This window comes from Melanotaenia boesemani, chromosome 13 (assembly GCF_017639745.1).
Source record: "Melanotaenia boesemani isolate fMelBoe1 chromosome 13, fMelBoe1.pri, whole genome shotgun sequence".
Classification (NCBI taxonomy): domain Eukaryota; kingdom Metazoa; phylum Chordata; class Actinopteri; order Atheriniformes; family Melanotaeniidae; genus Melanotaenia; species Melanotaenia boesemani.
In genome coordinates, this window is record NC_055694.1 from 11864480 (window position 1) to 11985524 (window position 121045).

At 38.2% G+C, this 121045-nt stretch overlaps 8 protein-coding genes across 16 annotated transcripts; 3 read left to right on the top strand and 5 right to left on the bottom strand.

Annotated features, from left to right (window-relative positions):
- The first annotated feature begins 228 nt into the window (after nt 1-228).
- On the top strand, nt 229-73204 carry slc12a5b (solute carrier family 12 member 5b). Of its 4 annotated transcripts, XM_042003930.1 has the most exons (27): nt 229-241; nt 16998-17136; nt 37566-37669; nt 37802-37942; nt 39085-39231; nt 40455-40509; nt 40588-40718; nt 42579-42826; nt 42916-43127; nt 43216-43383; nt 44739-44837; nt 44980-45037; nt 46719-46893; nt 47054-47172; nt 47266-47364; nt 48004-48123; nt 48291-48395; nt 48517-48685; nt 48809-49004; nt 50063-50232; nt 50358-50489; nt 50600-50707; nt 50915-51031; nt 51260-51456; nt 53496-53510; nt 53615-53748; nt 53979-54819. In XM_042003930.1, the coding sequence occupies exons 2-27, from the start codon at nt 17082-17084 to the stop codon at nt 54068-54070; spliced, it is 3366 nt and encodes a 1121-aa protein (XP_041859864.1). In that variant the 5' UTR covers nt 229-241; nt 16998-17081; the 3' UTR covers nt 54071-54819. The 4 variants fall into 4 exon arrangements, with proteins under 4 accessions (XP_041859864.1, XP_041859867.1, XP_041859866.1 ...); XM_042003933.1 differs by lacking the exons at nt 229-241; nt 53979-54819 and adding an exon at nt 71645-73204 and having other exon boundaries at nt 16729-17136; nt 53615-53732; XM_042003932.1 differs by lacking the exon at nt 229-241 and having other exon boundaries at nt 16729-17136; nt 51287-51456.
- A 1915-nt stretch (nt 73205-75119) lies between these two features.
- On the top strand, nt 75120-81258 carry rbm39b (RNA binding motif protein 39b). Of its 3 annotated transcripts, none has more exons than XM_042003672.1 (15): nt 75120-75329; nt 75882-75939; nt 77529-77578; nt 77780-77977; nt 78093-78146; nt 78286-78403; nt 78493-78645; nt 78789-78926; nt 79015-79080; nt 79160-79364; nt 79489-79575; nt 79652-79739; nt 80010-80115; nt 80255-80333; nt 80444-81258. In XM_042003672.1, the coding sequence occupies exons 2-15, from the start codon at nt 75889-75891 to the stop codon at nt 80542-80544; spliced, it is 1494 nt and encodes a 497-aa protein (XP_041859606.1). In that variant the 5' UTR covers nt 75120-75329; nt 75882-75888; the 3' UTR covers nt 80545-81258. The 3 variants fall into 3 exon arrangements, with proteins under 3 accessions (XP_041859606.1, XP_041859609.1, XP_041859607.1); XM_042003675.1 differs by having other exon boundaries at nt 75173-75191; XM_042003673.1 differs by lacking the exon at nt 75120-75329 and adding an exon at nt 75412-75458.
- Nucleotides 81259-83501: 2243 nt separating this feature from the next.
- On the bottom strand, nt 83502-96164 carry LOC121652346 (embryonic polyadenylate-binding protein-like). Of its 2 annotated transcripts, XM_042005086.1 has the most exons (17): nt 96037-96164; nt 95012-95217; nt 93171-93364; nt 92916-93031; nt 92624-92722; nt 91230-91369; nt 91033-91127; nt 90567-90704; nt 89539-89634; nt 86936-87193; nt 86288-86375; nt 86062-86181; nt 85835-85968; nt 85610-85718; nt 85391-85521; nt 85165-85238; nt 83502-83672 (listed from the first exon to the last, which is right to left on the bottom strand). In XM_042005086.1, exons 2-16 carry the CDS (start codon nt 95202-95204, stop codon nt 85176-85178), a joined length of 1974 nt encoding a protein of 657 aa, XP_041861020.1. In that variant the 5' UTR covers nt 95205-95217; nt 96037-96164; the 3' UTR covers nt 83502-83672; nt 85165-85175. The 2 variants fall into 2 exon arrangements, with proteins under 2 accessions (XP_041861020.1, XP_041861021.1); XM_042005087.1 differs by lacking the exon at nt 92624-92722 and having other exon boundaries at nt 96037-96163.
- A 236-nt stretch (nt 96165-96400) lies between these two features.
- On the bottom strand, nt 96401-101052 carry LOC121651285 (14-3-3 protein beta/alpha-1-like). Its single transcript, XM_042003336.1, has 6 exons — nt 100921-101052; nt 99573-99874; nt 99335-99458; nt 98585-98748; nt 98300-98395; nt 96401-98209 (listed from the first exon to the last, which is right to left on the bottom strand). Exons 2-6 carry the CDS (start codon nt 99864-99866, stop codon nt 98153-98155), a joined length of 735 nt encoding a protein of 244 aa, XP_041859270.1. The 5' UTR covers nt 99867-99874; nt 100921-101052; the 3' UTR covers nt 96401-98152.
- A 1553-nt stretch (nt 101053-102605) lies between these two features.
- ognb (osteoglycin, paralog b) lies at nt 102606-104318 on the top strand. The gene is made up of 7 exons (XM_042003335.1): nt 102606-102646; nt 102751-102946; nt 103048-103126; nt 103390-103554; nt 103641-103843; nt 103944-104036; nt 104148-104318. Exons 2-7 carry the CDS (start codon nt 102848-102850, stop codon nt 104316-104318), a joined length of 810 nt encoding a protein of 269 aa, XP_041859269.1. The 5' UTR covers nt 102606-102646; nt 102751-102847.
- On the bottom strand, nt 104096-107713 carry LOC121651286 (small integral membrane protein 4). The gene is made up of 2 exons (XM_042003337.1): nt 107413-107713; nt 104096-104946 (listed from the first exon to the last, which is right to left on the bottom strand). The coding sequence occupies exons 1-2, from the start codon at nt 107564-107566 to the stop codon at nt 104882-104884; spliced, it is 219 nt and encodes a 72-aa protein (XP_041859271.1). The 5' UTR covers nt 107567-107713; the 3' UTR covers nt 104096-104881.
- A 990-nt stretch (nt 107714-108703) lies between these two features.
- Nucleotides 108704-112668, bottom strand: kctd6b (potassium channel tetramerization domain containing 6b). Of its 3 annotated transcripts, XM_042004992.1 has the most exons (3): nt 112497-112667; nt 110536-110633; nt 108704-110238 (listed from the first exon to the last, which is right to left on the bottom strand). In XM_042004992.1, exons 2-3 carry the CDS (start codon nt 110560-110562, stop codon nt 109552-109554), a joined length of 714 nt encoding a protein of 237 aa, XP_041860926.1. In that variant the 5' UTR covers nt 110563-110633; nt 112497-112667; the 3' UTR covers nt 108704-109551. The 3 variants fall into 3 exon arrangements, with proteins under 3 accessions (XP_041860926.1, XP_041860928.1, XP_041860927.1); XM_042004994.1 differs by lacking the exon at nt 110536-110633 and having other exon boundaries at nt 112497-112668; XM_042004993.1 differs by lacking the exon at nt 112497-112667 and having other exon boundaries at nt 110536-111171.
- Nucleotides 112669-113165: 497 nt separating this feature from the next.
- abhd6b (abhydrolase domain containing 6, acylglycerol lipase b) lies at nt 113166-116737 on the bottom strand. The gene is made up of 9 exons (XM_042004076.1): nt 116543-116737; nt 116262-116393; nt 115447-115603; nt 115047-115160; nt 114818-114950; nt 114262-114419; nt 114092-114146; nt 113879-113979; nt 113166-113681 (listed from the first exon to the last, which is right to left on the bottom strand). Exons 2-9 carry the CDS (start codon nt 116384-116386, stop codon nt 113502-113504), a joined length of 1023 nt encoding a protein of 340 aa, XP_041860010.1. The 5' UTR covers nt 116387-116393; nt 116543-116737; the 3' UTR covers nt 113166-113501.
- Between the last annotated feature and the right edge of the window lie 4308 nt (nt 116738-121045).

Genomic DNA, 121045 nt, shown 5'->3' on the forward strand with positions numbered 1-121045 from the left:
ATTTTAATAAGAGCTCATGTGAGGCTTTTCCTGTTTGGATGAAGTTGGTGTGTCACAGCAAAGTCTGACTCAAATAAATAAGTTAGCAGATGAGTCCTGCTTGTCATTAAAATTCTGAAGCTCTATCCAGCTGAATTTCTTCAAAGTTTCCACACCTTTTTGTATGAGTCTCCCAGGCTGTCAGTCAGACCACACATCTCAGTCCCTCTTTAAAGCACACTGAGTGATAACAGTCAACAAGGTCTGTTAGTATTTAACAGAGATTATTGATTGGACAGGCTTTAATTTCCTTATAGTTTTTCTAACAAATAAGTCAACATGATTGTGTTGTTAGCTTTGATAGAGGCACAGGAATGACACAACACTTTGGCTAATAATGGAAGATTTATGAGTGATCCATCATTGGAAGCGTTCTATCTAATTAGGCTAAAACCCAACATACTGTGTGAGCCAGGACCTGCATGTTTGAATTTTGTTCGCATTACTCACAGAGATGGAAAGTGATGACTGTTTAAGCTTTATTATGAAGTTGACTCATTCCGAGTCAGATGTCCCATCTTAAAGTCATATTCTGGATTTCTGAGAATGTGGTGTGCATCTGTCCTGCTGTAACAGTTCATTTCTGTTCCTCATCTATCAAATAGTATTCTTGACTGCTATTGCTATCTGTTGCTTACTGCCAGAAAACATCTTTGAGTCTTTTGCACTGTCTGCCTGAAGTAACTTCTAGGAGATAAGTGGGGCAAAGTACAATTATCTGATGTACAGTGGCTGCGTGCAGATGAAGTTGCGTGCATTGGTGTGCATACTCTCTTAAAGGGAAAAAAACTGTTCATGATCATGCGATCATGGCCTATAGCATAAATATAATAGTATTGCATAAACTGAATAAATATCAGGAAAATGAATGTGTTATCTTAAAAGTGAAATTATATCACAATCTATATACAAAATTAATTTATTTTAAATGTGTTTAATCACTATAGGAACTATTATGACACCAAATTACAAACAACTTCAGTTATTTGAAACATTTTGCGCATATAGCATTGTTATTGTTTTTACCGCAACAGTATCTCTTCAGCCAAAGTTTTATATAACTAAATCAGTTTACACATGGAAGTTTCCTCGTTGGAGCAACAAAAAGCAAGTCCCAGTTATATTAAACTATTAATTTAAAGATTAAACATGTGCTTAAATGAAACATGGTTACACTAACTGTAGGGTCAAGGGTTAGAACATGAATTAAGGTTAAAGCCAGACTAGTGATAACACTACTTTTAGATGATGATATATAATGATGAAATGTAAATGATTGTTAATTTGAGATCTTGTGTGGTTTTTATGTGATATCCTATGAACCGGTAATAAGAATATCTGGTGTGGTGAAATCAGTTAACTATTTTAATTAGCATTTTATGGCTATAATGAAGGTTTTGCCATAGGCTATTGTTTGGTATGGTGGTTTTTTTATGAAAAAAAAAATTTTTAAATTGCAAGTAGTAGCATCTTTACTTTCAGGCTTCAGTACACTTAATACCTCTATCTCCCAAGGAAACAGCCTGTGACTATGACAAAATCAGGGATGGCATTATATTACATCTTTTCACCTGCAAGGTTTTGCTTTTCGTCTCAGAGCATCTTAGTTACGTTATGGTCAGTAAACATGTGTTAAAAATGTCTGTAAAATTAAATGTGGACACTCTGGTAACCTCAAGTGCAGCACCTTTATGGAAAACTAATACGTTCACCTGTATCTTGTTCCCATATTTGTAACTGGAGCCGGAACCGATACATACTTAAAGCCAGATGTTGTTGAGTGTTAGTGAGTTTTCTTGACCAGTGTAAAAAGGGCTCTACTCAGAAGACATTAAAGATTAACCTGGCATAAAGACTACAAAAAATCTGTCCTTGTTTTGCACAAATTGACCAAACAAGATAAAGCGTCTCATTTGTAAGCTTTCGAGGTCTTGGGGCAGTCATTCATTTCCTTGCTTGTACATTGAGCCTTCAAAAACTGCTCTGCAAATGAACTGGTGGATTCAGTTTATTTTACTTTTCCATCCTTTTGCAAAACTGCTCCGCAGTGGCATGTATCTGGCTGAGCTGGAAAAATATAAGGATAAAGGAATACAGAGAGAGAAAAACACCTTCAGACATGTATGCTGGTTGCTATTTCAGAAATGCTTATCTGCTGCTTTGGAAAACAACCTCTATGATCTGCTCTCTGCTGAGTGAGAGGACTCATCTGGAGAAAATTTCTTGTCTCTGGTTGCATGGAAGGTCATCTAATAATTCATACACACTGTCTTCTTCCCAGGCTGCTCCCAGCAATCTGGCTCTACTTAGCACAGCAGGCAGATGGGGTCCCTGCTTCTCCTCACAGCAACCCGCTGAGGAGATATCCGAGTTTACTGATGCATTGCCAACAACACTACACACAAATATATGACTACTTTATATATGATTACTCTGTGTGGTCCAAGGCTTACATAAAGATGGTAAGCCAGACATTAGGGAAAGACGGAATTATATATATAGGGTTAGGTGATCCGCCCCTCTCCTCACACGAGTGTCCATGACATGCGGCCACAAGTCCAACCATATGACTACAAAGTTGATCATTGAACTGCAGCCTAGAGTGTCGTGGTGCCAAGTGCACATGAGGACACTCGCACTATGCTTGAACATGGTGTTTGTCATGGACAATCCATGACTAGCACAGAAGTCCAATAATGCAACACCACTCGAATTCAGAGACAGTGGGGCCACGCTTCCCAATACCGCCCTTCCAGGTCTCCCTGTCTTTACCAACATGAGCAATGATATCCCCCAGTAAAACAAGGGAGTCCCTAGAAGGAGTGCTCTCCAACACTCCATCCAAGGACTCCAAAAAGGGTGGGTACTCTGAACTTCTGTTTGGTGCACAGACACAGACAGCATTTCCTGGAGGGTCAGGTAGGGCACTGACTAGGAAAACTACCAACAGAGCCTTCTAAACTCACACTTCTACATGTAGAGACTCGAAACAGATAAAAGAATAAAAACAGACATTCTTCTTATGCTTTTCATTAAGTTTTTTTTTTATTATTATTTGTAATGCATAATATTACTGCAATCTCACTTACTGCAGTGCATATCACACTGGTGGTTATAGAGTGAGTACACAAAAAGAAGTGTCTGAGTGAGGTCGGTTAAGGCGTAACTGACGCAGGTGAGCGTGATCTCGCACTTGAGCGTAGTGGGTACGCACTGTTTTGGTGTAGTGTTGCAGTTTTTCCTCCTAACCTGAAGGTGGCAGCAGGAGTGGTAGCAGCCTGTCAACTCACCAGGTTGATGGTTCACTTCAGTTCCAGTATGTATTTTCTGTTTTAAAACAAAATTGGCATCCAGTATGGTTCAGTGTCTTTATTAGCTTGTGGAAGAAAACGAAGAAATAATTCGATCAGCCTCTCCTCAACTTGATCCATTGGGTGTTATTTTTAAAAATGGAGGTTACTACACAAATTCAGCGAGAAGATCCAGAAATCCGGAAACACGTAATCCCAAATTGACCAATCATAAGGGAGTACCTCTGCGTAACCGTCTGCGTAGCATGCATGCACGTCAGGTCTAGAAGAGTTGTGCGTTGGGCCCATAGACTGTAAATAAAAGATGGACGGACCCTCTGTGACGTCACCTGTAGGTTTCTGAAGAGCAAAGTGAAGCTCGTTGGGTGTTCCCACCATCTCCATATTGGTAGCATCACGTGTGTAGTCAGTCCTGGAAAATCCAAAAATGATCAAAGAGGTCGAGCTGAGAGGGGGACAAAACAACTGAGAAACTAGTGGATTCACATTTAAACTGAATTCACTTTGTACCTCATGAATGTTGATAAGCATCTTTTTGGTTTATACCAAACCAGAAATACCATATTTTAGATGACTGGGTGAATATATGGTTGTATGAGAAACAGAGAAAAGAACCATTAAAGGGAAACTGCATACACTGGTTAACCTTTTAGTTTCATATATAAAATCTGTTTTGTACTGTAACATTTATGTACACAAAACAGGCAGTAAAGTGGTTTTCAGTGCTTGTTTAAAATGTATTTCATGTCACTTGAAAAATATGATCTTAAAGGTTTAAAAAATGTGTAAATTGTTTTTGTATAGACAGTTAAAAGCAATAGTTAAGAGCAAGAGAACAAAAGTTGCATAATTCATTTGTATTTATTACTGTGTTCAAGTAACCTTCCTGGAAACATGTTAAGTCAATGATATGTGAGGAAATTTAGATTGTCCGAAAGGGATTTTATAGCCATGTTGTAAATAGGAGTAAAAATGATGGCCATTCATTAAATTGTTTAATGATACCTGATTCCTCTGAAGAATAAACCTAAACATGTGTGTCCTCTATTCTTCACCACAACTTGACACGTTGAATTGATCAAAACTCTGTTGCCTACTATCTGCAATGCCAGAGGGGCCACATATGCAAGGCATTTAAGACATTCACAATCAGATGCAATAATTTTAAATGGTTTTACAGGTGCATATCACCTGGAAAACAAAGGAGATGATTTCACAGGGCACATGATCTGTGCTCAACTAATTTCTCAATTTATGAGAGAATCAGTGAGCAAACCACCGGTGTCGGCGTGCACTCTCTACTGGTGAAACATCACTACTGCATATGTCTCAATATACCAAAGTCAATGATAAATAATAAAATTTTGCAGAAAATAAAATCTTCTTTTATACAAAGCTCATACTGCCTTTCAAAAATTAACATATTACACACTATGTGGGCACACATTAGTGGGCGTTACACATACATGTTCTCTACATCGGATTGTTAACCCAAAACACTTCCTGTAGACTAGCAGCATGGCTACTTTAGTCATAGATATAGATAGGAAGTTAGCTAATGTGATCAGATAACAGCTAATATACTTTCATTAGTGTCGCTGGAGGAAGAGAGGGCAGTGTGTGTGTGAAGTGTGAGTGGGCCCCCACTCACAGTTCTCAGTAGTGTCCATTGTAGAGCACTTCAGATTCCTGGGCACGATCATCCAAAGCAAAACATAAGGTAGCAAATGTACTTCCTGCAGCTCTAACCTCAACCCTAACCTCAACCCTTTTTATTACTTCCTACCTATTTAATTCCTTTCCTTTTTTTTTACTTTTTACTTATCCCAATACTTCCACTTAGAGTGACAACATCTGCCGGCAAGAAATTCCTTGTATGTGTTCATACTTGGTGAATAAAGCTGATTCTGATAAATGGGCCTTATGACGTACATGCAGAGGAATGTACACTATTGTTTCCTGTGGTCACAGATTCTAATGGGTCGCAGATTTTGGTGTAACACCAGCCAGGTCAGATCTTTGTAATTGTGTTTCCTGAACTTGTAAAAGTGTTTCAGTAAACTTGTAAAATTTGTTTTGCAAGTTGTAAAACTGTCCCGAAAATAGTAAAAGTGTTTAACATCGTAAAGCTGTTTTGGTGTTGCATCAATGATTATTAGGATTGATAGTGCAAGTGTTTTATTCGATGTCATATTGTTACGCACTTCTCGGCCACCGTAAGAACAGCAGATGAAGTGATGTAGTGCTTCTAGTGCTTACTGTACAGCCTGTGGGGCCTGTGTTTTGATCTGTGGTTGCTGCATTTGGGCCAGTTGGAACACTTCTTGGGCCAGGCAGTGTATATAAATAATTTCAGTTGTGTTCATTTCAGTTTAGACACCAGATTAAAATATTGCGTAAGCACACTGATTATGCTTTTTTTTGTGTGTTTTTGTTGTTGTTTTTTTCAACACAAGGATCATAGTGGTTTGTTCTAGTTCAATTTGCAGCTGAAATAAAGGGAAAAAATAATCTGGAATGTTGTGAGCTTGTCAGTGACAACAAAAAGGCACGTTAAACTCATAAATGAGTCCACATGGCAAAATCTTAATGATCTCTGTAATGAGATAAATTGTGCACTCCTCATATAGATGCTGTATCTTTCAGACATGTCATAGCACAGTATTAAATGGATATGTGAGAAGTAAGAAATCTTTTTCACTTTTTTGTTGAAAGCAGATATGAAAGGCAGAAAAGTTTTTTAGTATAGTTAGAAAGAAAATAGAAGATTTATGCACAGATGTAAATAATAAATTACTGATAAACAAAATAACCAAACATAAAAAATTAAGAGTACCAAAAAATGTGCCAGTAGGCAGTTAGGAATAAACATACCTGGTCTGTGTCGCCATCTACTGGTTGTTAATAAGCACAGCAGAAAGGCTTAACAGTTCAATCAAGAGAAGCAGCAGTGCATGCCATAATGCATTTCACAAATCCAAAACAGTGAAACTCAATCCCAGTCGCAAGAACTGACATTAAAATGCTTCTTGAAATCATAGTGTTGCACTTGTGTCAAAGAAATCCTGATGAAAAACATTTGAGGCCAACTTCTAAGCTTCACTTGAGGCACCATTATTCTCCTGTTACTGTCTTAAAATACAAAGTCCTGTGATGTTATTTTCAACTTTTTCTCTAAAAGATATCAATTTATCGCAGCAATTAAATACAACTTTAGGATTCTATTTATTTATTTTATTTTAATTTTTGTTCTTTTGTTTTGTTTAAATGAGAGAGACATTGAAAAATACAAGTTTTCCATACATAACTTGATGGGGATTTTTTCTTTAAATGCCTGTGGATGGATCCCTGCAGGCTCCTCAATCCTGCACAGCCGACGGCGTCGTTGGCCAGGCGCTGATCCATCACACAGGCTGCGTCACATCATAATTCTGAGAGGATTGCACTGCTAAAAAAGGATTACACCATTTGACATTTTTCCTGCAAAACTGCTTAACAAATTTGGAAACCAAAATAAACTGAGGACGAACGCAGATCAATTTGTAATATTTTGGATTGCTGATTATGTTCTCGTTGGACAGACGTTGCTGAATTACGCATAGATGAAGATCATTTGAGGACAGAGATATGCCAACATTAGTGCACAGCTATGATCACTATTACTATTAAAATCTCTTAATAAAATCCATCAATTTTCTGTTCCCGCTTCATCCTAATCAGGGTCATATGAGGAGCTGAAGCCCAGTACAGGTCACCAGTACTTCACAGGGCCAATAGAAACAAACAATCATGCATGCTCACACCTTGGAACAATTTAGACTCACCAGTTAACCAGTTAACCAAACAAAAAAAGGGATTGTGCAAGAAAAAGCCTTTACCCAGAGCTATGAACATCAATTTTACTTATGACTGTCACCATAAACTATATAACACAACTACTCCCACCTGCTACTTTACACTATGTGAGTACATCCACTCCAGACATTGAATACTGAATGACTACCCCAAATAGTATATAATAAAATTTGACTGGACATTCATATTATGAATGAAAACATGAGGAAACCATGTGAAATATTATTAGTCTTTTTTTCTCTTGCCAGAATCAATAACATTAATATGATGTTTTCATGTTGTTTTGCTGACAGTTCAGGTAAAAGATAAAATGAAATACAGAGTCTGTCTATTATTGGATGATTTGGGCAAGTCCAGGCATAATTTCTTGCCCTTGACTGTCATCATAGAGTCAAACCTGCAGACGAAATAAGAAGAGATCTTTCTCATCCTTTCTCCCAAAGGTCCTAATATCAGTCAAAAACAGATCAAAGCTGCTGTTTGCTAGATGAAATTCCCAGGTTTCTTCTCAGCTATAAGAAATCCAGGTCTGTGTGACACTGTTTCCAAAAAGATATAGAATATAGTCAATTCATGTCAGTTTGGTTGATGAATATGAAGAGAAAGTGTAGCTTCTGTGAAGTGAGCAACACAGTTAATGTGATGCCAGTGCCCCTAAAAAAGTGTCAAAATCCCTTGCAGCATTCTCCAGTTGGTGTTCACCCATGTTTTGAGTTTCTTAGGGGATTGGATGATTGCATTCTAAGAAATAAAGAAAAAATAGCATGTAGCCCTATTGGTCATTTTGCACTTTATTAATTTTACTATTTTTAGGGGCTTTAGTAGTGTATGGAATATCCATGTATGGAATATCCACAATAGCTTGGCACCTCCTCCTCATGCTGGTCACCAGCCCAGTCACATTTTGCTCTGGGCTGGCATCTCATTCCTCAACCAGGAGTTGTTGAAAGCCAACCAGTGTGTTGTCTTGGTCACTCTGCTCAAGCTGTACCCACAAGTGTTCAACTGGACTGATCTCTGGACTCACGGCAGGTCTTTTCATTCTTTCCTCCCCTTAATTCTGTGATGATCCTGACTCTTTGAGAGAGAATGTTGTCCTCATGGATCATGGCGTTTGGTCCCAGATTCTGGTGTATGATCATCCCTTTCTCCATGATCTCATTCTGATATGTCTGTCTATCAGTTAGGTGCCAATCAGGTGCCAGTCATACATCTGTGACTGGCACACACCTCGCATCACTTGAATCTTAAAACACTATATCATTATATTAACCCAAACCGCAGCGCTTATAGACACACAGACACTGGACCATCAGGCACAGCTTGCTGACACAGCAGCACTTTGCACAATTCACACAAATACACACACTCAATCTCCTCTGTCAAAGATCCAGAAGAAAATAGCAGCTGTGATCCTGACAAGATAAATAACACTTTTAGAGATTTCTTTAAACATTTTATAAACACACACACACATAAACACAACAGATGAGATTATTGATCAATTTCTTAGTAATATCAATCTTCAAAAAATAGAGCATAAAAACAGAATGGCTTTCAACAGGTGAACTCCATGAAACTTCCCAGCATATGTGCCTGTCAGGTCTGGCAACTTCATGTAATTTCAGTGATAGATATTTATTTAAAAAAAATCATATTATCAAGATGAGAGTTATACCCATAAATCTCTCCTCGGCAAAGCAAATTTGTTGGGCACACCACAGCAGCCAAAGGAAAAGAAAAAAACAAAAACACTTTAACATATTTTTGGGAGGGCCCTGTGATGGACTAGTCCTGTCTAGGGTGTACTCTGCCTTTCACTTGATAGCAGTTGGGATACGCTCCACCTCCCTGTGACTATGCACTGGAATAAGCTGGTATAGTCAATAGATGGATGTAAGGATTATGGTTTGAGCTGAAATACATTGCATGTACAATGTGATGGAAGCAACACACACAAATTACAAAGTTATGAGGAAGCTTTGTAATTTTGCATTTGATTTTTGTCTGTTACGTCACTTTATTATAGATATAAATCTAAATTACTTGGCTATGATTACAAATTGATTATGGTTAGGGCTAAAATGTAATTTTTTTACATTGCAAAATTAATGTGATGGATGCCATTTTTACTTATTAAATGCAATTACTCTCACCACCATTTGAGGTTGCATATTTTTTCAACATATTTATAATCCCTAGCTGCTTTCTGTAGATATATAGCTACTAGGACATAAAATAAAATTGCTAATACAAATTAAAGTAAATAAGTATAATTGTTTGCACATTTCACTTGGAATTGTAAGAAAACCAGAAGGTTAATGGATGTGAATGTTTAAAGGAAGAAATGATGTCTTGTGATTCTGTTGAAAAAAAAACTGTTGCATTGACAAATTTCTGATTTTAAGTACTTTTACATGTGAGAAAGGTTAAGTGTCACTTCGGTGCTCAGCAGCCAGATGAGCTGAATAAAGAACTAAGATAAAAGCTGAGAACAGTCCTGCTCATACAGGAAAAAGAAAAAGTGGATTTCAGCCCAGCACTGCATGACCTTAATCTGCAAGATTAGGCCATCATGAATTCACTCATGTGTTTGTCTTTGTATGCATGAATGTTTATTTGTGTATTTTCTTCCAATTTTTTTTTCTCTTTTATTTCTAGAAGTGTGTATGTTGCCTTTGCTTGCACACCTTCATATACCAACATAGAAGTATATGAGTTTAACAGCTCTGTTAAGCAGTCACATGTGTAGAAGCAGCAGGCAGGGAAGGAGGGAGGGAGGTGCCCATGGGTTAAGAGCTAAAGCCGCTTGGCCCAGATGAAGATGGCTTTCAGGCTCTTTGCCAATCAAAACCCAGCCAACAGCCCACTCTCACTGACAGGACAGGAGAAAAGTGAGGTAGGCAGCATGCACACTAGTGTCACCCACAGAGACAGCATTAGATGCATGTAAACACAGTGCTTTGTTGGGCAAAAGACAGTTTGATCAGCATTTAAAATGTAATGAAACCTAGAACACTAAGGTTGGGTGATTCCCATACATTCCAAATTGGTTTTTAATGGCTACTCACTCCGTGTTAGTGTTCTGGCAACTGTACTCGTAAAAATAATGTTCTTATAGTAGTAAATAAAAGTGGTTGCTTCAAGTGTCAAACCCACAAAATATATTGTCTATCCTTCAGTTCTCCTCAGCTCTACAGAGTCTTTTGTTGTCATAGTTTTGGTTTTAAAGTTTGCTAAATTAGCTCTCATCAGATTACTTCCAATCAAAAAAGGTAGGAAGCTGTGTATAAAAATCTAATCTAATCATTGTTCACTGCCTCACCAGCACCAAACAACAGAAAAACAATGGACCCACAAAAATCTGGATGTCCATAAACATCTTAATCAGGGCTAAACCCAGTGGGTCCATCATCACCCACATTTAGCCTAAATACAGTGTTTATGAATATTGGGCTTATTCTTAACATTGATGTATTTTCAATGTTGTAAATAATATGGCTTTTTTTACTCTCCAAATTTTGGTCAAGTGTCTTTTTTTTTTTTTTTTTTTTTTTTTTTTTTTTGTCTTTTCACACAAATGTCCTTCTGCAGGATGTCACCAGCTGTCTGCATTACAAAGTATGATTCAAAATTAGTTTTTTTTCTTTTGTCCCAGTAGTCAGTCTTCTTGTGCTCACATTTCCCATGCATGAATAACGTGTTCTCCGCAGCCCCAGATGTACCATGATGTAATTTGCACTTGCTAGTACACTGCTCAGATAATGCTTGTCAACTTGTAAAGTCATAAAATGTTATGTGACTGCACTTTACATATTAGTCAAGCAGATCTGTGTGTGTGCATTATTGAACCCAACAGCAGTTAAAGTCTTTTAGTGGAGTTTGGCTGGTTTGATGAATAGCTTTTCACAAGGCATTACACAGAAGAAGATCATATGGGCTTAAACAAAAAACAGCACAAAGGCTACTGGGGCTGGTTGACATAGATTTTTACAAGTGCTCTTTTTCTTTAGTTTGTAATTTACCATAAACAAAATTGTAACTTATTGTGAAAACTATGATGAACTTTACGGGGCTGTTCTACAGATGTTTAAAAAGGCACAATAAACTCACAGACACTTATCAACCAAATAGTTATGATATCTTGCAAAACAAATTCCTTTGTACACTGCACATGAAGGATACAATAAAGTAGAATAAAAGTTTGGTATTTGTGGTAAATGATCATGTGTGATTCCAGGGCATCCAACAAGCGGTACAGTCTCACAAATGATATTTGAGCCAGCACTTGTGTGATAGCCTCTGTGGACATGTACGATCCTCTTTGCAGCCTGAAAACAGAAAAAAGAGAATTAACAATGGTAAAAACTGATTAGGTTTGATTAGGTGCATGATAATTCTGCTTGCATATATAACCTTTAAATAATCTGTTACAGTATAAAACTGAGTTTCAATTAAATAGTAAATGGTCTGTATATATATAGCGCTTTACTGTACCTGGAACGATACCCAAAGCGCTTTACATTATACGTCACATTCACCCATTCACACACATATTCACACACTGATGGCAGAAGCTGCCATGCAAGGCGCTCAACCACGACCCATCAGGAGCAATTAGGGGTTCGGTATCTTGCCCAAGGACACCTCGACATGAACTCGACTTGGCCAAGAATCGAACTGGCAACCCTCGGGTTACAAGACGATAGCTCTAAAAGTAAAGTTTTTGGGGTTTTTTTTTTCTTCTTTTCCTTTTTATAAAGCTACTAAAAGTCTAATGAACACACTTCATCATTCTGATGGACTTACATCAGGGGTAGCCAACGTTGGTCCTCGAGGGCCCCATAATTTGAGTCAGGTGTGCTGGAGCAGGGAAATCTGGAAAACCTGCCGGATTGGGGCCCATGAGGACCAACATTGGCTACCCCTGACTTACAGCTTTGATACACAAATACCTCTGCAAAGCTGAGCATGGAATGAGCATCAGAGGTATGAATAAGTGGAACATAGGAAGTAAAAGGTTCAGAAACAAAAATAGCTAGTTTTAAATGTCCATGACAGGAAGATGATGGTAATGAATAAGATTTGTAATTAAAGATAAGAAATATCTATCAAATAAATACAACAGAACAGTTTTATAAAATATGATTACCACTTGATTTCATTACCACTGTCCTCACATTTGCACTATATACACTTAGCTTTAATTATGCTGCATTTGTTTTTATACCTTTACCTTGTATATACTGTGTGTTTTTGTGTTTGGCTTTGTCTTAGCACCTCCACCCCAAAACAAATTCCTTGTATGTGCAAACTTGGCAATAAAGTCTCATTCTAATTCAGATTCGGATCATCATCATCATCATCATCCTCCTCCTCATCATCATCGTCATCATCACTATCAACACCCTCATCATCATCATCATAGTGATATGCAAGAAAATATGTTCAAAAGAATAAAAATCTCTATCTTAATCAACAGTAAGACCTGATTTTAAAGGTGTGGAGCAGACTCTGGATTTTCTCTTAGTTCATTCTAGATATTAGAAGCATAAAAACTAAATGCTGATTCTCCTTGTTTAGTTTTAATACTCGGGATGGAAAACAAACTTGACACTAGATGATCTTTGAGATCTCTGTGGCTCATCAAGGTGAAACTTAAAAAATTTAAATATCGCACGAAACGTAATTCATTTCAGTAATTCAACTGAAAAAGGTAAACCAATAAATAGACATATTATATAAAAAGTGAGATATTTCAAGCATTTGTTATAATTTTGATGATAATGACTTACAGCTTATGAAAACCCAAAAATCAGAAAATTAGAAAAGTGTGAAAAGGTTGAAAAGGATGTCCAGAGGAAGAATGGAGAGGCAACAATCCAAGACACTTAAAGCGCAGCCTGAAGTTTCCACAGTCTGTGTTGATTTGGGGAGGCATGTCTTCTGTCGGTGTTGGTCCACTGCTTTATTAAGTCCAGAGTCAACGCAGTCGTCTCTCAGAAGATTTTAGAGTACTTCATGGTTCCTTCAGCAGAAAAGCTTTTTGGAGATGCTGACTTATTTTTCCAGCAGGACGTGGCACCTGCCCACACTGCCAAAAGAACCAGAACCTGGTTCAATAACCAAGGGATTACTGTGTTTGATTGGCCAGCAAACACCCCTGACCCGAACCCCATAGAAAATCTATGAGGCATGGAAAGATGAGTCACATGAGACCAAGCAATGCGGAAGAGTTGAAGGCCACTATTGAAGCATCCTGGTCTCCATTACACCCCAGCAGTAGCACAGGCTGATAACATCCATGCCACGCTGCACTGAGGCAGTTATTCATGCAAAAGAGGCTCAAACCAAGTACCGAGTTCCTATGCATGACTATAATAATAATAATAATAATACATTTTATTTTAAAAAAGCGCCTTATCAAAGCACCCAAGGACACTGTACAAACATAAGACACTAAAAGTACTCTTCAGATGGTCAATATTTCTGTAAAAAAAACTACTTTTTTATTGATTTCATGTAATATTCTAATTTTCTAAGATTTTGATTATTATCAAAATTATAATAATTAAATGCTTGAAATATCTCACTTTGCATATAATGAGTAGTTTCCCCTCTTAAGTTGATTTACTGAAATAAATTAAGTTTTGTGCAATATTAAAAAAAATTTTGTTTCACCTGTATGGCGTCAATAGATCAGATATATATTTTGGACCAGAACCATTTAGTGCCAGCAGCAAAATATTAACTTGTTTCTTTGGCGCACTGTAAGCCAGAGTAGAAGGGACTGGTCTTTTTTCATAGGACAGCATCCATAAGTCAGCCTCTGCAGATTCAGAATACAGACATTGAGGTGGTGTAGAGTTCCAAGTATCTGGGTGTCCTGGACTCAGAACATGGAGGTTCTCTACAAGAAGGGACAGAACCGTCTGTATTCCCTTCGGAGATTGAGGTCTTTCAATGTCTGCAGCAAGATGCTCCACATGTTTAACCAATCTGTGGTGATGGGCTCACTCTTCTATGCTGCTGCCTGCTGGGGAGATAGCACTAAAGAGAAGGGCAAGAGGAGGCTGGACAAACTAGTGAGAGAAAGGCTTCTTCAGTAGGGGGTCTGAGGCTGGACTCACTGTGCACTGTGGTGGAGAGATACACACTGAGGAAGATAAAGACATTGTTGGACAACAAGGGCCATCGTCTCCATCACGTCTTTGTTGGCCAAAGGAGCAGTCGCGGTAAATGGCTCATTTCTCTACACTGATGGACAGAGAGATTTAAGCGCTCATTTGTCCCTGCAGCCATAAGGCAATTCAATCTTAATGTTTAGCCCTTCTCAATTCTTTTTTTCCATCTGCTTTTACTGTCTGGTCACGCTGTTTATTCTACTTTTATTTTGCACTATTTTTAGTGATTTATCTACTTATCACCATATTTATTTCTTTTTAACTGTAGCTGTGCCTTTTAAGGTGAACTGCTAAACAACCAAATTTCCCCTTTGGGGAAAAATAAAGTATTTCTATTCTGAGAAAATAAGTGATTTTTCCTCCTTTTTTTGGGTCTTTGAGGGCATGGCCAACAGTAGCAGTTTTCTAGGTGACTTTTGGAGACCTCAGTAAACACTATTAAAGAAATCAAGTCTATTAAAAACAAATACACAAACTCATTCACAAATCATTATCTTCTTCTCTCCCAACACCTCAACTGGTTGGTCTAAGGGGCATCCCTTTACAGAGCTGTTCTATACTGGGATGGCTAAGTACAGCAACAGACACAACTGACATCAAACTGAGCAACATCCATCCCTTATCAATACATCTGATTTTACTTCATTCAAGTCTGACAAAGGCTGAAACTGTGACGTGTCTGTTTCTGTAATTTTATTCATTCACATAATTACACATATACACCAAGACTGTAGCTCCTCCCATCAGCTGTCATGGGGTCTTCTCAGGTATCACACACTTACTTTTGAGCCCACATTAATTATTTCATTATCTATCTATTAACAAACTTTATTTTCTCGTCACAATGAGATAAATTATCCCATTATCACAAGAAAATCATCCTTGTTATCTCACGATAACGAGAAAATTTACTCTGTATCTTGAGATAACGATTAAAAAAAGAATAATAGCCAATAATGGCCACTATCAGCTTCCATACATCTGCTAATGTAATTGTGCTTTTTGTTCTCACATTCACCATTCTCCCCCATTGGTATTAATTTCTTCCCCATCTTGTTGTTGTCATTTGATATTTTGCTGTTTTATTTGAAATTACAGTGGAGATGACTGTTTAACATACCAGTAGGTTTTTAATGAATATGGTGGGTGTGTTGATAGTTTCTGCTAGTGAGGATAAATGCTGTTTGAACATCTGCCAAAACTCAGAGCTCATCTAGATGGGTGCATGTTGCTGTGACATAACGTCAAGCATACAAATACTAATGGTTTAAGGGGGGTGGGTGTTCCTTTTATCCATTAAATGCTAGTTGTGTTTTAGCCATTATACTGTATCTTTATCACAAGGCGGTGAGTGTGGATTAGTGATGCTCTATAAACTTATAAGAGCTGAAGCTTGGCCCATGCAACAATAAAATCTTCCTGCAGCTTTCTACTCCTAATCAGCCACTTTTTGCCATTTGTCTTCTGCTTTTTAATTGCCTTGCAGCATCTCATTTTATTTCTCAATATTCTCTCTTTTGTCAAACTACATTGACGCATCTTGTTCCCTCTTTTGTCTTCCTCTTACAGTGGTTGCTGTTTCTGTTGTGTGATATTACATTCCTGACATGCTAAAGTTTAATTGGAGATTTGAGTCCCTTTGACTGACCTTCAGGGCGCAATAACTGCAAATCTCTTCAATTCTATAAACAGGTTAAGAATTTGTCGTGCATTGTTTTATTCAAAAGTAATCATAAATGTCCCAGTAGAATTTTAATCCAAGGTAATTTGACACAGTCTCTTTATTCAAAGTTTTTTTCTCCTTCTGTTTTTTTTAACCAATTTAGAGATGAACTATTGCATATCCTATCACTGCCTCTGAATTCACTCAGATTGCTTATGAAGATAGTTCTGAATAAATTAAATAAATGGAAAAGCAGCTCCCACGCCCTCCAGGAGTCCAAAGGTCTGCTCTCAGCCTCTCACAAACCCGGACAGTACGACCATTGCTTGTGGTAACAGGGAAAGTTAAGTTCACCGAGTTATACAAGTGCAGCCTCCAGCTCTCCTACAAATAATAGGCCATGACCACGCAGAAACGTATAAAAGAGAAAAGTAGGGAGGGGGGGGGATTGAACAAAAGAGGGATGAAAAGGCGGTAATGAAATGAAATCTCGTCTTCTGTCTGAAGCGAACATCAAAGGAGATGTTTAATCTCAGGAGGCAGCACTTTGTTGACTGACGTGCATCCCCCTGTGTTTCTCAATCCCTCTCCATCCATCTCTCATGATGAGATGGATGATGGTGACCGTGCGTGAGGGAGAAAAAGAGGGTGGGAGGAAGAGGGATATAATACCTTTTTTAATACATGACGAATGCAGTCATCGGGCTTAAACTGACTGGAGGGGGCAAGTGGCGCGCAGAAACCAAGAGTGCATGTGAGTAACACCGAGCACCAGCATCCACTCTCGCCTGCAGCCGCTCTCAGTCTCTCCGCTCCTCCTGATGAGAGACGGGGGGGAATCACGGAACAGAGAAGTTAAGGACAACAGCACAAAATTCAGCTCTCCTTTTTCATGCTTTTCCTGGAAAAAAAAAAGCTAAAACACACATAAGCAAACATTAGGAGGAGAAGGAGCAGGAAAGACGCAGTGAAGTAAATTTAATCTTTGAGCTCCAGCCCACCATATCAGCCTGTTGAGGAGGAGAGGGGATGCAGAACAACATGACGGACTGTGAGGAGGGAGAAGGGGGACCCAACAGCCAGGGTGAGTGACAAAACCTACCACTGACCGACGAGAAGGGAGCATGTGTCAGTGCGTAGCAGTGAGCGCGAACCTGGGTGCGTCAGTTAACGTATGTGTCAACGTGGGTGCTGAGAGCGACGCACATAGGCCAGGGAAAGTTAGACGAAAGAGTATATCAAGTTAAGGATACAGAAACGAGTGTTGATCCCCGTATAAGAATGTAAACACGTTTGTTACAGTATCTGACTGAGTATGAAACAAGCCGCTATGTTCAGTAGATGATCAGTCTGCTCCATGGTACCTCTGCTAACTGTCAGGCATCACACCTGCTGGGCTGCATGTGCAAACCTCCATCTGCTCACCCTGTGCAATCATTCTGCTCTTGCATTCTGCTAATCCATGGCTGGTTCTTGAAAATAAGCAGTTTTGGGGGGTGCTGATGTAACTCAAATGTGGTTTAAAAAATTAATTAAAAAACTTTCAATACAAATAGGTTTCCAGCAAAAAACAAGTGCAGCCAAGGTCTGCCTGAAGCAGTCTTTCATTCTTAGACTCTTTCATATCTTTCTCCATCAAGAACATTTCACCCAGGGACTATATCCGCCTTTCATAATGGAACAAGTATAAAACTCTCTCGTGTGTGTGTGTGTGTGTATACAGGCTGACTCTTTCCAAACATGTTTGCAAATGTGTTATAGATTACCTATTTCTATAGAGTACCCTATATAGTAGTACGTCTAGAATACAAGTCAGCAATTTTCCCCTACTTTGGTACATTTTAGATTACCTAATTACTTTAGGAGCAGAAATTAATTGTAATGATCGTCTCAGGAAGACCTGGAAATTCAGCCCACACACAGTGATGAGTTTGAACAGTTTATTTGGAAGAGTAAAGGCAGGAAGGGAGCAGGTTGACGGCAGGCACAGCAACCAGGTTCAGGAAGTGGGGCTAGGCAGAAAGAGGTGGTAGGTCCAGAAAGAGGTCAAATCCAGGTAGGCAGAGAAAGTCCGGCAGGGGATCAGGCAACGGGGAGTCCAGGCATGGTAGCAAGGTCGGCAACAGAGATCTAGAACAAGACAAGGATTTACTGCAGGATATCTCACAAGGAAGGTAAATGACCATCTGGCAAGGAAGCATGAACGAGAGAGAGTTTAAGTAGGGCAGAGCAAAGGTGCAGGTAGTGTGATAATCAGGGGTGCCACAGGTGGAGCAGATGAGCTTGATGGGGTCCTGGAGGCCCAGCAGAGCAGCAAACATGACATTAATCAAGTAATCATCGACATTAATCAAGTAATCATCAACAGAAAGTTTTTTGGTTTTTTTTATGGTTTTATGGTTTATTTATTGTTAACTTTTCAAGCATAATTTGCTTTTAGTTTGATTTAAACTTATCTCATTTGATTAGTTAAGTAGGCATATTTAGCATCAATGTCATCATCATTCATCATTAAGTAATATTGCTATGAGGCAAATCAGTATTACTACAAAGACAGATAGTATTTAAAACTGCAGTTTTTCCCCAAATAAAACAAGATACTGAGGGATTTTTATGTTTTGTTTTGTTCTTTGCATCACACAACTTCTTTAACTTTGACATGAATCTTATTAGTGTTGATTATTTCTGACACATGCAAACACACACATAAATACACTCTTTCTTATGGCAACAGAGCAAATATACAAAATAAAGATGTGCACACCCTTGTCCACACTTACATAAATGTCAAATTGTGATTTTGTACATTGTTCTTTTAAAACTGAGTTTTTGAAAAAGAAATGTTTGTATCAGGAGAGAAATGCAGCATTTTTCATTTTCATTTTTAGTTGTTTGCTTGCTCCTCATGAGAGACTGGTATCCTCTTTAGAAGGGAAGATACCAAGAAAGACATTTTTTTCTTCTTAAGCTGCTTCTTGCAGAAGTTGTTTTTTAACTTTGCCAAACCCCCCTACTATTCTTGTTGATTCAAATTTGGTAACACACTCAGGTTTCAACAGCGTAGTGTTATTATTACTAAGATAGTTTTGTTGCATGTTTTGTATTCATACAACGTCATACCATCACACCCCCATCACTGTGCTTTACTGTTAGGAGCATTTTACCCTGGTCTGCTAGAAAAGATAAACTAGACTCTGAGGTTTAAAATACAAAAAACATGAAATACATCTTGTTCAGATGAGATTCTTATTTGCATCCATTTTCATGTAATACTGCTTAGTGAAGTTTAATCTGCACTTGTGCCAAAGAGCTAACAAGTTTTTTTTTCTTGCACATCCCCCACAGAAGCTGACACCATGCATGAGCTAATCACTGAAGTAGAAAGATGTTTTTTTATTTTCATAATTGATCAGAAGAGAAGTGCTGTCAGTTTCTTTAAATTGAGAGATGGTGCATTTATATATATATATATATATATATATATATATACATATATATATATAACATTTAAGTATATTAAAGGGGGTGTTGTCACTCACATGTGTACATTGTATGTCAGTCAATGTAATGCTCCCAAAGACAACATGTCATGCAACCAGGCTCCAGATTAAAACACTATTCCACATTTATAGAAAGCACAGAAATAATCTCAATATTTCTCAGTAAACAATCTGGCATCAACAAACTAGCTGACATTTGCCGGGTTGCTGAGAGGTGATAATTCTTATTTTCTATAAGATCTGTGGTTTTCTCGTGTGTGTGTGTGTTTGGTTAGCTTTTTAGGCCATGTGTAGTAAAAGATATCAGGCTCTGTACACATCTCTGTGTTTTCTTTAACATGTAAAGTGAATTTAACTGGTTTTGGCTTCTTTGTCATTGATAGATTTGTTAGCTCAAACATTGCAGACTAAGATTTGAAATTTGCTTGAGGTTCAACAAATGCTGCAAAGTTTAAAGTATTTGTATAGGAGAGACACTTTTTTGTGCTATTAGAGGATTTCTTTCTGTTTTATCCAATCAGCTGGCTGTATTGGCATTTCCCTCAATACTTGTTTGAAAGGATTATGATAGTAAATTGTTTACAAAGACAGTTACTTTTAATTGAGTGGAAGTTCAGTTTACAGTGATCCCACTACATGTTCTGCTTATCAACTTGCAAAATGGTAGTGTACAATTGTTTCATTCTCAGAGGGATTTGTACAACACTCAGATACTGTGGGCAAGCTGGACTGTGAAGCTTTAATTATGATTAAGTTCTTCTTATGTGTTTTTTTTTTCACAAATTTATATTCATAAATCAATGTAGGACCACCACATAGAGATATTTTACTAGTTACATATTTGTGATACATTTATGTGAAAAATAAGGAGGAAATTACTTTTGGCATTGGTAAGACTTTTTTAAATAAATTTTTCTCTGTAAGTTATTGGCCATTGAAACTTAATAAGAAACCTTTGATCATTAATTTATTCAAATTTCTGTGACAGATTTAGTTTCTTTTCTGATTTCAGCACTAAAACGTATCAAAATGCAAAATTGACTATTTTATTACCTTTGTAAGATGTACTACTGAATTTTTGCAAATTTTCTCACTGACAAGAACCCTATCGATGCTTAAGTCAGCATCCATCTTGCATCCTACCTATACTGTGAGCTATCTCTAGCTGGTAAACAACAGTCTTATCCTGACTCTGGTCTTATCTTTTGCTCTGTTCCTTCCTCTCTTTCTTTTCATCTCTTCCTTCAATAATGTCTTCTTGCATTTCTTTGCTGAATCCGCCACTGTGAGTGTTCAAAATTGCTGGTGTATTTATATATCTGCCTGTTAGTGTGTGACGCGATAAAGCGAAACTCAGCAGCAACATCACACAGAGTCCCGGAAGAAAAGTTGCATAGTGCTGTTTGTCAGCTTTAGGACAATGCAGGGCAGCAACTGCTCCAGAAACTCACATAATAGCTGTCACTGTGTTACCAAACGAGTCACGAAATCAGGGTTTTCAGGTCAGAAAGTGACAAAGTCATGGTGAAATCAAAACAGCCAGTGTGTTGATATCCAGTTGCTGGCATGTGACATAAAGCATAAAATGAAATTCACCTATAAAGTGATGCTTCCTGGAAGAAAAAGTTGTAAGTGCAGTTTCTCAAGCTTAGGATGCTGCAGGAGTGTACACAATACATGTCACTGTGCCTTCAAAATGAGTCAGAAACACATATTTTTAGATTCCAAAAGTTACATAGTGCTACTTTATTGCACCATTTTTATTTTTTAAGCAACATGGACAGTTGGTCTCTCACACCAGGGTAAGGGGGGACATAACAGTTAAACACAGTTACAAACACTCAACATTGATTTCTGATCCATGAGTATTTGTGTTTTACAAACCATTAGTCTTCTGCTGCTCCAACACAATCAGTGACTCCAGATCAGTGTTAAGGCTCCTTCTGCAGATCTGTTTTCATACCTTGACCGCCTTGTGTGTACAGCTCATATCTCAGGGGCACCCTCCACATTTATCTGTCTGTTCGTTTTACAAAACAGTTTTGTGGTCATTTACCTTCAACTTTAGGCTACTTGGAATTTTTTTGTTTGTTTTGTTTTGGTTATTCTTGACCACACACCTCAATTTCTTTTCTTCTTCTTTTTTTTTTTGTCTTTATCATTTCTAATGAGCAAATTTAAGAAAATAGATTATATGAAGATAGTGCTGAACGAGGCCTGAAGAGTTTTCACCATCACTTTACAGGGGTAAATTACAAAGAGACATTTGTGGGTTAAGTGTTTGCAGGCATGAGTGTGGTCTCACTGTGGCAATATTGCACAGAACGAGAGGATATAAAAAGCCATAAATCCATGATCCCACCTAAAAAGAACAACTATTTTAATTTAATCTTGCCTGTTTTTATAGAAAGTGCAAGATGATATAAATACCACATAGTAGTTACTTTAAGATGAAAACATGGATAAGTGGTATTATAGTTTTCCTCCTAAAATATCTTCATAACTTTATTTTGTTTTTCATAAATAACAACACTTTACTATTGATATTTCTTGTTAACTCCATATCTAAGACACATGTACTCCAATACATACTCACAAAATATAAAATAAACCTAAAAATGTAACCCACTGGCTTCAGTTCGTTTCTAGCAATACTTTAACTTGTAAAGTATTTTAGCATTCAGTAAAGTTTATCCATTAAGTGTACTACAATCTACAGATAATACCTGCAATTGTCATGTAGTGGATTAAAAATATACAATTACATAACGAGGAAATACTGTATTCTCAAAAATAGCATTCCAAGAAGTTCCACCTCAGTTCACCTAATCAAACACTATTATGGGTTTTGTTTTTTTTAGCTTGTTACTTCCTGTTTAATTTCTAACCCGCGTTGATTTAATTTAATTTATTTGTGTTACTCCAAACTTGTTAGCTTTTTACTCCTCATTTTGGCCAAAGAAACTGTATGCTGGATAAACTGATATTTTACATACCTTATCAGATCACCTACATTAGGCTATTAGTTAAAGACATACTAAATAGATTCATAAAATACTTCTCAATCTCAGTTTTAAAGGTTGATGCCCAAGTAGAGATATGTGGGTGTTTTTCTTCACAGACACACATGCCTCAGCTGTTTCTTCTCCTTTTTCTGTTTTTGGGGCCTTTGTGACAGCATCAAAGTGTCTGGACCATAAAATATTTATATCATTTATATAATATTTATACATATTTATATTTCTTCATTAGAATGTAGATTTTCACTTAAAATCTATATATAATCTTATATATATATATATATATATATATATATATATATATATATATATATATATATATATATATAATGAAGTTGTTTATTGTTTTGTTTATTGTTTTTTTAAATGGAGTTGACAACAAAATGCTGTTTGTTTCATCTGAAGCAGCTGGTACAGGAGATAAACAGAGGTCATGTCATTAAATCTTTGGCAGCTTTTAAAATGATAATGACGTCATGTGTGAGTGATGCAGACTCAGAGATGAGGATTTGATTTTTATCTTAGAACTCATGGATGAAACAATTATAGCCAAAGTTAATTATTTCCAGTCACTTAAGAGAGAAAGCATGAAACCAAGCAACCTGATACAAAGTTCTGGAGTTCTTCTTGTTGAATATATATTTATACAATGTTAGTCTATCCGATGGTTTCCTCTTCTAGGCTGTTGTTTTTTATGAATTGGCTTGTATAAATACTGACTGGATCACAATGAAATGGCTTGAAATAATTTAGTCTGTAAAGTGTCCTGATATGACTTTGTTGTGAACTGACACTATATAGATAAAGCTGAATTTAAATAGAATAGAATAGCATAAAGGTGGAAAGACCAAACATTAAGTGCTTTTAAAAATGTTAAGATGATGAAAATGACTTTAGTTTAGAAAGACTTTGGTCAGAAGTATCACACTCGACAATGAAAAAATACTGATACAATAAACATGATTTTTCAAGACCAAATTTTGCAGCTACAGCGCGTCTGAATGGCTGCATACAATTAGATTGCAGTTTGTTTTTATCAGTTTTTATTTCAGATTGAAACAAACAGATTTGGTCTGATTTTAGGAAGACAAAGACAGATTAACGAAACCTAAATCTAATTCACAAGACAAAAAGTCCCAGTAATGAAAAATTCTACAAAAGTGGCAAATTCTTTGTAACAGAATTGTTTCTTTCTGTTTTCCTCGCACTTTAATTATCATTTACTTTCTCCTGTGACACAGAATTAATACAACAATGAGCTCTTCGGCTGGATTTTGGTGCTATCTGCACTAAAAGTGATCCTCAGGCAGTTTTGGCTTTCACTTCCAGTCCAGAGGTTTTCACTGGATGTCCTTCTTTTGTTTGTTTAAAAAAAGTCATTCACATAAGCCCTAATTCATGTGTGAATGAGCAACTGTGTGATAAAGGGGGGACCTCAATATATTTCAATATTCATATGTAATATATATTTAGTAAATGTAAGACTACAGGTGAGTTAAATTAGTACAAAGATTGCAAACAGGAAAAATATTCTCTTCAAGTCAGTTAAATTTAATGGATATGCTTTTTCTCATTTGTTTACCTGCATATAAAAGATCAAAATTGTGGTCCTATAAACATTATGAGCTGGATTATGTCATTTTTCTACAGCAAGAAACACTGGTTATTAGTGAGCTTTGAAGGCACTAATGGGCAGATTCTCTAAACTAAGCACAAGTAAATAAGCAAATGTTGACATATTCCATTAAAGTTGGTCTGATATGCCTGCCCTCGCTATCATAACCACAGGCCCACTGAGATAAATTTAATCTGCTTGCCAGATGTTGCTCGCTTATCCACTGATGTTTGAATCTGAATCAATTTGTCTGATTGCCCATACGTTAATGCAGAGTGTCCACCACTGTAATTTCACTGAGAGAAGGTCACATGACATATTAACATAACTGCACAGCTAATGCATGAGACTCTACGCTATGGTCATAAGTACTGTAGCTATTGAAGGGCAAAAGACATACATAGATGTAGTTTTTGTGCTTTATTTATGTATTTATTTATTTAGTCTTTGGTCTTACATAATATTGTAAGTATTCATTCACTTCACCATCTGTTAGAAGCTTGGATATATTTGTTAAAATTTGTCCTTTGTATATGGAAATAGAAGCCTCTCTATACTCGGACATGCCTAGTGCTCATCAACACCAAACGATGCTTCAGAACGAAAAACACACAGTTCTTTATCATAACCATGACAGAACATTAACAGTGGACTATAGGAAGAAAAAGGCATTTGAGTGATTGCCAGTAATCCTCCATGCATTGTGCTGCTCTTCAGGTGCTATAAGCACAGCATGAGTCACTAACTTTAATACGTGAACAATGAAAAAGCTCAAAATGGTAAGGATGGATTAAGGTTTTGGCTTTCTTTTTTTTTTTTTCTTTTTTTTTTGCATGATTATTTAGATTGATCCACAACCATCACCTCAATGTGTTTAATGTGGGATCTTTTCTTTACTTTTCTTTATTCTATTTATTTTTTTATCTTTTTAATCAAATCTGTTATTTTGCAGATTGAACTACCATCGTCCTTAATTCTGCTGTGTCCTACTGGGTAAAACTCTACCAAACACATAATACAGTTGACATGCATTACTCATTGTTGTACTTTCTCTTTTTTAAACACTTAAAGCAACAAAGTCCAAACAACACTGATGCATCACTGGCTTAAAGAAGAGAAAATGTTACTTTGTTAACATGCCCAGATTATTTGCAAGGAAATCTTTAAGTAAAATGGGCAGGTTGTGCTTGAAGCCTTCAAACTGAGGTGATTTTGTGGTTGGAGAAAAACACTAAATCACTTCATGTGTTTGTTCATAAGGAATACCTAATCTTTGTTAACCTGCTCAGCAGGGCTATAGCTCCGTATCAGGAAGACATCAGGAGGAAGGTTTATATAATACAGAAGCATGGCACTGTCACCCCAATTAAAAACAAAGTGGGACCTTATCACGTTATAACGTGATAGTTTATTGTAAAAACAAGAAACATATCCCATTTTAATATAACCTGAATGTAAAAAAAAAACTAAATAAAAAAAAAATGCTAAGGCACTCTCTTTTAAAAAATCTTTCTTCTTCTTCTTCTTCTTCTTCTTCTTCTACTTCTTCAAAAAACAATTCCAAAACAATTTCTGAAACCCATCCAAAGAGCACCTTTGGCTTTGATGCACATAGGAGGCAAAACTGGAAGTAGTAGAGATTAAATAAGTTGAAGTTCTCTTTGGGAGGAATGGATCTGGAATGAGTACATGAAGGAGCAGCACATGTGCACATGTCAGATGTTTTGGAGACAGAGAGGCCAGATTAAAGACCCATTCATGTTCTGCACTAAAGATGGATATGGAGCTTTCCGTCTGTCTCCTGCATCCATTACATGTTTCATTTGATCCATTTTCAGCAAGCTTGCGGATGTGTTGCTTGAAACAGCAGTACCCCCGGAAACCGTGGGGGCAGTGTCGAGCAGTAAAGTCAAAGCCAAAGAAGCGAAGAAGGAGCCACAACGTAATTAATGGCCATCACATTCTACTGCACTGCCTCTTTCTATGTCTCTTTCTCCAACGTTTACTATTGTCTGAAAATGATGTTGGAACTCGGAGGTGAACTGTGAACTTTACATTGCCCTCTGGTGGATGTATTACCTAACAACCATGACAACAGAAAGATTGCATGAAAGTATGAGGGCAGTGATGTTTGAATGTACATAAAAGGAACTTAAAAAGGCCTTACAGAGGAAGGAAAATGAATCAGCAGATGGATGCGGAGGTTGGAACAACCAGACATGAGGCTTAAGACCAAAGAGGAGATTTATGGATAAAGTAAAATAGGACATGAAATTATTTGGTGTAAGAACAGAGGATGTAGAAGACAGGGTTAGATGCAGGCTGATGATTCACTGGAGCAACCTATGAAGGGAACAGCTGAAAAGGAAAAAAATCCCTAGAGCACCTTATATACATTCATCTTAAATCCAGATAGTGTCCTTACCCAAATGTTTTTAAGGTTTGTAAAACGTTAGTATTTGGCAATACATTATTAGCTGTGTACTGATTTAGTGGAATCAGAGGTGGAACTATCTGTGTACACATTGTGTACTCTAATTTTGTTGCTTGTTTCTGTCAGTGGCCTACCATAAGGTCCAGAACCAAAGCAGCTGAATCTAAAAAGATAAAAAAAAAAAAAAAACAGGAGGGTAATAGTGATGGATCTCCTCCAATCTTTCCATGAGCTAAAACATCTCTCCTTACAAATCACCTTAGATGGAAGATTATGGAATACAGTGTGGTCTAATACTTTCTTCTTGTCACTTTTTCTCTCAGCTTGCTCGCAGCATCCCAGTCACTTCACGTAGTCAGAATATAACAATTTCAAAGCAAGTTCTGTCATTACTGTTAAAACTATAAGTATTCAGAGAGCACAGACCTCCATCAAACCATTGTAATCTTTTTTTTCTTTCTGACAATGATTGTGGGCATTATTTTTAGTTAGAAACTAGTGACAAAATTATCCCTATCTCCCTAAAGAATCATTTAAAAAACAAACTGCCTCTTCTGAAAAGAAAAATGTTGAAAATCCTGCTGTTAAAAACTGAGAATAATTTTACTCCTCCAGCTTTACTTGGAGAGGTCAATAGTTTATGTGACCAATCAAAATGTTTAAATTAAAGTCATATGTTCAGTTTGCTAACTGGATGAGTTTCCTCTACTTGTGCTACTGTTGCTACCGTTTTGTCTTAGTGTTATTCCTACTTGCAGCCACAGTGGACACTTTTTGTCACTTTAAGTCAACTAAAGTCATTTTGGTAATGCGCTAATTCTTAGACTCTGATTTGTTTGTTATTTAAACTGCAGCCTAGCAGCTAAGACGTTTCCTGCTGATGTGATATTGTTCTGGTTTTGATAAGAATAAAGGCATGTCTCTATATCTTTTCTCATACCGCTTTCATCATATTAATTATACCTGCTAATAGTTTGCATGTCCAACAGGCCAAGCCTTCAATAAGAACACAGCAAAAGACAGGGAAAGAGAACTGAAAAGGAGATGGGGGGAAAACACTCCTGTGGTGCAGTTGTTTTTCCTTCATGATATGTGGTAAGGTCACTTGTAGACTTTGATACATCATGAGGTGCTGCGAGCTGTAGCTTAATTATTTGATGATGACAATGATGGTGCATGAGTCATTATACAGACTTTTCTGGATCAATAACAATGAAGAAACACTGATAAAACTTGCAAACTGGCTCAAAGCAAGTTTTTAGTTTTTTTTTTTATCAATAAAGCATATGTGTTTGTGCAGCAGTGATCAATGTCAAACAATGCAGAATCATCCAAAGTAAATATCTGTTGATAAAAAATATTTATATAACATTAGCTGTGGTCCTGCGATAGACCGGTAACGTGTCCAGCGTGTACCCTGCCTCTCGCTTGCTAATGGCTGGCATAGGCTCTAGCCTCCCCACAACCCTGAATTGGAATAAGCAGTATGAAAAATGGATGGATGGATGGATGGATGGATGGATGGATGGATGGTTGTAACAATCACTTAATTATTTCCTAAAACCTGGATAACAAAAAAAAAAAAAAACTCATTTGTGCCCCTCTTTTCCTGGTCAGTGTCCCCACCTGGCATCCAGTCAAAGCTTTTCTATACCTGCCCCTGCTTAGCTGAAGTATAAACCCTTATCTATCAGCTAACTGATAACAGAGAATCCCTCTGATTTATATTTCAGAACCTGTTCATAATTTCCCTTTGCCTCACTCGTGCCCCCTGAAAGATAAAACCTGTCTATCCAACATCTGCACAGCACCAGTGATTTAGAGGTGACATGCTCTTGCTTCCTTTTGTTGTTTCAAGCTTACTAGATATCTGAACCTGATCCATCTGGCTGTCTTATGACTAGCAGATTTTACAGCTGTGGCACCAGCAAACCTCAGCTAATACTGAAGCATGAGATCATGAAATAAATGCAAGCCATATCTAACTGAAACATGCTGCTGTTGTTTTCAACTTTGTTCATTCTCCAGCTTCATGTGATAGTGACATGGGTCTGCCTGACAGAGGACTGCTAAATTTTGTTTACTTTTGATGGAACGTACAAAAACAATACTTTTGGGTGCATATGTGTCATTGTGAAACATGAGGGTAGCAAGTTACTTCCTTCTTAGCTGAACAATAAACACAACAACAGAGTGTTGAATCCTCTCACTGGGAAAAGTGTGTATGTTAAAACACCCTCATCCTCAAAGAGTTCAACCCCCCCTAATCTCCACTTCAGTATGGACAAGAAGGCAGTGCGCTGCCGCTGTGCAAGCCTGAGATTGGCTGAAGAATGGCTAAAGCAAAGAAAGTGAACTTTTATAAATAGGATGCTGTACACCTGTTTTCTGCTCTTGCATATGTATCCATCTGTGTAGTTTTCAATATCTGCAGACTGAAGGATTCTGGGTCATTTTTAAATGCAGACACACACAAATGTATTCCTCGAAGAGCCCACTTAAGTTGTCTGAAGTGATTGATGCTGATTAGCTTAATGTTTGCTTGAATTGGAAAAGAAAGAGACACAAAAACATAAAGAAAAATTAGTTGAAGGTCAAAACATAACCTTTTCCCAATAAACCATTTAGGGGAGCAAGTTCCATTTTAACCTAATTTGTACGTAATGTGTTTTTTGTCAGTGTTTTGGTAAAACCAACAACAAGAATAATAAAACAAAGAAAAGACCTACATTTTGCTAAAACTGTGAGGGATCCACATAATGAGATGAGGAATTAGGACCCAAATCTAGGATTCACTAAAACACTGCAATAAAACACTGCAAAAGCAGGGAATACCAGAACTAAAGAAAGACAGAACTAAAACTGACTGACTAAAGATTGAGATAACCCAACTGACACAACTTCAGAATACAGCACAGCAAACACAACAAACTGGCAATGAACAAGGAAAAATCTGGAGCATAAATGCAGATGGGATTGATTACAAAACAAGAAGCAAGTGTGGCAATGTGGAATGAGAATCAGGGAGCAGAAAGTAAAGGAAAGAGAATACACAAGGGAAAAACTATCAAATAAAACAAAACCGTAAAACAAGACAGATGACTCAAAGAAACAAAAAACAAAACAAAAAAAAAGAACTGACAGAACTGGGGTTAATTATAACTCCGCCATTTTTAGAGTGCAAGACTGTTTGGTTTATGTAACATCGACAGATGAAAGGTTGCACGGTTATTGCACATTTTATGCATTTGATTGCGCATCATCATGAGGTGTTCCTGTTGCTGATTGTGCTCCTCTGACAGACCACCATCCCATAAAGTGGCTGTAAAATGTACCATTGCCTCTATCTTTGATAGTCCACCTCTTTGACATAACTGTTAGACAGTCCATATCTACCATCACTGGCTTTGTAATCGAGTCTGTTGGCATCCATTAACCTATGATGCAACAGCATAGAGGATAACATTGTCTACAACATATAGATAAAAAATTACAATAAAATAAAATTTAAACTGAATGTGGGAAAAAAATACAAACAAACCAAAACAAATTAATAAAATTTTTTAATGCCTGAAAAACCAGTAATTTGTTTAGAACTTGCCATGCTAGGTGCTCTGTTGCATGTATACTCATGTTTGGCATGGTTTATACTTATGGAAAGTTTAGCATTCTAATTAGATTGTGTAACTATGTTCATTCCGTATATTCTAGATTCTTTTGAACATTTTTTTAACTCTTTGTTTCATAAGATTAATTTGTATAAACTATATTACATGAGAGCTGCTTCTGAGTGACTGACAGAGAGACAGGAAACAGGCCGAGCAACACAGCAAAAAAAAATTGTCAATGAGAAAATTAAATTAAATTAAACAAATGACTTTGTGGAATTAGCCTTAATTCCTGGTTTATAGCAGGGGAGATAGAAATAAATGATAATGATGCTGATGTGCAGCTGATTGGTGCATTTCTCTCACATGCAGAAGTTAATTTCTGCATTTCTCTACAACCTCTGGCAGCTGCTGGATAATCCCCTTGAGCCTGTGTCCTATTAAGCTTTTAAAAGCTGGTATGAACTGTCCATTTTTTAATAACCATGTCACATCAAGGGTACAAATCTCAACCACTACAATGCCTTTCATCTGAATGTTTTCATCTAGCAGCATCACAGCTGTGATATTTAAAAAGATCTTCTGCAACAAAGTCAGAGTCTTTCTGAGCTGTAAGAAGTTTTCTGGACAGCTGGAGCAGCTGTATGTGAGAAAACCTATTTGAACATTAATAAGACGAAATTTAACCCTGCCCGATTTTAATCTGAAGTCCCGATCACATTTCTTTTTCCAAAAGTAAATTAAGTAACTAGAGTGGATAAGTCGTGATCTTAGTGGCCATCCTTAACATGCTATAAACCAAATACTGCAAGTATATTTATATAAGCATATCTTTTTATATTATGTCACACTTTCTGCAAGCTCTGTAGGTGCCACAATCACTAAAATAATCCTCTTTCATCTCCTTGCCAGTTATTCTTGTTTGTCCTGTTATCAGTTGGAAATGGTTTGGCCTTTTAATTTCCTGACATTTGTGATGTTGCATACTCACTCATACAACACTGCAACAAACAATAAAAAAGCTAAAGTCCATGTTATTTCATGGGTTAGTACCGCTTATGAGCTTATAAAATCCTAAGGCAGACCCCAAAATGATTCTGCATAGCCCCAGGGCACCAGAATAGCTGACTCTCTCTTAAAAACAAGGATAAATTACCTCTGTTTGAACTGTGGTCTGCAATTCAATCTCGTATTGTGATGTACTGGAAGGAAAAGAAATTCACTAGATTCAAATTCACCTCACTGGAAAAAAAAGGGCTGGTTATCATTGGAAGCACTCCCAATGCAGAAAGATATGGAGATGAGATTATTCAACCAGCAGCAGTCCCATATCTCCACAGTCCTGTAACAAACTCCTCCTCTTACAAGATGACAATGTTTGCCTGCACAGAGTGGGGTTGATCAGAAACTACCTCCATAATTTGGGAGTGAAAAGGATGGAATAGCCAGCCTGCAGTCTGATGTCCTGTGATGCGACCATTAGATGGCAGTGACACAGGAGCTTATATCTTTCTGCTGACACTATGCCAGATGCATTTTGGGCCTTCTTCCTGTTTGACATCCAACATGGCTAGAGACATAAGGGAGTGCTAATTAAGTCCATCTTATGGTGAAATAGAGAGTGATCTCTGGGAGACGAGAGCCTGCATGTGGTGCCAAGACTGCCATGTTCCTTCATAAAAAAAAATCAAGGGCCTCGGTGTCTTTAACTTCCAGTGTCTGATGTGTTGAAAAGAACTGCTGTGACATTCCACTGCCGTATTTTCTTAGGTTTTATTGTTATTACTTTTATTCTTTGTACAGTGTTTTAATTTAGTAATTGACTGATCAATCAATAGATTAATTGATTTGGATTGGCCTGATTAGTCGACTTGAAAAATCACCTAAAATGCCCATCCTGAGTATATATATATATATATATATATATACATATATTGAGTGACAAACAGGATGTTACCCGCTCTGAGCATGCCTAGAGGAAGCTGTGGGAAATGACGCTGTCATGCATAGCGCCTGCGTTTGATTTCTATCAAATCTTATTTTTGGTTTTTTTATTGTCTTACAAATTTCAATTTTGCTGTTACTCGTGCTTGGTTAGAGTTTAGTATTTCTTTTGTCTGTACAAAATAATAAGCACATTACAACACTGCCATCTCACAACTTTTATTGTGACAACACTGCTTGTGACAACAGATGTGGCAGCTACATATTCTGAAGTTAGAGAAAGATGGTGAGTTAAACATGTTTGCTACATTATATTTATAAAACCCCTAACAATGCACCTCAGGGGCCAAGATAATACTGAATTAGTGAGCCTTTGCTCCAATGAAACAGACAAAGATCTGCTGGACAGGGGCTGTAGGGGTTTTTGCACTATTGAGCCCTCACAGGGAGAGTTGATATTTTTTTTTGGGGGGGGGGGGGGGGTACAGAAGGATTTCTGAAGGTAGGAAAGTAAGGACTAGAAGAAATGGTATCCTACTCGTGCAGGATTACTGTCTAGACAGACAGCAAAATCTCCCACAATCCTTTATCCTGATATACTTTCTCTGTATATGTTATAAATATGGTTCTCTCAAAAATATGTACTACCTCAGGCATAAGAGGAGTTTTGTCTCTGAGAATAACACAGCTTTCTATTGAGCATTTTAAAAGAAAACAGTCAACAAGAGTACATTTAAGCTATCAGCTCTGGTGGATATACTTTGATTGAAATCCACACATAAATATAGTGCTTACAAACAGTCTGTAACAGGTTATAAATGAGTTTAACCAATAATGAATGTATGAAGGAGGATCTGAAGTTTCTTAGGAGTATTTTTTCTCATGAACCTTTACCTACCTTCAGCTGCAGAACCAATGCATACCACCAGAGTGAAAGGGTTGTATGTATTCATGCATGCATGCATGCATGCATGCAGAAGCAATTTTCTTAATTATTCAGATCTACTGATTATTCCCAACTCAGAGGCAAAAAGGACAAGCCTACTGATAAATCATCATCAGTTAAGTGAGGTCTTACACATTTACAATTAATGAATGCAGCACAAAATGAGAAAAAAAGGGCATGCACTCCTCCCCATAATACAGACATGTCTTTAATATGACATGTAAAACATTAAGCATGTGTCTTTTCTAAGTGTGAATATCACACTGAACACATTCAGTGTAATAAAATCTGAAGTGAAGTAGCTTTATTAAGAAATCTCATTGTGTACCAGGCTGTCAAAACATTTCAGGGGAGATGTATTAGTTTTGCATATATTTAAATAAACCAAAGTACTGGACAAAACTAAATATGTTTTCAACGATCCTGCTAAAAAAACTGATAAAAGTTCACAAAAATTATCAATAAAGCTTGTTCAGAAATGCTTGCCACACACAAACACACATACACACAACTTATTTCTTCAGATTAGGGTGTGTTTGTGTTTGTGTGTGTCCATGTTTGCTCTTGTAAGTGGCAGATGTTGTCACTCTAGTGGAAGTATTGGGATAAGTAAAAAGTAATAAAATAAGTAAAGGAGTACAATAAACAGGAAGTAATTAAACAGACTCTTATATAGTGGTGTCTGCTATATACACAGCAATATATGCAAATATAAATTACAACTACAAATATATAATCAATATACCCTATGTACAGTAGATGCAGTAGGGAATTGGTATGAAACTAACCATGTGAGTGAGGAGGTGCAGTTGTGCAATTAGTTAGCTGTTTATTTGTTTAATAAAGTGACTGCAGGGGAGAAGAAGCTGTTCTGATGCCTGTTAGTCCTGGTCTGGAGGGTTAGTAAAGGTAAAGCTTTTTATTTTTGCATTAGCTACCAGCAAGACTTAAAATAAAAAGCTGGAGCAATGCACTATGCGAAGACACTTAGTGAGAAGCACTTGCACAGCAAGGGAAATGTTAGAAAATACATTGTGTAACACTGACACACTGTTAACACTTTCTGATAAGTTATGAAGCACATGCATAAGTAATGTGGGACTGAAGAAACATAAATGCCACCTTTCTTAAATCTTTCCTCAATGACAGGTGTTGCATGGATCAGCCTTTTTGACATCAGAAACATGAACATACAAAACAGTATTTACTGACCGGTAATAAGATGCAAATATCAGGATGCTACATGACAAAACAAAACTAAAATGAAAAGCAAAAGTGCTGTTGGCAGTGATGTGTCAGTGGTTTGACTGAGACCTCTAACTGGTTCATTTGTTACGCTATGAAGTCATTTGTAGTTGTGAATGAAGAGGGTGATTGCATCAGATCTCCAGTTAAAAAGTGAGGATTGTTGATGTGCATCTTGCAACTGGATTATTGTTGTGGATTATTATTTGAGAGGGCACACACAGGGCACACACAGATTTAAAAGGAAAGAAAATACAGTACAGCTTTTTTTTATATGAATGTTTTGAAGGATGACTATTGTACATCACTTCCATCCTAAGGGTAAAACTCAGGGCAGCCAGCAAAGATTCTGACAAACAGCTGCATGAGTAATATGAAAATGTTTTAGAGCTGCTCAGTAAGGGTCAGCAGGTACTCTACAGACCAGACCTTTTTTTTTTTTTAGATAACATTGCTGTACAATCATCACAGCTGAAAAATACAGCAAAAGGAGAAATACAGATATAACAGTACAGAAACAAAAAGATATATAATGTGTAACATAAAAAATAAAGATGTACACAAACACACAGGCAGACACAAAGGCATTTAGTAAAATAAGAGTAAATTGCATTTGCATTCTTTTAAAAGCAGATTTCGTTCTAAGCTAAGAGCAGAAAAGGGCTTTAAATGCAGATTTAAAAATCACAGTGGATTATGCAGCATCGGTTGGCTTCAACATAATCCAAATTGAAAGCAGAAGTAAGACTTGATGCACATCTTAATGTCACATAATTCAGTTTGACTGGCTTCATAAGTCCAAGCAAAAATACAATACTGATTTTAATTCTCTTTCTCACAGCAAGGGTTTATTCTGTCAGGAAGACAATTTAGAAATATAGCGCCTAATTAGGACCATCACCTAAAGCCGGGGGGTCATTTTTAAGATCTGATCACTTCTAAGAGAGGCATTTTAAATGTGTTGCGTTCTGGTATTGATAAAAGTCTCAACAACATTAAGCTGAAATGTTTTTCTAATGCTGTTTGATTCCTCTTTTAAAAGTGGTCCATCATTTAAGGATTATGATCTGTATGAGAGCAGTTTGGCTGGCATTTGACTCTCCTCTTTCCTTTTAAGATTAATGAATAATGCTGCTGCAGCGTCAGGAATTCAAGGGGTAACTTCATTGTATTGCTTTGAGCTACTACTGTAGATTCTACTATGTTGCAGGATGCCAACGCACATGCCTCTGTTTGCGGCTAAAACAGGCTTTCAAATGGCATTACATGTGAAATTACAATGCAAATTGTTCATTTGTATTCATTGCTTAAATGGTGGTCATTAGCTTCTCAGTGTGCCGCTTTCATGCAAATGGTGCAGACTCAGTGTCTTATCTGCTACTGTATAAACATGGCGAACATCCGTGTTATACGCCTCTCTGCATGCAGGGTGGTTACCAAATGTCAATCAAGATTGTTGTCAGATTTGTAAGATAGATTACTGGGCAATATAGTTACAGAGATATTAAAGATGGTACTTATATTTTAAATTGTAATTGGTTTTTTGAACCCTAATGGACTCAGTGACCCTGAATGAGCTGCTTTTAACTTACAATTTCTGACATGTTTATCCAGCTGACAAGGAACAGAAATATGTGAACAAGAGCAGCATTATTGATTTTGGCTATATTACACTTATGCTTTACTATTATTTTCCATCCAGTGGGAAAGTATGTCCAAGCTTTTGACTGGTACTGTATGCAGGTTTGATTTGACCACTAGTAATGTTTAAATCTGGTGATGTCAGTCTGGCTTTGAGAGCTTTGCTATTTAAAATACCAGTTTTATTCTAGCATAATTTTTCTTTCTGGTGTGATGACATAGGCAGTGACATTGTAAAAAAACTGGAAGTATTCCAACCACTATCCACAGAAGGTAAGACACTGACTGCTCATAAATACTGCACACCAACCCTGCTTAGAAAAAAAAATTCACGTCCCTGTTCCTGCCAGCTGATCCTTTGCTGGGACACAAATCAGCACTGACCAGCACATAATATAAGCTGCAAATACACAGAGGAATGCAGTGCATCAACTGTAAATATGAATATTGCACTATGTCTGAATGATGTAATAATACTCCACTGTTTTAAAACCTTAAATCCTATATGAAAGTAAATAATGCTGGAGGGTCATAAACTGCTGGAACTGCTGTTTATCTATGAAGATGTGTGAGTTTTGTGTGTTGCTCTGCCCTCCTCCTTGTACTTCTTATTAATACTGGCCACTAGGCCTCCTCAGTCTCTTCTCTCCTCCTCTGCTGTTCCTCCACATGATGGATTACATTTCAGCTACCATTTCAACACTGTTTTAGCTCTGTCTGCCTTTCTTTCTATGATTTCTCTCTTATTTAATAAGTTTTTATCACATTTAAACTCCACTTTGTACTTTTATAACTTCAGTTATTGACTTTAGCTCCATAAATGCTTCTTCAGCAAGCCATACATCATGCTATAGGTGTGTACATTATACTGTAGGTGTGTCTACATGTCATTGTGTCTGTCTGCAGCCCCTCCCTTACACTCATTAGGACCTTTGCTGTCACCACAGTCTTTGTAGAATGGCTGCCACACAGGGCACGGGCAGTAGCTGCATTGGCACCCATCAAAATTTCTTCAGAAATTTTCTAGTTTTTGCTAGAATATTGGTTTAGAAAGTTAACCTAACATGAATTCACAAATTCAAAAATAAAAGTTAAACATAGTGTTTGAAGGTTTTACCCTCTTCAAGCCTGTCTTTTACCAAAGCATGTTCTGGTAGTTTCTTTGAGCTAAAGCAGCTTGAGCCCATGTCACTGCTACAAAATTAACATTAATTTAATTAAGCATGTGTATACTCTCAAATCTAGAGGATCACTGAAATACAAAAAGGCCAAGCACTCTAAGAGCTGACTGAGATGATAGATGGGTGTCTGCAAAGTGTGTGATTGTGCCAGCCTCTAAAATAGAAAACCACCCTTATTATTATTATTATTATTATTATTATTATTATTATAGTAGGTATAGTATAGTAGGATTTCATGTTTATATGTATTCTTGCCATATTTATGTATAATATGAATATAGATTGAGTTGTGAAAGTTTTTTAACCCCTTCATTTACAATGAAAACGCCACACCTGGTGTAAACTGGAGAACTCATGGGTTGGTGATTTTATCTTTCAGGTGATGGAAACCCCAAAGAAAGCAGCCCTTTCATCAACAGCAGTGCAGATACCGATACAGAAAAGACTCAACAATATGATGGCAAGAGCATGGCTCTCTTTGAGGTTGGGACTTTGCTCGATAACCAGCAATGATATTTACTGGTGTTGTAATTATAAGATTAGGTTAGAAATGTGAATGCATGAATGCATTAGAGTTGATTCAGATACTTATGTATGTATGTGTTTGTGCTGCAGGAGGAGATGGATACCAGTCCAATGGTTTCCTCTTTGCTCAGCACTCTGGCCAACTATTCCAACCTGCCAACTGGCAGCAAAGAGCATGAGGAGGCAGAAAATAATGAGGAGGGGGCGCGGCCTTCAAAGAAACCTGTCAAGGTAAAGAACTACCTCTGATCTGTTTGTTTCCATCCTGCTGCAACACAAAATGGAAAAAATGGAAAATTAAAGTCTTTTTGGACAAGGCGCCACACTGCCTCCAATGTGATGCATATATGGAGTGGAATGTATAGAAATAATAATTAAAAAATAATAATAATAATAAATAAGTGCTTTAAAGGTGCTAAATAAGCTGGAACCATTTACCTGCTCATGAGTGGCTGTAATGAAAACCATTTTGCATCCTTAATATAAAGCGGTGAATTACTTCTTAATTTTAATTTTATAGTTAATATGGGGAACTTTTATTGTTTATGGATAAATCCAATTATGTCATGTTTAACTTGATTTTCAGTCTTAGAAATTTGTTTTAAATGAATTTTTTGGGACAAAATTTTATCGACCTTCTTTCACTCATTACTATGCTTGCCTGTCTTTTAATCTGTAATCATTTAACAGGTTAGCCTGTGTTCTTTCCAGATTTTAGTCAAATTTCTGCAGTTTGTTACAATGGCCGTCCTGTTCTCTTGCTGTTTGCCACCATTTAAGACACCAACAGGTTGCAGGCATTGTAACCAAAATGTTCCTGCTGTGAGAAGTTGGTGAAGCTTTATGTAGACAACTGTGGATTGGAAAAATCATCCTGATTTTAAAATGGTCAACACAAACGTTCGTGCATAAATGATGTGAAAATTTCAAGTATTACTTGCTATTTGGGCATTACATGTGGTGAGAAAGCAGCGATATCAAGTAAAGCAACGGTTCATTATTCATTTATGAAATTAATGCACAGTAAGAATTAGCATGTCACTGTTTGCTTTGACAGATGCTGCAGTGCTGTGTCAGAGCACCACTGGGTCGACACTCAGCATCTTTCCCCTGTGGACAAAACACCAGCAGTGACTTTCAGTTTCATGTTCATCTCTCACTTCCTTAACATCATAGTCTTCTCCGAATATAGCGCTGTGCTAAATTTTAATGAGGACTCCTAAACATTTCAGATGTCATAGTAAGGACAAGGACAGCTTTGTCTGAACAACAAAGTGTTCATTGCCAGACTGTTCACCTTAGTGAGCGAGGCCTGAAAACACTTCTTTTTTTTTTTTTTTGTCATACTGAAAGTTGTTTTGCATGTTTTATAGGCACCTCAGTTGGGCACTCTGATGGGAGTGTACCTGCCATGTATCCAGAATATTTTTGGAGTGATCCTCTTCCTGCGGATGACTTGGATGGTCGGGATCGGAGGTGTCTTTGGTTCTTTTATAATCGTCTTCATGTGTTGCTCTACGGTGTGTAAAACTGCAAATACTTCTGTTGTGGTAAACTTTTTATGTAACATCCCCATCATCTTCAGCTAAGAAAGCAAATGTTTCTATAAACTTACCTGTGAATTCGGACACAGAGTACTATAAGATCAATCTGTGAGCCTTGGTTTTTCTGCACATGGTACATTGTAAATGATAAATGGGTGGCATGGATCAGTGGGTAGAGCGGTCGTCTTGTAGCCTGAGGGTTGCTGGTTCGATCCTCATCCTGTCAAGCTCATTTCGAGGTGTCCCTGAGCAACACACCGAACCCCATATTGCTCCTGATGGGTCGTGGTTGAACGCCTTGCATGGCAGCTTCCGCCATCAGTGTGTGTATGTGTGTGTGAATGTGATGTATAATGTTAAGTGCTTTGGGTATCATTCCATGTACAGAAAAGCTCTATATAGATACAGACCATTTACTTTAAAGGATTGTTCACTAGTTTAAATAAGAAATACTTTCTTATATGCAACAACTGCATACACATACGTCCTGATGTCCCATCTGGCTTTAAATTGAGTTGATCTTTAGCCACAACATCCTCAACACAGACCACTTCATTTGTATAAATATACTCTGTAAATAAGAGGTTGAAAAACAACTTTAAACACTTCTGTTGTTCCTGAATGAGCTTCAGAAAGTATGAGTTAGAAGAAGACGGTGGTTAAGTTTTGCTGTTAGGTCCAAATCCAGCTCATTTCATAAAACAACTGAGATTAGGTCAAGCGCCGGTTCGATCAAGACGACCACTCTACCCACTGAGCCACGCCACCCATGTACCATTTGTCTACTTTTTTTACGCTCTTATTTTCTTCCAAAGGATAGTTATGGTGGCAGATGATGGCCCTATAGACACTGAAGGTTGTGTTTACAGCAGGTCTAGCATGGTGGGAAAATTTCCTCTGAAACACAGAGCAATACAATGTTAGAAAGTGGAAATGCTAAAATTGTTTACACATAAATTGTTTTTAAATGCAGACCTTACATTCTGAGAGTACATAAATGAGAAGATATGCTACATCAGAAATATTGTAATCCTTCCAAAAAACATGACCAAATGAGTCAGTCTCTTGTGCTGCTGATGTGTTTTTCTTGCTTTCTCAGTTAATTAGAGCCTCGCTTTCAGGCATGTTTAATTTGGCTTGCCCACCTGCAGCCTCTTGGAGTCCTGTAATCCTCTTCTGTTGTCTGCTGCTGTTTTCAGACCATGCTCACAGCCATTTCCATGAGTGCTATTGCAACAAATGGGGTGGTACCAGGTAAGTAGATGCCTGAGGGCATGTATTAGTATGTTTGCATTAGAGCAGAGCACTGAATCCTGTGTTTATGACTCGCAGCTGGAGGTTCATATTACATGATCTCTCGCTCTCTGGGGCCTGAGTTTGGTGGAGCTGTTGGGATTTGCTTCTACCTGGGCACCACTTTTGCCGGTGCCATGTATATCCTTGGTTGTATTGAAATTCTGCTGGTAAGTGGATTTGATAGTCAAATAACATGTTTTGCACATGTTACTTTGCATATTATTTTACAGACGTTTTTATGATGGCTTCATTTCATTCAGGTGAGGTCCATTCAGTTAGTAGTGTTACACAATGACATGTGGTCAGAATAAAAAAAACTGTAACTTAACATAATAAATATGTTATCAACCAGACAGCCAACGTTGATGATGAAAGAAGAGGTGAAAGCCTAGTTTGTGCACAAAGGCTGTCCTGCTGAAGTGCAAACACAAACACCATGCAAAGGAAGCTGATCATTTAGTGGCACAGATTCAGACGGAGCTCCAGTGCTCTGGAGACATTTGATTAGGTGTCAGTTAAATGTGGCGATAAGATGAGAATCTAGGATAGACTGTTTAGTTAAGATGTTTGTATTTATTTGTTTAATTTTATATATTTTTGACTTGTGTTCAAATAAGCCTTTTTTATTTTTATTATTCTTGTTATTCCATCCCAATCTAAAAAAAAAAAATAAAAAATCTACTAGGCTAAAATTTAAATTAGATCAGTTTAAAAGCAAAATTTATGTATGTATGATTAAATCAGTTCCAGCTGCATTTATAATGACATTTATTTTCCCTGAAAAAGAATTGGGCCAGAGGAAATTCTGATTGGCTGGTAAAATTAGGAATCTACTAGCCATACTGGGTGGTGACCAGAAAAGTTAATTTAGAGCCCTGGTTGTTAGTAGTCATCCTCCATCGATGTGGCTTACCACAAAATCAATCCACAGAGCGTAGTTCGTAGCACAGCACTCTGACCTCCATGGTGTGATGCTGGCTCTTTACCAAATTAATTCACAAAGTGGAACGTAAGTGCTTGCCCATACAATCATGTTACAACCATGCAGGAGGTTGTTAACTTGGTTCTTCAATCTGCTAAGCATGAGTCTGATTCTCTGAGCCGCCGTGTTTCAATTCAGCTTCAATCTTTACAAAGTTAATCAATTTCCTCTTAAGTCAGTAATCTAAGTATATTTCTGTTATAATGGCAGAACAATTAGCTAGGTAATGGTCTGATACAGAAGACATGGCTAGTTTGAGGCTATTCACTGCAACATAGTTTTCAGTCTTTAAACTTTTCTTAAACAACTATCATCTAACATGAAACATAAAAGTCTATGAATTTGTAATTATTGGAATTTTACTGGGTCCACAACTAATTTAAGAATCTTAACTTTCTGCTTGACTTAAAATGTGGGCTGTGAAAAGGTCTCATTATGTCAAATGATCCTGTGTTTAATCACGCTGGCACTTTCATTTAACGGCAGTCTAATTTCTCACAAAGGGCTTAATAAACAGCACTCATACTGAGAGAGTCGAGAAGTGAGATGTTTCAAGTAATTTTCATTGTTGTACTTGAACACAGTCCAAGTTTAAATTGTATCCTGCTGGCGGCTTTGTGGAAGATAAAGATAAATATTTTCTTTCTATTAAATGTATGTTTAATCAATGTTAAGATTCTATGACTAGTCCTGAACATTATCCATTTTTTCCTCCTGAAAATTTAACTCTGTGTCCAGTTAATACTGTAACTTATACTATAAGTTAATAAGTTGGATCAGTTATAACTGTGAATAAATATAGCAGGAATAAAACAATAAAAATCCTCTTGCTAAATAAAAAGCTGGAGAACACAGGGTAACATAAACGAAGCATACAGATTATCTGAAATAACATTCTGGCAAACACATGCAAAGGTTGACTTACTGGGATTTTGTTCTCATGCTTCCACTCTTTTTTCCCAAACTTCCCTACATTTTTTGCCTCATCCTTATCATTTTGTCTTCTGATTCCCTTCCTCGGCTGTCTCCCTCTGTTCTCTTTCAGATTTATATTGTCCCTCAGGCAGCTATCTTTAAGATCGAGGGTCTGGAGGGGGCGGAAGCAGAGTTGGCTCTGCTCAACAACATGCGGGTGTATGGCACCATTGTGCTGAGCTTCATGGCGCTGGTGGTGTTTGTTGGGGTTAAATATGTCAACAAGCTGGCCCTGGTCTTCTTGGCCTGTGTCATTCTCTCAATTCTGGCTGTTTATGCCGGAGTCATTAAGACTGCCATTGAACCTCCTGAATTTCCGTAAGTTAATATTTTATGAGTCATTGTTCTGTAGTGATGTTAAATTACAACATGTGATGGCAATTAATTTTATTGGATTTTTTTTACAGGGTCTGTCTCCTTGGAAATCGAACTCTTACTTCTAAAGCATATGATATCTGTGCCAAGTTCATTGAAATAGATAATGAGACGGTCACCACCAAACTGTGGAGGTCCTTTTGTGATTCTGAGTCCCTCAATGCCACTTGTGATGAATACTTCATTAATAACAACGTCACAGAGATTCAGGGTATTCCAGGGGTCACTAGTGGCATCCTGGCAGGTAAGCTTATTATCTGAATACATGCCTCAAGCAGTTCCTATTATTTACTTATTTTATTTGCATTGGGTTTGTTCTGTCTTTCTGTCAGAGAACCTGTTTGGGAAATATCTGGAAAAGGGGATGACACTGGAGAAACGTGGACTTGTATCAAATGTGGACCCTGATAGTCCCACAACCAACTCTAACCGGTATGTGCTGGCTGACATCACCAGCTTCTTCACCTTGCTGGTGGGAATTTACTTCCCATCTGTCACAGGTAAGCACCAAAGACACCATTAAGGTCCCCTTTATCAGGATTTAAAGCATTTTTAAATACTTGATATAGTTTTATAAAGATGTTTTATAGTCTGGGAAAAAAAAGTGAAAAGAGGATAAAGACATGTCTGTGCTTTCTTCACTCACTAAGAAATTCTATATCTAAATGCTGTTATACCTGCTGCTGCTTCATGAGATGAAACAGCAATTTCTCACAGACTAGCCATTGAAGGCCAGGACTGATACTGTTGTTATAGTTAAGCATTAACTAACAGAAGTGGTTAGATAACATTGGCAAGTGATTTGTTTGAGAAAATCCCTCCCCAGTGAAAATGGGTTGGAGAGAATTTATGTCAAAAAGTCTCTGTGAGCTCAGGAAAACGGTGTTATATACACCTTGTTTTTGCTGCCCCCAAGTGGACAAAAATTATCTGCCACTGCAACTTTAATTTGATCAGACTAAGTTCCCCCATTTTCTCTGACTGTGTAAAGAAATTCTGTGAAAGATCCTCTCAGTAAAAACCAGCAGACTGGTTTAGAAAGTAAACACAAACTCACACTACACTCACTAGGAACTCTCTTCTGTCTGCAGTGTGACGTATGTTCTTTTCTTTTGCCGTCATGCTCACTGTCACACACTAAACTTAACTTGGACTATTTACACCAACTTATACACATTTTATATCCTTATAATAATATACATATTAATATACACGTAAATTCAATTAAAGTGAGCTTTGATTTTCGAGTCAAAGTAATGTTATCATTGCAAATACTACACTGTCACAGATTAAAGATTAAAATGACTTAAAGTGTCGAAACATGTAGATAAAACTGTTTAGAAAGAAGTCTATGCATATGCACTTTAATAACATGTATTTACTATAATCTGTTTTGGTGGTGAAGTTTTGGACAACTACAAGGTATAATATGTGACCCTAGATTACCCACTTGATGTTCAAATGGAGCAGCAGACTTTACGATGGAGCCACAGTTAAAATTTAAACAACTTAGAGCCTAAAAAATAAGCCCATTAATCCTCATATCTGGGTATAATATGGACTCAAATGTAATCTGTGACTTTGTAGGAGTCTTTTTATTGATAAAAGCTGGCTTAGTCAATAGAGGACAAGCTAAAACTTAGCTGTGGTAAACGGAGATGATGTCTTGGTAGCGTCTCTCATGACGTCTAAAAAGTTTGTCATCACTTATCAGAGTTAAACAAAACTTCATCCAGAACTGTGGAAAACTCTCATTATCATGAAACAAGACACATGAGGAGAGTCCAAGAGAGAGAAATATCTTCCCCACGCAGAGGTGAAAGCATGAAGCTGTATCTCATTGCTCCCCTCACAGGGATTATGGCTGGCTCCAACCGCTCCGGTGACCTGCGTGATGCTCAGAAGTCGATCCCAATTGGCACAATTGCAGCCATCACTACCACATCAACAGTTTGTATCCTTCACTGCCCTGTGGCCGATCCAAAAAAAGACATCCACATGTGCTGACTGATAATGCCGACAGAACCTTTCCCACATTTTCTTATATTTGTGACAAATTTTCTTAGTTTGTGTTCCTTAACAGAATTTTTGCTCAGACATGTCTTGTGTGGTGTTGTTTGGTGCATGTATAGAAGGAGTAGTACTTCGAGATAAGTAAGTCTGATCATATAAATCTGAAGTATATCCTTATTATTAGTGCACATTTAAATCAATCAGACAGAAAACTTGAACATTCATATGCATAAGTAAATAAGTAGTTTTTTTGCTTGTGTGATGGCCAGTTTACAGGTTTGCAACAGAAATAATTAAATTTTCTCTGTTAGTTTTTTTTTTTGTATCTTTGTTTTTGTTTTTTTGTTTTAAGTGGAGTTGTATGACGTACTTATGAATAGTTAATATTTCACCTGCAGTGGACAAAGGGTTCTTTGGAGTTTAGAAATTCAGAAGCTTAAAGATGGATTAGCTAAAGCTAAAATCTAATGGGAACAGGGCCACTGAAAGAAGAAATTTTCCCCCATCTAAAACATCTCAAACCTTGAAGGAACTGCATAGTGATTGGAGGGAGAGCTATACCATGAGTGTAAATACACTGCATTGGACAGTTTGCACTTTCTCAACTACAGAACATCCTTTATTGGCTGCACCACCTGTGATCCTTTAACATTCAGTCTGGTTTTGCATCACCACATGGCAGGACTGTGCTATGTGAATACTGTTACAGCCCCTTTCGAGACCAGGGGGAATTAGGGTCCGTAACAAAAGCTAACTGGATCCAGTTTAAAATAAGTACAAATATTTAATGATAAATTCAAATATACAACAGGGTTCAAATTAACCAAGGACAACCATGGTGATCAAATTCAGATAATTAACTCAATCAACTCAAGGTGTCTTCAATGAGGTAATAACAAAAAACAAAATAACAAATCCTTAATATTTCATAACTAAAACTTATTTAAATCCAGTACAAAATCTAATATTTACACAAACCAAAATATCAATCTTATCATTAACTTTAACACAAAAATAGAGCTGCTTACAAAAATCCTTTAAACAAAAATATAGTCTTACTCTTACTCTTACAAACGGTATAAACCAAAATACAAAATAGAAGGAGAGCTCACAATTCCAACCATCAACAAACACAATAGTGTGAGGAAGTTAACGCTCTTACAAACCGCAATCGGTACTCAGACCAGCTACTACAATCACACACACAATCCCAGAGTTGGCGAGCAGTGGGCCGAAGGAACACAGCTGCCCTGATTCCTGGCTCCGTCCCGCCTTTAAAAGTCGTTTCGGAGCTGATTGGTCGATGACGACTCTGCTCGGCAGAACCATTGTCCAATGAGATCCTCGTGTCGGTCTCTCTCTCCAGAAGGAATGCGGAAGCATAGTGAACGAATCACTGTAGAGGCAAGAGTCCTCAGTAGGCCAGGTGAAGGATGACAGACTAGGCACCAAACCTTACACATAGGGGCCCAGGGTGCAGACACGGGGACGTAACAATACAGTTTGTCCAGCTGTCTGAAAGTGGTGCAACATTAATATCAGTAACACATCTCTCTCACTAAAACCTCTATGAAACCTTTCTAGTTTAAATAGTTTTTAATAGTGAAAATTGTTCTTTAATGTTAGTACTACTTGTGTGTTTCAAATGAGATGAGGATGTAATATGCTGCAAACCACTCTTAGTTACCAGTTAGAAGAAGCAGTAATTGATTATCAAGATTTTTTTTTCTTACTGAGCATCTGTTGAAATTTAATATTTAATCTGTTGAATATTAATATTTAATGTGTTATTTTAGTTTTGAGTTTTCACTTTGTTCAACAGGTTTGGTGAAGGAGTTAATGGTAACCTGGTGATTGGCACCCTGGCATGGCCATCCCCATGGGTCATTGTGTTTGGCTCCTTCTTCTCCACATGTGGAGCTGGACTTCAGAGTCTCACAGGAGCGCCACGTCTGCTTCAGGCTATCTCAAGAGATGGCATAATCCCATTTCTTAGAGTGAGCATGCTTGTACAGTAGCATTTAAATCCATTGCCTTTAATGTATTCTGAGCCACAGTTAAATAAATCAGCCAGGACTTTTGTAGATACTTGAGTGTTTTATTTTGTCCTGTGCTGCAGAGATAACCATCTCTTGACTAAAATCTCTATTAATGCAGATTTTTGGACATGGCAAAGCCAATGGGGAGCCCACCTGGGCGCTCCTACTTACAGCTAGTATCTGTGAGATTGGCATCATCATCGCCTCCCTGGATGCAGTTGCCCCCATCCTCTCTATGTAAGGATAACCATGTGAATTCACTACTGAGCACAGTTATTGTATTTAAGATCTTCTCAGGCTTACTTCTCTTCACTGGTCTTCTTTTTGAAGGTTTTTCTTGATGTGCTACATGTTTGTCAATCTTGCCTGCGCCCTGCAGACTCTGCTGAGGACGCCGAACTGGAGGCCGCGCTTTAAGTTCTACCACTGGTGAGTTTGTGTGTAAATAAGAACTTTCCAAACAAGTAGAATGTCAGTTAAAAGTTTTTATTGGTCCCAGTGTCTAACAATCTCCTCATTTTCTTTATATTTTGCATCTTTTCTTTATTTGTTGTTGTTGTCTAAAGGTAAATTCTATCTATTATGAAACTTCAGTATTTGAGCCACAATGTTTTTGACATTTTTTATTGTCATTTTTTATTAAAGAATAAATCACAAATTGATACATAATGCACATTTTATTTGAAAAAGACCCATACCTGCAAAACAATAGCAGGTCCTTGTGAGATCAAATCTACTTAAAATTTGTGTTGCATTTCCTTGAATTACTTCATCTTGCCGTTGTAATTAAAAATTATGGCAGTTGACAATAATCTATCTATCTGTCTATCTATCTATCTATCTATCTATCTATCTATCTATCGATCGATCGATCTATCTATCTATCTATCTATCTATCTATCTATCTATCTATCTATCTATCTATCTATCTATCTATCTATCTATCTATCTATCTATCTATCTATCTATCTATCTATCTATCTATCGATCGATCTATCGATCTATCTATCTACTCTGTTTTAGCTGGCTGTTCCACTAAAACTAAAAGGGATGTTATGTCATCCATAGGGCTTTATCCTTTCTTGGTATGAGCCTGTGCCTGTCGCTCATGTTCATCTGTTCCTGGTATTACGCCATAGTTGCCATGGGCATCGCCACCTGCATCTACAAATATATTGAATTCTGTGGGTAAGTTTTCATGACAACATAGGACTTTGATTTCTTCCTAACTGGATTATTTTAATAACAAACAATTGGACTTGTTTTAATTTAGCATAAGTCTCAGAGTGGTCATATAAATGGATTACAACATTCCAGATACATCATGTGCTAACTATTAATATGCTGTAAAACAGAGCTGAGAAGGAGTGGGGTGATGGTATACGAGGTATTTCACTCAGCGCTGCACGATTTTCTCTGATGAGGCTGGAGGAGGGACCACCCCACACCAAGAACTGGAGGTCAGTTCATTTCATCTTCCAAGACTGCTATTTTTTTGTTAAGTTTTGATATAGAAAATATAAAGTTTACCAGTGACATTCTGTGGATTTTTCACTGCCATGCTGCTTTGCATAATATAAGACCTCAGGTCCTGGTTCTGGTGAGTGTGGATGCTGAACAGAATGTGGAGCAGCCCCGTCTTCTCTCCTTGACCAATCAGCTTAAAGCAGGCAAAGGTCTGACCATCGTTGGCACCTCTGTTCAAGGAACCTTCCTCGACAACTATACTGAAGCCCAGAAGGCAGACCAGGTCTGTAACTTTGCTTTGAAACATAAAGAATGGGTTCATATTAATCATGTCTCATTGCTTCAGCACAGCTCATTACCAGATGTACTTTCTCACAACTGTCTTTTCTTCACTGTTTGTCTGCAGTCTTTGCGTAAGTTGATGGAGACAGAGAAGGTAAAGGGCTTCTCTCAGGTGGTAATTTCCTCCAATTTGAGAGATGGGACCTCTCATCTGATTCAGGTTGGAGGGCTCGGAGGTCTGAAGCACAACACTGTGATGGTCAGCTGGCCCCGTAACTGGAAACAGCCAGAGTACTACCAGCAATTCAAGAACTTCATCGGTAAGCCACAGGTGACATGAAAATATCTGAAATGTTTGTATTTTAATGTGCTTTCCATCTTCTTTTATAACTAATTGCATATCTTATCTACATTAAAACTACCAAAGTTAATGGGTTTCTTAGGTTCAAGGTGAATAGGGTACAATACCAACATGTAAAACTGCCTCCTCACTGTGAGATTGTGGGTCGTCTGACAGCAACATTAAAATCTGTGGCTGACAACCAGTAACGTTGCTGACTTTAATACATGTTTGCTGGAGGTTTGGTGACTTCTGTGAGCCCTCAGGAAAGTTTTGAGTGGTGGATGGCGTCACACTACCAAGCTTCAAATACGACATTGCTGGTTTGAATCTGTCTTTAGTCGTCTTAAGTTTTTCTTCAGTCCATTTGTTTTTCTACTGAAGTCATTACTTTTCTACTTAATTTCCATTTACTAATGGTTGCAGTTAGTAGTTAAAAGTACATGTTTAGGGTTAGATTAAAAATACATTGTTATGTTTAAATGTTTAAAATGGTAAGAGTTAGAAAAACATGTATTATCTATACTAACTATACAAAAGAATAAAACAATGAATAATTTCATAGCAGCTTTAAACATACAAAGTTTCTTATTTAAATGAGAATGAAAAATGCAGTATTTTAATATGGGATTTAGAAAATGCCACAGTGTCACTGTATGATGTCAGCTGGCAACTGTTTTATATGGAAGTTGCACAGGGAGAACAACATCAGATTCTTAATAGGTGGTCGAGATGCACAATAAACGTGTCGTTTGTAATTGCTGAATACCAGATGGCATGAAAAGTTAACTTTTTTAATTTTTATTGACTACATAAGTCCAGTTTACTAAAGTTTGAAAAATGTTCCAGAAAGATTTATAGACCCTATGGAATACATACTAGATGGTTTAGAGTTATACAGGTACTGGTGTGTTTCAGGTCCAATATGGGTTGGACTCTTGACTTTATATGGTTGGAAAAAATTAATAAAAATAAAAGAATTTGAGGGAATTCTTTTTCAGGCCTTCATTATTTCAAATGTCCTTTTTCCATCTGCAGAGGTGGTCAGAGAAACAACTATTGCCAGTTTAGCCTTGTTGGTTCCCAAAAATATCTCCAGTTATCCATCCAATGGAGAGCGTTTCACTGAAGGCCACATAGATGTTTGGTGGATTGTCCATGATGGAGGCATGCTGATGCTCCTTCCCTTCCTGCTGCGCCAACATAAGGTGGGAAATGAGACTGTGTACACTTTGTACTTGAAAAGTTTCATGTAGACTTTGTGGGGAGAAATGAGTCTGGGTTCGTAAAAGAGCAATGCAGACTGAAAATTTCTTGTTGTTTTGTGCCACAGGTGTGGAGGAAGTGCAAGATGCGCATTTTCACTGTAGCTCAATTGGATGACAACAGCATTCAGATGAAGAAAGACCTCATCACCTTCCTCTATCACCTGCGCATTGATGCTGCGGTAGAAGTGGTGGAGATGGTGAGAGATTTGTCTGACACATTATGAGTATACAAATAAAGACCTGCGGATGGGGTGTGAAGGGGGTTTAGCAGCCATATGATACTTAAAAACATGCTTTCCTCTTAAAGCTTGACCATGACATCTCAGCTTACACCTACGAGAAGACACTGATAATGGAGCAACGATCGCAGATCCTTAAACAGATGCATCTGACCAAGAATGAGATGGAGAGAGAGGTAAGTGAGAAAAGTCGGTGTTTATTGCTGGAACAAGTGAAAATGACTCATTTCGTCATTTCATTATCACTTTAAGCTCCTCAAATAGCTTCTCTTAGGCAGGGAATTGGTTCTTAAGGTGTTTGGACTTGTCTTCATTGATTTGGAGGAAAATGAGCTCCAGAGGGAAATTAGAAATCAAATAATGCATTTCTTTTTCATTTACAGATCCAAAGTATTACAGATTCATCCCGCGGGTCCATCCGGCGTAAAAAGCCACCTGCCCTGCGTCCCCAGCATAGCACAGAGGAGGGTGCCAGTGTGGCTGAAAAACCAGAAGATGAGGTAACTCCTCCCTTACCTCCGTAGGAGAAAAAAACATCCTCCACACCTGTTGTGTCTCTACATTCTCCTGCTTTTGTTTTTCAAGTTATGAGGCTGACCTCCTTCATCTCAAGATCAGTAGTTGCTCAGTGATTTTTCACTGGCTTCCAGAGGTTCACCTTTTCTGACAGGCGTCTCTCTTCACTTTTTCACCCTGTCACACTGTCATGTCATGTGTTTGTCTCTCAGTCTGAGGCTGTCTCCAACCCTAAACAGGTACAGTTGATCCACAGTAAGAATGCCTCCAGTCCCACCAGCCCCACATCACCTGCTGCCCCACCAGGAGGAGGCACTGCCACTTGGACAGACAGCAAGAGTGGTGACAAGAGGAAGATCCATTTAGCACCAACACCAGAGGCCGGCAAAGATCTCTTCAGCATGAAACCGTGAGTGACCTGGCACCTTCATCCAACTCAGTACAGCCAGCAAAATCACACATGTGGCTGAATTGTTAACTTTGGTGCATTTAGACTCTTGATCCAGTGTTTAAAGAGAGATGTGTGGATATTCACAATATAGATATTAAAATGGAAAAACATTTAAAGTAGATTTTTGTCTTTTGCTTAAAAAGATACCAGTCAAAAGTCTGGATACACTTTCTTATTAAATCCAATAAGTACGTGTCAGCCAGTGACTGGTAGTGTATGCTATGTGTTTTTTTTTTTGTTTGTTTGTTTCTTGTTTTTAACCTTTAGCCTCCTCTTGACATAGGAAAAAAAGAGATGTGTATGGAAGCTAGAGGCTTGGCATATTAAATTTCATTCAGTTTCATTTAGTTTAATGTAATTTACCTCCATTTTCTCAGGTTTGATTTAATGTTTCTCATGCAAGCAGTAAAACAGTTTATGAAAAAAGGGATCAAATAAGAGCTCATCTTCCACCAAATCCAAAGCTTTGTTTAACACTTTTAGCAAAAATGATCAAAATCTGATCCAAAAATGTAACTCATTCTTCTTTAGCAACATTCCAACTTTCTGGCAAACTTCATAAATTTTAGTTTTGTAGTCTTTAAAACTCTGCAAACAAGCAGAAAAACAAATGGCAACATTCTCATAGCTGGCCCAGCCTTGTGACAGGAACGGCAATTTCCCAACCATCTTTTCGTTCAACTTAAAAAAGGTGAATTCTTACCAGCAAATCTTTCAGTCAGCTGAAGGTTGCATTTCTTCATTTTCTCTGCACCTCTATTGTGAATTACTGTATTTGTTTAGCCAAGCCCACCTCTGAGCAACTTACTCACGTTTTCTGTGTATATACACTCACCAACCACTTTATTAGATACGCGTTGCCAACACTGGGCTGGACTCCTTTTTGCCTTCAGAACTGCTTTAATTCTTCATGACATATATTTAATGAAGTGTTGGAAATATTCCTCAGAGATTTTGCTCCATATTGACATGATAGCATCATGCAGCTGCTCCACATATGTTAAATGCACATCCATGATGCAAATCTCCCATTCCACCACATCCCAAAGGTGCTCCACTGGATTGAGAGGTGGTGACTGTGGAGGCCATTGGAGTACATGTTCATGTTCAAGAAACCAGTTTGAGATGGTTTGAGCTTTGTGACATGGTGCATGTTGTAAGAAGCCATCAGAAGATGGTTACACTGAGAGCATATCACTATCTTGTCATCCGTTTGTGTGATTAATAAACGGAAAAAGTATCCAAACTTCATCATTTTACTTTGCTTAAAATGTATTACTCATCCCAACGATTCTTCATTTCCTTGGCAATAATCCACAGTACAGTTCCATCTTCACCCTAAATTCCAATCATCAAATAAAACAATACAAGCAGCGGTAGCGATAGCGGTCAAAACTTGTTTGTTTCCTCTGTACAGCAACAGCAACCTGATAGATAGTTCCTAACTATATGGTGCTATCAATTAAATACAATGCCACCTACTGGACCAATTGACAACATCTCAAAGTGACTCCTACAGGTAGGGTGTGGCATTTAAACTATGCTCGGCTGAGACTAAGGGAGATAAAGTCTACCAAAAAGTATCCTCCACACAATTATACCTGTCTGAACCACTGATACAGGGCAGGTTGGATCCTGTAAACCCTAGAGATTGTTGTGCATGAAAAAAACTGTAGATCAGGAGTTTCAGAAATATTCAGACCAGCCCACCTGGCAACAAAAAACCATGACACCTTCAATGTCACCTAAATTCTTTGCCATTCTGATGCTCGGTTTGAACTTCAGTAAGTTTCCTCACCATGCCTGCCATGTGTGGTCTGATTAGCTATTTGTGTTAACTAGAAATTAAACAGGTGTACCTAATAAAGTGAACTTTGAGTGTATGCCATGTTACTGATAATAAGACAATCCAATAAATAGATGCAGTTTCCTGTGTGTATTGGCAGTTCTCCTTTAAGTAAATCAGATATTATTACTTTCCTCCGATCATGCTGCAGGGAATGGGAGAACTTGTAAGTATGAACATTTTTTGTGAGGCAAGCTGCTTGAGTTGATCAACCAAAAGGTCAATTTTTTAATCAAACCCAGCGAGACCTGTTGTTGTTTCTCTTGTCAGGAACCAGAGGGACGTGAGGCGCATGCATACAGCGATGCGGCTCAATGAGGTCATCACAAAGAAGTCCAAGGAGGCAAAACTTGTCCTGCTCAACATGCCTGGACCACCAAAGAATCGAGTGGGCGATGAAAATTGTATCCTCCACCTAACTTACTGTATCAATGTATTTTTGTGAGTTAGCTTGGGTCATGTTTTTCACATGAGGGTTATAACAAGATAATCAAACACATAAATGGTTCTATAATGTACCATGTTGTCAGGCCTGAGTTGTGCAATTCATGGCTGAAAAGGGTGCGAAATATGTTGGATAGTTGTAGCATTTAGAGTACAAAAAAGCTGCAATCCTTCACTCTGAATGTCTCAGACATGGAGTTCCTTGAGGTGCTCACTGAAGGTCTGAATCGGGTCCTCCTTGTGCGCGGAGGAGGACGTGAAGTCATCACCATCTACTCCTGAGGGGCTTTTCACAGCACCTGTCAGAACTCTGGCTTCCTCTGCCTCTCCTCCAGGAAAATCCTCCCATCCTGCCACCAGACTGCAGTGTTGTCAGATGGCATTGGCTGCCATGGACCCATCTGTATCTGTTACCTTCAAAAATCAAAACAGCAGATGAATTGTGGGTTGTTCAAAAGATCTGACAGAAACCTATTCGCAGAAAATTCCCTTTTGACCTGTTGAATCAACATTTTGCTTTCAGCATTTTCCCTTGCCATTCTTCAGAAATATTCCTTCCTTTTCACTTATTTTCCATTGTTAAGTTTTAATGTCATTTATGTATTTATTCTTCAAATCCTTTCTGTCTTTATGTTTTCTGTTGTATGTTTGAATAGGCAAAAGTAGCATGTCAGATTGCTGTTAATGAAAGTAATTCTGAATGTTAGATGAGGGTCTTTCTATGTTCATGTGATACATTCACACTCATTTCTGGGATATTTCAACAGCAGAGGTGATTGTCAGGGTAACAGGCAAATCCAGAGGATCAAAGTAAGTTTAGTGCCCTAAATATTGAATTACACAATCCGAGAAGCTGCATACATAACTTAAGAGCAGCAGTAACATCCCTGGCTTGTTCTTTTATTTAAAAAAATGCTAAATTGTAAATAAAATGATTTCATGTAGAGAATGATGGCCCTAAACCAGACTGTATGACTTCATTGTCTCTGCCACAATTGGATCATGTGGATTAGGGGACATGCTGAAACACACATTTGCTTCTGTGATCATTTTGCATTAACTTATGGTTTGATTAGCCTAGATTTCCACATCTAAAACACTGAGAGATGGCAAATAAAATCATATTTTTTATCTTAATTATTTTATATTACTAACTCAAAGTTTAAATTTTGTCCCAGACTATTTTTTCTTTAAAATCCACATTATATAAGGATTGTATATTGACAGATTTCTTGCCAAAACACAAACTAGGAAGGCTCATAGATGGTACAGATAAAGGCATGTAGGCTTTGCATTGTGCAAAAATATTTCAAAATAATTTAAACATCAAATATGACTTAATGGGGTATTTAAACAACTGGGATGAGAAATAAATAATATTATTACTTCTGATATACTTTATAGATGGTGAGAGCATGGATAGAAACAGCTTGGCATTTTTTTATCTCCCTACTTGTCAAGATTTATGCTTGAAGATCAATAACTTTGACATATTAACCAGAATCATGGGAAAACTGCTGATCTTGCTCTGTCCAAGGGTTACTAACTTACCTGCCTTTTAAAGTTCACTTGCTCAGATCTGCCTATAATTCTCTAAAAGGCAGACACTGAATATGTGTGATGTGATAAAAGGGAATATCAGAAAGTGTATGTTAGATTTCTGGGTTGACTGTTATTGATCAGAAATTAAGTTTTGTTGGTTTGAATGTGTTCACTGTGGATGTTTAGCTAGTGCAGTTATATTTAAAATTTAGTGAACCCTGTAGAAACGTTTTTATTTCTGCACAAACGTGACCGAATACATCATCAGGTTTCAGAAAATATATTTAACCCTTTAATAAGCCTGCTCTACCGTTTGGTAGAGCAAACTTTTCAATGACTAAAATTAGTTTTATTTTTAAAACTGTGGAAATAAACCTACCTAAACGACCTCCACCACTTGCTTAAGATAGATAATACCAAAATAAAATATTTATCTCATTACTGCTTGAAATTTTAACCATTGTTATAATTGTCATCTGAACCATTTGTTAAAAAAATATTGATTCTTGTTATTTTTGTCTTCAGAGAAGAAAAAATGCAACAAAATAATTCTATTTGTAGGTTGCAAAAAGATGTGTCTTTGCTAAATATCAGTTTTTGCTTATTCGGTTGTGCAGAAATAACTGCAACTAAATATTTCCAGGAATTTAATCAGTCTTGCACATCAGCCTGCAGTAATTTTCTTCCATTTTGTACTTTCAGTTCAAAGATGTTATAGCTTCTTTCCTAAACATTTTTAAGGCTTTGCATGACTTTGCTACTATAAAACTTTCAAATGATTCCTATTTATTTATCCTTAGGTGGAACAGTCTGTAGGGTTACTGTCTGGCTAGTGTAATTAGGAATCCAATATACAATCAATGAATGTAAACTGTCTTGTCCCAGATGCAATAAAACAGGACCAATCATTCTTCTACCATATGGGATATTGTTCTTATGCTAGATGGAAGCTTTTTCTTATTTTCATATTAGACGTTTTGTTTTCTTTTTTTTATCACATTTCTCCACAAAATACTTTCAAACAACCTTCAGGACAGTTCTCGCAGCCCTGTCACACACAGCATTGTTGTTCAGTATTGTCCTGATGGTGTGTTTATGAATATTAACCAATGCAAAAGAGGCATTTAACTGTTTACTGAATTTCTTTGTGACGTCACTGTTGCACATCCTTGTTAGTTCTCACTTCTGGTAAAGTTTTGAATTTTTCTCCATTTATATACAATCTGTCTACTGGTGGAGGCCAAACTCCTAAAATAATAAAGGTTTATAGTAATTGTTAAAAGCCTAATAAGCAACATAAGTCTGAGGTCCATATAAATCTTACACACACATGAATAAATAAATAAATAAATATGTATATAAAAAATATAATATAAATTATATATATATATATATATATATATATATATCATGCTTTGATAGATCCCTGTTAATTAAATTGAACAAGGTGCCCATGCACAGCCAAGTGTCAAGTTAGCTACTAGAATAACTAGTCATATAGGTTTAAGTGCTTCTGTCACAGATCTGTAGTACTGAATTACTTTTCTTCAGTAAAAAAAGAAAAAAAAAAAAAAAAAAGAGCCGATATAATATTGTTTAATTATTTTCTTGCCGGGGTCTCTATTTTAGATGTTATGCTAAAATAATGATGATGTGTGCATTTTATGCAGAAATATAGATAATTCTAAAGGTTGGAGAAACATTTAGTCAGTGTATGTTTATATATATTTTGAACAAATGTGTCAGATCATTTTTCCTTTTTTTTTTCCTTATTCGTCCACCAAGTCCACAAATTCTGTTGCAGTCGTAGGATAAGATAAGAGTTTGTTACCTTGCCCCAAAAAAGTTTATTAGTATGGAAAGAGTCTTTGTAGTATATATCCTTTATTTTATTTTGCACATGTTGTTTTTATGCTGTATTATAAAGTATGAAGAACCTCACCATGTGAAACACAAAGACATAATTCCTTGATGGTAATAATCTGCACAGAAAAATCAGAGTTTGACTCACAAGAGTGGGTGTGTAACATTTAAAAATAGTTTTTAAACATTCTCACTCAGTGTGTGTGTTATATGTCTGTGTGCAACTGTCACTCATTCCTCTGAGGACGCTCTAAAATATGTTGAAGCCATTTGTATGAAGATCTGTGATGTTAGGTTTAGCAATACCATGTAAGTGTAAACAGGTTTTGTAGAAATAAAAAATTAAGCTTGTTATGTCTTTGAAAATGTTGGACAAACTTTGTGTTTAGCATATTTTTTGCACTCATGGACAAGTTATTCAATTCAAGTCAGTTTTATTTGTATGGCATCAATTCACGGCAAAGTCATTTCAGAGCACCTTTAAAGATTCAGTCCAGCTGAATCCTATTCATTTTAGTCCAATTATAATCCACATCAGTCTAATTTGTAATAACTGTGTTCATATAAGTTCATTCAGACAAAAAACGCTTAGCTAAGAAAACAGATTGCACTAAATGCTCTTTTTGAACACCCCATTTGAACAGGATGTAATGGCTTGCTGAAACCAATTTTATACGTCTGAACAAAATGCAATAAATCGAAATCATTTTAATACAACAGTGTTACGGCCCCTGGCCTTTTGGATTGGCCTCCAGCCTGTCACTCCAGACTTGGATATGCAAATACTGTTGAGCCAGTGCTGCTTCGGGATTGGCTGTGGACCGGAAGCTGCAGTTCCTCCCCTCCGCCTCACCGATTGGTCGCTACTGCTCCCGCTCATCCCAGCTGGAAATCATTGAGAGATGCCTCGCCCTTAAATAGGAGGACCTGTCATTATTCATGCCAGCTGTGTCACTAGGACGCAGTTCGCCTCGTGTTGGGTTCTCTGAATAGTTTGTACATTGTGTGGTTTCTTTGAGCTGTTTGTATGGTTTATGTGTCTGAGGACACTTGGTGGCTCTTGGACCTTTAGTATTTTGACTGGACTGTTCAACAGACGGATTGCAATTTCAGTGATTATAGTGATTGATTGTTTGGGAGTCTTCTCATTAGGAGAAACTCCCCTCCTTTTGTTATTTAGGATTGTTTGTTAAGTTATATGGATTTTTGTTTGACTCTATAGTTTCTTGTTTGGTTAAGTTTCCTTTGTGTTTTTTGTAAGTGAGTTATAATTTGCCGCCGGTTAGCGTGCGTTTCCCTTTTATAGGTCACCTTTTGTTTGTTATTGTTATATTCAACCTGAAAAGGACACTTTAAGTTTTGTAACTATTGAACATTTTTGTAAATAAATTGTTATTTTTGAACTTACCACCGGCTTGTTGTGTTACTCAACCCCTTCCACCCCTAGACCAGAAGGGGTCCGTAACACAATGGGGGCTCGTCCGGGAGCTTTCCTTATTTAAAGATAATATAGAGTCATATTTTGGTTTAATCTTCCTAGGCTATTGCTGTGATCTGTGCTGAGTGCGGTTGTGACGTTAATGATGGTCCGATTTAGCCTGGAGCGGTTCCGTGAGAACCCCACTCTGGAGCAAATCGACCTCTGTCGTAAGGACGACTTGGCCGTACTGGCCGACTTTTATGAGATTCCTTTATCGAAGCAAATTAGGAAAAAGGATATGAGGGCGTTGGTGGTGGCTGGTCTGGTTGACAGGCGGGTACTGTGTGTGGCAGAAATGGCTGCTATTGAAGCTGAAAGTGTTCCGGTGGCGTCGCCTGAAAAAGCGGGTCCCTCGGGGATAGGTTCTGGCAAAACTGAGCAGGATGAGCTGCTTGGGTCGGAAATCCCTGGAGAGGTTTCAGAGGCTGGTGACAGGCCTGCTACACCTGTCACTCTTCCTCGTTTTGATCCCTTGCTCTCCGAAGCTGGCACCTCTCCGCTAGATGCTCGGCTGAGGTTGCGGCTTGCCAGATTACATCTGGAGGCAGAGGAAAAGGCCCAAGAGCGACAAATGCGCCTGGAAATAAAAAGAATGGAAATAGAAGCTGAAAAAGCAGTGCGCCTGCGCCAGTTGGAGCTGGAAGCTCAGGTAAAAGCCACAGGTAAGCAAGTCTCTGGTGACCTGTCTGGGTCCCTGAGTACTGCTCCCTCCTCTATCCCTTTAGACATTTCAAAATTTATTCCATTTGTACCAGTTTTCAAGGAATCTGAGGTGGATTGCTATTTCGCTGCGTTTGAACGCATGGCAATTGCATTAAAGTGGCCTCAGGAGTGTTGGTCCCTCCTCATTCAGTGCAGACTCTCAGGAAAAGCGCAGGAGGGGGTCGCTGCGCTCCCTCTGTTGGACAGTCAGAATTATGACACTGTAAAGGCCACGGTATTAAAAGCTTACGAGCTTGTGCCTGAAGCCTACCGTCAGAGGTTTAGAACCCATAGAAAAGAGGCAACCCACACATACGTGGAATTTGCCCGAGAAAAGAGTACCTTACTGGATAAATGGTGTTCTTCTTGTGGGGTTACTACTTTTAAAGCTCTTAGAGAACTGATGTTGCTGGAAGAATTTAAAAAGCAGCTTCCAGAAAAACTGGTGGTTCATTTAAATGAACAGAAAGTGACAGTTGTCTTCCGCTGCAGTCTTAGCAGACGAGTATATTTTAACTCATAAGACTGTATTTCAGCCTGTGGCCAAAACTGATGTAAAACCCATAATGGGAACGACTAAGAACAGAAGCTCTGATGAAAGACTCTGTTTTTACTGTCATCAGCCGGGTCATTTGATCAGTGCGTGTTTAAAATTAAAAAAACGAAATCATTCTTCAACTCCATCTCCTACTGAGAAAGGAGTGGGATTTCTGAAGTGTACAGGTAAAGCGAAAAAGGTTGATCGCTCCCTGGATCCATGTTTCCAGCCATTTACAATGCCTGGAACCGTGTCTTTAACTGACTCCGCCTCTGAGGAGCGGAAGATTCTTGTACTGCGTGATACAGGTGCATCTCAAACCCTGATCTTAGCAAATACACTGGCCTTCTCAGAACAGACTTATGCGGGCTACAGTGTTATATTGCGGGGAGTTGAGATGGGATACGCACCCTGTCCTGTGCATTATGTGTATCTAAAAACAAAACTAATCTCGGGTCGATTTCCTGTGGCTGTATGTCGTGAGTTGCCCATTGACCATATATCTCTGCTTCTAGGAAATGATATTGCTGGGGGTAGAGTAACTCCATCCCTGGAAGTGCTGGATCATCCTACGGAAACACAAAATTCTCCTACTTGTGTGGTAACTAGGGCCCAGGCCCGCCAAAAGAAGACAGAAATACAGGAAGGGATTGATCTGTCTGACAGCTTTCTGCTCTCATCCTTTACAGATGAAGAACAGCAGGAGAACGCAGAAAACGGGACAGAGGCTCCTGACGTACAAGCTCAGGATTCTCTGCCCAACACTGCTGACTCCTGGCTGTCAGTGACCCGTGCAATGCTGAGTGAGGCGCAGGAGAAGGATCCTACACTACGCATATGCTTCGAAAAGGTGGTGAGTGCTGAAAAACGGGGTGGCGAACGTAGCGCATTTTATGTAGATGGTGGATTATTGCTGCGATGTTGGCGTCCGGTTGTGCTTGCGGAGACAGATTGGAACGTGGAGACTCAGAGAGTGATACCTGCCCCATATAGGCAGCAGGTATTACATTTGGCCCACGATGATCAGTGGTCGGGACATGTGGGGGTTAATAAGACTTATCAGCGTGTGTTGAAACACTTTTTCTGGCCTGGGTTAAAGGCTGACGTAGTTAGGTTTGTCCGCAGTTGTCCTACATGTCAACTCATGGGAAAGCCAAACCAGAAAGTTCCCTGTGCCCCTTTACATCCGATCCCGATAATGTCAGAACCGTTTGAGCGTCTGATTTTGGACTGTGTAGGTCCTTTGCCACGTACTAAATCAGGTAACGTATTCCTTTTGACACTAATGTGCCCAGCGACCCGTTACCCGGAAGCGATTCCGTTGCGTCGGATTACAGCTCGGTTAGTTGTGAAAGCTTTACTGAAATTCTTTTCTACGTTTGGGCTACCAAGGGTAGTTCAAACAGACCAAGGAAGTAATTTCATGTCCAAAGTATTTAAGCAAAGTCTTGCGGAACTGCGCATAAAACATGTCATTTCAAGTGCCTATCACCCTGAAAGCCAAGGAGCTTTAGAGCGGTGGCACCAAACAGTTAAATCGATGTTGCGTAAGTACTGTCATCAGGAAGGAAAAGACTGGGATGAAGGTATCCCCTTCGTATTGTTTGCAACCCGTGAATCCCCTCAGGAATCACTCGGGTTTAGTCCAGCAGAACTTGTTTTTGGACATAAATTACGGGGACCTCTCAAAGTGTTAAAAGAGAAACTCCTTGACTCCACCACGTCTGCCCAAGAGAATGTATTGGATTATGTATCCTCGTTTCGAGAACGTTTACACCGTTCCCGTGAGTTTGCGGCGATTGCTTTGAAATCCGCCCAAATAGTGATGAAACGCCGTTATGATAAAAAGGCCGTTTCCCGAGACTTTGAGGAAGGTGACAAAGTACTGGTATTGCTCCCTGTACAGGGCGCAGCGCTAGCTGCTAGATTTGTAGGACCGTATGAGGTGAAGCAACGCCTTAGTGAAACTGATTATGTCATTGTTACCCCCGATCGTAAGAGAAAGACCCAAGTTTGTCATATAAACATGCTCAAGGCTTATGTGACCCGTGATGCAGATGTTGCATTAAAAAAAGTCAAAGTTCCCGCATCCCATGAAGCTGTGAAGAGTTGTGCGGCTTTTACTATGGTGGATACTACGCAACCGGAACTGGCATTGACGAAACGCATAGAATCGCGCTTGATGCCGCGGCTGTCAAACTCTGAAATGTTGACATCGCTGACTTCAACGTTAGATTACCTGCCTGACGAACAGAAAACTGATCTACTCTCTTTGATAAACAGATACCCTGTTATATTTCAGGACATTCCTTCCCAAACTCATGTCATCCAGCATGATATAGACGTGGGAACAAGTCGTCCAATTAAGCAACATCCCTACAGGTGTAATCCTGGAAAAAGGGCTCAGATGAAACAAACGGACTATCTGCTGCAGCATGGTTTTGCTGTACCTAGTTCCAGTCCTTGGAGTTCGCCCTGCCTTGTTGAAACCAAACCCGATGGATCTCCACGGTTTATTACCGATTACAGGAAGGTTAACGCTGTAACTGTTACGGATGCGTATCCTCTACCTCGCGTAGACGATTGTGTAGATACTATTGGGAATGCACAATATGTCAGTAAGTTGGACCTGTTAAAAGGGTACTGGCAAGTTCCACTTACACCTCGTGCTTCATTAATTTCTGCTTTTGCTACTCCTGATACCTTCCTGCAATACACAGTTATGGCTTTTGGCATGTGTAATGACCCTGCCACATTTCAGCGTCTCGTTAATACGCTATTTTCGGATCTTCCATTTTGTTCTGCGTACTTGGATGACATGGTGGTATTCACGGACAAATGGGAAGATCATGTGTCTGCTTTGGAGACAATATTTGCACGTTTAGCTGACGCCAGCTTAACCCTGAACCTTGCCAAATGCGAATTCGGTCGCGCTACTGTCACCTATCTAGGCCGACAGGTAGGACAGGGAATCGTGCGTCCGGTGGAAGCTAAAGTGAGTTCGATAACCCAATTCCCCATTCCAGAAGACCGAAAAGCCTTACGCCGTTTTCTGGGGATGGCCGGTTATTACAGAAACTTCTGTAGAAATTACTCTACAGTTGTAGAACCATTGACGTCCTTAGTAAGTCCTAAGCAGGAATTTCTATGGACCCACAAGTGCCAACACGCGTTCGATAGTGTAAAAGCTCTACTTAAAAATGCACCAGTGTTAGCGGCTCCTAATATGGAGAAACCCTTCAAACTGGATATAGATGCCAGTGCTGTAGGGGCTGGCGCCGTGCTCCTCCAGTCTGGTAACGATGGGATTGATCACCCTGTCTGTTATTTCTCCCGTAAGTTCAGCCGACATCAGTTGCATTATTCCACCATCGAGAAGGAAACGCTGTCGTTACTCCTGGCGCTACAGCACTTCGATGTATATGTGGGATCCTCTCCTGTGCCCATTCAGGTATTTATGGACCACAATCCGTTAACCTTTCTAAGTCGTATGTATAACCATAATCAGAGATTGATGCGATGGGCACTCATTCTGCAGGAATACGACCTGGAGATTAGGCATAAAAAGGGGGTGGATAACCTTTTCGCGGATGCCTTATCTCGTCTTTAGGACTGTTTGTGATTGTATATGTGTTCTTGATGGTTTAACCTGTGTTTCTGTATTGCAAGCTGGAGATGTGTTTGGAGTATCTGTGGCCAGATTTTAAGGGAGGGGGTGTTACGGCCCCTGGCCTTTTGGATTGGCCTCCAGCCTGTCACTCCAGACTTGGATATGCAAATACTGTTGAGCCAGTGCTGCTTCGGGATTGGCTGTGGACCGGAAGCTGCAGTTCCTCCCCTCCGCCTCACCGATTGGTCGCTACTGCTCCCGCTCATCCCAGCTGGAAATCATTGAGAGATGCCTCGCCCTTAAATAGGAGGACCTGTCATTATTCATGCCAGCTGTGTCACTAGGACGCAGTTCGCCTCGTGTTGGGTTCTCTGAATAGTTTGTACATTGTGTGGTTTCTTTGAGCTGTTTGTATGGTTTATGTGTCTGAGGACACTTGGTGGCTCTTGGACCTTTAGTATTTTGACTGGACTGTTCAACAGACGGATTGCAATTTCAGTGATTATAGTGATTGATTGTTTGGGAGTCTTCTCATTAGGAGAAACTCCCCTCCTTTTGTTATTTAGGATTGTTTGTTAAGTTATATGGATTTTTGTTTGACTCTATAGTTTCTTGTTTGGTTAAGTTTCCTTTGTGTTTTTTGTAAGTGAGTTATAATTTGCCGCCGGTTAGCGTGCGTTTCCCTTTTATAGGTCACCTTTTGTTTGTTATTGTTATATTCAACCTGAAAAGGACACTTTAAGTTTTGTAACTATTGAACATTTTTGTAAATAAATTGTTATTTTTGAACTTACCACCGGCTTGTTGTGTTACTCAACCCCTTCCACCCCTAGACCAGAAGGGGTCCGTAACACAATGGGGGCTCGTCCGGGAGCTTTCCTTATTTAAAGATAATATAGAGTCATATTTTGGTTTAATCTTCCTAGGCTATTGCTGTGATCTGTGCTGAGTGCGGTTGTGACGTTAATGATGGTCCGATTTAGCCTGGAGCGGTTCCGTGAGAACCCCACTCTGGAGCAAATCGACCTCTGTCGTAAGGACGACTTGGCCGTACTGGCCGACTTTTATGAGATTCCTTTATCGAAGCAAATTAGGAAAAAGGATATGAGGGCGTTGGTGGTGGCTGGTCTGGTTGACAGGCGGGTACTGTGTGTGGCAGAAATGGCTGCTATTGAAGCTGAAAGTGTTCCGGTGGCGTCGCCTGAAAAAGCGGGTCCCTCGGGGATAGGTTCTGGCAAAACTGAGCAGGATGAGCTGCTTGGGTCGGAAATCCCTGGAGAGGTTTCAGAGGCTGGTGACAGGCCTGCTACACCTGTCACTCTTCCTCGTTTTGATCCCTTGCTCTCCGAAGCTGGCACCTCTCCGCTAGATGCTCGGCTGAGGTTGCGGCTTGCCAGATTACATCTGGAGGCAGAGGAAAAGGCCCAAGAGCGACAAATGCGCCTGGAAATAAAAAGAATGGAAATAGAAGCTGAAAAAGCAGTGCGCCTGCGCCAGTTGGAGCTGGAAGCTCAGGTAAAAGCCACAGGTAAGCAAGTCTCTGGTGACCTGTCTGGGTCCCTGAGTACTGCTCCCTCCTCTATCCCTTTAGACATTTCAAAATTTATTCCATTTGTACCAGTTTTCAAGGAATCTGAGGTGGATTGCTATTTCGCTGCGTTTGAACGCATGGCAATTGCATTAAAGTGGCCTCAGGAGTGTTGGTCCCTCCTCATTCAGTGCAGACTCTCAGGAAAAGCGCAGGAGGGGGTCGCTGCGCTCCCTCTGTTGGACAGTCAGAATTATGACACTGTAAAGGCCACGGTATTAAAAGCTTACGAGCTTGTGCCTGAAGCCTACCGTCAGAGGTTTAGAACCCATAGAAAAGAGGCAACCCACACATACGTGGAATTTGCCCGAGAAAAGAGTACCTTACTGGATAAATGGTGTTCTTCTTGTGGGGTTACTACTTTTAAAGCTCTTAGAGAACTGATGTTGCTGGAAGAATTTAAAAAGCAGCTTCCAGAAAAACTGGTGGTTCATTTAAATGAACAGAAAGTGACAGTTGTCTTCCGCTGCAGTCTTAGCAGACGAGTATATTTTAACTCATAAGACTGTATTTCAGCCTGTGGCCAAAACTGATGTAAAACCCATAATGGGAACGACTAAGAACAGAAGCTCTGATGAAAGACTCTGTTTTTACTGTCATCAGCCGGGTCATTTGATCAGTGCGTGTTTAAAATTAAAAAAACGAAATCATTCTTCAACTCCATCTCCTACTGAGAAAGGAGTGGGATTTCTGAAGTGTACAGGTAAAGCGAAAAAGGTTGATCGCTCCCTGGATCCATGTTTCCAGCCATTTACAATGCCTGGAACCGTGTCTTTAACTGACTCCGCCTCTGAGGAGCGGAAGATTCTTGTACTGCGTGATACAGGTGCATCTCAAACCCTGATCTTAGCAAATACACTGGCCTTCTCAGAACAGACTTATGCGGGCTACAGTGTTATATTGCGGGGAGTTGAGATGGGATACGCACCCTGTCCTGTGCATTATGTGTATCTAAAAACAAAACTAATCTCGGGTCGATTTCCTGTGGCTGTATGTCGTGAGTTGCCCATTGACCATATATCTCTGCTTCTAGGAAATGATATTGCTGGGGGTAGAGTAACTCCATCCCTGGAAGTGCTGGATCATCCTACGGAAACACAAAATTCTCCTACTTGTGTGGTAACTAGGGCCCAGGCCCGCCAAAAGAAGACAGAAATACAGGAAGGGATTGATCTGTCTGACAGCTTTCTGCTCTCATCCTTTACAGATGAAGAACAGCAGGAGAACGCAGAAAACGGGACAGAGGCTCCTGACGTACAAGCTCAGGATTCTCTGCCCAACACTGCTGACTCCTGGCTGTCAGTGACCCGTGCAATGCTGAGTGAGGCGCAGGAGAAGGATCCTACACTACGCATATGCTTCGAAAAGGTGGTGAGTGCTGAAAAACGGGGTGGCGAACGTAGCGCATTTTATGTAGATGGTGGATTATTGCTGCGATGTTGGCGTCCGGTTGTGCTTGCGGAGACAGATTGGAACGTGGAGACTCAGAGAGTGATACCTGCCCCATATAGGCAGCAGGTATTACATTTGGCCCACGATGATCAGTGGTCGGGACATGTGGGGGTTAATAAGACTTATCAGCGTGTGTTGAAACACTTTTTCTGGCCTGGGTTAAAGGCTGACGTAGTTAGGTTTGTCCGCAGTTGTCCTACATGTCAACTCATGGGAAAGCCAAACCAGAAAGTTCCCTGTGCCCCTTTACATCCGATCCCGATAATGTCAGAACCGTTTGAGCGTCTGATTTTGGACTGTGTAGGTCCTTTGCCACGTACTAAATCAGGTAACGTATTCCTTTTGACACTAATGTGCCCAGCGACCCGTTACCCGGAAGCGATTCCGTTGCGTCGGATTACAGCTCGGTTAGTTGTGAAAGCTTTACTGAAATTCTTTTCTACGTTTGGGCTACCAAGGGTAGTTCAAACAGACCAAGGAAGTAATTTCATGTCCAAAGTATTTAAGCAAAGTCTTGCGGAACTGCGCATAAAACATGTCATTTCAAGTGCCTATCACCCTGAAAGCCAAGGAGCTTTAGAGCGGTGGCACCAAACAGTTAAATCGATGTTGCGTAAGTACTGTCATCAGGAAGGAAAAGACTGGGATGAAGGTATCCCCTTCGTATTGTTTGCAACCCGTGAATCCCCTCAGGAATCACTCGGGTTTAGTCCAGCAGAACTTGTTTTTGGACATAAATTACGGGGACCTCTCAAAGTGTTAAAAGAGAAACTCCTTGACTCCACCACGTCTGCCCAAGAGAATGTATTGGATTATGTATCCTCGTTTCGAGAACGTTTACACCGTTCCCGTGAGTTTGCGGCGATTGCTTTGAAATCCGCCCAAATAGTGATGAAACGCCGTTATGATAAAAAGGCCGTTTCCCGAGACTTTGAGGAAGGTGACAAAGTACTGGTATTGCTCCCTGTACAGGGCGCAGCGCTAGCTGCTAGATTTGTAGGACCGTATGAGGTGAAGCAACGCCTTAGTGAAACTGATTATGTCATTGTTACCCCCGATCGTAAGAGAAAGACCCGAGTTTGTCATATAAACATGCTCAAGGCTTATGTGACCCGTGATGCAGATGTTGCATTAAAAAAAGTCAAAGTTCCCGCATCCCATGAAGCTGTGAAGAGTTGTGCGGCTTTTACTATGGTGGATACTACGCAACCGGAACTGGCATTGACGAAACGCATAGAATCGCGCTTGATGCCGCGGCTGTCAAACTCTGAAATGTTGACATCGCTGACTTCAACGTTAGATTACCTGCCTGACGAACAGAAAACTGATCTACTCTCTTTGATAAACAGATACCCTGTTATATTTCAGGACATTCCTTCCCAAACTCATGTCATCCAGCATGATATAGACGTGGGAACAAGTCGTCCAATTAAGCAACATCCCTACAGGTGTAATCCTGGAAAAAGGGCTCAGATGAAACAAACGGACTATCTGCTGCAGCATGGTTTTGCTGTACCTAGTTCCAGTCCTTGGAGTTCGCCCTGCCTTGTTGAAACCAAACCCGATGGATCTCCACGGTTTATTACCGATTACAGGAAGGTTAACGCTGTAACTGTTACGGATGCGTATCCTCTACCTCGCGTAGACGATTGTGTAGATACTATTGGGAATGCACAATATGTCAGTAAGTTGGACCTGTTAAAAGGGTACTGGCAAGTTCCACTTACACCTCGTGCTTCATTAATTTCTGCTTTTGCTACTCCTGATACCTTCCTGCAATACACAGTTATGGCTTTTGGCATGTGTAATGACCCTGCCACATTTCAGCGTCTCGTTAATACGCTATTTTCGGATCTTCCATTTTGTTCTGCGTACTTGGATGACATGGTGGTATTCACGGACAAATGGGAAGATCATGTGTCTGCTTTGGAGACAATATTTGCACGTTTAGCTGACGCCAGCTTAACCCTGAACCTTGCCAAATGCGAATTCGGTCGCGCTACTGTCACCTATCTAGGCCGACAGGTAGGACAGGGAATCGTGCGTCCGGTGGAAGCTAAAGTGAGTTCGATAACCCAATTCCCCATTCCAGAAGACCGAAAAGCCTTACGCCGTTTTCTGGGGATGGCCGGTTATTACAGAAACTTCTGTAGAAATTACTCTACAGTTGTAGAACCATTGACGTCCTTAGTAAGTCCTAAGCAGGAATTTCTATGGACCCACAAGTGCCAACACGCGTTCGATAGTGTAAAAGCTCTACTTAAAAATGCACCAGTGTTAGCGGCTCCTAATATGGAGAAACCCTTCAAACTGGATATAGATGCCAGTGCTGTAGGGGCTGGCGCCGTGCTCCTCCAGTCTGGTAACGATGGGATTGATCACCCTGTCTGTTATTTCTCCCGTAAGTTCAGCCGACATCAGTTGCATTATTCCACCATCGAGAAGGAAACGCTGTCGTTACTCCTGGCGCTACAGCACTTCGATGTATATGTGGGATCCTCTCCTGTGCCCATTCAGGTATTTATGGACCACAATCCGTTAACCTTTCTAAGTCGTATGTATAACCATAATCAGAGATTGATGCGATGGGCACTCATTCTGCAGGAATACGACCTGGAGATTAGGCATAAAAAGGGGGTGGATAACCTTTTCGCGGATGCCTTATCTCGTCTTTAGGACTGTTTGTGATTGTATATGTGTTCTTGATGGTTTAACCTGTGTTTCTGTATTGCAAGCTGGAGATGTGTTTGGAGTATCTGTGGCCAGATTTTAAGGGAGGGGGTGTTACGGCCCCTGGCCTTTTGGATTGGCCTCCAGCCTGTCACTCCAGACTTGGATATGCAAATACTGTTGAGCCAGTGCTGCTTCGGGATTGGCTGTGGACCGGAAGCTGCAGTTCCTCCCCTCCGCCTCACCGATTGGTCGCTACTGCTCCCGCTCATCCCAGCTGGAAATCATTGAGAGATGCCTCGCCCTTAAATAGGAGGACCTGTCATTATTCATGCCAGCTGTGTCACTAGGACGCAGTTCGCCTCGTGTTGGGTTCTCTGAATAGTTTGTACATTGTGTGGTTTCTTTGAGCTGTTTGTATGGTTTATGTGTCTGAGGACACTTGGTGGCTCTTGGACCTTTAGTATTTTGACTGGACTGTTCAACAGACGGATTGCAATTTCAGTGATTATAGTGATTGATTGTTTGGGAGTCTTCTCATTAGGAGAAACTCCCCTCCTTTTGTTATTTAGGATTGTTTGTTAAGTTATATGGATTTTTGTTTGACTCTATAGTTTCTTGTTTGGTTAAGTTTCCTTTGTGTTTTTTGTAAGTGAGTTATAATTTGCCGCCGGTTAGCGTGCGTTTCCCTTTTATAGGTCACCTTTTGTTTGTTATTGTTATATTCAACCTGAAAAGGACACTTTAAGTTTTGTAACTATTGAACATTTTTGTAAATAAATTGTTATTTTTGAACTTACCACCGGCTTGTTGTGTTACTCAACCCCTTCCACCCCTAGACCAGAAGGGGTCCGTAACAAACAGCTACAGTTTAATCTGAAATTGTTTGATGCATTTTGTACTGTGTAGCTGACAATAAAGAGGTCAGAGGCTGTCATCACTGACAATGTGTAACATTTGAGTTTTTCATTTAAGATCCATGGCCGGTTGGACACTTGGATGTTTTTGTTTTTCAATTTCTAAAAAAAAAAAAATATTAAATTTTAATTCCACTCCAGCAGTTGTCAAATCCCTAAAAGTTTATCTGTATTCCTGATAGTTAATAGACTATATAAAAGTTTTTGCCACCTTCATGACCTAAAAGACCTTGAGTATGACTACATCTTATTACTTGTTCAGTTAAAGTGGATCAATAAAAAAAGCTCATCTGACTCTATGAACATCACTCACCAGCCGAGGACACTATCTGCCTATGTCCAGCAAATTTGCTACCTGTGCTTGACCATTTTTAATTTGGGGGTTATTCAGTCTTAATTGAAATAATAAAACATATGGAAAAGGCAAGAAATTTGATCTTCATTAGAGAGGGTTTTTAAATTCTTAGCATGTTTTGTTTCCTCTGTTGCATTGAAAACTTAGCAAACAGATCAGGATAATGTTTGTACTTCCAGCAGAAAATATTTAGCAACATCTGCCAATTAGAAATGAACTAATTGAAAATTATTATGCACAAAAACAGGAACTGAATGAATGACCTTTTATGAGGTTCAAATAGAGCAAACAGTAACGAACTTGCTCCTCTGGCCATAACATGGAAAGGACAGCCTCCTACTGTAAATAGAATACTGATCCACCCCCAGGAGCTGGCTTTCTAAATAAGTTCAGTCTGCTGTAGTTGTCTGTAGAAAATTGTACTGAACACCACAGTCATAAGGAAAATAAAAAACTGAATATTACTGTGTGTGGTGTTTTACACCTTGGTTTACTGTAAGAAAAGTGTTTTCAGGTACTTATTCTTTACTTTTTGTGGTCAGTTTCTTTTCAGGAGCAATATGGCAAAAAAGCAGCATTGTAATTTTAACACATCATTACCAGAAAAGAGTTTCCTAGAAAAGGAAAGTGATCATAAATTATGTTAATGATTGCAACGTCAGCCACCTCAAGACCTGACTGCTGCTTAGTTACTCCTAAGCAACCAGTTTTGTGGGTTAATTAATAATGTTACCACATAATTAGTTTAATTTCAGATCCATTTATAATTTTTGTGACAATAGAAATTCACATAAATATTTTATATTTTGCTTTTAAAAATGCAGAAATGCTGATATTGCTTTAGTGTTTATTACAATGGACAAAGTCCACATAGCTGCATTTCGCTGGGAGGGGATTAGTGTTGTTTGAGTGACGGCAGAATTGACCAATATCTTGAACATTTCTTATCTAAAAAAAAAGGTGATAGTGGCTGCAAAAGAAATCAATGTCATTTGCTCCAAAGAGTTATCAGGATGAAGACACAAATGACCAAACTTCGAGTGAAGTTACCTCTGTTTGTGTTTGTCACTGAGGTGATTATTGTTGCCCTGTATGCAGCCTTCGTCACCTATGATGAGCATGCTGATGCTCGTTTTCAGACAAACCAGACGAATCCCATGCACAATGCGGTGTACAGGGACTACCCATTCTTTACAGATATACAGGTCATGATATTCCTTGGCTTTGGATGCTTACTGGCCTTTTTCCGACTGTATGGCTTTGGGGGGATGGTTTTTAACTTTCTGACGGCCACATTTGCGATCCAGTGGGCAATTTTGGTGCAGGGTTACTTCCAATTCTACCATAACGGTAAGATCCACCTTGGAGTGATCAATCTCATAAATGCAGAATTCGCCTGTGCTGTGGTGCTGATATCTTTTGGAGCAGTGCTGGGGAAGACCAGCCCATTGCAGCTGCTTGTCATGGCTCTGCTGGAGGTGCCAGTGTTTGCAGTCACAGAGTGGGCTGTGCTGAAGTATCTAAAGATCAATGATGCTGGAGGCTCTATTCTTATTCATCTTTTTGCCTGTTATTTTGGTTTGGGTGTCACTTTTGTGCTGTACAGGCCTGGTCTAAATGAAGGCCATGCAAAGGAGAACACCAGTTACCAGTCTGACATCTTGTCTGTGATGGGGACATTATTCCTCTGGGTTTTTTGGCCCTCTTTCAACTCAGCATTGACTCTGAAAGGGGATGACCAACACAGGGCCATCCTTCACACCTTCATTGGCCTCAGTGCCTCTACACTCACTGCCTTTGCCCTCTCTGCAATGCTGAACAAAAATGGTAAACTCACCATGTGTGATATTCAGAATGTGACCCTGGCAGGAGGTGTGACAGTCGGTGCGTCCGTGGATATGATGATATCACCTGCAGCTGCATACATTTTAGGTATGCTGGGCTCCACTGCATGCATGCTGGGGTACAAATACTTGAGCCCCTTCCTAGCACGGCGCTGCAGGATCCAGGATCAATGTGGGATACATAACTTGCACGGACTTACAGGACTTATATCATGTGCTGCTGGGATATGTGCAATACTGATGGCTGGTGAAGAGGTTTACGGCCCCAGTTTGTATGAGATTTTTACTCACAGAGCACCAACAGAGGACGACCCTATGCTGCAAGGACTAAAGACTTTGATCCCAGATATACAGCCAGGTTTGGGGAGGACTGCCAAGGATCAGGCTCTCTTCCAGGTTGCAGCTGTCTTCTCAACAATAGGATTGTCAGCATTAGGTGGCATCCTTACAGGTTGTGTGTTGAGGCTGCCGCACCTTGCATCACCTTCTGATGACCACTGTTTTGATGATGAGCTGTTTTTTGAGGTTCCTCCAGACTATGATTTGCCACTCAAAACCACTAACACCATTACTGCAGAGGATTCTGCTGACTGATGTGCAACATCCAAGATCTGTCAGTGCATTAAACTGATTTGTTAAGTTTTTCTTCTGATGTTGCAATTATTGTGCTAACAGTGTGTTATACACAAACCATGAATTTCATGTTTCATCCATTCCAATGTAAATAGGTTGTCATAGTGATTGCATATATTAAGTGTGATATTTTCCTTCTACAGTGATTATTATTAATGTTCTGACAAGTCAGATGCATTAGGTATGGCTTCAGAGTATATTTCAAGCAACACAATCAATTCATAGAAAAGACACTCAGGCAGGATTTTCAATAAAATCATGTGTGTACATTTCAATCAAATTCCCAACATTTCATATAACATACTAGCTCATCACAGGTTGTACTGTTACTTGAATGTCAAAAAAGTAAACATTTATTCTTAATGTTCACTAGATGGCAACATGGAGCTGTCACGCTAACCTGACTCCTTCTTTTATTCAGAAAATAGTGATTTTCCATGTTTCTTTTGTGGTTTAAGTTGTGTTTTACAGGCAAACTTGGGGAACACTGGAGTTGATTTTCAACAAGAAATTTGATGTAAAAGAAAATCAATTAGTCCATGTTGCTGCACACACTGAAGTAAAAATTTGAATACTTAATGCATAAAATCATATATTGAATGCATATAAAGACATTAAATGAGCAATTATGTCCTCAATATGAAGACATTGCAGAGGACATTTAAACTGAATGAAGTGATATTAAAGAAACAGTGAATAGTCATTACCTAGACATTTAATTCTGTTCATGCAATGGCTGAAAAAACAGTGAAACCAGCTGCAAATTCTGACATCAGGCAAATCAATGTGTTTAAATGTAAGAGAATATGGGAATTATAAACATTTCAAATCTTTTATTTAAAAGCAGAGGTCAGATCCCATATAATATTTCCCTTTAACTATTTCCCTTTTAGCTGGAGCTACTCAGCACCACAATACATCTGTAATATTTAACTCCTTACATTTTTTATGGATTTATTATGCTTAACGCCATCTTTAAAAGGGTCAAAAATCATCTTACTACACATTTACTTTTACTACTTAAGAGATGGGACAGAGGATGTTTAAAAATGATAAAGATAAAGTCCATAATATGGAAATGATGACTCAGGAAACAAATTTATTTTAATTTCAGATACACTTATTTTTTTGTCACAAGAGACAATCACAATAATATTTCAGATTAAATGCTGTTATTGCTTAACTCTTTATTACAATAGACAAATCCACATAGCTACATTTCTCTGGGAGGGGTTCTTTGGGATTTACATTTACAAATATATATATATATATATATATATATATATATATATATATCCCTGCATAAAGTCTTCTTCAGTTTGAAAAACACCCTACTTAGCTGATAAGGAATGTACTCATTGCACATTGCTCATTGTCAGTGATGCAGAGCAGATTACAGACGAAGCTTTCTTTTAAGTACATTCTCAGCTATTTGCAGATTCTTGTTCAATATGCAAACAAGATAAGTGAATTTACTCCCATCATAAACTCTGTTAATCATAAACTGCTTAATAGTCAGCATTTTACTCATTTACTGTACGCCTTTATCTCTAACCACGTCACATGCCGCCTTTTGAATTCTTGCCATCGTAATGGAACATTTTCTTTAAAAACTGCCATCTAAAGGGAATATCTTTTTGGAAATCATGGATGTGGTATTGGTACTCACTGCATGTGTAGCTTGCACATCTGTGGTCACATCACTGATACTTTAAGTTTCTTTAGTACATAATACACTGAAATCAGGATAATGACTTTCACAGAGAAAGCTTTTCTAAACATTTAGCTTTCCTTCCCTCACATTGTTAATTGTTTTTATTATGACAATAATATTTTTATTATTAATCAATTTTTTATCATTTTTCTACATGGAATCATTTTTAATTTCAATCAATTTAATTTACTTTCTAAGTTGTTTTGAAATTATTGTTATGTGAATGTCACCCCCCTCAAAACTCAAGTTTATTTAAGCTATGATATCACTGTAAGGGATAAAAGGGGAAAGAAAAAAACTCAATCCTTTCAACCTAATTTCGCTGTTGAATTGTGCAGGTAAATGCGACTTGGCTTCGGTAGGGGGCAGTAATAAAATATACACCGTCGTTGCTGCAGTAAAATTAATCAAAGAGGAAGAAGACGAAGAAGACGGAAGGAGGTTGTCAGGCCACGACCTGCTACGGTAGTTGCTAATAGTTGGGGCGGAACAAAGGTTACATAACATCGAATATTGGGACTTCATCTTAGCTTTCTTTATTCTGCGAGGAGAGATACCCCGAGACGAATCGCCTGAGCATCATATTAACCGTGATATTTTGACTTTGGCACATCATTTCATCAATTTTAGACGGTAACGTCATTGTTTGCTAATTAAGCTAGCTCGTTGCCGCGGAAATGCTGTTAGTGGCCATATTGGCACTGTGAACAGAACGCTTATTTTTCAACGAAAAACGATCTGCGCCCCTGTAATCGCTTTGAAGTAATGGGGGTTTCTATTTATTATCCCTCATATTTTTTGCATACTTATTTGTACCTTTGTTATTCGTGTAGTTGTCGTGGTTCATTTATACAAACCTTCAAACGAGCTGAAATTGAAACGACGGAGATGTAGCTTCTGGACGTGGCTAGTTAGCATTAGCTTCATGTCGAGAACGCGTGTATGACTTTGCTAACCTCCAAAGTGATTCTTTAAGTTTTGTTTGAATCTGCTACTTCCACATTGTCTAAAAAAAACTCAAAACGTTTGTTGTCGTATTTTGACTAAAGTCTGAAAGGAGAAAAGCAAGCTACTTTAAATATGTAGCCTCTTCTCATTTCCGTCGGGCGTTTTTAGTTGTCCTTTTAAGAGTCCTTATGTGCATTGCATTGATTGTAATTTTTTCTTCTTTTTCTTTGTTTATAGGATCAAAATGGCTGATGACTTTGACGTTGAGGCCATGCTGGAAGCACCATACAGAAAGGTGGGTAGAAAGTTACACAAATGAGGCCTGTATCATTGTTATGTTGTACTCCTGTATTACCTCGTTATATTTGCTATTGTGAAAAAGTTAACTTACTTGTTGTGTGGTGTGATTAAGTATTAAAACGCAATACAGAATTATCAATAAATCCACATCTATCTCTCTTTATAGACTTCCCTAATGATATCTCACCTCTACTCCCATGAATTCATCTTTGATTCCACTGTGAACTGTGAAAAAAAAGGAAGGTAGTTATTGCATATACTGATGTACTGTGGTTCACTTAAGGACTAAAAGATTCAACTTAGATCTTCCAATCCCTATTCGGTTGCAACAAGGTGAATGCCAGTGGTTGATAAGCCCATCTTTACCTGTCCAGCAAAGGAGGCAGTATTCTAATTTACAAACTGTATGTTGCTACCCATCCTCAGTGTGCAGTCTTCACCGTTAAGAGTTTTGTTTGCAGTAGAAAAATGTCCAGCATTGTTTTTTATTTTTATTTTATTTATTTTTCAAGACTATATTTGGCACACTTGTGTATTTTGGCCCCAACTAATTTGCTTATGGAAATAATCCAACTCTTTTTGTAAATGTTTGCTCGTTTGTATATGACCTAAGATTACGAGAAAATTCCAGTATACTCGTAACCTTAAAAGCACTTGTGCAACAAAATCATAAATGAATAGATTTTACGCACAAACATTAATTATTGTGGGCATAGCCTGGTTTAGCTATGTGATACAGAATATGTTAAGTTTTTTGTTTGATTTATTTTATTTTTTCACGTAAATATGAATACTGCCTCTTTGCCATAGTCAGCTTTAATGTGAATCAGCATCTTGATTCTATTGCATGCTACACAACATTATATCAATTTATTAGAATGATTGTAAAATAGTTACATCTTTCTAGTGGCATTGTTTTATATAAAAAAAATTGCATTTTCACTAGTTATTTAACCCATCTGAAGTCAGAAGGTTGTAAGTATTAATGCAGACTGCAGATACTGGTAGTGTAACAGGTGGCTGATTTAATCTTTTTATTTATTTTCTTGGGCATCAATATTACTAAGAAGTGTGAATCCCTGTTTGCTTCAGGGCAAGATGTGTGACAGAGGTGGCATCGAGCTCTTACAGTCCAAGAACGAAAATGGGTGAAGATCACTGGACTGACACCAACCACACAGGATCTCTTTTAGTGGCCATGGGCTATGCGTGGTCCCATGATTAGGCACAAATAGTGGCATTGGTACGACCTGTTAGAGGGGGGAGGGGGATGGTGGAGATGACCTGACAATAGTCAAAGCTTCCTAAACTCTGCTAATATGTTGGAAACTTTCCCTTAATTTTGCATTGTTGCATTAAGTACTGAGAAGCCTTGTAAAAATAAGAAACAAGAGTGGGAAGGGAAGCTATTGGGGTGATGGAAGCACACTGTCCAGACTTGACAGTAGGAAGTTTGTGTTATTATTATAATTATTAATTGAACATATTCTGCATTTTCTCTTGTCCCACCCCACCCCCTTACCTTTGACGACTTGATATGTTTCATCTACGTCCTCATGATGTTCTTCTATAAACCTTGCTTAGGATGAGAACAAGTCCTCTCATGCAAACGGACATGATGAGCACAACAAAAAGTAAGCTTTAAATATCTGTTGTCAATAACAATCTGTTTTGTAGGAAGTTATATATATATATATAGATATATATAATTTTTTTTTTTTTTTTTCTTTTTATTGCTATTAGTAGTATCTATTTTCCTTGACTGCCAGCTGCATTCATATTGAACCAGAATTGGCTCATGACTGGTACTGACTTCCCAGTGTTATGTGTTTCAGGAAGAGAAGGAGCAGAAGCAGGAGTCGAAGCCCAGGCTCAAGAAAGAAGAAAAGCAGAAGCAGATCCAAAGACAGGAAGAAGAGCAAGAAGAGGAGCAAGAGCCGAGAAAAGAAACGCAGCCGTAGCAAGGAGCGCCATCGCAGTCGTTCCCGTAGCAAGGATCGTTCTGGGCGCTACAAAGCACGCAGGAGCCCCATGTATGTGACCACCTCAGATAAAGGCAACACACACCCAGTTTGAATTTTGTCTGATATTTCATTGATCTGCTGCAGTCCAATAACCTTCAGATTTTTTTTTTCTTTTTTTCCCTAGCCGGAAACGCTCCAGAAGTCGGAGCCCCTTTAAAAAAGAAAAGAGTCCTGTCAGGTACGATGAACTGTCATGATTGAGACATTGAGTATTTCTACTTATGTATTTAATTCCCCTATTTAGTAAGTTGTCGTGCTTTTAGGGGCTTTCAAGATCTACTTTTTAATTTCTTTCATATATTCTTTTTCTTCCAAAGGCAACCAATTGACAATCTAACACCAGAGGAGAGGGATGCCCGCACTGTCTTCTGCATGCAGCTTGCTGCAAGAATCAGAGCTCGAGACTTGGAGGATTTCTTCTCAGCTGTTGGAAAAGTAAGTTGATTTATTTATTTCCAAGTTGACAGCTAAATATGATCTGTAAAGTAAATTATTTTTAAAATTCGGACTCTTTCCCTTTGTAGGTAAGAGATGTGCGCATAATCTCTGACAGAAACTCTCGAAGATCAAAGGGTATTGCATACATAGAGTTTGTGGAGTCATCTTCTGTGCCACTGGCAATTGGACTCACTGGCCAGAGACTTCTAGGAGTGCCCATCATTGTCCAGGCCTCTCAGGTCAGTGTCTTGACTTTCATGCACCAAACATAGAAATGGTAATCACTAGTCTTGCACAAATTAAATGTTTTTTTTTTGTTTTTTTTTGTATTTATTTTTCTTATTTAACCAAAAGCAGTTAAATCTTCTATATGTATTTACAGGCAGAAAAAAATAGAGCTGCTGCTGCGGCTAATAATCTGCAGAAGGGCAGTGCAGGTCCAATGCGGCTGTACGTGGGCTCGCTTCACTTCAACATCACTGAAGAAATGCTGCGAGGGATCTTTGAGCCCTTTGGAAAGGTCAGGAACAAACCTCACAAACACTTAAGTTACTCATTCGTGTAGATTTGTTTATCACAGTCATTTTTACTGTTTTTTCTTTCCCAAGATTGAAGGAATTCAACTCATGATGGACAGCGAAACCGGGCGATCCAAAGGATATGGCTTCATTTCGGTAACTTGAAGTTGTCATATTTTATTGTGCTGCTGTAGTGGTCTCCAGGTTCACTCTGTAACCACTTGACTCTTTAAAGTTTGCAGATGCAGAGTGTGCAAAGAAAGCATTGGAACAGCTGAATGGTTTTGAGCTGGCTGGACGTCCCATGAAAGTGGGACATGTTACAGAGCGCTCTGACTCGTCAACTGCAAGCTCATTCCTGGACAATGATGAGCTAGAGAGGACTGGCATCGACCTCGGAACCACAGGACGTCTGCAGCTTATGGCTCGGTTAGCAGAGGGTACGTTAAACACGTCAGATAGTTGATTTTTTTTCTTTCTTTTTTTTTCTCCCTTAATTGCAACTTTATCCACTTTCTTGGGATACCTGCTACATGCCTTTGCAACTTCTCTCTTCCTATACAGGGACTGGCCTGAAGATCCCGCCTGCAGCTCAGCAAGCTCTACAGATGACTGGGTCTATGCCCTTTGGGAACATGGGTGCTCCAGCAGGTGAGTGCCAGCATGATGCTACGTGGTTTTTATTTTTACTTTTGAGAAAAGTCACTGACTATTATTCTTTTGACAGTTCCAGCTCCAAGTCAAGCTTTGAATCTGCCTTCACAGCCACTGGCCACACATTGTCTTCAACTGTCCAACCTTTTCAACCCACAAGCGTAAGGATATTATTCAGTTTCACATTTTCCCAGACTTGGTTAAAATTATAATCCAATTCATATGGATATACCAGTTGTAGTACTACTTTGTATTGGAAGCGAGAAATTTCTGAAAAGTATTTTCAGTTAAACTGATGGCTAAAAGTTGTGGATTTAGAGACCCCTGCTAGGACTATTTTTGTATGGCAAGCCAGCATTTACCAACCCTTCTGGTATGAATATGGACATGTTGGTATTGTTTAAAGACGCCCCCCCTCCTCACTCTCTTAGAGAAAATGATCCTGGCTGGGCTGTGGAAATCCAAGATGATGTGATTGAGGAGTGCAACAAGCATGGCGGAGTTGTTCACATCTATGTTGATAAGAATTCTGCACAAGTAAGTATAAAGGGTTGAGTCAATTTTCAAACTATGTCAAAAAAGGTTATGTTCAGACCTCATTTGGACAGGATTCAGGTTTCCTTCTCAATTTTCTGTTGAGTAGTTAATAATTTCTTCCATACTTTTGCTTATACAGGGTAATGTGTACGTGAAGTGCCCCTCTATACCTGCAGCAATGGCAACTGTAAATGCACTGCATGGACGCTGGTTTGCAGGTATGTAATGTGGAGCCTGTACAATCAACAGAAAGAAGCCAGTTTTTTTTTTTTTGTTTTTTTTTTTATTAATTGGTCCTTTTCTAACATTAATTTTATCTTCCTTCCAGGTAAAATGATAACGGCTGCCTATGTTCCTTTACCAACCTACCACAACCTTTTCCCAGATTCAGTAACGGCAAAGCAACTTCTAATGCCATCACGCCGATAGTCAGACAAATTTCAGAGAGCCAGTGTAAATACATGTTTGCATTCAAAGAAATGTCATTGAAGCAGATGCATCCGATTTAGTTGGCTGTGTGTAATAAAGTGGCCTCACATTTACCATTTAAAATTAGATTTTTTTTTTTTCTTTTATTTCTGAAGTTGCTTTCAATTTTTGTGGGTTTGTGTTGTAAACTACCACTAAGAAGTAATCTGCAGGTATCTATTGGTCTGTTTTTAAATAGCCTTTTCTGCTTGTAAAATCCGAGTTTTAGATTTAAAACACATTACAAAGAATTACAGAAATGTTGGGTTATTAGGCCTTTAATGCCAAAAGTATATAAATGTCAACAATAATCCTTTGTAACTTTATACAGCCATAAATTCATTTTGTATGAAGGCTTCCAATAAATTTGGTGACTTCACAATTTATGTTCCTTTTGTCCCCCATGTTAGGAGTTTGTCAATCTAGGATAAATTTAAAATTAAAGTGTTGACTGCGTTGGACCATATCTTTTGCTATTAGTAATTTTAATTTTTTTTTTTTTTTTTTTTTACAAGTTTAAATAAAACCTGTTGGCTCTTTTATATTGAATATTGAAGATGCATGGGCATTGGTGTAACTCATGAACACTGGGTTGGGTCAACATAACTCAGTTTACACAAGATGGAAATAAAGATCAGTTTGATATGAATTAAATACATCCTTATGATACAGTGGTGATCCTCATGTTTGGAGTATCAATTTATTGGTTGTAAAAAGACCAATTTTTATAGACTGTTTGGTGTCAATCTGAGCTTTTAAGATTTGTCCTGTTTAATCCTGTTGGCTAAGACTGCAGAAGAGAACACATAGGGACAGGGAAAATCAGCCCTTGTTTTATGTACTGTGCAGTACATAAGCTGACTTCACAAAGGCAAGTTTCCTACTAGATGCAACAAGTACCATTTTACAGAGGATATTAAATGCATAGAAAGGCACAATTCCTCATTCTCGGCAGTGGAGTTGAACCCTGTGAAAGATATTCCATTTAATTCTTTCAACAAAGATGCTTTATGGACGGTAAAGGTGTATAAACTGGCCATAATTAAAGACAAACTACAATATTGTCAAGATACATGTAAATTATGATTTTACTGGAATATGTAAAATGGATTAAGACTTTCTTGCATTGAGATTACTTGGTCTGGAAAATACTGGCTATGCACAAACACTGCACCCTAAAACTGAACCCTGACTTTTGTAGTACATTTGTTGATAATGTTTGCACACATATAAAAGTTCTGTTCACACCTGCAAGCTGATTTTGCTCAGTCCCATGGAAGATGGAGCCTATCCCAGCAATTAGTAGGTGAGAGGCAGGGTACACTCTCGACAGGTCACCAGTCTATTACAGGGCCAAAAACCACTCACACTCACTCCTAGGGAGAGTTTAGTGTAACAAGTGAACATAATATGGATGTCCTTTAATGCAGTGGTCCCCAACCCTGGTCCTCAAGGCCCACTATCCTGCAGGTCTTCGATGTCTCCCTGTTGCAGCACACCTGATTCAAATGAATGGCTCATTAGCAGATTTGTGCAGAGCTTGTCACAGAACCATTTAATTTGAATCAGGTGTGTTGCAGCAGGGAGACATCTAAGATCTTCAGGATATTGGGCCTTGAGGACCAGGGTTGGGGACCTCTGCTTTAATGGCAAGAGTAAGCCAAAATACCTGGAGAGAATCCACGCACACACAGGGATAACATGCAAACGTCACACAGAAAGGCCACTGTTCGAACCCCTCCCCAGCCAAAATTCAAACCAGTGACCCTCTTATGAAGGTAAAAATGTGCCAAAATGAACTTGTAGATTTGATGTGAAAACTTGTAGAATACAATGTGAGAAGTTGCGCATCAAAAATCTGAACTTGTATGTCAAAATTTTCTGCTGTAAAGAAAACTCACACACGCGAACCGAATTTGAAGTTAGAGAAAAAATAATCCATCTGACAAATTATCTTCCATAGTTTACTTGTAATTAATTTTTTTTTTTTTTCAAGTGTTCATTTTGCTTTACAACCTCAACTTAGCGATTACAACTTCCTGAATCTGCTTCTGCAACTCACAAATGTGGTCTCGCGAGTCACAGCGTGATAAAACTGTGGTCTGACTTTTGGCTCGTTCCTTGCAAGATATTTGTGCCAAAACTAACTTGTGTTTGAGGATTTTAACCAATTTGGCACATTTTTACCTTCATATCCTCTTGCTGTGAGGCTATGACACTAACCACCACCACCAAAAAAAAAAAAGGTTTGATTTACACAAATCATTTTCAGCACATTGTAAGTAGTTGTTTACATTAATATACAAACTGTTTACAGTTATGTCCATCCAGGTAAATATTCCAACTACACCAAAGCCAGAACAAGGCCTTCACTATAGCAAAATATAAATTAACCATAAGATTAAAAGCACCGACTGGTAAAGTGAATAGCACTTCTAATTTCATCATTCATTGTTCCACTGGTACAGGCTGGCATCCTGGCATTCACATGGCCATTACTTGGATACTTGCCCATTAGTTAATCCCATACCACCAGTATGCCATTTACTTTCTTTACCAGTACGCCCAGTGGAAATGGGTCAATGTTTTGAAGACACGTTTATCCTTATATGGTTAGAAGAGCATTTCAGAGGTCCATTTATCTGACAAAAGGTCACTAATATGTAGCAGTAAAGGGTTTGAATTAATATTTTGGGGTTTTTAATGAGGCCAGGTACTGAATGAACCCTAATGGTTGGTTCACACATTGTCTGCTCTATGTGCCATTACAAAGCAACTAAAGCACACGTTTGACTTGCGGTTTCCTCATCTCCTGCTTCAAACATGGTCCTGGATGGTGCTAGTCTGAAAAGGTTTACAGCTTTAGTGAATTATGCTGTAGCATTTACATTAGTGTTTAACAAATGACACAAGACAGGTTTAATGCATATACAGGAAACTTTTATCTTCTAACAAAACATATTCCAACAACAAAACTGCTTTAATTTCAAAATACTTTTTACTGTCATTTTCTATTTCCTTCTGTCATTTTTTTTCTCCCAAAAACAATTGTGCATATTTTCCCCCCTCCTTCAGGACCTTGTTGACACCTGGAAACAAAATTGATATGGTTAAGTCTTTAGTGGGAAAAATATTGGTAATAAGCTGTAACCTAAAGCAGGCATTTATTGAATCATGTCTTATGAGGGTTCCCTTCTCCAAAGGAAAAAAAAATGTGCAGTTACATTTTGATAGCAACTGAGGCCTAGACCTGGTGTAATTATGCATCTTGGGTGATCTGAACCCAAAGGGAAAAAAACAAGCGTAGTAAAACGAGGCAGCTGAAGAACCCGTTTCCACACAAGTCTGAATTTTATAAATACCAAGAAGAAAAATTAATAATTTGTGAATATTTAAGAGTCAAGTACATATAAATGGTTTTCAGTTTGTTCACTGACCACGTTCACTCTATTAACAACATTAAATGACATAAAAATAAAAGCAAACTTTAACATAAATGAGACTTTCAAAACAAAAACTGTGCTGTTGGCATGGACTCATGTCAGGAGAGTAGGTGGTCCCTCAATGTGACCCAGCACAGATTTACTGGGACCATTAAGAATTTGGGCTCCAACGATGTTGTCCGAGTCATCAGTTCCGAGTGTGCTCAGTCCTTCCTGAGTGTGTTCACACCTGCATTTAGCTCTGAATAACTGTAATTCTATTAGCCAGATTGCTTGTTAGCACCAGAGCTTAGCAAGGCCTGAGCATTTGAAATCAAATATGAACACCCATCTAATTCAGTCTGGGGGGGAACGTTTGGAATTGAACATCAACTTTCAACACAAACTTAAAACTGTTAATCTTGAAGAAAACCTGTGGGATTTTTCAACCTGGGTAATATTATCCATTGAGCCTGGGTACCAAGTTTCAATAAGCACAAAAAATGTTTGCAGCTAGATCCATACTGACATGAACAGCAACAGCTAAACGACTGAAATTTAAATAACTGGACAACATGGCAAAGCACAACCAAAAGAGTCGGACTGTATCTAAAGTGTCTACCAACATTATAGAAAGGATGCATGAAATATACGTTCTGTTTTCCAAATCTGCTTCAGTGATGTTATGCATGTTGTGCTATTTGAAGACGTTATATTTGATGCTAATATTTTAGCCACCAATTAGAGGTTCCAGAGAAGAAAGGTTTATCCATTTTTAACTTCCAATATACTGAACAAAGAAATCTCCAGCATTAGCATACATTTTGCCAGTGCCATCCCCTTTATTGTTGTGTGCAGACATTAACTGAACTATTTTTACTTTAAGAGACACATCTTTTTAAATGATTATTAGTTTGGTCATTTTTGTGGTATTATTTAAAGACATTTTCATTTTAAGTTTGGACTATGTAACTATGCTGTTGACGATGCACTTGCAAATTAAATCTGACTTTTTTTCCTTGTTACATAAAATTTAATAACAGTTTTAAAACTACACAATCATTTAACATAAGGTTTAGTTTTATCTAATATGACATGTTCAGATATTGCATTATGTGTAAGCAACTGTGCTGCAACAGTTTGTGAAGTTGGTGCTGACCTGAAAGCGCTTCACTTCTTTGGAGAAAACTCCTTCGCCTTGTGAGCCTGCAGCACAGCAATGGCCTCGTCCACCTGACCAGAGGAGAGAAATAGGCTATATGTATGAAACATTGCTTAAAGAAAAGGCAGCACAAATCATAATAAAGGCTGCCGAAGACCTTCACTACGTGCCACCTCACAAATCATCAACACAAATAATAATGGTGGGCGTAACATAAATATGCCTTGGAGTTCAGGGATTCTGGCGACTCGAGCATATGCAGGAGCTCTGAGTTGTCAATCTCCAACAGCATCCCAGTGATTTTTCCAGCCAGGTTTGGATGGAGGGCATGAATCAGCGGGTATAGTCGCTCCCCTGTGCATCACAGAAAAAATCAGAGGTGTGAAAACAAATACAAAGAGGCTGCTTTAATCTGCATGAAAAGAAAACCCAGAAGCCACACCAAGAAGCTGTTTCTGATCCATGAGTGGAGCTGCAGCCAGAATTGAGGCTGTGAGCGGCTCTGGGCCTGAAATGTGCACTGGAGGCTCCATCACAGGTACAGGAACAACCTGAGTACATCGAGCAAAGATACCACCATGAAAATGTTTATCCATTGTATTTTTACTTAACTTGTTATGGTCCCCACAATATGACATTACATATGGTATAGCACAGACAACAGTACCTGTGGTCTCGCCATATGTGCAGGTACGGTACCAACATGCAGAGGGTTTCTCACAGATGAATACTTGTACTGACCGCCTTTGAGCACAGCAGGCATGTCAGGGCGTCCTCCTAGAGTCTGTGTCCCGACGTTATCTGATGACAGATGTCACGTGTTATATAACAGCATCCGTAAAAGGTAGCTGTTTTAGTAGAATGGTGTTTGTGCTGCTGATATAGTTGAGGTACTTGTCTTTTGTGTGGCAGTTATGATGCGTGGAGCCTGAGTGGAAGCCTGTCTGACTGTTGTAATAGTGGTCGATCCACGGCGAGAAAGAGAACCACCGACAACTGGGGTTGAGTACGGGCCTAAAAACATTACATCAGCTATACATTATACCATATACGTGGACACACACACACACACACACACACCAGATTCACTTAGATCCCAGTTTGGATGAAAGAAATTCACCCTGCAGTCTCGGCGGCTGTCCTGTCCAACGAGGCACTGCTCTCATGTTGCCGACAGTGTTGTGGTTGAAGTAGGAGCGAGTAGGAGGCTGCAAGAGAAGTATTTGTTTTAACTGCAAGACATGCACATCAAGTACTAGATCATTTTGAGTGTTTGGTAGTGCCAATAAAAATCTAATTTTAACTGGCTTCAGACAAACGTCAAATATGTTTCCAGTACATGCAAATTTACTTGAAACATTCTATTAAATAACGCTTTATTTGGTGGCCACGTTAAGGTAGAAATACAAATTAAGCACTCCTTCATTTTCTGTACCACTTAGTCCGATTCAGGGTTGCAGGGAAGCTGGGGCCTATCCCAGCAATTATCAGGCGAGAGGCAGGGTACACCCAAAAACCAGAGCATTTACATTAACATACACGTCTATGGACAATGGAAGGAAGAGAGAGGGAGAGAACCCACGCATACACAGAGAGAACATGCAAACTCCACACAGAAAGGTCCCTGTTTGAACCTCCCCATCAATCAAGGCTTGAACCAGTGACCTTGCTGTGAGGCCGCAGTGCTAAGTAATTAAGTTATAAGTAAGTGCTAAGTAAAAAAGTAAGCTAAAGTAATTTTCCCACTTCACTGTTCCAACATCCATACCTGCGGTACAGTCATGTAGTATCCAGACTGGTATGAGTCAATGATCGGACTGGTCATGCTTCTCATAGTAGCAAGCCTCTGCATGTACTTGTTGGTAAGAATCGCTTTACGCTCCTCCCTCCGCTGAGCCAGAGCGACATACAGCGGCTTAGTCGCAACGATTCTCCCGTTCATCTCAGTCACAGCTTTAGTTGCTTCCTCAGGTGAAGAGAAGCAGACAAATCCAAAGCCTTTGCTTTGGCCGGCATCAGTCATCACCTATGGTAAAACAAAGAACTGTGATGTAGTTGGCACTGAACCAACCAAAACGGGTCTTGAAGTCCAACCAAAATCAGAAAAAGACTATTCATGTTTGGCCTCGTTAACTTCATTTCATTTGTAAATACCAGGGCCGTCAGTTATTGAAACATAACAGTGATTAACCGCGAGTGTCCCGAGTTAACCTTTAATAATCACCTTTTTTTAATCCATTTCTAAATGTACCATAACATGACATTTATCATGTTTGTAATACTACTATAAGCAGTTATGTACCTGTAGTTATAGATAAAAGGCACTTTGTTTACTCATGTGAAGTTGAATGACCTTACAGACACACACACACACACATACCACTTCCAACAGCCTCGCTTTCATTTTCAAACAAACATACAATAACAGGAGTAAAGTGCCTGCAGTGCTTCAGTATCGTTTCTAATTTCTCGGGTTTTCAGCAGTTAAAAGGTTGCCGCTTGTAGAATTAAGACATCTCTGCTGGAAGCTATCCAGCACGGTTCATTTTTAGAGGAGGAGGGCGGCTCTCTGAATCAGTCGTTTACTCACATAAGGTGGTATTTAAACCGCAACATACTACGTTGGTAACTCAGTTCACACTGACAGATAAAAATTACCTTAGTATTTACCAGAGAACCATCTTGCAGAGCTTCAAAGTTAAACATGTAAAAGACCGGTTCTGTGCCCATTTCTGCTTCAGAACTACAACAGTATTTCTCCATTAGTTCCTGAAACTACGCAGACGATGCGTTAATCTTGTGTCAAAAAAATAGCGGCATTAAGAGGAATTTGCATTAAAATGTCATTAGTCTATCAGATGTCAAAATTGACATCTGATAGGCTAAGTTAATACATTACAATATTAAGTTAATACTGAGTTAATACATGTATAGTTTTTGCATTTCAGATTTGTAACACAAATACCATGAATAAAGATGGGATGGAGGCAATTTAGAGGCAAGAAATAAACTATTTTTAGTTATATCTAATTTCACGCTCATTGAGAAGAATAAGAATACATGCTTTCACATAAGTCTAATAAGACCACTGGATTTGTCACTAGTTTGTTTTTATTTTTTTGTCTAAAGGGTTAATTCTATATGTTGCACAGCTGCATTTATCACTGCTTTGCTCTACTATGTTTTCTTTAGGGACGGGCAGATTAATATTCTGGAGTCAATAATTTGATCTGAACCAGTCAAAATATCGGATTTGATGCTTTTTTATTTATCAAGATACCACTCTGCTGATACAAAACAACCATTTGTTTTCACTTCTGAAAGATTTAGGCATTAAAGTTGCATGCAAAGTCTGGCCACGGTGTATTCCTTCTGTGTCACATGACTGTGGTAGTTTAGTAGATGTCATAATGATGCTGCAACTGTTAGTGTTGTGGTTTTGTTTTGATATTTCACTGGTTTCCCTCAGGTTATAGAGCATTATCTTTCATTTATCATATTACTATTTTTTTATTTTCCATTTAATAAATGTGAAAAACCTTATATTAATCTGTACTTTAATTTTATCATTTTAAAAATATTTATTTTTATCTTATTTTTGTTTTAATTAACTCACCAGTATAATTTATTGTTTTAAAAGCTTTTGAGTTTTATTTATATGTCATACTGCCCTTGCAATAAAGATATTAATGCACATTGTACAATCGCGATTTTCCTTTAAGGGGCAAAAAGTATCAATAATGGTATCGATGACCTTAAACTGATGGTATCGTAGAAAAAGGGAAAATGTTGGTATTGCCCATCCCTAGTTTCCTTATTCACCCGCTCAGCTGAGTTTGACTGTTCTGCACAGGTTGCCACGCAGATAAATGAAGTCATCGTGCAGGAAAGGTATGACACGTGATATTACATACAATATTGTACACCTCTAGCACAGGATCACTATTTTGTTAGCAAAACACATGAATGTTTAAAAACAGTTTTTCCTTAAGAAAATTTGGCAGGAATTTGCATATTTCTTCATCAAACAAGTCAAGGAAATCTAGAGGGAATTCAGCGAGTACAGGGCAAGGGTGAAAGCGCTCATTGGACACCAGTTATCCCCAGAGTTCACTGCATCCCAAAATGAGATGGATAACTGAACTGCTGCAGTGCATTCTCATCGTCAGAGCATTTTAAGTGTTATGTTTGCAGGCATGAGAAGCAAACATTTATATTGCACCTAATGAAATTAAGTTGACGAGAAAGCCATGAAATACAGCTTGGAGTTCAAATGGGAGTAAATTTGCATGAGACGTGTCAGTCTTATCAGTGGCCTTTTCATTTAATCACAACATAGTGGTTATTTGACAGAATCTGTACAAATTTTACCTTTGCACTCGTGATGGTGCCATAAGGAGAAAACTCCTTCCGGAGTCTCTCGTCATCAATGTTATCATCCAAGTTCTTCACATACAGATTAACCCCCTGGAATTAGGACAAAAAAATAAATGTTTTTCTGCATCTCAAGAGTAAAATTAACTATCAGCAACTATCAACTGCAGATGGCAAAGGGAAAAAATTAAATTAAATTTCACAATTGTCTGGTGCTGAGATATAAATATTTCATTTATTTAATTTTTTTTTTACATCTGAGCACCAGACAATGCAATGCAAGCTGCTAAGAAAACAGAAGTAGCTTCAGAAAAACTCAAAAGTACCAAAGTGAATAAGAGTGTGGACTTCAGAGCCTGCTGATCAATTAGCTGATGACTGCTGGAGTAAAAAGGAAAAAGTCCAATACTCAAAGATGTAAGTTACAAATGAAATCTAAATGATCATACAAAAATAAGATATTTTTTTAAAAAAAGTCAGTGTCCACACTGAAAATTGAGAGATGGTGCATCGGTTCTCAGGAGTTTTTCCTGTCAATGTCACTGTAACAGCTCATGCTGATAATTACAATGTTTAAGTAATAATTGTGACGAACCACAAATTTGTCCGATAAGCTTTCATTTAAAAAATAATTATTACAGCCGTCACACACTCTGTAACTGGGGTCTCGGGTTTCTTTTATCCACATTTGAAAACTTTCAATTTATTATAATAAAAAAATATAATAAATAATACATTTCAGTTATGACAGTGATATTTTGGGGGACTGGAACAAAACCTTGGAGTGGGGATCTTTTTAATCTTCAGCCCTTTAGTGTTCCTGTTAAGGCATCTCTTTTAGAAAAAGCAAAACCTAATCAAACAATATTATGTTTCCTCCCCCCCATTGTAAATGCTGCTGAACCATTAATAAAATTAACTCCATACCACTCTAAAACGAGGGCAAATGCAAGTCTGATATAAAAAATAATTCACAAATCACCATATTTAAATTTCCTTGTTGCACAGCTACAAAAGAGCAGCACCTGATAGCGCTGGATGCGGTCTTGTTTGATCTGCTCAGATTTGCGCTTCAGCTCCCCCTGACGCTCCTGACGTTTCTGCGCCCTCCCTACGTAGAGTATCTTCCCACTGATCTCCTTCCCATTCATTTCATCAACAGCCTGGAAAACAAAGAGGAAAATCAGCATGTTGCGTTTAAAGGAAAACATCAGGATGCTCCCACTATCACAGGTTATATACTTACAAACATGACCTACTTAAAAAAAGAGGTGGTAACCATTTTCTGTAATTACTGGAAATATCTATCACATGCATCCAAACTTGTTTGTATCCCTCCCAAATAAATAAATAAATAAATACACACAAAAATGTGGATTAATATTAGTAGACTGTTCTTTGCCTATGCAATAAAGAAATTAAGGCAGCTGCCTTTTAAAACAGTCTTAACAGATACGCAATGAGAAAACAATGAAACTTGGTACAAGTTACCTTCTGGGCATCTTCATGGTGAGCAAAGTTGACAAAGCCAAACCCTCGTGAATGACCCTTTTCATCCTTCATCACCCGCACACTGAGGGTCCTCCCTGACAGCACCAACAGAACCATCATGAACACAGTGATCATTATAAACTGCTCTGCCACTGGTTCAGCCAGTCAACTTGTTAAGGAGAAGGAAGTTTAATTACCAAAAGCAGAAAAGACTTCTGTGAGCTTCTCATCGGTGTAGTCTTCCCCAAAGTTTTTGATGTAAACGTTGGTAAACTTTATCGCTTTGGTGCCAAACTCCACTTCTCTTTCCTTGCGTGACTTGAAGTGGCCAACAAACCTGGGAAAAGAACCAAACCCAAAAAAGCAGAACAAGAATTTGAAAGTTGAAAGCGAGGAAGTAACTAATGTTTTAATCCACAATCTGTTATCTTTGGCTATGTCATGCAGTAAAAAGAAAAAAAAAAAAGGGGGGGGGGGGGGGGGGGGGGGGGGGGACAACACATGTTCGCATTAAGAACATAACAGGGGTGTACTTCAGAGCGAGAATGGTTAATGGTTTAGTACATTGAGCTTAAAGTCAAGGTGTTCAGCATCATGAAGGTGGTTATCTTCACCAAAGAGTTCACCACAGGTTCAGAGTTGAATTACATTTTCAGTAAAAAGCATCACATCACTGAAAACAAAATCAGACTGGACCAACATTTTATTATCATGCATAAATATTGAAGCTTTACTGATGTCTGACAATTTTGCATTTAAAGCTGATAGGGAATAAATATCTGTTTATCACCTGGCAACTTAAAACCCCCTTAATGAATTTAAACACAACAAAAAGGAATTTTAGTTGCCAAATTTCATCATGAAACAACATCTATTCAACATTCGGCAAACTGTGCATCGTGTTACCATGAGAAACATACGTTTTTCTCATGGATAGAAACCAGACTGGGTATCATAAGACCAAATAAATAAAATTTGTCCAACAATTTTTCCACTTTGATGTGGTCTGATATTAAGGTAATTTCTACATTTTTATGAGACATCTGAGGCAAACGCACTTTCTAAAAATTTGATTTTTAGAAAGTGACTTAAAGTGGTCACGTTTTATCTGACCACTTTACACAAGGAACAATTTTCTGATTGCCACACCTCTCCCACATTAATTGTAGCAACATTGTTGTTTTTTACCGTAATGGTTCTAATATTATCCACACCTTTCCATTTTTACAGCCTGCCCTTTTTGCGAGGTCAAACTGCATTTTTGGCAAAAGTGACAAATGATGCATAAATGTGCCTTTTGGTGTGAGTGCGCACACACAGAACCACAAATGCAAAACTTAAATTAACAAAGAAAAACTAGAATTACTATTGTTCCAGTTATCTGTGCATGGATGTTTTTTATCTCATTTTTTTTTTGTCAAAATCCAGTTAATCTGGTCTAGTTTTGTCAAGCTTAATTTGTAGTGCACCCCTAAGATTAAAACAACATTACAGCCTTTGCCTTAATTAACAGGTTTTTGCACTTACAGGGCAACTGCTTTGTCCTAAAACTATAATACACACAAGAAAAATAAAGAGACACAGATCCTACCTATTTGCTGCCCTAAGCTGGTAGAACTGGCATTTTTTCCACAGGAAACAGTCTTTTGGGTTCACAGTGCCAGACTTAAACTGTTTACCTGTCTTTCCACTGAGCAAGAAAACACAAAGAAGTCATCTGCATAATATTCTGTGGCATCTTATAGTCTAATAGTTATCAGTATTCACAATTTAAAATAGATAACATTTATATAGCCTGCTCTGCTCTATGCCTGAGCTATTTTTTCAGATGGCTTTTTTGCCAGTGCTTGAAGACTGAGGTTGCTAAAGCAAAATCCACTCACACTTTCCTGTCATTCAGCAACATCCCATTCATCGTTTCAATGGCCCGGTTTGCAGCCTCCTGAGTTTCAAAGTGAACAAAGCCATAGCCTTTGGATCCTCTCTCATCACAGACAACCTAAAAAAAGAAAAAGATACATTTATTTATTTATTTATATATATATATATATATATATATATATATATATATATATATATATATATATATATATAATGGCATATGTAAACATTAATTCCATACAGTTCAGACCACTTACCTTGCAGGACAAAATATTGCCAAAGGCAGAGAAGGTATCATACAGTGCCTTGTTGTCAATAGACTCATCCATGTTCTTGATAAAGATATTTCCTACGCCAGATTTCCTGAGTCCTGGGTCACGCTGAGACCACATTATCCGAATTGGCCGACCCTTGATGACATCATAGTTCATCGTATCCAGAGCACACTCCGCTGAAACAAAAGGTTTTTTTTTTTTTTTTTTTTAAATCCCTGACTTATAAGAGTCAACTTCAAAGATTAGAAGTCTTTCTTTCACACTTCAGGATTTCAGGTCAATTCCAAGCTCACGTATGACTGCAGTAACTAAAACATGACATGGAATACTGTATTGGCCTAAATTAATTTGATTTTAATGCAACACCTATAATGTCATGATTAGCATCATGTACATTTTATGGTATGTTTTACATCGGTTTCTTTGTGTGCCATCTTACATGCGTTGACCGCCATATAGTGGTCAAAACACCACATGTAAATTTTCACCAAGATCTTGTGTTGATGATGGGAGAGTCTAACCAATGTGCAAAGCCAATCTCCCGCAGATACCAAAGATTCTCTATGGGGTTCCGGTCTGGACTCTGTGGTGGCCAATCCATCATTATGACAATGAAAATAATGTCTTATGCTTGCTGAACCACTCTTTCACAATCTGAGCCTGATGAATCCTGGTATTGTCACCTTGAAATAACCTGGTCCTTCAGTAAATTCAGGTAGTCGGCTGATCTAATTCTTTGGGCACATAATGTTACTGAACCTAAACCTGACCAGCTGCAGCAACCCCAGATCATAACACTGCCCCCACACGCTTGTACAATAGGCACTATTCATGATGGCTGCATCGATTCATCTGCCTCTCTTCTTACCCAGACCACTCTGGAACAGGGTAAATCTGGACTTATCAGACCACACGACCTTCTTCTATTACTCCAGAGTACAATCTTTATGCTCCATAGCAAACTGAAGGCTTTTTCTCCAGTTAGCCTCACTGATTAGTGGTTTTCCTATGGCTACACAGCTGTTCAGTCCCAATCCCTTGAATTCCCTTCACAGTGTGCCTGTGTAAATGCTCTTACTTTCACTATTAAACAGAGCCAAACAGTTCTTTTTTTCTTCTATATTTCACCAAATGTTTAAGCGACTGCCAATACCATCATGCAGGATTTTCTTCTGACCACATTTCTTCCTCCAAGATGTTGATTCCCCACTATCCTTCCAGTTTTTAATGAGTTGAACAGTCATTTCTGCAATCTCAGATGTATTCTGCTTGGTGCATGCCAATAATTTGACCCTTCTTAAACTAACATCTTTTCCATGACTACAGGATTCGTGTCTTTTGACATGTTTGTTTAAGAAATGCAAAGCTACTCTATGCATCAGTTGGGGTTAAAAACTTGCCAGCTGAAATATAACTGCCCAAACAGTAAATATCCAATAGGAGGCTCATACCTATTTGCTTAGTTAAATCCAGGTGGTGACTTCATTTTGTCCAGGCAGTGTAAATAAAATGGTGCCCATTTATGCATTTTCTAGTTTAAATCCAAAGAAGTGTCACATGTTGCTTGCACCTCTCAACAAGAGAAGGGAAATATCACCACAGTTTTTTAGGATCATTGTCTGGGATGCATAACTACTATTACAGTGTATTATGATTTTCCATTATGTGAAAAGAAGCTAAATCAAGGTCCCATACCCACCCTCATTAAGCACCCAAATAAAATGACACATTTTTCTTATTTATGGGAATATAGTAAAGCTTGTCTACCCAAGAGATAATCTGCATCTGCTCAAGTGTAAATAGATTCGGATAGGGTGCAATACCATCAGCTGGTTGCTGGAAGTTTATGTAGGCGTATCCCAAAGATCTGCGGGTAATGATGTCACGGCACACTCGGATTGACATAATGGGTCCAGCAGGAGAAAACTTCTGGTAAAGAATGGCTTCTGTAACATCAGGGTGCAGGTCCCCAACATACAAAGAGGCGAGAGGATAAGTTGGTCCACTGCTGTTCATCTTATGTTAACAGCTAGAACAAGAAAAGGAAAGGAAATGGAAAAAGTCTTGCATTGTGTTATTTGTTATGTTGTCCTGGCTCATTTAAAAAAATTTTAAAGATTTTAAGCACATTTCAGTTTGTATTTCTAGTAATCTCGTCATTTATTCATTAACATTTGAATGTCAAAATTTAAGGGTACCCTAACTGATGTTCATCAAACCTAAATTTAGTAAACACCCATCCCCGATTCCTTTTCTTCAAGTAATAGCACAAATTAAAAGAAATTTTAAGTTCTTGGCTTGCCGTTCAATGACTTTTACAACTATATCCTAAAATATGCCTACACATTTAAATATAAACATCAAATAAATACACAAATTAAACGTTAGCACGTTTATTTTAATGGTGCTAAATAAGGTCCAACAGGTAACTGCGAGCTGAGAGGCAATGAAATTGAGGAACATGACTTAAGTCTATTAGAGGTGTTCGTGCACCAAGAAGATGAAAAAGGATTACAAGAAGAAATCCGATATAAACATAAAATATAAAGGGAGACGTGTGGCCACTAGCCAGAATGCTAATGTGTCGTTATATGCAAAGGCATCACACAAGGCGCCAAAAATAAATAATCTAGACAGTTATGGAAAAACGTTTTTAATTAATTTAAAATATTTCAAGTTTAAGAATGCTAAGGAAATTGAATGCGGGATTAATTTTTTGCTAACACTTCTAAGCTAAATTGGCATCTCGCATTGTGAATGATCCTCACATCAAAACTTCTTACGCTTTACTAAATGAGAAACGTACTTGAAGCTGTATTTAATATGTAAGTCAACTAGATAAACTTACATTTTATGCGTAGGCCTCGGACTTCTCGGTGTAGCAGTTTGTGAACACTTTCAACGCGCGCGCGAGGTTGTTTTGATTTAATTATCACTTGGGAACACCTGCACGCCTCTCGCATGCATGTTTCAATTAAGCTATGAGGAAAGCCGCGAGTTAAAAGGACGTCACATTCCGCGATGAAAAATAGTTCTTTCCGTGTTAGCAATAACCAGATTTGGACGGCTTTTGCCTGCTGGGTAACAACAGAACAGATTTTACATCTATATAGCAATAACTGAAATCATAGATTGGAAGTGACATTTTTTTTTCCATTTAAAATTCTTCCCAATGTTTTCATGTGAACAGAAATGAAGACGTAGTTCGCCTGTTATCTTAAACGAAACTTTATTTCACTGAATGGTCTTTGACACTTTCCTATTTCTTACATGTATAATGAAACTAGAATGGTTTTAAGATACATAAACACAAAGCTAGAATTACACCAACCATTGTTTATCTCCATTTCGTCACTGCTTTTTATAGCTATTCTAAATTTTCACAACCACGTGTGTGCACTGGGTAATAGACTGTTACAGAAGCAAATTTTAGCCATAAGACTTGTCAGTAAAAACAAAGCATGTAGATACCTGATATACAGACAGGCTTCGTTCCACATTCACTAACTGCATTTTCATCAAGCATAATAATGAACTGACATGTTTTTTTTTTTCTTCCCCAACAAAAGATTTCAATTCATTTGAGCATTATCAGAGTAAACAGACCGCCAGCTATGATGTGGAATGGTGTCTTCAACTACTGTAATGTGGAATGTAGAGGTGATACATGGTATTGTGACACTGAGCTTCTTTCCAAAGTGAATAAATGAGTTTCTCCACCTTCTAAAACAACGTAACTTTTTTGAGGCTATCATTCACAACTATCTTTCACAGATCAATTCACCTGGGTACAAACTGAGGTCAAGATTTCACTATTTTTGTGGTCTAACTCGTTCTGAGATTTTCAACAAAGGGATGCTGCTCTAAATGAAATTAACTAGGAGGGCAGCAAGAGAAAGCCAGGCACAAAAACTTTTTGGAGAAAACAACCGCTTTAAGAGGAATATTTTGCAAGCAGGGTTGGTACAGTGTGGTAAGACATTTTCAATTAACATCAATAAAAGGTTACTTTAAGTTTTACATACAGATGATAGTCAATCTTGCAAAATACATGGAACCACATTTACGCACATACAGTTTCCATAGTACTGAGATCAAGCAGCACCTGAACAGTGAGTAAAACTACAATGACAATTCATACTTAGTTCAAAAAAACAAAAAGGAGCACTGCTGTTTCCAGAAGCCTAATAATGTGGAATGTCTTATATCAGAACAAATCTAACATGACAATTTAAGGGGTCCCTTGGAACTTCAAAACTGTGAATTTGTGAACATGATCAAGGAGCATTACACCGAGATGTCAGTGTCACAATACAGCCTGCCTCCTTTCTGTATGAGCCCACAGCAGAATTGCAGTTAAGTTGAATACAGGATTGTATGTGTCTGGAAATTCAAACACAAAACTGTTCTGGGTTGTGAAGCAAATGGAACGCCTACCATCACAGTGTTTGGTGGAAATCAACTGCCAGTTTCATTACCATAAAATAAAACCTGTAAATATCATGAGGAATCACAAATAAGAAAAGTAACAAAAAAAGAAAAAAAAAAGGGGGGGGAGGGGGGGGGATGAAAAATGCACAACAAACTAGCTGGGACAAAGGAATTTGGAAGGATGATTAGAATTCACAACACCCCCCTCCCCCCCAAATCATACACACAATCTTTCATAACCATTCACACTTGCTCACTCACTACATACAGATCTACATACAAAGCTGACAAAAACAACAGCAACATGGACTCACTAATCAATACAACATGTTTCCACAAAGTGACTGAATCTGCTAACAACTGAAAATTACCCTGTCACCTCACAGTGAACTGAGAGGGGTAAACTAGTTGGTCAGGAGCAATTCAGGCTGCTTGTCATACAGAAGTGGGAGGGGCTGATGGAGTGGAGGGGGATGTATATAAGCTGTCTGTGTTTAAGATAAGAGTGTAGGTGGATTAACAGTGCAATTCCATTAGTTTTCCCCATCTCCGGCCTCTCCCTCATCTGCCTGGTTTTCTGATGTCCACAGCTGGTAAAAAGAGAAAGAAAAAATGTTACAACTTTCTGTGAAAGGACATCGGGATCAATGAAAAGCCAAAAAGTGCTGCATAACACTCACAGTCAGGTTGTCCCTTAGTAGTTGCATGATCAGGGTGCTGTCTTTGTAAGAGTCCTCGTTCAAAGTGTCAAGTTCAGCAATAGCTTCATCAAATGCCTGGGGAAAAAAACAAATCAAAAAAGAAAATTAAATTGGAATAATGCAACAGCAGCTTCTAAATACTATCTGAAAGTGTTCGAGACTTTAATCTTCAAGTTTCCTGGCATGATATTCTTCTATTTCTGACATACTGCCTGTTGTGTCTTTACTGATTTAAAACACAGCCTTTAAAGCTTAATTTCATACCGTCTTGGCCAAGCTGCAGGCCTTGTCCGGGTTGTTGAGGATTTCATAATAGAAGACTGAGAAGTTGAGGGCAAGGCCAAGCCTGATGGGGTGTGTTGGCTGCATCTCCCCCTTGCTAATGTCAAAAGCTTGCTGGTACGCCTGCTGGGAATTCTCCACTGTATCTGTGTGAGCACAAGAGTAAAAATTATTAATTCACAATTTTCAACCACTTGATTAAGGTCATGTGTGGGCAGCAGAATAAGCAAGAGAACCTGATATACTGTGTTATTTTAATTACAATGACTTTGTTTCCATTGAGTCGCTTAAAATCTGACAGAGATTAAGTCAAATTTAGCATTACTGTAATTTGAAATGCAATTTTACAATCCACTCCCCTTTCAGCTTGCCTATAGTCTCTACCGTGCCATGGGAAATATGGCCAGCTCTTCAGATACTACATGCTCTACTATATTTGAAAGGTACGTGCAAGGTTTGTCAGTCAATTGCTGTGTGCAAGTTTACATGTTGACTTTCTTTCAAAAGAAAAAAAAACAGCTACTGCTGGAGGTACATTTGACAAGAGGTGACTGGAAAATATGGCAGTCATCTTTCTTTCTTGTTATAAAAAGTATAGTTTGGTTAAAAGAAAAAAAAAATTGGAAATCAGCACTTCTAGATTTCACAAATGATGTTTTCATAAAGAAGACCAGAAGACCAGATTTCATGACATTGTTGAAGCAAAAACATAAAACATGTGTTCTCACTTACCCTTCTTAGTATCTCCAGATGCAACCTCAGAAAGGTATCTATAATAGTCGCCTTTCATTTTCAGATAGAACACCTTGCTTTCAGCAGCTGATGCGTTGGCAATTAGATAGTTGTCCAGTAGCCCCTGAATATAATAAATAAGAGTTTTTGATTACCTTGCTGGCTTGAAAACAATCAAAGGGTCGTCACAAGTGTATAAATAAGGACTGTTAAGAAGAAACAAATGACAAAATCTTACAAGCACATCATGGCAGATTTCCTGCAGCTCAGATTCTATCTTCTCCCGGTATTCACGTGCCATCTGCTGTTTTTTGTCGTTGCCTTCAGTCTTCTGCTCAATGCTGGAGATGACACGCCAAGATGAGCGACGCGCTCCAACCACATTCTTGTAAGCAACAGAAAGAAGGTTGCGCTCCTCATTTGACAGCTCTGCGCCTTGTTCTGTCACTGATTTCATGGCAGCGGCCATGTCATCATAGCGCTCAGCCTGCTCAGCAAGCTTGGCCTTCTGTACCAGATCGTTCTTATCCATTTTCTAGACTTGGGGAACAGAAAACACACAATTAGAAGTAATTATGGAAAGATTATGCATAGACAGGGCATAAAGTTCCTGTGTAGCAATCACCTTATAAATTTTGCAGCCATTTTATTTGTGGTCTGAACTGATGAGTTTTAAAAACATATTTTGTTAGAGAACACTACAAGATTAGGTATAAGTTTTAAACCGGGCCCATAGACAAGTGGGTCAGCCTTACACATCACTTGCCGAGTTAGCTGCTAGCAAGTTGACAGCGTTCTCCAATCCTTTACAACCTGACTCTGATTAAATCCTTCAACAGGCTCAGAAATGGCATGCTATTTACATTTATGACGTAATCGAGTTTTATTGATTTGTTTAATGATGCTATTGTCAAAATCAACCAAAGCTTTCTTCCGTCAGGTTTTAATGCCCTCCCCTTGAGTTGCTAGCAGGGCTAGCGGGCGTTTCAGAGTCTAATATTAACATTAACCTAGTTAAAAATGACTGAAAATATAAAAAAATTCCATTCATTTATACTTAAGGATATGATCTAATTGGATTAAGGAACATTGAGGGTGCTAGTCTGTCGTGATAACGTAAAGCGAATGAAATGGCTAACACTTAGCTAGCCATCGTCGCCTAACTGCTGCTATCGATGATAGCTAGGCCAGGCAAAATCAAAGGCCACTACAAATAACTTATATAGGATTTAGATGTTGAGGATTAATATTCATCATGTATTTCATCCAAAGAAACCTAGTTATCGTATCAAATCAAACTGCTTTCGCGTTTGATTAATTTTCAACAGCTGTATCAAGGCCCGCCCAGGCTGCCGAGCCTGTCAGAACAAAGTGTCATGGAATCCAACCATCGGTTAGCTTGTTAGCTAGTAGCTAATGTTAGCCAGCAAGCTAGCCTTTCACAAACCCAGCTAGCCTCTCGGTTACGATGGCTTCTCAACAAGATTCAACCGGACACGATAAAAACAGCCCTTCTACCAGATAGCTACGAATGAAAATGTAGTATTATCGTCCAATATTTAAATACTCGGGGTTAATACACTTACAGTATTGGTGACTTTTAATCCTGCTTTTTTTACTTTCTGGACGATTCAACCTCCGTCCTCCGTCTCGCTCAGCGTTCAGGGCAGTACCACTTCCGCTACATTGGCACTTCTGTTTCCTCCTTTCTTACCACACATCTGTCTTACGTAATGTAGCCGCTGTTTCTGCACTGATAGCGAAGCTAAACTTTATTTATTTTCCAAAGTACGCGCATTGTCTCCGTGTTAAGTTTTTGTACTATACATACATATATACATACACACACACATATATAGATAGATAGATAGATAGATAGATAGATAGATAGATAGATAGATAGATAGATAGATAGATAGAGGCTTTTCGTATGTCAGAATGTACCCAAAATTAAATAAAATCTTTACTTAATATGACCTTCTCTAAACTGTTGACATGTAACATTTTGAGTATATATATTTATATATTGAAGAACACTATGTTCTCTAACAAGATAATTAACCACAAAATAAATTAAAAAAAAAATAACAGAAACGTCTGTACCATGAATCGTCCACTAAATGTTCCAGTGTGTGGGTCCCCGAGGTTCCTTCCTGGGGGCCCTTCTGTTTAACATCTGCATGCTCCCACTGGCACAGTACATGAAGAACAACTAAATTAGTTACCATAGATATGCATATCACATGCATATATATATTACAATGTCACCAGGATACCAAGGCCCTGTCCAGGCTCTTGGTATATGCATTGAGCAGATTAATGACTGGAACTTTCTTTAGCTAAACAAAAGCAAAACTGAGGTGATTGTCTTTGGAGCCAAAGAGAAACAATTACACACTCACTTTATTTAAATCCAGGTTAAAGACCCGCTTGTTCTTTGCTGCATTTCAGTAGATTTTATTTAAAAGTCCAAATCTTCTTTTAAGCTTGAATTTTTAAACTTGATCATGTTTTTAATACTTTTTATTTTCTTCTTCCTTTATCTTGTTTTTATTTTTTAAATTATGATTCTTATTTTCTGGTGTTTCAATGTCTCTATACAGAAAAACTTGCCTTGCCTATTACAACCAAGATATGCAGAATACCATTTCTGAATGCACAAATGTCAAAACCTTGCAGCAGATTTGCTACAGTAGCAGAAGACCACACCATGTGCCACTCCTGTCAACTAAGAACATAAAATTGAGGCTATAATTCTGACAGGCTCACCAAAATTGGACAGCAGAAGATTAGAAAAAAAAGTTGCCTGGTCTGATGAGACAGCTACCACATTCAAATGGTAGGGTCAGAATTTGGTGTAGACAACATGAAAGCATGGATCCATCCACATGATGGTATAATTGTGTGGGGATTTTCCTGGCACACTCTGGGCCCCTCTGTACTAACAGGATTGTTTAATTGTCACACATTAATCTCAAAAAGTAAGACAATTTGACAATTTTCATGGCAAATATTTAGATACTCCTTTCACTGTGGTAGAAACTTTCCTACAGTAATAAAATACTATTCATCCAACCCACAAAGTGCATTACCCACTCCCATGTTAATGTTTAAAATATTTTATTTACATAAATAGTTTTCTCTTAGTGGTACAGGCCTAACTTGTAAATCACAACTTTTTTTTTTTTACAAAAAAACTGGAGCCCAGCATAATTTTCTTTAGCAGCATCATTTGACTATATTTCTTCCTCTCACAATTTTGTCTTGTCAGTGAAAATGAAATGTTGTTTATTGAGATCATCATCCAATTTGGTGAATAAAACAATGTTAATGATTTTACAAAGAGTCAACAAGACAAATTAATGTGATCCAGACAGCATGCATTGAGTTAAAGTGCATTTCCTTTACTTACTCAGCAATATGCTGGCAGTTTAACTGGATGGAAAAAATTTCCTGCTCACATCAACCCAGCCAAGCAGACAGCTCTCTTCTCTGACCAGCGGTCGAGATACCATGATGCAAATAAGGATTTTAATTTTTGCATCGATTATACTCCCATGGATACTGGTGTCTGCTGCAAAAGATGAATATGTGGAAGCAAGAAAACCTACAGTAAGACTGTCTTTTGGAGTTTAAATGCTGTCTTGATGAGTGGAAGAACAATGGGTTCAGAGGAAAAGGAAAGCTAAGAAGCAGCTTTCTTACTTTTGCAGACGGAGATTGTGAATATTCCAGACAATGACTTCCAACAAGACTCAGACGCTGATCTTGCAGTAGCTCAAAAAGCCAGCGGTAAGGTTTGTTTAAAAATATAGTTTTAACAACTCTTTAAAAGCTGATTATGCAACACATGCTGAGGCATTTTTCTACATTTTTGTGAATGTAGCTAAAGCCCATATTATGTAATAAAGGGGCCGATCAAGTGTCCTCGTCTAAACTACATCTGGTGGATTTTAAGCTGCATGGTCATACCACTCAGACCATTTAACTGACTTATTCTATAGGTACCCAGTGTTTTTACAAAAAATCATATGAAAAGATGTGACCTTTTTCAGAATTGCCAACATGTCTAATGTGCGTGTGCCTGAGTGGATCTGTTTACTGTGAGGAGGTGTCCCCCGAAATAACGGCTGTCCCATCGCTGCCAAAAGAAACAGCTTATCTTTACGCACGTTTCAACAAAATCAACAAAATAAGCAACAAAGATTTTGCCGACATGGGTAAAAATAAGCACTATGATAATCCTTAAATTATTCAGCACTTCGGTTAAGTTTAAACTTTGTTTATCTTTCTCTTTATTATCCAGCTACATTAAGAAGAATTGACCTAACTGGGAATCTCATTGATAAGATAGAGGATGGAGCTTTTTCAAAACTCCCCCACCTCGAGGAGCTTTCTCTGGCAGAAAATAGACTGACCACACTTCCCATGCTGCCTGTGAAGCTGGAATATTTCAATGCCAATTCCAACAGGCTTAGAACCCAGGGTGTAAAGGCAAATGCTTTTAAAGTGAGTTAGCAAGTTAACTAATTTAATGTTGAATATTGATCTTGCTGGGATATTGTTGCATATGTCCTGCGTGTCACATAGTGGCCTTTTGTTGTTGCAGAAACTCACCAGCTTGGCATATCTTTACCTTGGAAACAATGAACTGACAGCAGTGCCCCAACTTCCAGAGTCTCTTCATGCTGTGCACCTGCATGTAAGTTTTGCTGTTATTCAATGGAATTACACTACTGTTTTTTAAAAAAAAGAAAAAGGTGCTAATTGTAGCTACATAATATAAATGCACTTTTATTTTGGTTTCCTGCAGAACAATAAAATCTCAACAATAACAGATGAGACATTCTGCAAAGGCAACAACAGCCACTACATCCGACCCAACTTGGACCAGGTGAGACTGGATGGAAACCCGCTCAAGTTATCGCAGCATCCTGACAGCTTCATCTGCCTGCAATCTCTCCCAATTGGCTGGTACAACTGAATACAACAATATATATATATATATATATATATATATATAAATAAATGATAAATAAGTAAAACACATGCCCTGTGTGAACTGAATGAGTATAGGAAAAGATGCACAGGCAGTGTGAGTAAAACAAAATGTATATAATACAGAAAAAAGAAGTTAACCAACATTTTTTTATTCACCCAACAGATCAACCGTAAAGTTTCTCACTTTTTGTTCACAACACAGGTGCAAAATCTTCCAAATAATAAATACAAATATGTTTTTCTTTTTAGTTTATGGCTCTGTCTAGCCAGGTACTATGAAATATTTTCATCATAATTCATCAACAGTGTTAATTTGGTTCTGATCTTATACCAACTGTATTATCACCGCAAGCTTTGCCCATGCTTCTGACTGACCATATAGAAAATAAAACCTGCATGCTGGAAGTGATTTCTCCATTGTCTTTTCACCCATGGCTTGTTAATCATGTTCAAGATGGTGACACAGTCCAAACTATGAGGGAGTAAGTATCCAGTGTGTCTTGAGATTTGTGAGGTCCGACCATTTTTCACTTGGCTGCAGGCTGATCAAGAACTATCTGCCATCTTCTGCTGATACTCCCGTTCTGATTGTTTCCTTCGGTAGACATCATCTAAAAGAAAAAGGAAAAGATTAAAAATACTGAAATGTGGATGTGTTAGGGATCTGATTAAAATGTGAAAATGGATGATATTTGCCACACAAGTCATTATTAACAACAGACTTCCTTCGCAAGATACTGTTTGAGCCTGCATCATACAAAACAATGGCTCTGTTCTTCTTGAATGAGACAGTAAAAGCGAGCAACTTTCCACTGCAGACAGTTTGGCTGGCCACCACAGAAAACACACATGTAATTTAATATCTGCTGCATACCACTCAGACGAGCTAGTTTTGAGGTGCTGGCATTGTACATACAGGTTTACTGGGACACACGATGGAAATGCACCATCAATAACAAAATTTATTTCACTTGGATTTTAGCTGTTGTTGCAAAAGCACATCTCCTTAGTTACCCTTCAGAATATAAACAGCCCTTTTTACAACAAGAAAAGTAACGCAATCAGAAGAATACTTCAAGTTGAGAAATAAAACAAGGAATAGTCTGTTCCTTGTAGAGAAAACATTCCTTTCTATCTCTAGAAGGTCTCGGAATATTACAGGAAAAAGGGGCATGGGTGAATGAATCTTTTTGGGGGTTTTTTCCTCCAATCACAAGAGGATTTTAGAGCCTCTTGTGATGTGCTCGCGTGTCCTGTTTCAGGACATCTGGAATAATGGGAAATGGGTTAGATGAGGGTGGACGCACACTGAGGTATTTTTTGCTTTTCAGCCTTTTAAATGACACATTCTTTCCAAGCAGAACTGCAGACACATGAATGCAAAACAACAATGTGGCACACACTCAAATACTGCTTTTAGGTACTTAAGATGAGCTACATTATTATAAGTAGTTACTTTTTTATATACACTTCTCCTCTGCAGCTGCTCACAAGGAAACAAAAATTACTACAGTATGAGACTCAGTAAATGAAAAGCAGTTTTTACAATATGATGCACACACATACTACTCAAAAATGGGATATAAAATGATTTCAATTACCTCTACCTCAGTTAACAAAATAAACTCCAGTAACCTTATTTGTCTAATATTATATTTGTTATTAGTCAATTAATCATTGTAGTCAAACAAAAGTAATCAGTACATATACGTATAAAAAATCAGTTATTTAAATTATTTATCAAGGGTGGTGTTAGGTTTTTTTCCAGCAAAAATGAAGAAAATGTTCAATATATCTTGATTTAATCAAGTAAGTGTCATAATTTTGGGCATAACACATGTTAACATGTGACCCAATAAGGTCTTTTGCTTTAATACTTCAAGTAGACATTTTATTATGTTACTTAAAGAATCTAGGGTTATTTTTTAAATGATAGCTACAGAATTTAAGTTTCACATAAAATGCTTAAATGGTGTCATATTGTAATAAAAATGGTAAATGTTGTTAGGATGCAAGTTGTATTTTACTTATTTCCACTAATGACTTGCCTGTTTGGGGAGAGAGCTACTTTCCTTCCTTTGCTCACCCACTTGGCCTGCCCGTAGAAACTTCACAAATCAGTAGGCACTTTCCCAAAACCTTCCAGTTTTCAGCACATTTTTTCTCCCAGGAGAAAAATTCTATCTCATTCCAAAATAATAACAACCAATTTATTAGAGTTCTGATGGGTGCAGTTATTCTAGGAGTACAGAAGACTGAGAATTAAAATAGTGAATATGATTGGCCAGGTTGACTTTTAAACCATTAAAACTCCCAAAGGTGGATTGATGGATAAATTGACTTGATTATTAATGTTGAAGCATCAGTAAGTGAAATCTAAGTTATTATTGAAGCCTATCTACTTAAAGTGGTGCTAGTCACACTATTCAAACACAAGAAAAACATATCTGAGGTAGTGTTCTTGGAAGGGGAGAGAAGAGAAAGTTTTCACACGTTATGAGAACAATTTTCTTAATGTTAACATTGAATCTGTTTTTGGTCTTTAATCTTTTAGATGAGTTAAGAAGTATAAAAAACGCTATTTGGTAGAATTGGTAACACCGATATTGGCGTTTCAAGACATCACAAGTTGTTGGAAGTTGCGCTTGAATACAGTGGATGAGTTTTAATAAGACCCTTTGCCTTCTGCACACTAAAAAATGCATTGTTTCTTTATATTCTGCTGTTAGGGTTGAGCGGGACTGTGAAATATGAAAGGTAAAGGCTATGTACGGTCTCACAACGAGCTCAATGTTAACTCGTGGTTAACACGTTACTCTGACAAACGTCACTTAACACTTCTCCAGTTAGAAATATTTGACACATGTCAGAAACATGGTGAAGAAACATGTCAGATAGATGGTTTGTATTTAATTAAAAAATAAACGGCGAGGGATGAGAGCCAGTAGATGAACATACGTTATTTATTTGTAACTTTTTAAAATAAGCTAGCAAGCTAACGCTGTTTCTTATATCGTATGACATTAGTTAGAAATGTGTCTATGAAGAAAACATTAAACGTCTGGCTTCATACTTACAGAAAGTCTCTTTTCCTATTCTGACGTTGATCATGATCCATTCCATGACTCCCCCAATGCAGAAAAAAATAGGAAGGAACCTGTACGACCCCAGTCGCCGTTTCCCGGGGACAATGTCCAATAAATCTTTCAAGGTTTTGCTCCTTTGAAACATTGCGGCTGACAAGCTTAAATAAGTTGTGTCTCGCCAAACACTTTACCGCAGCTTCATGTAAACGATTTAAAATAGAGAAGGCTTGTACCTTTCACTTGTCCTTTATAACGTTATGAAAGCGCTGAACGTAACAGGGTATGCTTGTTTTGCAGCAAGACGCGGGCAAAACAGGCGGAGCTTTCTGGAAGCTATGGAAAAAGCAGCAGCGGTGTAACCGTGACATTTAAAACAAACGCGTTTGTAGGGATTCGCCATTTCCGGTTCTGTACGTCCAAATTACTGCCTGACGAGTTCTGAGTAAAAAAAAGACTGTCTGGTATGGATTTAATTGTCATACAAGGAGATACTCTGTGCAGACATTGGTAAATAAACTGCATTTGAATATATGAAAACTCGTTTAGAAACTTACTTCGAATATTAGCTTGATAGCAAACAGAGTGCAGCATTCTTTCAAAACTTCTGACCGTCTAAAGACCCCAACTGCATCATTTTACATGGTTGATGTTGATTGCTGTAAGTATTTTTGATTAGTCCGGTAGACAGTTTTGATTAGTCCAGTGTTTCCTGTGCAGGAAATGCAGCCCCTGACGCGTAATTACATGGGTTTCCAGTATATTATTAAAGTGGGGATGCATAAAGGCTTTGCTCTATACCCAAGTCCTACCAAGCATCTCCAGTTTCTTAATATGCAAACTACTACTAACATTACAAGTAATTATTTTCTTATTGCAATTATTTATATTTTACTGCTAAATCTCAAGTCTAAGAGTTCTCTATTGACTGAACTAACATTGTAAATGTAATTTCCTAAAACACTCCCACAAACATGTTATTTTCATTCATTTAAGGATAAAAACTAATTGAAGCGTTTTTCTCCTAGGATATGGCTTACACACCCAAAAAAGTGTTTTCTATTAAACAGTGTCATGCGGTCACCCTTAAATAAGAATTTACACCACATATTCTGAAAATATGAATGTCATATAAATGTAATTTTTGTTGTAATAGGTTAAAAATTTGTAGTGGGCTTTCTCCATGTGAATAAGAAGCTTTATGTGTCTGGGTATTGGAACAGCTCATACACTGAATGAGACTAGGGGGAAAAAATACATAACAAAGCTGATTAATGACATAAAATACAGAGATGGGTTTATTTAGGCTGAGATGACCAAACATCACTGTTGATATGGCAGTATGACATATAAAGAACACATAAGATACATACATTATAGATACACAAGACACTCAGACACATGCAACTACTGGGGGCTTCAGAAATAGTACCATACAGGGGCATAGGAGGGACCTAAGAGATTAATTTTCCCTCACTTGAAATCTACTGTACTAAAGATAAACATAAGTTATAATTATAAAAAATACACTTCCAACACATTGGAATGCAAAATGTGAATTGTGTTTAAGACATCTTTCACAATTTTTTTTATTTTTTTTCCTAAAAGTTATTGTTGAAATTTACATTAATGCATTTTATTAAGAACATTTGATACTATAATTAGGCACTGAGTCTTAAACAATAGGTCTTTCTGAAGATCACTTTTATTACTTACTAGTCTCCAAAGTCACATTTTTTCTTTTAAATAAAAAGTATTGTATGCCATTTTTCTGATAATAGCTTCCCAAACTGACTAAAACCACAACTTTATTGCAATTAAGTTAATAGGAAACTTTTTTTTTTTTTTTTGAAGACCTTACAATGAAAGCTAGATATCAAATATACAGTGGTGGCAAAGATGATAAAGAATTGTGCTCAATCTAATGAATAAATTAAGAATTCACATTACCTCCTTTTTTTTTTTTTTTTTTTTTTTTTGGGCTGTTCTCTGGACTTTAAGCTTCATGTCGTGACAACAGTGATACCTTACTCAAACAGAGGTCAGTTTTGTTTTGTTTTTTTTCTCTCTAGCATTTGTATAACACAAAGACAAATCCAACAATAACATCACTGACAAAACCTGTGCTGCAACTCAGTCTTCAACTTTGTGAGCTGGTCTACAGAAAGTCCAGTGATGCTCCACAGTGTTCTCGTTTGCACGCTCACTCATGTGATGCACCCGCGTATTCCGAATGGTGAAGCCTTGTTTCATGATGTAGTCCATGAGGTGAACCCTTAGGGACACCTCTTGATGGTAGTCACACGGTCCAAAGGTGAATGACACCTGACAGTCTCTTGTATCCATCATGTGTTTGTTCCACTTGGTGAAGTTGTTGGAAATGCCTTCTAACAAGGCATGGACCTTTGTTGTTATTGTTAGCTGTGTGATGATAACAGCAACTGGGTTGGAGTATTTTGACAGTTTCCTAGTGCTAGAGAGCTCCACAACCTGCTCAAAAATGTCAGGAGGGTACAGTGGCTTGGGATCGTTGAGGCACTGGATCAATGGTTCGATCTGGTAGAAATCTGCCTCTTTTCTCAGCAGATCTGTTTCTGTGAAGTCCATAGGAAGGGTAAGCTCAGATGTCCGAAGAAAGTTCAGGATGTACCGGAATAGTGTTCCATCGCGATCGATGAAATAATTCCCTTGGGAATCGCGGGTTGTGGGGAAATCTCCCCGGAACATGGCGCCCAACATGGAGTCTGGATAACGCTGCAGCGTGGATAGACTAGTGGTGTACAAATTGCCTCCCACGTTCAAGGTAACAGGAGTAGTCATCTAGAGGAAAAGAGTTTATTTAATTAGCTAGCATGCTGTAGAACAATGTGTGTATAAGAAATTCATGTAGAGCGTAAAATAAACGTAAGTTATCAGTATACACGAAAAGTGTGCAAATATTTAAAAAACCTCAAGAACTAACTTTCATGAAGGCAGGGTGCCCAGTGTTGTCTAAGAACACAACTTAGGATAAATGCAAGCTAAACTAGCAGCCTAGTAAACTGAACATTAATCAATTCTTTACCACAAACACTGGCCAATGCACTAATTGCAGTTTGATTTCAAGCCACCACTTACCCTATGGCCCCAGTCTCCATTATCCATTTGTAGAATACCCACTTGGTCAGAACCAAAACAGAGTGGGAACAAACAAGATTGGATCACCTTAATTTTACCTATTAAAAAAAAAAAAAAAAAAGTCACTTTAACAGATGCTGTAACAAAAATGTATGGGCAGAAAATGCCTAAAATGCTTGTTGAGGCTTAGTCAAATCATTTTTTTTATTTTTAAAGATACATTAGAGTTTGCCATCCTTTTGGAACCTATTAGATAGATTTTTTTTCTTTTTTTAGAGAGGAGATAATTTCCTTATATTGTGTTCAAATATTTATGAATTATATATATTTTTATTTTCATTAATTTTCATTATGATATGGGTTAGGGTTATGATATGTTAAAATTATTATTCTGAGACTAAATTCCACTTTAAAAGAATAAGAGGTGGGTGTAAGGTACTACTTGACCAGTAATGTGCACAGTATAACTCTTGATTGATATCAGACCACTTTAATGTAGGTTCTGCATTTTATTAACAAGAAATGTACTCTTATAAATAAAATAAGTCATGAACATCAGTGTAAATTAAACTTTGTAAATCAACACACAAATCATATCCTTACTGGACTTTACATACTTTCAATAAACAAGCATGAGACAAACGCATCAAACCTAAACAGTGAAGCAGCAACATGCCTGGATATCGTTTCTGATTACAGGACGTCTTCATCTGCAGTGTTAATAAATCCATTAAAGCACTCGCAAAATCATACTTTCTTTGTTAATTTAGACATATTGTCACTTGACTTGTAGTTTGGTGTATTAAATTGCATTTGTTTGTTTTGTACTTTCTATAACCTAATTTGATAATGTCCTTATGACATTTTTACCTTTACTTTCTAAAATTCACATTTAAACTGTAGGTCATCTTATGCCCTGCCAAGCACAATGGCAAAAAGTTGTTTGCCTATAGTGTGTATGCATCAGATCCACTGTACCTCCACTCCCCGGAAAAACAGTTCAGGCTCAGGATTTTTTTTTTTTTTCTTTTACTTTAAGCCCTGAATTATTCACATCAGGGACTGGAATGGAAACATTATTATTATTATTATTATTATTATTATTATTATTAAGCCACCATAGTCTTCAAATGCTGTGAAGCAAAAAAGGAAAACATGTTTGAAAATTTACATTTCAGTGACAATTGTCAAACATTCTCTCACTGTGCCGAGTACAATCCGTTTTCACAAAGTGACTACTTCCTGTGTTTCACAAATCTGCAAATCTAGCACAACTATAAAATGAAATCACCGTTAAAAAGGATAATAATAAAACAGAAGAGGGCCCACATGAACATTCACAGTTGCTCTGCCCTTTCCCATCATTGAAGCAGTGATGAATCTCATATCAAAAACCATTTAAACGTTTTAGAGACCATCTGGACAAAATTAGTGCAGCTGTGGTTTAGAAACAGGATTCTTACCACTAAAAATAGTTCATTTTGGCAATACTCGTGGTGCACTTTCTCCACATTAAATATGTTAAGACACAACCTGATATGATGCAAAGGTGGAACTGGATGACAATATTAAACTGAGCGTTTTGAACTGGGTGAATCCTAAAAACAAGCAAGCTACACCACACAATGTTTGTTTTATAGCTAATAATAAAGAGACATACCGCATTTGGGGGCATAGAAATGAAAGAACTTGACAAAAACAACAAACAAAGTTTTGTTTTAAAGTTAAATTGTGATAGTAGGTAAATGTAGCTTTGACGTACTTTTCAAGGAAGCATTAAATACGAGCGTATGAAACTGGAAATGTAAACGTAACACCAGCTAGCACGGCTAACTGCTAGTTTCCGGCTAGCAAGCTAATACAGCATCCATTAATGCTAGCCGTAGTTACAAATGGGGTTAACGTTGAAATTTAAACCGCACTAATTGAGAGGGAAACAGACGTTTATATCAAAGCCTTACCAATTCTCTTTAATGGTTGCTTGAATTTTCTTATCCAACAGCAGCGGCCTGCAGTCGGTCAGTGTTTAATGGTATAGTCGGGCAGTCATTGATGTTTGGCCGCTCGTCTTATCGGCAGCTGTGGTCGGCTTCAGGCTGCAGCAAAACTGTGCGCACACAAGGAGGATGAAGGAGGGGAGGAGGTCCTCTGCAAAAACACACCCTTGCACACAGAACTGACCTGGCTAGACTGGGCCGTTTTTACACCAAAAAAAGAGATATAAACATAGCCTAATAAAGAAAGAAACATGGACTCAAAATGACCAAAACGGACCGCAAATCGACAGCTGCAAAAAATGAAAACAACTAAAGTGAGACAAACCAACTATAAACCACAAAGATACACATGATAAAATACATGCAAATTTATTTTAATTATACATAAATCCACCAAATGTGTTTAAAAAAAGTCTAAAAGATTCTTTTAAAAGAAACACAATTGGGGAAAGAAAACAGCCTCAAAACCTTGGAACTGGTTGTACTGTAACAGTTTCAGTCTGGGTGTCTTGGTCCTCTCTGGGAGATGGGTATGGGATTGTTTGCATATGTGTGTCTGGGGGCCAGTAGTTTGATGCATATTGTTGCAAACACATCAGGACACAAATGCACACAGACAAATCCACTGACTTTTATTTGCAAGATGCAATTAACTGATTACATATGTAAGTACAGACCATTACAGACCATTAATTCTTTTTAAATGAACACTGCACATCTCTTCTGCTGCATAATGTCGCATGGCCTTATTTATTTATTAATTTATTTATTTCCCCTTACTAGTCTATGTTCCATGTTCCATGTTGTACCATTGCACCAAGAAAAATGCCTAGTCTGTGAAACCATCACTGACAATGGCAATAAGACTGATTCTGATGCTGATGTTCATATTTGCTGTGTGTGTATGTCTTTATAAGCATGTAACCTATAAAGACATTGGAATAAGAGGACATGTTCAAAGTCTTCTGTTCAGCAAGATTTCTTTTTGCCACTCTTGGCATTTTGCTGCAGGATAATAAACTCCAGGATGAGTTTGGCTGTTCGACAAGGCTTCTCCATCACCACAGAGTGGCCACAATTATCCAGCAGGTCCACTCTGCACCCAGGCAACACCTCTGTGATGACTGTAGCACCAGAAACATCCACCACCTAGACAAAAATGGGATGATGAATATTTGAGACTCGATAATAACTGAGCTGGGGAAATCTGAGCTGCCGTCTTCATGTTACAAGTTTATACACAACCTTGTGAAAGGATTAGTTTAGAAGCAAAAGCTGTCAGGCGGTCGACTATAAATTAATGCAGACTTTGCCAAGTAACTGTAACGTCGGGGCATCACAGTTACCTGATCTTGTTTGCCCCATATCACTTGTAAGGGTGTAGCTATTAGATGCAAGTGCTCCTGTAAGGCATATCGTGATTTTTCACCAACAATCTCCATAAACACTGCAGGAAAAAAAAAGACAGAAATAGCTCTTATTTTCCAACATTAGCTGTAGTATAATTCTACAACTGCAATTACACTAAGCTAGAAAGTTTCTGAACACCGTGAACGCACCCTCCTCATAGAATGCGTTGTGAGGTTGTCGGACATCAACGAGTCCTTGAAGAATCTAAAAACCATAAAGAGTTAAACATCCATGGAAATGTGGAAGAACATTTTTCTTGTTATTTTGATATGGGTAGTTTGTGTATAGAAAAAAATCACATTTTAAGAGTGGACCTGACCTGCTGAGGAATTTTAAAGCGGACATGGGAACACAGTCTGAACATGTCCTCCATCTCTTCAGGTGTGGTGGGGATCAGCGGGATGTTTAGTGTGTAGTTGCTGTGCTCCAGGTCCTGCAGGTGATTATCAAATTTGGTCTCACATGGGTGTCTTATACCTGCAGGGTGAAAACATATTTTACTGATGAGAAACTGATGATGTATGGATAGTAAAAGTTTTTTTTTATTTCTGCATTTCACACTGTAAATGTTTTTTATCATGTGCACAAAAGCATCACCATACAAACAAGGATGCTGACTTTTAAACTGTGTGATAACAGTCCAAATAAAGAGTTCAATTAAAACTTTTTTTTAGAGCCCATGCAACATTTACTACAGAATCATGTCTGTAATGAAAATCAGAACCAGTTAGTATTAGTTTCAGTTAACTGTCTAAGCCTAATCTTTTTTTTAACTCTCAAAAACTTCCCCTTAAAATGTACTTTTTTTGCCCTGATATAAAAATATTACAAAATACAAACACTTAGATATACACATGTGAATTTGGGTGACTGACCATCTGGACAAATGAGAGTCATGCTACAGATTTTTGAGGGATAGCAGGCTGCATAAACCCCTGCTACGTTTCCCCCCATGGAGGTTCCGACCAGGTGGAATGGTTTCCTGTTTAATCGAATGGTTTCCACAAACTAAGAAGAATGATGGACAAAAACAGATTTTAAGTGAAATGACTTAGTTATCAGAAAAATACACCTCTATATTTTAAAATGCTTTCCTCGTTGTACCTGATGGATTCTTCTGACTTGTCCCTGTATGGAATAATCCTCAGTGTTGGTGCGTGTTGTCCCCTCATGGCCAGGCATGTCCACACATATGATGTGCAGATGTTTTGGTAAGTACTGTAATAGCAGAGGAGAAAAATGGCATCTTTATGCATAAAACAAGTCTAAATATCTAAATTAATAAAATAATATTATAGATATTTACATATAGAAACATTTACTCATCAAAACAGCTTCATTTCACATTATCTCAAGACCTGCAATTTAATCATTTTTGTGCTGTTAGTTCACTGAAAATACCAAATTTCTACTTCAGAGAATTATATGCACTGAGATAAAGCCAGTTGAGACTTAATACTTTTAGATTATAATAAAAAAATGATATGTTTTTAGTTAATCCAACCTTGACAGCAGTCAGCCATGTATCTTTGTGGGCAGAGAAACCATGAAGCATTAAGATAGAAGGTCTCATCCCAGGTTTTCCTCTGTATGAGTAACAAAAGCGATAACCACCACAGTCTGCATAACGCACCTGCATGCCCAAAGTCCTCCTCCAGTACCTAAAGACAAACAGGTAAATCTGAGCTTAAAGATTAAGACATGATCTCAGTGAAATTTAAATATGGACCAATTTAGGTTACTGCTAAAATACCCAAAGGGTTTTATACTTCAGTCACATGTGTGACTTAGCAGCTCTATAAATAACCCTGGCTCTTCACTCCTCACAGGATCTTTCTAAAGACATGAAGTTTTTGAAAGGATAAGCCTGCATTCAAGGTAGTCTTAATAAAGTCATTGCACGCCTACATGTAAATGTTAAGACTTGCAGCAACAAAGCAGAGAGTTTTTCATGATGAGGGACAAAGTTCACATCCACTGAGTTTGTGTGTATTGTAATAAGTAACATAAAACATAAATATTATAGTATGGATTTGAGTCCTAACATTAAAAAGAGTCATGACATAAAATATTTGACAGATAAAAACGCATAATGCACAAGTATTACTATGGAAGTCATTAGCCAAGTTTTACAAAGATGATGCTAATATGCTCAACAAAGTATCAGAAAAATAGATTTAAAAAATGAAAATGAGATTAAAAAAATGTTTTCAAAGAAATTTGACTTTAGATAGCAAACTATGAACTGAAAAACAACACCAGACATGAACGAAACAGCAGCCTTCATTGATCCATAGCAAAGCCAGCTCATCTACCAACCAGTAATATACTTTAATGAGCACAGATGGCCAAAGAAAGAAGGAAGCCAGAAAAGCCAGGATGGGGATGGCCAGTGTTCCTCCAGCAATGATAAACAGGTTCACCACATCTAGATCAGCTGCCATGGCTGACCTAAAAACATATTAACACACACACATGCATATATTGCCAGATTACCAGAAGGAGAAAATTTATTAAATACTTTTCAGACTTGCGCAAACCACAACTAATAAATGTTTCTTTCCCACATCTATTTGAATATAGGTTAAAAAAAAACTTACTTTTCTTTCTTCTTCTTTTTTGTTCCAAGCAGACGCACATGAACTCTGGTTCAGCTGGAAAGCTGCTGATTAGTTTTACTGAAACTAATACCGCTTGGTTACTTACAATGTTTAATCTTTGAACATTTACAAAATAGACTTCTGTTTCTGAATTTTTAAATAAAACCTGCCTCTGTGTGGAGAGTAGTTAGTGCTGTGAGATTATGTTTGCTCTGGTGAAACTCATTGATTATTACTCATCATTAGGGAAAACCAGGACACTACATTCGGTCAATCTTTTAAAGTGGAAGCATAGGTCCGACTTTGCTTTTCACCAAGCTCTGACAGTATGAAGTAAAAATGTATCACAGAAGCAGGTTTAAATAAATAGCAAATAAAATAGCTAATAAAAAACTAAAATAACATTTTCACAAAACTATATTCTAAAAAAGTTCTCTGCTGGCTTGTTTCCTGGAACCTGGTTGAACAGTATGAATATTTGATGTAAATTCCTTCAGTTTTACATTCCTCGTGAATATTTATGGATTTTTCTCTCTTTGTTATAGCTCAAGTTTGCAAGCTGCAAGAGTCTTTCTAACAGTACAAACTCAAAAGCTTTACTCTGTCTGCATCACCTTTTACTTGTAATAATTTGGTGAAATTTAAAATGGAAAAAATGTTTCAATCCTGAATAGTTGACAGAGTTCCACATTGGTGTTGCAAAAATGACTGTAAATGCTTTGTGTTTCTACAAAGGAAAATATCATTAGAATAGAAAACTGGACTACTGGAAAGACCATTATATATTAACATCACTCTGCCTCACTTAAAGGAAGCCCTGAAAAGTCATCTTAACATTTTTAAATTGAGGTTCAAATCTAAACTTTATCATTTTTTATAAGAAAAATGCCCTTTTTTTTTACTGGAAACAAAAATAGTTCTCTGAAGTAGTTCCCGCTAAAGCCATTGTTCATCAGTGTTTTCTCAAAGATATACATTGCTGGTAAAATTTGGATGCAAGAAAGAACTTAGAGAACTCTTTATTACTGTTTGAGCATTTTCGGCTTATAAAAACACATTTCCATCAGTTTAGAAGTTAAAAACAAGTCCAGAACTCACCACTGGGTGTCATAACAGAGGCTGACTGTGGCATGTCCCCTGTTTACAGCAGTGACATAGTTTTGTAGTGCTTTGCACACTCACCACTGAGTGGCATCACATCCACAGGCGTTAATATGATGGCACATCTGCTTCTTCTGTGTTTGGTAGAGCAGCTGTGAGAGATTTGGGTACCGACTTCTGATGCAGCTGTGGACTACAGGTGTGAACCCCTCTTTCAAACTTTCTTCAAGTACACTTTGAGGGAGTTAGGTTGACTGAAGGAAGAACAGTGTCCATAGGATCTCAAAAATATTACCTCCTGCGCTGATACTGACTCAGCAGATCCATCCAATAGACACACTAAAGAGTCTGTTGCTATTTGAATGTTAGATTTGGCCTATATATTGGCCAGATGCATTTGTTTACAACTACTGACGGAAATATGAACATGGATGATAGACTTGTTCATTTTCAAAATGACTTCTTATCAGGGCAGTTTTTGTCCATGTTTCTAAACCTTTAACTTTTATAAAGCCACATTAAAGACAGAAATTCTTGCAACTAACACATGTGCAATGAGTGGGAAATACAAATACTGCCTAATAACTGCTGATAAATGCTGTAGGTACAGTAACATTCAGCTCATAAGGTCTAAACTGGACTGAGCTATCCTCAATGTACTATGTGAAAGTAGCTTATTACCATGGCTGCTTACTAAATCTGTAAGAGTGTGAGTTATCCCATGGTTACACAATAAAAATACCATAACTGTCATTCTGCTGCATCTCTGGTCCACTACAGATGACCCACATACAAACTGGAGCAGAACAAATGGACTCAGTAACTGTGCAGAGATGCTCCTCCTGCATGGGAATGATTCTCATATTTGTGTTTATATAGGACAGAGGGGCTGTCCTAAATTTGCTCATGTCACATCCACAGTGTATTCCCAACACTGTCTGAGTCAGACCCTAACATAATGTTGTTCATATTATGGTGCTGGTGACATTCTGACAGGGATTCCTAATAGAGCAACATGACAGGGCCAATGTAGGAGCATGAAAGCTTGAAGCAAGTATTTCATGTTGTCTCATTTTTTCAATGGCCAGCAATTTGTTCTGAAGCACGACTTTCTCTGCATTGTGAAATTGGAAGATTTAGCAATGGACTTGACATCCTGTTGAGAAGTATGCCACATCCTCTCTTACAGAGAAGCCGTCATTGTGGTCAGGTTGCTTACAGTGACTATTTTGACTGTTTACCTTCAACAAAGAGGTTATTTCAGCCATGGCTTACAGAAAGGGCACCCAAGTGGTCAGGGGATTCCTGAATCAAATGATCATTTGGAAGATACCAAAATACCCTGCAGCTTTTTACGTCTCTTAGCTCAGATTTAACATCAAATCAGATGATTAAATGCCCTTTCAGGCTTACAACTGCAATTAACACTTCCATGAACTTGGGGGATTCATATAGCCTGAGAACCAGAAGGTTCTGACAGCCATTAGCTCTGCCAGGATATGTCTGGGCCTTCTTTTGTTTGAATAGATGTCCCTCCACATTTGCACATAAAGTTTGTCTAATACTGGGGCAGGCTTACAAGACTGTACAAAGGTCGAGGCACATTATCCAGCACTTCATCAAATGTTTTATTGCTGTAACTTAGTTTCAGGTTTACCCATTTACATCCAGAGGCATTTTGTTCTGTATGTACTGTGAACACGCTTTTCAAGAAAAAAAGAAAAAAGAATCTGTAAAATGAAGCTATACATTTCAGAAGATTCTTTTTTGCACATTTGTCTGGCCCCAGGCTAGGACTCAAAGAGAGTATATTAGGAAAGACCCAAAGTTACTTTTCAAACTCTGAGAAAGCAGAAGAAATGATGAGTGAGCTGATCTCTTTGGGCAGAAATCACTGGGTTGCATATTTAGCATTTCAGCTAAAATTGATTCAGAATATCACTGACAAATCATACATTTCGGTGAATAACGCAATATAACTTTTCTCTCGTTTGTAAAAATGGAACACTGAATTATTTTAATGCAGAAAAAAAAAAACCTGGGAATTTCAAAATTCCAATTTATTGTCAGTCTATGTGTTCTCTGTACAACAGTATACAGCTCTCTGTTTTCTCATGATTTATGGTGAGCTATATGACAAGAAAATATGTTTACACCGGTTTACTCTATAGGGCTGATTTCACAGGAAAGACCTCATTGCTGTAACGTGCTGTCAGCATGAACCAATCATTTTAAAGGCATCTGCAGTGCAGGGGAGCGGCCAGGAAAGATAGCAAAAACAGCACGTATGAACTTAGCTTCCTTCACCATAAAACAGGCAGGGGACGTTTTTCTTAATCTAAAATTTAAACCTGGAACAAAATAGGAAAATAAGTCTGATTTAGTGATTTCAGTGCATCTGCAATGACAGCCAGCTTGTAAATGTAAGATCCAAAGATGACCTTTGAGGTTACAAATTAGACCAGTTGCAAACATTTTAAGTCCCAGCCCCTTTCAATATCTTTTTTATCCATGTACATGGAAAAGAAATTATACACCAAATGAATATACTTATATACTGTACATATATTTAAATCTAAATGCTAAAGGCAAGTATTAGCCAATATAAACCAATGACATTGATTTCTTGCAGTGACCACTTGTAAGTGTAGAAGAATATATATCGTCTGATGTTGTCATTTGTTGTGTCATGTCTTCTTTTTGCATAAATAATAGGATTACAAATTACAAATTAAACATCTGCTGCAAAACAGATAAGACTGTCTCTCTTTTGTTTTTTTTTTTACCTTGGCACAATTAAATAAACATCTTTTTTTTTTTATCATCCTACTATGGCCACAATACTAATTTTATCTGAGCTGCTAGCAGCTTGAACAACAGTGAAACAAACATCTTAATGTAATTCAGTGGTTTATCATCACAGATCTTAACTGAAAAGCAGAAGGTAAAAGTCATATATGCACAGAATATTTAAATCAGAACTGAATCAGAAATAGTTGCTGCAGTTCTGTTTAATGATGCTCTGTTGAAAAAAAAAACAAAAAACAAAAAACAAAAAAAAACAAATCCAAACAAACAATGCTCATCCTTACTCTGTCCTAAACTCTAGTTCTGCCAACACAATGTCAGCAGTGCCCACCACAAACATCCTCTAACATTTTGCTGACCATCTACTGCATTCATTATGCACTCCATTAGGGGATGTTATTATGACAGTTTTTATTATACTGACAGTTACGTGGATGTGCTACAAAGAGAGATGCTCAAACTCCAAGAGATCCACCTAAAATATTATCACAGATACTTAAATAAAATTAGTCAAGTGCCAAAATCATTTTTACATTCATTAATGGATAATCCTATGAGACAGATGGTAAACACATTTAGCCCAACCAGATTTCC

Excerpts from the sequence above, each read along its gene's own strand:
- slc12a5b (XM_042003933.1), top strand. The coding sequence starts at position 17,082 with ATGCAGAACAACATGACGGACTGTGAGGAGGGAGAAGGGGGACCCAAC. Across the intron at positions 45,038-46,718 it reads GGAGTAGTACTTCGAGATAA|GTTTGGTGAAGGAGTTAATG; the intron begins GTAAGTCTGATC and ends TTTGTTCAACAG. Across the intron at positions 50,233-50,357 it reads TCCTGCTGCGCCAACATAAG|GTGTGGAGGAAGTGCAAGAT; the intron begins GTGGGAAATGAG and ends TTTGTGCCACAG.
- kctd6b (XM_042004992.1), bottom strand. The coding sequence starts at position 110,562 with ATGGATAATGGAGACTGGGGCCATAGG. Across the intron at positions 110,239-110,535 it reads ATGGAGACTGGGGCCATAGG|ATGACTACTCCTGTTACCTT; the intron begins GTAAGTGGTGGC and ends CTTTTCCTCTAG.
- LOC121651285 (XM_042003336.1), bottom strand. The coding sequence starts at position 99,866 with ATGGATAAGAACGATCTGGTACAGAAGGCCAAGCTTGCTGAGCAGGCT. Across the intron at positions 98,749-99,334 it reads ATCTGGAGATACTAAGAAGG|ATACAGTGGAGAATTCCCAG; the intron begins GTAAGTGAGAAC and ends GTGCTCACACAG. Across the intron at positions 98,210-98,299 it reads TACTAAGGGACAACCTGACT|CTGTGGACATCAGAAAACCA; the intron begins GTGAGTGTTATG and ends TCTTTTTACCAG.
- rbm39b (XM_042003672.1), top strand. The coding sequence starts at position 75,889 with ATGGCTGATGACTTTGACGTTGAGGCCATGCTGGAAGCACCATACAGA. Across the intron at positions 77,579-77,779 it reads CATGATGAGCACAACAAAAA|GAAGAGAAGGAGCAGAAGCA; the intron begins GTAAGCTTTAAA and ends TATGTGTTTCAG. Across the intron at positions 79,081-79,159 it reads AAGGATATGGCTTCATTTCG|TTTGCAGATGCAGAGTGTGC; the intron begins GTAACTTGAAGT and ends GACTCTTTAAAG.
- ognb (XM_042003335.1), top strand. The coding sequence starts at position 102,848 with ATGATGCAAATAAGGATTTTAATTTTTGCATCGATTATACTCCCATGG. Across the intron at positions 103,844-103,943 it reads TAAAGGCAAATGCTTTTAAA|AAACTCACCAGCTTGGCATA; the intron begins GTGAGTTAGCAA and ends TTGTTGTTGCAG. Across the intron at positions 104,037-104,147 it reads TTCATGCTGTGCACCTGCAT|AACAATAAAATCTCAACAAT; the intron begins GTAAGTTTTGCT and ends GGTTTCCTGCAG.
- LOC121651286 (XM_042003337.1), bottom strand. The coding sequence starts at position 107,566 with ATGTTTCAAAGGAGCAAAACCTTGAAAGATTTATTGGACATTGTCCCC. Across the intron at positions 104,947-107,412 it reads AATAGGAAAAGAGACTTTCT|ATGATGTCTACCGAAGGAAA; the intron begins GTAAGTATGAAG and ends TTTTTCTTTTAG.
- LOC121652346 (XM_042005086.1), bottom strand. The coding sequence starts at position 95,204 with ATGAACAGCAGTGGACCAACTTATCCTCTCGCCTCTTTGTATGTTGGG. Across the intron at positions 89,635-90,566 it reads ACCGCATCCAGCGCTATCAG|GGGGTTAATCTGTATGTGAA; the intron begins GTGCTGCTCTTT and ends TCCTAATTCCAG. Across the intron at positions 85,969-86,061 it reads AACTGCCACACAAAAGACAA|ATAACGTCGGGACACAGACT; the intron begins GTACCTCAACTA and ends ATCTGTCATCAG.
- abhd6b (XM_042004076.1), bottom strand. The coding sequence starts at position 116,386 with ATGGCAGCTGATCTAGATGTGGTGAACCTGTTTATCATTGCTGGAGGA. Across the intron at positions 114,951-115,046 it reads AAGTCAGAAGAATCCATCAG|TTTGTGGAAACCATTCGATT; the intron begins GTACAACGAGGA and ends CATTCTTCTTAG. Across the intron at positions 113,980-114,091 it reads CAACGCATTCTATGAGGAGG|TGTTTATGGAGATTGTTGGT; the intron begins GTGCGTTCACGG and ends TTTTTCCTGCAG.